General features: G+C 38.4%; 14 protein-coding genes across 16 annotated transcripts; 6 read left to right on the top strand and 8 right to left on the bottom strand.

Annotated features, from left to right (window-relative positions):
* The first annotated feature begins 24,228 nt into the window (after window positions 1-24,228).
* Window positions 24,229-28,065, top strand: LOC134302786 (uncharacterized). The gene is made up of 7 exons (XM_062987995.1): window positions 24,229-24,282; window positions 25,467-25,564; window positions 25,945-25,973; window positions 26,101-26,164; window positions 26,771-26,905; window positions 27,166-27,260; window positions 27,559-28,065. Exons 2-7 carry the CDS (start codon window positions 25,468-25,470, stop codon window positions 27,958-27,960), a joined length of 822 nt encoding a protein of 273 aa, XP_062844065.1. The 5' UTR covers window positions 24,229-24,282; window position 25,467; the 3' UTR covers window positions 27,961-28,065.
* Window positions 28,066-28,582: 517 nt separating this feature from the next.
* Window positions 28,583-32,436, bottom strand: sf3a2 (splicing factor 3a, subunit 2). Its single transcript, XM_062987683.1, has 8 exons — window positions 32,396-32,436; window positions 31,305-31,576; window positions 31,167-31,213; window positions 30,726-30,835; window positions 30,590-30,639; window positions 30,366-30,506; window positions 29,712-29,780; window positions 28,583-29,254 (listed from the first exon to the last, which is right to left on the bottom strand). Exons 2-8 carry the CDS (start codon window positions 31,500-31,502, stop codon window positions 28,997-28,999), a joined length of 873 nt encoding a protein of 290 aa, XP_062843753.1. The 5' UTR covers window positions 31,503-31,576; window positions 32,396-32,436; the 3' UTR covers window positions 28,583-28,996.
* Window positions 32,437-33,753: 1,317 nt separating this feature from the next.
* On the top strand, window positions 33,754-38,077 carry plekhj1 (pleckstrin homology domain containing, family J member 1). The gene is made up of 6 exons (XM_062987787.1): window positions 33,754-34,145; window positions 34,265-34,332; window positions 35,695-35,761; window positions 36,429-36,519; window positions 36,872-36,935; window positions 37,437-38,077. Exons 1-6 carry the CDS (start codon window positions 34,052-34,054, stop codon window positions 37,521-37,523), a joined length of 471 nt encoding a protein of 156 aa, XP_062843857.1. The 5' UTR covers window positions 33,754-34,051; the 3' UTR covers window positions 37,524-38,077.
* Window positions 38,078-39,814: 1,737 nt separating this feature from the next.
* tpgs1 (tubulin polyglutamylase complex subunit 1) lies at window positions 39,815-43,343 on the bottom strand. The gene is made up of 2 exons (XM_062987796.1): window positions 42,879-43,343; window positions 39,815-41,411 (listed from the first exon to the last, which is right to left on the bottom strand). Exons 1-2 carry the CDS (start codon window positions 43,220-43,222, stop codon window positions 40,865-40,867), a joined length of 891 nt encoding a protein of 296 aa, XP_062843866.1. The 5' UTR covers window positions 43,223-43,343; the 3' UTR covers window positions 39,815-40,864.
* Window positions 43,344-46,556: 3,213 nt separating this feature from the next.
* Window positions 46,557-48,114, bottom strand: LOC134302930 (ankyrin repeat domain-containing protein 34C). The gene has a single exon (XM_062988195.1). It carries the CDS (start codon window positions 48,112-48,114, stop codon window positions 46,687-46,689), a length of 1,428 nt encoding a protein of 475 aa, XP_062844265.1. The 3' UTR covers window positions 46,557-46,686.
* Window positions 48,115-51,206: 3,092 nt separating this feature from the next.
* On the top strand, window positions 51,207-56,988 carry LOC134302422 (inositol-3-phosphate synthase 1-A-like). The gene is made up of 11 exons (XM_062987519.1): window positions 51,207-51,328; window positions 51,551-51,674; window positions 52,308-52,469; window positions 52,834-52,963; window positions 53,507-53,700; window positions 53,785-53,934; window positions 54,441-54,656; window positions 54,771-54,935; window positions 55,090-55,203; window positions 55,387-55,604; window positions 55,931-56,988. Exons 2-11 carry the CDS (start codon window positions 51,561-51,563, stop codon window positions 56,115-56,117), a joined length of 1,650 nt encoding a protein of 549 aa, XP_062843589.1. The 5' UTR covers window positions 51,207-51,328; window positions 51,551-51,560; the 3' UTR covers window positions 56,118-56,988.
* Window positions 56,989-58,065: 1,077 nt separating this feature from the next.
* Window positions 58,066-62,232, top strand: LOC134302234 (uncharacterized). Its single transcript, XM_062987270.1, has 8 exons — window positions 58,066-58,140; window positions 58,931-59,020; window positions 59,145-59,898; window positions 60,002-60,115; window positions 60,287-60,390; window positions 60,501-61,227; window positions 61,453-61,521; window positions 61,684-62,232. Exons 1-8 carry the CDS (start codon window positions 58,084-58,086, stop codon window positions 61,785-61,787), a joined length of 2,019 nt encoding a protein of 672 aa, XP_062843340.1. The 5' UTR covers window positions 58,066-58,083; the 3' UTR covers window positions 61,788-62,232.
* An 889-nt stretch (window positions 62,233-63,121) lies between these two features.
* Window positions 63,122-66,645, bottom strand: si:dkeyp-68b7.7 (zinc finger protein with KRAB and SCAN domains 8). Its single transcript, XM_062987740.1, has 2 exons — window positions 66,253-66,645; window positions 63,122-65,063 (listed from the first exon to the last, which is right to left on the bottom strand). The coding sequence occupies exons 1-2, from the start codon at window positions 66,509-66,511 to the stop codon at window positions 64,159-64,161; spliced, it is 1,164 nt and encodes a 387-aa protein (XP_062843810.1). The 5' UTR covers window positions 66,512-66,645; the 3' UTR covers window positions 63,122-64,158.
* Window positions 66,646-67,600: 955 nt separating this feature from the next.
* si:dkeyp-68b7.5 (zinc finger protein 33B) lies at window positions 67,601-70,669 on the bottom strand. Its single transcript, XM_062987741.1, has 6 exons — window positions 70,612-70,669; window positions 70,116-70,414; window positions 69,509-69,570; window positions 69,355-69,424; window positions 68,794-68,850; window positions 67,601-68,525 (listed from the first exon to the last, which is right to left on the bottom strand). The coding sequence occupies exons 2-6, from the start codon at window positions 70,390-70,392 to the stop codon at window positions 67,966-67,968; spliced, it is 1,026 nt and encodes a 341-aa protein (XP_062843811.1). The 5' UTR covers window positions 70,393-70,414; window positions 70,612-70,669; the 3' UTR covers window positions 67,601-67,965.
* Window positions 70,670-72,037: 1,368 nt separating this feature from the next.
* Window positions 72,038-81,676, bottom strand: si:dkeyp-68b7.12 (rho GTPase-activating protein 31). The gene is made up of 13 exons (XM_062987271.1): window positions 81,589-81,676; window positions 81,051-81,153; window positions 80,527-80,671; window positions 80,097-80,179; window positions 79,905-80,012; window positions 79,686-79,816; window positions 78,896-79,064; window positions 78,117-78,214; window positions 77,858-77,929; window positions 76,719-77,411; window positions 76,055-76,218; window positions 75,234-75,949; window positions 72,038-74,388 (listed from the first exon to the last, which is right to left on the bottom strand). The coding sequence occupies exons 1-13, from the start codon at window positions 81,674-81,676 to the stop codon at window positions 72,948-72,950; spliced, it is 4,011 nt and encodes a 1,336-aa protein (XP_062843341.1). The 3' UTR covers window positions 72,038-72,947.
* A 3,013-nt stretch (window positions 81,677-84,689) lies between these two features.
* si:ch211-155e24.3 (uncharacterized protein LOC100150696 homolog) lies at window positions 84,690-89,884 on the top strand. Its single transcript, XM_062988173.1, has 4 exons — window positions 84,690-84,952; window positions 86,132-86,265; window positions 86,430-86,520; window positions 87,538-89,884. Exons 1-4 carry the CDS (start codon window positions 84,739-84,741, stop codon window positions 88,485-88,487), a joined length of 1,389 nt encoding a protein of 462 aa, XP_062844243.1. The 5' UTR covers window positions 84,690-84,738; the 3' UTR covers window positions 88,488-89,884.
* A 1,009-nt stretch (window positions 89,885-90,893) lies between these two features.
* LOC134302919 (uncharacterized) lies at window positions 90,894-94,474 on the top strand. The gene is made up of 2 exons (XM_062988174.1): window positions 90,894-91,226; window positions 92,457-94,474. The coding sequence occupies exons 1-2, from the start codon at window positions 90,929-90,931 to the stop codon at window positions 93,410-93,412; spliced, it is 1,254 nt and encodes a 417-aa protein (XP_062844244.1). The 5' UTR covers window positions 90,894-90,928; the 3' UTR covers window positions 93,413-94,474.
* Window positions 94,475-94,910: 436 nt separating this feature from the next.
* Window positions 94,911-110,281, bottom strand: nectin4b (nectin cell adhesion molecule 4b). Of its 2 annotated transcripts, none has more exons than XM_062988171.1 (11): window positions 110,142-110,281; window positions 107,763-107,948; window positions 107,479-107,646; window positions 104,847-105,125; window positions 104,282-104,399; window positions 102,361-102,512; window positions 100,867-101,032; window positions 100,714-100,765; window positions 99,199-99,261; window positions 98,839-99,021; window positions 94,911-98,043 (listed from the first exon to the last, which is right to left on the bottom strand). In XM_062988171.1, the coding sequence occupies exons 1-11, from the start codon at window positions 110,275-110,277 to the stop codon at window positions 97,792-97,794; spliced, it is 1,755 nt and encodes a 584-aa protein (XP_062844241.1). In that variant the 5' UTR covers window positions 110,278-110,281; the 3' UTR covers window positions 94,911-97,791. The 2 variants fall into 2 exon arrangements, with proteins under 2 accessions (XP_062844241.1, XP_062844240.1); XM_062988170.1 differs by having other exon boundaries at window positions 100,690-100,765.
* A 2,455-nt stretch (window positions 110,282-112,736) lies between these two features.
* Window positions 112,737-119,480, bottom strand: fcer1gl (Fc receptor, IgE, high affinity I, gamma polypeptide like). 2 transcript variants are annotated; one of them, XM_062987872.1, is made up of 5 exons: window positions 119,390-119,480; window positions 117,716-117,801; window positions 117,132-117,161; window positions 116,150-116,182; window positions 112,737-113,468 (listed from the first exon to the last, which is right to left on the bottom strand). In XM_062987872.1, the coding sequence occupies exons 1-5, from the start codon at window positions 119,439-119,441 to the stop codon at window positions 113,415-113,417; spliced, it is 255 nt and encodes an 84-aa protein (XP_062843942.1). In that variant the 5' UTR covers window positions 119,442-119,480; the 3' UTR covers window positions 112,737-113,414. The 2 variants fall into 2 exon arrangements, with proteins under 2 accessions (XP_062843942.1, XP_062843941.1); XM_062987871.1 differs by having other exon boundaries at window positions 117,716-117,804.
* Window positions 119,481-120,227: the final 747 nt, after the last annotated feature.

Consider the following 120,227-nt stretch of genomic DNA (forward strand, 5'->3'; position numbering starts at 1 on the left):
AAAATGCCATCTGCTCTCATTAATGAGCTTCCCTCTTCAATGGCAACGGGCAACTAATTAGTGCACTCAAATGTGAAGCTACGTGGTTGAAACAAATACTTTCAGATGCCCTCTGGGATTTAAATTTGCACCCCTGCTGGAGGACTCGGATGTGGAAATGGTTTATTGGTGTAGCATGGAGTGATCTAAACCTTCGACCTTCTGTTTATAGGAGCTTCAGGTTTTTTAATTATATGACTGCTTTCTGATTAAGTTAATGCTGGTATGTAAGTTTCTCATCTTTCTATGTCAACATCCTAAAACTTAAAAAACATTAAATATGGTTCACATGAAAGATGTTTATGATCCCACCCAGTTTTAACTGGACAAGAACCCACATACAAAGACAGATCTGTCTGGGATTATCTTTAAGGTATTAACCCACCTCATATTACAAGAATTACACCAATTAAACCACCACAGACTTACAGACAAATCAAATACCTAATTGCCATGAGATCTTGTGGAATCTTTAGTAAAGAAACATGACGTCAGATATAAATAAATAAATATGATGGCCACCAACCAGATAGCTGATCACGCTATAGATTGAATGGCAGCAAGACTGAAATACTTAGTGAAGTAAAAAGCCAGAATTATAAGTCTGTATGCTGTCTATATTAGGCTATATTGTGTTAAATAGTGATATCATTCACTGCTTTTGTGTTTTCAATGGTAAATAATGATGGGGAAATTGTAGTGAGGGTCCTACATCCTGCACTACATCCTGCACTATAGGAAATACTACAGGAAATACTTTTTAATCTATTTTAATTAAATAAAACACTTCATGGAATTGGAGAATTGAAATGGTGGTTTTTAACATTAGTCATGTAAAAATGATATTCAGAAACACCAGACGGTGTATAAATTCATCTTTAATGAGTGGTGTACAGATTTACAACCTATATACACACAACAGGATGAGGCAAGGCGGTTGCAATCCGGGTAAACAAAACAATGAGTGAAAGGTCTTGTCTCAAAAAAGCGAGTTCAAATAAGTGAATGTGTGGTAAAATCTCACCTTTCATCTATAACTAAGGAAAGTCTTTTACCTCCAAGAAAAATCCTTGGGGAATTTTTGCTGTTCACTTTGGCATGAGCTGCTATCATAAAAATCCATCAAAAAATCCCCACAAAATACCCAAAATTTAACACAACAGCTCTGACAAGGTGTGAATTTCATTTCAAACTTCAAACGATCACGTCCCCCAAGGACCTGCCTCAGGGATTTAGCCCTACTCTGAAAGCGTGCCAGAGCATCCTGCCCGACCATATGCAACAACAGCTGGAGTCTACAAACCTCTCGGAGGGAATCAAATCCTACAGGCTGCCTGGCAGAAAAATGTGATGCACATATTAGGATTCTCAGACAGGTGAAGTGAGACGGCTTCCGAAAATATCTAGGTTAGAGCCAAGCAGTGCCAGGAAGACACAGGGGGGCTGGAATGGTGCTAAGAATGAAGGATGGAAGATGAAATGTGAATGGGTAAGAAGAATCTTTCTTTATGATCCCTATTAGCGTAGAGATTTAACAGTGTGGGATTGCAGATGCTGCTGCCCCAAGGCTTCTTTATTTTCACTTAAAAAAAGGGGTTGTGGGTGAGCAGTTCCATTTAGTGAGTGAGGTAGACCAAACCATACAGTCTTGTTTACAAACCATTTACATGATCAGATTTTACCCTGAATACCAGGAATTACATTTTACATCAAATGTGACCTACAAAGCTAGATAAAAAAAAAATTTTAACTAAAAAGAGATGAAAATGTTCCTACACGTGCAGAATAAAATGCATTTGTGTAAACATTTGTGCTCAGTAGCCAGCATGCTAGTGCATTCTCACTTTTGATCTGAGAGTCTATTACTTATGCAAATCTAAGACAAGTGAAGGAGTGATTTCCTTAATCAATAATTCAACCAGAAACTTTTATGGAAATTAGGGACTCTATTAAGCACGACCTCTATAACAACCTTAAATAATTCTACAAACATAAATGCAATGTTAAAATACTGTATTAGGTCGTTTAAATTTTATAAACTAAAACACACAGTTCTAGTTGTATAGTCGCAGCTCTCAGCTTGTTGGGACTCATTAGGCAGGTCAGTTATTGTCATTATGAACTGTCGGCTGATTCTCATTTCCAGAATATAATAAATGATTATTGTGCAAACACTCAACACCACCATGGGCTCCTCTGAGCAGCTCACGAGTACCTAAACAAATCTAACTGATGCCTTTAAACAAGTTTAGACTATACAAAGAAAAGATATCTTATGCTTCCTTGCAAAAGCCCTTTAGTTCCCCAAGTTTTTTGTGCAATCTTACCCAAGCATGCTTGGGGAACACTTGGGGAACTAATGGGCTTTTGCAAGGAAGCATAAGATATCTTGTTGGCTGGTGTCTGCTTAGACAAAATACTGACTAGAGTGACGAGAAACATATAGAGTGCCTTTGCACATACCACGAAAATTAAGGTGAGATGATAAAAGAAAACAAAGATTATAGTTGACTTGAGTGGATTTGAAGAATTCATTGGCATGATTGTGGGTTTTTACAGCAGTGGAATAGCTGAAGAACAAGGAACAGAGCTGTGGCCTTTCCTTTATATTGCTCTAGTCACATCACATTGGGTGTTGGACTTGGAAACCTCCATTCTGTGCTAACTGTCTTATCTGCTTACAACAGCTTACTTCTGTACTTTAGACTCCTAGTCACATCTCAAACACAATATAAATAAGGATTTAATGCCAGGCAGCATAAAACTAATATTCAGGCGACATTAGTAAGCATAAAATCAAATCTTTCCATAATAATAATTGTTTTTATATTTTGTATTGGGCAAATAAAATACAGCTAATATTTTCACTTCCACTTGTCGCTTTATTCTGGTCAGGTTTGCAGCAAGTCAGGTTCCATTAGGAAACACTGGGCGGAAGGCAGGTATACCCTGGACATGAAATTAGCCACCCCCTCTCAGATATAACCAATCATATGTCTGTGTAAAACTTAGATTTTTCTTTCTGAATTCTTTCTGTACCCACTATTACTTAACCTGCCCCCAAGCAGGAGAGTCATACAGAGTGAATTCCTGTAGAGACGGTGAAATTTTGAGATGCCATTAAGTCTGATGAAATCTCAAACTTCGCTCATTAGCTCCCAAATCATGCTTTGTGTTTTTGCTCTCTGCAGTGGAAATGCATTTAGAGTGAAAACAGCTTTTGTGGATTCACGAAGTGGAAAAAGTGTGAGGTCAGTCATTAAAGTAGAAGTGTAGCGTTTCTCTGCATTCAACTCCAGGCTGAGTCTCATTATCACATCGAGAAGCGTTAATAATAAGACACGAGAACTTCCCTGCAACGTTCCTGATGCTTCTCTCACAGGTACATGCACAAACACCACATTATACTAATATCCTAATTCTGGTTATAAGGGCACATCAGCAGACCTCTTTTAATTCAGGATTATAAATGCTTATAAACTCATTTAATAGAGAAATGATCTGATTAATCATCAAAGCATAAAAGTCACATTTTTTGTTGAAAAGTTTTAAGTTCTTCAGGGGAAAATACACAAAGTGTAAGATCCCAATATTTAAATGGTGTTTATTTACAAATGGAATTAATTTTATGCATTCTGTTTAAAATTCTTCCTTTATCTTATGTAATATTATTCCTACAAAACTATTCCCAGATCTTCAGTCAAACTTTAAGGTGCTCAAACTTTAAAGCATCTATTTTGCACAGCAGCCTTTAAGTCCATGGCAATGTAAAGCTTGCTCAACTATGAACAGTCAAATCTGACCATATGCTTGATGGACATCCCATTCCAAAATTATGGGCATTAATATGGAGTTCACAACAAGCCTTATTCCCACTTGAGGCATGGAGATTTTGGGGTGTGTCTGTCAGAGTTTTAGTCCATTTCTTCAAAAGTGCATTTGTGAGCTCAGGGAATTATTAATAATTTCCCTTGAGATAAACAAAGCATCGATCTATTAATCTATTGATCTATTGATCTAATATTGGACAATAAGATTGAAGACAAGATTGGACAAGATTGAAGTCCAATTCATCCAAATGTGTTTAACTGGATTCAGGTCAAGGTTCTGTACAGGTCACTAAATTTCCTTTACACCAAACCTATCAAAATAAGTGTTTATAAAACTCACTTTGCACACAAAGAACTGATTTTATACGCCCACTGACGATGGATGGGGCTGAAACACCGGCATTTTAGATTCAGGTTGGATGCCCACATACTTTTATTCAACCTCTGCATATTATCGTGGATGTTGCAATCAAGAAAACTTTGCCTGAGCTGGAAAAAATAAAAGTCCAATCAAAGTTTTGCTACAAGTTGGAGTCCAGATACACAAAATCAGCTAATCTGATCAACTGATAACAAGCTCTACTATTTTAGTCCTGCATGGTGACACTCATGTAGACAGAAGATTTGTCTGAAGAAGAAGAGTTGCTTGTATAACCCGAGTTACAGCTTTTAATCACTTCACTTCAAAGCCAGAATCCAGTTCATCAAGTGCAGCAGAGCCTCGGTGGATATTTACAGACACAAACAGAACATGTAGTGTGTGGGAGTGATGGCAGACCAGAGAGCCAGACTGTCAGTCAAATTTAAAAGCACCATCCATGCATGATGCACATTCCCAACATTAAAATAAATAATAAATAACCTCGGGCTTATCTGAAGAAGGATTTTTTTCTTTGGCCCTTCTGACATTTAAGAAGCAATCTTCAAACACAGAGGAGAGGGAGAAAATTACTTCTCACTTTAAGTATGACTATATATATATACGCTAGCTCACTACCGCAGGGATCCAGGGGTTAAATCCCTTGCGGTGCTATCTACCAGTTGGGCGTGTACATGCAGACAGGATTGAATATGTCTGAGGGATGGGAGATGACCCTCAGTGACACTGATCAGGATAAAACTGTGGTACACCATTAAAAAGAATGCAAAAAAAACCTCATTGAATAGCGATTGAACAGCCCAGTTTAACAACATGTCAATGTTTATTTCAAGAAATCTTCCATCTACAGTGCATAATATTATAAAAAGACTACAAGAATCCAGAGACATTAGTCTGTGAAAAGCATAGCTGAAAAACAATATTACATGCCCATGACCTTATACTCTACAGATCACTGAGACGATCAGTGGGACCAGGTTCAAATGGGATCAAACACCATTAAGAAAAAGCACCTCATTCTTTCTGTGAAACGTGGTGGTGGATCTGATATTGTGGGCCAGTTTTTCTTCCAAAGGTCTCGGACAGTTTGTTCAGATGGATGGTATCATTAAGCAGATATCGAGCAGATATCCAAAGCACAACACAAATTGAGAGGAAAGCCCACAAACAAAATCTAAAGCGGAATGATCTCAGATTCCAGCAGTTTTTAATCAGTTCTTGTAATAAGGAGCTTTTTGTTAATATTTTGAATGAAGGATTAAACAAAAACAACATTTATTGCAGCTCATTTTGATCATGTTTTCCATGGATGCCATTATTTGTAAAGAGAACTTTAATCATATACTAGACTTATCTATTATTTACCAGCTATTGATTTTTGTTTGATGTTCGGTTCTGTGGCACATGGATGGATTGTGAGGGCAGCAGCAAAGGCTAGACGGTCAAAATTCAGAAATAACATTTACGGCAGGTCAGTGGAGGATAGAGAAAGGTTAGGGATCAGAGAGGTAACAGTGAGTAATGAAGCTTAAATCTGGGGAGAAAATAAAGCAAAATGAAGCTGAAATAACAAGTTCTGCATGTGTGTGATTATAATTACTGATCTGAAAAAAACAATGAACCTTTGCTTTACATGCATAGTTAAAAATATCCCAGTTTAAAGCAGATATAGTGAACTAATGAGCAGAAGCAGGAGAAGTAGAGATGTTACAGTAGTTCCTTCTAATAAAAAAGAGCACATGAATATTGGTTAAGCTAACAAATGTTTTGGGTAATACTCTTTTACTACTTTTATTAGAGGAGGGTTTTTCAAACCCTGGGTCACAACCCTTGGGTGGGTGCAAGCCAAAAAAAGGGTTGCACAGAATAATAATAATAAAATAAAAAAATTTTCACGGTGGCTTGGTGGGTAGCACTGTCACCTCACAGCAAGAAGGTCTTGGGTTCGATCCCCAGGCGGGGCGGTCCGGGTCCTTTCTGTGTGGAGTTTGCATGTTCTCCCCGCAGTCAGGTTAATTGGAGACACTGAATTGGGTGTTGAATTAGGTGAATGGGTTTGTGTGTGTGTGTGTGTGTGTGTGTGTCCAGGGTGTTACCGTCCACGGTGTTACTGTGTGCCTTGCACCCATTGAAAAGCTGGGATAGGCTCCAGCACTAAGCAAACCCTAACTGGAAAAGCGGTTAGAAAAGTGAGTGAGTGAGTAAGTACATTTTAACAGGCACATAAACATGACTTGTACACAAACGCCCCCTTGTGGAGGCTTTACGTTACATCCTGTAAACCACAGTGGGACGAGATTGGCACCTTGTTTTGTGTTTCATTTGGATGCATTGGAAATCATGGACAAATCGTGGGTCATTTAAAAAAAATTGGAAAAAACCCTGTATTATAGGGACAGTGCAGGATGAATGTTTCTGAGACAAAAGGAGGCAAGACTGAGATGGTTTGAGCATGTGCAGAGGAGAAATAATCAGGCCAACATGGGGGGTTTATGGATGTGGTGGTTGTGGTGACTGAGCTGGATGTTCAGGACTAAGCAAGATGGAGACGAATTATCCGCTGTGGCGACCCCCAGCCAAAAGAAGAGCCATGCACCACACTGACTCGTCCCTCAGCACAACCTTTACTTCCATAGGCATCGGTCAAACTGACCACATCTTTGTCTAATGCTTACAGAAATACAAGTGTAGAAGGACGGGTGTGTAGTTTCAGGAGTAAGCGGCTTTTTTAGCCTTTGTAACATGATGGTGGGGAAAGTGAACATGACCATGACCTACATTTCACTTTTGCTTTCCCTGCTACTGAGAGACAGGAGAGAAGAAACGGCACACTGACCACTGCCATCTGCTCAGCTACACACACCTACACACACACACACACACACCTCTACACACACCTACACACACACACACACACACACACACACACACATTTGTCGTTCTACAGTACTCTTAAAAGCCTGAAAAGGTTTTCCACAGTCTGTCTACCTCTGGTTTCACACATATACACTCACCGAGCATTTTATTAGGTACACCTATCTGGTACATAGATTTTCTTTATTTCATCAGCTGCTTTATTCTGGTCAGGGTTGCGGTGGTTCAGGTTCTACCAGGAAACACTGGGTACAAGGAATAGCAGGGCTTCACCATCCTCCATCCTTATCCTTCAATACATAGCTAATCATGCCTGTGTAGACACCCAGGCATACAGCAGCATAAAAGACCACCATTGATTATCTTATATGCAACACCTACAATGAGCTGGGGGATGTTTGCTTGGTTACACCTCGTATCTGGAACTATTCAGCTTAGTTTCAACTAACCAAAACAAATCTGGCACACATTCTCTGCCTAGCAGGCCAAGGAAATCTCCTAGTACTCACCATGCCCAAACTGCCCTCCCTGAATGTACAATTATCAGGCCTAGTTTCCATCTATCTCAGTTCACTCACAATATTTATTTAATGATGTGCTTTTTAAAGCATCACTGAGCTTTAACGAACAGGCTAGAAAAGATGAAAGAGCTTTTTGGTCTATTGTACCATGTAAGACAGATTCCCAAATGAGGAAGTGGATTAAAAGGCACAAACAGACACAGACAGAAACAAAGAGGATGTGATCTGTATCCCAGCTAGAGATTCAATGAAACACAGATATAAACACACACAGAGCAGCTGCGAACTGAACTGGAATCCAATTACAGCATTAATACAACGCTGAAGCCAAACTCCCACCATCACCCAGCTGCCCACTGCGCACTCTCCACCCACACGTACGCGCTCCGACTGCAGCGTCCTTTATCAAACACAGGGTTCTTTTTTTTTAAAACATATTCAGCCCCTAAACAAAAACACATTTTATAACCTGGTTGTGAAACCCAAAAAAAGGAAAAAGAAAGAAACGTGATGGGCTGGCGCAAATAATAGGCACAGGACAGAAATACATCCAGGACAAGGTGCCAGAGCCCGGTAATGGATTGGCACTCCGTATTGGGTATTCCTGCCCTGCACCCAGTGTTTTCCAGTGAAACCAGACCCATCACGACCCTGACCAGGATAAAGCAGTTGATGAAAATGAAAAAAGTCCTCTTACATACATCATTGAACCAACCTTGTGATGTAAACTATATACATACACCGATCAGCCATAACATTAAAACCACCTCCTGGTTTCTACACTCACTGTCCATTTTATCAGCTCCACTTACCATATAGAAGCACTTTGAGGTTGTACAATTACTGACTGTAGACCATCTGTTTCTCTACATACCTTTTTAGCCTTTTTAGTTCTTCAATGATCAGGACCCCCACAGGACCACCACAGAGCAGGTATTATTTAGGTGGTGGAACATTCTCAGCACTGCAGTGACAAGAGGCTGCTTAGTAGCACTTAATTCTTCAAGTTTGGCAGCTATTTTAGCTGGCAGTGATTTTAAATAAGTCTATTAATTTTGCATAATGTGATGAAGCTATTTTGACCTATTTCTGTTTACAGATGTCTTAGTTCTACCAGGTTAGATGGTGTAATTCTAGTCATTCTCTCATTAAAATGTTTCTTGGTGAACTTGGTGAACAATCTCACATTTAACAGTTAGCATGCTACCCAGAAGCAGGTATAGTTCATTCTTCTCAAACTTTGTGTTTCAAACTGTATATAACCCAGAATTACTCACATGGACGTCTTCTCACCTTCCTGTTTAGAAAAGTTCCAAACTGACATTTAGGTGTCCTTAAATAATGCCTGGGCAAGTTCAGACATGCTCAGTGGACCCCTGTTGGACTGATCTATTTTGAGAGGGGGGTTATATAATGTAAAAGTTCCTTTTATATAATTATATCATCGAATCATTGTCATGTGTTTTTAGTTAGTTATGCTTTAAGAAGCCATCTTGAACAAGTTGATTTGAAACGTGTATTGATTTAATTAGTTATCGTCTGTGGTTATAAAAGTCTCACCATGCACAGGAGAAGGACTGGTATGTTCTGGGTTGGGTAAACCAGTTGAAGTCTATTTAAGGGCTGATAGTTGGGCGGAATGTTGTTGTGTTTTGAGGTGTATCAGTGATAAAAGATAAAAATGAATGCATGAAGGATCTTCAGTTACTCATTATAGCACAACTTTTTGGCCGTGTAATCCAAAACATAACTCAGAGCTGCTACTGGGAATACACTTCTCATCCTTACTGGGAAAAAGCCAAAAGACAACATCTGCTCTGTGCATCCCAAATGGCGCCCTGTACCAGAGTTTGCTCCAGTGAACTAAACGTCTTATGACATGCCATAATTGTACCTTACAGACCACCCAGTTGTTTTAATAACTTAATTATTTACAGAGTTAGTTAGTATTCTGTACCACAGCGTTCTTCCAGTGAAGAAAATTAAACGAAGAGCCCTGTAATGTCTTACTGGACTACCAGTTTATATTACTGCTGAGGAAAATAGAACTGAATTCATCATTGCTGTTGCAACACCCATAAGGACGCTGTCTGGTCAAAGACACATGGACAGAGAAAGTAATAATGGAGAGTAGTACGTGACTTTGTGCATGTAATACTGCTCTCTGTGTGAAATAGAATTTAAAAAACATGATTAAAGGCTTATTCTTACTTCTGTGGTCTCATTTGCAAACTGCTTTGGATAAAAGCATCTTCTAAATGAATAGACATAATTGATTAGATAGATATCCTATGTTGAGGCATCATGCCCTGTGCCACTTTGCTCAGAAGGTTTTGCCAATCAATCTCTAACGGTGGCCCTTAATGGACTCATGATGCCATTTGTTTGCAATTAAGAGAGCAGGAGGAAAAGGTTTTGATAGCAATAGGCCTCCCTTCGACCATCATCTGCTCTGCCTTGAAGGGACAAAGAAATTATGGCAATCGTTCTCTTCAGGGACAGATGGTAACAAAGTTGTGCTAAGGACGAGCCTTAAAAACTCTCATGCAACCAGATTCATGTAAAATCAGGATAAATGAAGGGAGGAAAATATCATTTTTGGTATTTTCCTCCCAATCTAGTCGTATCCAACTACCTGACTGAATTATGCTTCCCCTCTACTGATGTTGACCTTTACTCTGACTGAAGAGAGCTGTGACTAACACACGCCCCTTCAGACACGTGTGTATATATTCACCTGCACAATGCAAGTTCAGAGGTGGATCAGCTTTGTGTACGGAGAGCCACATCCTGATCCCATAATCCCTCGACTCTGTACAGGCATCATCAATCAGTCAGCAGAGATCGTACTTGCATCAGTTATAAGGAATCCCCTTCAACAACCTCCATGCCGGTAGCAGAGCAGTGTTTTACCGCTGTGCCACCTAAACGAGAGATTATTTTTACTGTATTGAACACATTTTGATGCTGGATTAATTAAAAGCCAGACTCAATCAATGCCAACATCAATGCCAAATTTTACAAATGCTTTTGTGGCTTAATGGAAGACAGTCTTCACAATCATCCTTTATAATCTATTGGTAAGAGGCTGGCTGTTATATAAGCAAACAGTGGTCCAAAATATTACTTTCTATAGTTTTAAATTTTCCTTTCGCCCAAGCAGAGTATATAAAAATATCTAAAAGTATTGTGATACTTATGCAAGATCATGTAAGGCTATTTCCCTTTGACCCACAAGGTGCCCCTGTGTGCCAGTATATTGTAAGAACCAAACCATAAATTCCTTTCTCTCTCATTTTGCCGCTCCATTTTCTCTCTTTTTATTAATTTATATTCTAACAGAGGCAGAGGGGCTGAGAACGTCTCCTCAGAATACCTGTTAATAACACACTGTCTCCAAAGGAAATTAATTCATTTTTTGCTCTCTTCCTTTCATACAGTCTGCTCCGCAGGTGAAGGACCGGCCAAGGGAATAGTCCATTAGTGGGAGCTGAATGAGTGAAGGGACAGAATGGAAGCAGATAGTGATTCAGGATTATTTATCTGCTTAGTCCCATGACGGTGCTTCAGTCTCTGCACAAAGAAGCGGCAAATGTGTTCGATTTACATACACAGCTCATACACCCATTTAAACAGCACCGTGTCTGATCATTCAAGGTAATTTATAGTATTAAAAGTGATTTGTAAAATGGTAATAGATCTAAAAGCACTTACATTAATAAATTAAAACACTTTGGTTTTGCCATCGCTTGTAAATTGCTACCAATGTGTGGATGTGTGAGCTGTGGGTGAAGAATTTATTACATGATAGGCTAGGTCACATGCTAAACTAAGCTGTAAAGACACATTTTTTTTAAATAGGATGCCCTTGTTGGCCAACTTCAAAAACTTTCTGGATTAAGGACATCCTGAAGACTGAAGGACATCTAGGATAAGAACCATCAGGATCTAAGAATCAAGAGGGACAGTATATTTCTTTGGAACAAAGACCAAGACCATTTTTTCACTGGAACTGAAAAAATCGGACCCTCACAGCCTCAGACATGATTAAGCTTAGCGCCTCCAAACGACTCATCTATAATGACATTCATTCCAAATGAGATTCAAGCAAACACCGAGAGAGAGAAAAAAAAATCCAATATGGAGACTGTGTCTGTAGGGGTAAGGCCCCTCGCTGTGTCAGAATAGATTACTGCTCTTTTTCCATTTCACCATGACTGAGGTCCAGGGAGATTATTTCTGCAGTTAGCCTAGAGATGCAGACTTGGGCTGTGTGGCAATCTGGGAGAGAAATGGGTATGGATGATGATGGAGTGAACAGAGGTCACACACTGCAAGCGATGCCTTAAAATACAGGACACACCTACTGATAGATGGATAGATAGACAGACAGAGAGACAGACAGAGAGACATACAGATAGATATATAGACAGACAGACAGAGAGACATACAGACAGACATAAATACAGATAGATAGATAGATAGATAGATAGATAGATAGATAGATAGATAGATAGATAGATAGATAGATAGATAGATAGATAGATAGACAGACAGACAGACAGATAGATAGACATACAGATAGATAGACATACAGATAGATAGATAGATAGATAGATAGATAGATAGATAGATAGATAGATAGACAGACAGACAGACAGACAGACAGACAGACAGACAGATAGATCATTATATATGGAGAGAAAAAGCAATTGCACCACAGATACATTATTTTTTGGGTTTGTGTTGTAGCCAGTGGTGCAGGAACCCGTCACATGTGTGCATAATTTGCAAATTTGACAGTGTAAAATTTCACTAAGGCTAAAAACGAGGATGGCTTTGGCAGTAATCCAAAACAAATCTCAAAATCCTCCATGAACTACTACAAGACATGTGAACGTTTCTAACAGGTCCTTACAGTGCCCTGACTGAGACATCAGTAAAATCTGTGGGTAGATCTAAAACATGCTGTGAATGCAAGATGGCCTGAGTGTATTTTAGAAGTAGAAGCATTCTGCAAAGAAGAGTGAATAAAAACTCAGAAATGAAAACAGAAATAGCTGTGATATCGACTGGAGAGTGCTGCTTGTATATTGTATATTGTATATACATATATTAAACATTTATTAGTATTTCATTTACATTTGTGGCTGCTTTTATCCAAATTATTACTGAATGTAATTCAAGCAACAGAGGGTTAAAGGCCTTGCTCAGGGGCCCAATAGTGCCAACAATAGTGCCAACCGCTGAGCTACCACTGCCTCATTTTCATCTTATTTCATTTTCTATCACTGCTTTATACTTGTCAGGGTCATGATAAGTGCCGTTAAGTGATTCAGACTCTATATCATATGAAGTGTTTCTCCAGAACATCCTGTCTTCTGTTTGCGTCTTCAGGTTTTTTAAAAGTAGAAAGCAAACGACTATATAATCACGGCTATTTAACTCTCTCAATATCACAACCGGGTCATATTAAGCATTTAATAATAAATTTCTGGGTAAATCTGAAATTCACGAAAATGAAAATTATATAAAAAGCTAGTCTTCTACACACACACACACACACATCTGCAGGCCTGTAAGTGAGAGATAAAGATGTGGGTGACTGGCTATTTGTCAGACCGGGTGTGACTGCCAATTGGTGATTAACCACACGCTCCACACACTCCTGCTCCGAGATGAGTGATCTGACTCGGATTCAGTAATAAGAAAAAGAGATAAAAAGAGATAAGAAGCAAGAACGATAAGAGAAAAATATCAAAGGAATTCAGATACAAGTCCGAAAAATGATTACAGTAAATGAAAATCAGATTTTACACGCACTTTAATAATCTGATAATGTACAGGTACAGATGTGCATTAGCCGGCGAGTGAATGGATTTTTCCAGCATTACGGCTTTCAAATAGAAACAAATACTTTTAGTCTTGGAGGATTATGAAGTGTTACATGGCAACTCGTGCAAAACCTATCCTGGGATGTCAAATGCGATGCTTCTTTTTCCTGATATAACTAGAATCAGATAGTGTGAAGGCCTCAGAGAAGTGAAGGTGGGTTTACTAAGAATCTCTCCCGAGCACAGATGCATGGTGTTTATACATTTATCTTTCAGTGTGTGAGGAAGTCTGATTAAAGCAACCATATACTGTACAATGTAATTTCTCATTTCTAAGTAGTAATTGATTGTGTTAATACTTTAACATTTTTCTCTCACAGGAGTTTGTATGTTCTCCTTGTGTCTGCATGGGTTTCCTCCAGACTCTCCAGTTTCCTCCTACTTGCCCACAGACATGCAGTCAGGCCAACTGGTGCTATTAAAAATTAGTAATGGACTGGCATCACTAATCCTGCCTTCCTCTACCCATATTTGCCACAATTAAAATCCAGTTAGTCATAAAGCCAAGTGACCAGCAGTAAACCTGAAATCTGAAAGATCTAATAAATAAACAGCAGTAGGTGATATGAGATGCAAAATCGCCATGGTGATGTGAATGCAGGGTGATGCAAACAACCCAAACAACAAGCTGCAACATAAACGACAGATCTGAATGATTATTAAATATGTTTACTTTAAGCGGAATAAAGCACAACACAACTTAAAAATCACCCAGCGAATGATGTCAATCAGAGCTGCCACCCACTCGCTGTTTACTTTCACTTAGCACTCACCACCCACGTGCCAGCCCTGATGATGTGTGTATCTGTGTGTGTGTGTGTGTGTGGCGTGGTAGCAAAGCTGTTAATTCAATGTGTGGGTGCACCACACACACACACACACACACAAACACAGAGAGGACGTACTGACAGTTCATATGACGTGTAGAACAATCTCTCCCCGTGAGAATCAAATCCAGAGCAAAGGTCAGAACCGGGTCACTGCAGCACTTTCGGACAGTTTATTGCTTCCACAGTCGCAGTGTGAGAGGATGAAAGATTTGTCACTGTCACATCAGGCTGTAATTAACGTGTGTCAGACAGCAGATGATGAATGGAGCAGAATGATCTACAGTACGTTCACTTCAGTAATGCTTCTGTAATGGCATGAAAGTTTGACATGGAAAGTTAATAAGGTTAAAAACGTTAAACAGTTACAGCATTACAGTTGTTTCTAGTAATGGAGCCGTGCTATATCAACAACTAGCAAGCATAAAAGCACTGGACTAGTACACAGGACTCAAGACTGTAGACTCTCGTTTGGAGCTCTCTTATTTCAAACACATTATGGGTAACTAATTTAGTGGAAAAGATGATGATGCTTGGAAGAGTTTGAGGTAAAAGAGAAAGAGGATGGCCAGCAACAAGCAACCTAGGGCAGGATGTTCTGGAGAAACACCATCCATGTCGATGCCAGGAGTCAAAATCGACCTGACAGCACTTTATAATAATAATATTGTAATAATCATAATATAATATCTACAAATACACTTTATAATAATAAACTCATAGAAGTTTGAGTTTTGGATTTTACAAGCCTTTGGCCATATTATTATAAAAATTTTTTACATTTACATTTGAGCATTTAGCAGGCGCCCTTTTGCAAAATCAGGAATCTTCCATTTCATTTTCTGTATTTTATACACCAGTAAATTAGCAAGTCGTGTATTTTCGTGCTAAAAGAATATTAAGTGTGAGAGTCAGATAGTGCACCTGTCATCTGTTTGGATTATGAGGTACCAATTAAAGGCTGTAAAGCTGCAAGTATTTGCATTCGGTCTCTGTGTGACAGAGATGTGAAACAAATCAGATCTTCACAAGCAGGTTACTGACGCTGGTGAAAATATTCAGCTTATTAGCACATTTCATGGTAAACATGATAAACATTTTACTTCTACACAGATCTTGTCATCATGGTTACAGGAGTTTCGTTGTTGTTATTGGTGCTGGTTTGTTTTTATCGGTACCTTTTATTTTGTTCTTTTTCTTTTTTCCTGCGACGCCCCCCGAAAGCGCTCTGTCTGTAAGTGCTTTTTTTCAGCTCGATGGCGGCCGACTGTTGATTGAGGATAATTGCCTATTTGGTGGCAGCTTTTCAGAACCTGGCGCTGGCAGAGCGGTCAGCCCACATGTATGACGGAAAAAAAGCTTTAATAATGCTACCTTTTCTCCTGCATATTCTTATTCATTACCATTCTGATATCTCTATTTAAAAAGAAGGCTGCATGAATTGTTAATATTGCAACAGACGTATTTAAGATTCTGAAGATTGGACGTTAAATTGATGGCCAAATGATGCCAACCACAGTGACCTGCACAGAGCACTGACCTCAACCCTACTGAAAAGATTTGGGATCTATTAGAAGGTTCATGGCAAGACAGGCCTGCTTCAAGAATGGGCACAAATTTCCTTCACACACCTTCTAAAAAGCCTTCCAGGTGTGGAGTGGAGACTGTTATACCTGTGAAGAGGGGGTTTAACTCCATATTAAGGTTCATGGTTTGGGAATGGAATATTCCAGCAGCTGGAAACACAGTTGACAATAATCAGTAAACTGCACTGCAATTATTCTTCTACCTACATTTCATTTCAAAAGAATTCACAAGAAAATGGCAAAATAGTAAGGATTTACTATTAAAATATATGTTAATATTTAATTTAATATAAAAAGAAATAATAACAATCCAATTTTATTATGACGTTATTACATATATATTTTTATAAAGGACTCTGTGGCAATAGTTTAGTCATTTTTGAAGAAAGAAGGGTGGCTGCATCGGATTCCAAGAACATCATATCATATCCATGATCTCCACTCTGATTTATGGCAGTGGGATCATCTTGATATTGGGCTGCTTTTGTACAGGCTGTAGTCAGGCTTTATACATAATTGACAGAAACAGGACAGAGGAGAATTTAATCTCATCAACCAAGACCCTAAACCTAGACTTCACTTGTATTTATCTAAAATGCGTGTGTACATTTATTACAAGCAAAATAGTGTAACCTGGTTTCTTTTACATTTTAAATAGCTGTAAAAAGCAGCAGATTTCCAATAGTTTAGAATTTTGTGTCCCGGGACCCTGTCCTGATTTTTTATGAAACTTACAGGAGAAACTAAGTGTTACGTCAGTGCTTTTGGTGCTGATCCCACATGCAGATCCACTGGGTCGCAGCTCTGATTGACAGCTAGCAAATACATGTTAAACCGCCGAGTTGATCAATAACGTGGGGGGCAGTGATGGGGTGAAATGGGCTATCGATCAGCGAGAGTGGGAATATAAAAGAGCCCCCACAGGAATAAACACGATAGAGAGGGAGCAGATAGGAAAAAGAAATAAGACAGCGGATAGCAAACTGGCAGAGATTTAATGGGAGGTATGTTAAAAGCTAATGGAGTCTGCCCTTCGAAAAAAGGCTCAACACATAAACTCTAGCCAGAAGCAGAATCATTCATTATAAACCCAAAGGTCATTTAAGATTCAGCCTGAATCCCAAATAGCATCTCATAGTATTTAAACTTCTATGCTCCAGCACTGTTTTTAACAAGACCTTGATCACCTTGATCTTTACTACTGTTAAAGGCTTATAATAGCTTTATAGCATAATAACCACTACCAAAATTGATAGTAAGTACATTGTTGTTTGGTTTAAATGCCTTACCATACGTAAATTAAATGCCTTGACGTACTTCTGGTCATCTGACAACAAACTCTCCTCCAGTGGGCTTTTCTTCATGCTTGTGCTCAGCAACTTAAGCTTAACAGCAGATTTATTTATTACACAAGTTTTGGTTACATTCATGGCAGGACAGGTAGTTACTGCTTACACAAGATTCATCAGTTCAAGTCTTTTAATGTAAAACACAGTCATGGACTGGACATTTTGTATCTCCAGTTCACTGCACATGCCTTTGGACTGTGGGAGGAAACCAGAGCTCCCAGAGGAAACCCACACAGACACGAGGAAAACATGCAAACTCCGCACAGAAAGGGCCCAGACCGCTCCACTTGGGAATCGAACCCAGGTGTGAGGCAACAGTGCTACCCACTTAAAATAAAGCTCACTCAACTGTAGACAATTTCACCCACATTTTTTGCATCTTCTAAATCACAGCAGACCTTTTTGTGATTCTTGGATTACATTTGACAATCTGGAGATTTCTCCCAACCTTGATAGTAGTATGAAGTTCTCACTGTAAATATTTAATAACAATAAATAAGTAAGACCATGCCATCAAAATAATATCTCATACTTTCTACTACACCAAGTTGATGACCTGTTAAAGATAGTGAGAGAGACTACAGCAGTAAGGAATAAAAGTCAAAGCCAGGTTGTTGGCCGGTGACATTATTGAAAGCCGAGGAGCTAATCTGCAGTCTGCCGGCTTTTGCCCCAGCCAGAGTCCTGTTGGTTCAGAGGCAATTTTAGTCCTGTCTAAGAAAAAAAATGGACCACTGCGGGATACGCTGTGTTTGTAACACAAAGATCTCCACTGTGACTACAGAAACGTGATTATCAAATCGGGTCACGTTGTTTTCTAACACCCAGACGCACACACATTACCAAACCCTCAGAGACCTGGATGTGGATGTTCAGCGCTTTTAAACAACAGTTTCATCTCCGTCTGCCTGTCGTATTTCTCTCATCTGTGTGTGTGCTGTCAAATTTTTCAGGACCATCATCATTTTGTTCTGCAGAGGTTGTACTGAAACTCTTTACTGCTGAAAGTCAGATTGTTCAGAACAAGGTTAAACGTGCATAAACTTTGTACAGTCAGATGGATGGATGGATAAATGGACGGATGGATGGGCGGTTGGTTGGATGGATGGATGGATGGATGGCTGGATGGACGAATGGATTGATGGATGGATGGATGGTTGGATGAATGAATGGATGGACGGACGGACGGATGGATGGCCGGTTGGATGGATGGATGGATGGATGGACGGACAGTTGGATGGATGGATAGACGAATGGATGGATGGACAGTTGGATGGCTGGATAGACGGTTGGATGGATGGATGGACTGTTGGATGGACGGACGGCTGGATGGATGGATACACGGTTGGATGGATGGACGGATGGATGGACGGTTGGATGGATGGACGGTTGGATGGATGGACGGTTGGATGGATAGGGAGAAGAACTAGGTGGAAGGTTATAATCTATATTATTACTACATACAGTATATTACTATTATTATCTGTATATTACTACTATTGTACTATTGTACTCATTCATACCTATACCTATATTCATACCTTACTTACTTTATTTGTGTTTCTATCTATCTGTCTGTCTGTCTGTCTGTCTGTCTATCTATCTATTTATCTGAACCCACCCAACCAACCATCCACCCTGATGGTGGACTTAAAGAGGTGTCTGCATAGTCTTGGTAGTCTTTTACTATTAGATGTATTACAGGAACATTCCAGTTACATCCACACGTTTCTTCTCTGGTTTATTCCCACCTCCCGGGTTCTGTCAGACCCGCCATGACCCCGATTACAATGATTAATGTATGACCGAATAATGCACACATTTCCTGTTTGGCAGTGGTTTATGTTAATTTAACAAATGTAATCAAATCCCAAATCTGAAAAAAGTAAAACCAGACACACTCGAGCTCTTCTACAGGCGGAAGGTACCTGGCCCCTGCCCCAGCTCTCCAGTTTCAAAGCCATCCACGCTCTAGTCCTAATGTCAGTGATTACCGAGTGTCAGCCTGTTCCCAACAAGAGTGCTGTCCCACGCATGACCAATTTATTCTCACGCCGTCTGACACACACATTTATATATACACACACACAGGATCCTCTAGGCACCTGAATGACTCATAACAGCAGCTAAATCTCATAAAGTCATACTGAGTTTAATCCATATTTCAGTGTCCCTGTGTCTCTCCTCACCACAATCATTACACTTCATCAAAACCAAAACTCAAACGACTACAAATAAAAAGTATTAGAATCAATTCTTGTAGAGGTTACGTATTTCTAAGGGACGTGAATGCCTAGTCAGTCCCTCTGCAACTGTTCCTTTTCTGTGAGTAAAATATTTTTTTCTTTCTTTTAGCAGCTCCTGTAAATAGGGGTCACCACAGCAGATCTGATCTGTGTACAGTATTTCATACTTGGTGCAGTTTTTATGCCGAATGTCCGTCCTGACACAACCCTTCTATTTTTATCCAGGCCTGGGACCAGTGTTGAGAGTGCACTGACAGTTTTAGCCACCCCCCTTTCCTCAGACATTAACCAACCATGTCCATGCAGGTGCCCAACCAGTCGATAGCACCACTGAGATTTGAACCCTGGATCACCAGATCTCAGCAGCAATGGGCTAATGTACTTAAGTGACTTAATAATTAAATTGATTAAAGGATTGGCATCCTGTCCAGAGTGTGTTACTGCATTGTGGATAGAATGCCTGTTTTGTCATATATATACATATACAGATGTACAGTACAGCAAAATTCTTATTTGAAAGCTGGGGTCAGAGCGCAGGGTCAACCCTTTCACGGCATCTCTGAAGCAGACAGGGTTAAGAGCCTTGCTCAAGGGTCCAACAGTGGCTGCATGGTAGAGCTGGAATTTAAACTCTCAATCTTTCAATTGATAGCCCAAAGCTCTACCCACTGGGCTACCACTGTCCATAAAGTGCCCGGTCATTCCGGGAATATCGGACCTACCACAGCCCAGACCAGGATAAAGCTGTGGTGAACCATGAAAATAAAAAAAGTAGGTGTTTGTTTAGGTCTGAAATGAGGGATAAGTGGGATTAGTATATAAAAGTAGAAGTCAGAAAAAGGGCAAATTATTTTACAGCATTGAGCATATAAAAACAACCTTGAATAATTTTGCTTTAAACACGTCAGATTGCTTTCTAAACCTCTATACTCCAGTCCTCTGTTGGATTTCCAATTTAGACCCCAATTCTTCAGACGAAGCCCATGATGAAGCACATCCTGCTGCAGAAAGTAATTGGGGTTATTCAAGTTCTTTCTGATCCTTTGAGAATGGAGTGTGTCCCAGCCTTACCAGGCTAACAGATACTAATATAGATATTAAACTACAACCTAATGAAAAGCTGCTAGGAAAAGGAGGCACTTCAACATGGCGGTTCCCTCGGCACCTCATTAATTTCTTGTTCTACATGTCTGAAAATCAAACCTGTAATCATGAGTCACTGCATGAAGGATATCCTGGATAAGAGGTAGTGAACAATATTTTACCATGCGCTCTGTGTTAAATGAGGTCATTGATGAGGTGTTTCGCCTCTTTTTCTACCAGGGTTCTTCTGCACTTTTATAACTCTATTTATTAATAGAATTTCAAAAACAAATGATATCACTTTTCTACATGTTCATTGTCGCCGCACAGCAAGCAGGTCCTGGGTTCGATCCCCTGGTGAAGCGGTCCGGGTCCTTTCTGTGTGAAGTTTGCATGTTCTCCCCATGTCTGTGTGGGTTTCCTGCGGGAGCTCCGGTTTCCTCCCACAGTCCAAAGACATGCAAGTGAGGTGAATTGGAGACACAAAATTGTCCATGACTGTGTAACCAAAAGTGTAAAACATGACGTTAAAATCCTAACAAACAAACAACATCTACATGTTCACCTTCGTACCAACTTTTTAATTCTTCTTCGAGCGAAAAGCTTCGAGCGTCCAAATAGGTGGAAATCAGATGGCGCTAAATCCGGCTATAAGCGTCTCTCTCAGCGACTCTCTCAGTATATATATATATATATATATATATATATATATATATAAAACCACATTTAAAGGTTCAGAAATTCAATTCAATAAGCATGACGTTAATAATAATCAGCTGTTAATTAAATATGAAAGACTTCATTAGTTTTACATTCTCCTCTGTAATTTGATTATTTGATAATTTGATTAAAGTGACTAATTTATTTCAAACCCATTAAAGTTCTCAGTTCTCATTAAAGATGAAAGAAAAATACAGAAAGTTTCCACGTTATATGAATACGGTTCATCTTTTAGACAGCAGAAAGGAAGCGCTAGAGGCAGCCAGAACTGCATCATGCATGTATTTATAAAGAAATGCAATTATTTTTTGCATGTAAAAGTACTTACTGTGCTGTAATGTGCAGCCATAAAGTTTGTCTGGATGCCCTGACACTGAATGTACACAAATACCTAATGCTAATGCAGCGTGGGCGAAAGAAAGGTTTCTTTACAGTTACAGTTACAGTCATTCAGTTCCAGAAAAAGAACAGCTCCTTTTCATAGCGTTGAACTTCCAGAACATCATTACATATAATTCAAGAGGTTAAGTTCAAGAGAGGCTTTATTGTCATTTCAGCTATATGCAAGTAGATATTGAAACAAAACAACGTTCCTCCAGTTCAGATAAAAAACAGTACAATATACAGTGCAGATAAAAAAAAACAGTACAATAAATACAGAAGACATTTCTAATCTAAAGAAAATGAGGGGGGTGAGACTAGAGACGAGTGTAGTGTTGGCCAGTACATGGTACTGAGTACCAGTTTCTCTACAAGTGTATGGAAGTGTTTGACTTCTACTGTATGTGTGTGTGTGTCGAAATGTTTGCTGTGCAGAAGGTAGGTGGGTACAACAGACATCAATTCCAAGAAATGACAGTTTCTCTTTTTGTCGTCTTTTCCTGAAAGTATGAGCAAAGAACCCAATCAACACGCTCATTAACACACATTTCTAACCACATTCACACTGATCATTGCTACCTGCTGTGGACAATTTAGTCAGCAACTGTAAATGTCACAACAGTTTCTCCATTTGCCATCAAGCCAGATGTGATTAGTGCACTGACACAGCTCTAAAACCATCATTCATTTATTTAATCGACGCCATAAGTGATGAACCGAATCACTGCACATCTGCTTGACTGCTAAACAACTGCTGGTGGTACACACACCTATGATCACAGGCGTCAGATGTTTCTCAGAGAAAACCGCATGATAGTAATAAGTCAGAGTCACTCTAGTCCTCACAATCATTTAGCTCAAAACCGTAATATATTATTCAAATTAGAGAGGGCTTAGGTGAAGGTTGTAGTTGAGGGTTTATGACATTCAGTTTATCCTTGCACTCTATACTAAAAGTTGTTTAGCTTATCACAGTTTTTTGTCCTTTGCTGAGTTTCTTTTACAAGTCTTCTCTGTGTCCATACTAATGATGGTATATTCCTTGCCAAGGAGGGTGCAGAGATGGCACCCTTGTGTCCTTGGCACAGGGTTTGTAGAGCACACTGATGCTCCAGGCTATGTTAGCCTATTTTGTAAAATCCTTCAAAAAGTAGAAACAAGTTTAATGTAACAGAAGTGAAAAGGACAAACGACCGGCAAATGAGGTCTAACTGAGGCTAAACTGAATGTTATATATTCTTAATTCCCCCGTTGAGAACTGACTGAGCAAAGACTTGAAATGGACCAATAACTCTTACAGGTCAGTTATGATCATTGACCTGGTCCATTTATAATCAACATCTCATTGCTTAATATTAAGTTTAACATCTTGTATTCTTGTCCTAGGAGACACGGTTGCATCTGGTTATACTTGGTGTAGTCGGACCCACCACAATGCAGACCAGGATGTAGTGAAAAGAATAAATAACACAATGAATAAAGTTTGTAGTTGTTGCACTTACTTAAAAGATAAAAAAGCCAATCGCACTTCAGAGCCAAGCAAAGCACAGAAGCACTAAAAGTTGCATCCAACAAACCAAATAAATGTGTCCCAGGACTTGGTCTAGTAGAACAGACAGCCAGGAGTTCTTAAGCTGAACAAGACATAGACAAAATCGTATTATTCATTCAATGGGGTGTAAAAAAAAGCCTATCAGGTTTAGATGCATTGATATACAGTGAATTATTACTATAATTGTTATTATTATAAGCGGTCAGGTACTGCACATGTTTTAGAGGAGACGTGTTAGTTACGGCCCTCCTCAATTAGTAGTCGAGGTCTGCAGCAATAGAGGTGATTGGGTCATTGGACTAGATTGGCCTTGAGCCTAATATCGTCTGGATGGCCTTCTTATTCATCACAAACATATTCAGTGTGGTTGAGGTTTGGGTTCTGTGATGAGTTCATGTTCTGTTACAAAATGCAGACATGTATTATTGTGATGTAATAGCGCCTCCTAGTGCTGATAAATAACACTGCACGTTACACAACGAGGGACAAAATAACGGAAACTATATTTTCGTTAAGTAGTTGGTTAATCGAAGGAACACTGTAAGAGCTTTAAATAATCAAAACCATACATTTCTCCATAGTTACTGGTGGGATGTTGGACCATTATGTAAAAAGTGAGTCTTAAAGTTTATTTCTATCTGGTTGGCATCATCACTGGTACCAGTTCATTCCCTCTGAGCTGGTTATTACACAGGCATCATGAGCAGCTCTGAAGCGCATTAACAACTTCCCACTATAGCCTGGGTGGCAAGGATTTTGGCTGTTTCATCACACTGCACCTGTTCTCCGCCATCAGACAGCATACAGTGTGTGTGTTTGTGTGTGTGTGTGTGTGTGTAAGAGAGAGAGAGAGAGAGAGAGAGAGTGTGTGTGTGTGTGTGTGTGTGTGTGTGTGTGTGTGTGTGTGTGTGTGTGTGTGTGTGTGTGGCTCACAGTAGGACAATGACAGCAAAGTCAGTGGTGGATCTTCCTTCCTTGTGACCCTCCTCATGTCTAGACAGGTCAGTCTCTGTATGCAAAGGACAAAGGTCACCATGTGAGTAGAATAAGAGAAAATTCTCTTATTGTTGTGAATCAGCAGAAATAAATTTTATTGATGCTGGTTTATGCTGCTCTTTCATGCAGTGTGACACTGTGTGATGTTTTTATGAGTTGATCAGAGTCTAATGCCAACCTGAATAATATTTGAATGTAACTATAAATCTGAAGTAGGTCATTTTTTAATTCAAGTTTAATGTCTACCTGCTTTTGCTTTAACAGCTATTTTAATAATGTAGTCTGTTCATTGAGTTGATGATTTTGTCATTGTCTATACAGTATGTTAGATTTCTTTAACCTTCTACACCCTCCCTTTGTAGCAGTTTTTGTTATTTTGTGCATTTTTATTGATTATCTGAGGCGCATTATTAAAACAGTATACTTTGACTGAGACCAATTTCATGAATACAACAATTACATTTGCAGCATTTAGCAGACACTTTTATTTAATGTGACTTACACTTTAAAAAGACTAAATACAGTTTTGAATACAAATAAAAGGACAGATCAGACATTTAGAATCAGCCTGAAACCTGACCCAAACTCTGCAAATCACCTGGCAACCTTATCTGTATAAGAAAAGTGTATAAGTGGTGAAATACTACAAATGATTCCTCTAAAAATAACAATGTACCTTTATACTGAATTCCGCCTGTTCAAAATACATCCTAAACTAAAGCTAAATTCTGGGAAAATGCTTAGGGTGGCACATTGACACAGATGGTAAAGTATAGCAACATGGGTTCTGGGGACTTGGGTTAATCCTCACCATGCCGAGTGTCATTAATTATATTTTTCTACAATTAAAGTCTTCTGATCAAAGGTAGGCGAGTGTGTGCTGGTCAACCTTGGTCTCCAGTCACTGTCTATGGAAAGTGTTGCCTTTGAACATTCCACTTTTCCTCCCACCTCCAAAAAACGTGTAATGACATCGACCGTCTTTAAAGGACCTCGCCCTTTTGGTGCTCAATTGGTGCCCTGTCCAAGTGCATTGCTACCTACCTTGTGCCCATGTTTTCAGGTGGTGAACTACGATGAAGCATTTAATGGAAATGAATGAATGCATGAACAAATAAACAAAATACTTCTAACACAACCACCCTACAAATGTTTGTCTATTAAAATTTATCTGCTTTGTCATGTGTAGAATGGACGAGAGCACTTTTGAAACGTTTGATGAAGAACTTGGGACGCCGCTGAAGGATGTTTCACCACCAAAACCTCTCAGACAAACACGTCGGCCGGGTCGGTTTCTCATACCCCACTTTATGAGCATTTACACATTATAGATGGGAATTTATTGGCTAATCTAACCGAACATCTTCTGCACAATATTATAGCCATGAAAGTGAAGTGTTGGTCCTGATGGGGTTAAAGAAAACAAAGCTGCTTGTTTGCTGTGATATTTCAGGACCTAAAGCACCTATGTGTCTAATTTTATTCCAGAGCGGCCGTGACTCACATTGCCTACATACTGAAGCATAGTCACAGAGCAATAGTAACATGACACCAGCTAGCATGACAAACACTTCATCTCAACCCCGTCCTTTACTTCAACTTATTTACATTCAATCTTTCTAGATGGTTGATAAAATAAGTTCTAACTGCAAGTCCTTTCATTTCAGAAATGTATTCACAAAGAAGGGTGAGAGAGGTGAGTTGGAAAGTTAAATGTTAATGCACAATGATTAATGATTCAATGCTAATGTTAGCACGGTTGCATCTGAACAACTGGAAAGACTGCAATCACTCCAATTTATCAGCATTAACTTTACTTACAGGAACCTCCAGTCGTTCAGCAGGTCCCAAAGTCAGTACCGATAGAGACTCCAATCTCAAGAGGAAGTAGGTCTTTAAATTCAATATGGTACAACATTGTGTTATTAATAATGCATGACGTTGAAGCTAAAAGTACCAAGAATTGCTAACATATAGATCATGAACCCTGTTTTAAAGGTATATCATCCTATAGAATTAAATTAAAGTCATAGTAATTACAGCTTATTTGGCAAACTGATGATACAGGTCAGGTGTGTCAGATTTAGGTAGAACTGGTGCTTCTCTGATGGTTCCTTTTAACTTGAGTTGTTGTAGATATAAAGTCTTGTTTACCATGTTAATTATGGATGTAAATGATTAATTGCTGGCAGTTAAAAATGTTAAAATGTTATAAAGAGAAGTGCTTGTGTGATGGATATTTTCCTTTTTTACAAAAATGTGGAAAGAGTTCAGGTTTAGTCTCATTAGACCAGAGAATTTTAACCACCTGAATGAAATGTCATGCCACTTAAATCAGATCTTACCAGAGTTACTCAGTAAAACTCAGTACTGAATTTAATAAACCCTTAATTCCAGATCATATTTTTATTATAATTTCAGCAAAGCCACTTTATCATGATTGAGTATTGAGTGAATGACCCAGTTTTTATTGGAGCTTTAATGTATTCACAGTGTCACTGCGCAAGGCCTTGTCGATGCAGAACGTGACTCAGATCGAGCCGCCGTGGGAGGGCGTGACGCTGAACCGCTGCCTCTTCATAGCCATCACTATTCTGGTCCTCGCCTCTGGATGCCAAAGGCTACATGGTCAGTACAACGTGCCTACAGTGTACAACAGGCTAAATTCCCCTACTGTCTTTCTATCAGTAATTCAATTCATTTAAATATCATATGCTGTGGCTGAAAGTATGTGAACAGCTTTGGTGAGTTTGGTGTTTCAGACCTACCACATGGGTTTTAAAAGGGGTGTCCACATACCTTTGGCCATGTATTGTTTATGCACTGATCTAGGTATTGTAAGCCACAAAACAGCTGGAAATCAGCTGATGTGCTGGTCTTTTTTCCAGAGTTTCTACGAGGACGTAAGGTTGGGACGGATGTAGATGCTGCACTGAACATGAAGCACAGCGCTTTAAAAAAAAGTCACTTACTAGCACCTGAGGTAAGAATAAACACCATGAAGTTTATATGTTTACAGGACACAACCACATGATCGTACAGGACGGGTTTTGAATGTTTTTGAGCAGTGACATTTTAAGGGCTTTGTATTTTCACAACCTGACCACAACCTCATCCCTCAATTTACCATGTTTTCACCGGGTATTGTGGATTATTTTATTTTTTATAGTTGGCAGAATTTTAGCTTATTTGTTTAGTTTTTTACACAGAATACAAAGCCCATACATATAGACTGAAAGAACCAATTGTTTTGCATTTATCTGTTCATTCTTAACCTAAAGATGGAGACGTCTCTGTGGGACACGTTCTTCAGTTGGCTGAGCGACGACTACGATGACGACGAAGACGATGAGGACGACGAGGAAGAAGGAAGCAGAAGAGACATATCGAGGAAGGCAACACGAGGAAGAGCGACTCGAGGTCTAAGACACAAAACCATACCTGACAGAAAGCTGCTAAAGAACAGAGAGGGTCGACAAAAAGGACGTAGAGGAAAGACGAGACCGGATAAAGACGAGACTAAGACGAAAGTGAAGGCACAGAGAGAGACGGTGAAGAAACCAAAAGAGAAGAAGATGGAAAGAGAGAGAGAGCAGGAGACAGAAAGGAAGAAAATAAAGGAGAGCGTGAAAAAAGCTGGTCTGAAAATAGGGAAAAAAGACATAAAGCAAAAATCAACTTAAAGAGGTGCGAGAATAATTTAATTTGAAAGTGAACGAGTTGTGATGATTGTGCACTAAGCAGTTATGAATGTTGATCAAGAGGTCAACAAGACTTTAATTGTTAAATCTCTAATGACATTGTAATAAATCTATTTGCCATATGAGTAGCCTTGTTCACATCAAACATATCAAACTTAATTTCCTAAATTTACAGTTATTGTATGACATTAAAAAGGTACATTTAACAATTAAACCCCTAAAGAAAACTCAACAGATTCTAAAAGCATTACGGGTGAGGCAGTGGTCATGCTAGCACACTACTGCGGTGTACGAGCTTGTGAGTTCGAATCTCAGCAGAGCCAAGACCTGGCTGGGCGTCCACACAAACACAATTGGCCATGTCTGAGGGAGGGCAGGTCAAACTGCTGCTGAGAGTGAGTGGGGGTGGGAGTCACATTAGCTTAATGTGGTTTTCTGTAGAAACCAAACATTGGCAGGTGATAAGAAGCGGCTGTGTCAGAGGGGGCATGTGGTGCTCAGGCCAAACTTGATCAGATGGAATCAAAATCGGGAACTGGAAATTACCAAACTTTTAACCTACATGGTTTATAGACCAGAAATAAACACAACATGAAAGCATGAATGTGAAAACATTGTCAGATTTTATTTATACAAAAAAAAATTCATGTTAAGGTGGCTGTGGGGGTCTTATAAAAGACTGTATATTATTCCTAATGACCCGCATTTGTCACCAAGCTTGCTTACACAAACTGAAATAAGCTCTTGGTCAGATATAATAAGGTCACTGCAGCAGATGCTTGAATTTGCTTGAAATTTGGAACATTTTTAGAGACAGATTGATCATACTAAGCACATCTAAATTCAAATAAAAATACCATAATTACCACCAAAGCCTGCCAAAGATGGACCTCGTGTTATTTACAGAACCAAGCTGGTATAGAAAGTTCACAGACCACCTGCTGAACAACCTCTCACATCCAACATAAAAACAATCTCCAAAGCTTCACACTCAGCTGCTTAGTGGAGGAAGCATTCCTCATGGTCCATCAGAGGGTAACGGTGGGCGTAAGTGGGGTGGCAAAGGAGCATTAGGAAGCATGCCAGGAACATGGGCACTGGGTGGAGGTGGAGGCATGCCTGGGATCCCTCCGGGTGGAGGAGGGGGCATTGCGTCAGGATGTGGTTGACCCCCGAGGCCAGTCATCAGAGGTGGAGGGCGCTTCACGGTGGCAGGAGGTGCCTGGCCGGGTGGGATTAGAGCCTTCTCAATTTTAAAGTGGAACTGAAGGAAAAACTGGAGGAGAAGGAGGAGAACTGTATTATAGTAAAAACACTCAACACAGTCGATGATTTTCATAAAAATGCTTAGTAAAGAGTGATTGTTATTAGTAACATATAATGGCATAATTATGCAAATATAAAATAGGTAAATGAATTGACGGACATTCTCACTGTGCCTACTGGTACAAAAATTATGAACAACCAAACAGCCAGTAAAAGTGGCACTAAGAAAACCTACAAAACGAACCACAGAGAACCACAAGTTCACCTTTATGGTAGGCAAAGCTTAATCCACAAATGTAGGTGACAGGTATACCTAATAAAGTGCTCAGTGTGGGCACATGTGCGAGCTGGAGTGCATAAAGGTTAAATAAAATAAATCAAGTTCAACTATTAATAGTGCAAAGGCTTTAGTGGGGGTCGTTTTCCCCCTCACTTTCTGTCTGTAATACATTTACACAGGTACTTACTTGTTTTGTTTCCCTGTTCCAGTGAGTCCAGAAGCGACTTTCTGATTTGTCTATCTCTCTGCTTGGTACCTGAAGCATAAGAAGTGTGATCATTTCACACATTATAAAAACAGTTTTGTTTTTTACATTTACAGCCTTGAAAAATAAGGTAACAAATATAAAATGCAGCAGGTAGATAGAAATATACTTTTCTTCTTCGTAATGTATGCATAAACACCGATTGTCAATAGGTCACAATTAAACACAAACCCTGCTCTAAATGGCCACAAATTCCCACACAAATACATTCCAAAAAAATATTTAGGAGATCCTTAACATGAGTGGAAGCTGTTACAGCAGTTTGGGGGCTTTGTCCAACATCTCATAGTCACATGGTGTCCACATACTTTGGGCCAAATAGTGCATTTCCACTTCCAACTGTAGATTATATGCCCACTCTTCAATTACATCCACTAATAGAAACTAATATATAGCTAATTTATGTATATTAGCTTTTTTTGTTTCTATCTCATTCTAGTTTAAGATACTTTTAGTGCCTCTCCATATGGAGGAAATGTAAAGTATCTCTGCATGTAATAACAAATTCTAGAATAGCTCACATTTCAGCATGTAAAAAAAGCATCATCAATATGAATTTCTGAGTGAAAAAAACACCTTAAACGAGATGGTTTCGTACGGTTCTGCTGCAAAGAGGAGGTACTGCCAGCGACGGTCAGGAGGCTCAATGCGCTGCTCATATGCAGACATGAAGCGATGTCGAGGTCCGATACCCTCAGCGATCTCAGGGTAGTCGATCTGAAAAACAAACCCCACACTCTGACTACACAGTTACTCCAATATGCATTTAAATGTTTGTATAACATTATGAATTGCCCTACCTGGAAAAGCAGACTCTGCTGCCCAATCTCGGGATCCCTCTGTTTCGTTACTGAGGATGAACACAGAAACATAAGTATGGGAAAAAGCAAAGGACATATCTGAATCAGTTGCAGTTTATTATAGCTTTTTTTGTACCTTTGTAGCCTGGTCGACCGATCTTTACAAATTTCCTCACTTCTACCTTTACTTTCTCCGGGGCAGGCTGGGCGGGGGCCTCTTTGGCCTCTTTAGCTGCTCTCCGTGCTCTGAAAGGGGAAGAAATTAAGAAGTGAAGTCAAATGTATGCATATTTTAGGAAAATGCATAAAGCAACAACAGACTTTTTCCCCATTAATAACACTTTTAAAAGCTAGAAATCCCCCAAATAACTGAGTTTTGCAGGTTCTCTTTGTTCTTCAAAAGAACATGAAAATACAACAATAAAATCAACTGTATGAAACTGGATGGTATACAGAATATAACATGTTTTTTGTTTAGTATTACATATGTTTAATCAAATGACTCGTTCGGGAAATCTGTTGTATAAGGTAATGCAACAAACCAACCAAATTCATGCATTCAATGTATAATACTTACAAATTAGTCTGATGCTTCTTTCCTTGTGTGTGAGCGAGATAACTTCCCTAAACAATAACATAAATATGGATTAGATTAGGATTCCAAACATTAATCAGACAGATTAACAAAATCAGCAGGGTTTGCTTGGTAATTTACCTCATTGTTATGAAGCGTAAGACACAGTTTGCACTCATAAGAACCCAAATGGTTTTTCATAAAGTAGGGATCTTTGTTGATGTCGATGGTTTCTAAAGCGAGCTGGCGTAGGCGTTCTCGTCGATCTCTGTTACTTTCAGAGGACGACGCCACCCCACCACTGCCGGTCTTTCCACCGGCTCTGTGCTGAAAATCCATCTTCACAAGTGGGTGGATTCACCACCTGGGATTGGTGTTACTCTTACAATCCAAATGTCCTGTACACAGCTATACTGCAAGAGGAAAAAGATTAATTCATCTTTAGACGCTGTTTAAAGGTAAACACTGATATGTACAATGTTTCTGTTGTTAATTGACTCTAGCAACTTGGCTGATATGGTGGTATAAATGAAGACAATTTACCACAAGGTTGTAAACACAAAATCAAGACTGCTCATTAATATAAATACATTAAATCCGCCAAATAATGATCATGTTTGAGGAAACGAAATGTTGATTATGCCTATAAACAAGTGGATATTAAAATTGTTTACTGTTTATTACATTTTTTCCTATTTTCTCATTTTCCACATTAAATATTAACAAACTGCTTTTAAAGTTTTAAAAGGCAAATTTAATTGTTTAGAATGTTTGAATTATAGCAAAATAAAAACAAACCAAAACTCGTGATACTTGTCGTGTAAAGTCCAAATATCTACAAGTATCGCGATAATGTTTTCGATTATTGCAACTCTTTCTCCTATGAGGACTGTGCTAACAAAGCAGTTAGGCTTATTTATCGCAATTTAAATGTGTCCTTGGGCGCAGTTCTATACTGACACAGTACAACAAATGTTTATAAGAAATATTATAAAATAAATACTATTTCAGCGCCAACATTTATCCACAAGCCTTTAGAATTTATAATTCCGGCTAATATTGCTAGCCAGCAGGCTAATCCCCAATCAAACTGAGCAACCAAGTTTACGTTACATACTTATACCCATACAAAAATCACATTTGTTTTAATGGATACATTAACACATTTTTAAAAGCACACATTAACACTAAACATGTTATAAACCTTTATTTAAATTTGATTTGTTATCTACCTCGATGTTGAGTTCACGCTTGCCGCTGTACCATCCCCAACTGCGCATGCGCTAACTGCTACCTCTCGTTTTCCTGCCTGTTTGACAAATAAAAGTCTGCGTACAAACTAAACATTGCTCGAGGTAATAAAAGTAATAGAAATAAAATATAACTGAACATAAAACTAGCTAAGGCAGGAATTTATAAATAATACAATTTAATTATTTTTATAAACATTAAGGGAGAGAGAAGTTTTTAAGCAGTGTTAAGGTGCTTTTTGCCATCACATTTTCACAGTTTTAATGTATTAATGTAAGATATAAAGGAGGCCTTAAAAGTGTTGAAATTTATTCATGTAAATTATTCATAAATTTACAACAATGAATGTGATATTTGGATAATATTATTATTAGGATAAGTTTGACAACATAAATCCTGTCTGAATTCAATATATCACTTTCAATGATCCCAAATAGAACAAATGCAATGGTTAATTTTCCTATTAATAAAATTATTTAAGTCAATCCAAAAGACTGAACAAAATGTGCAGTCCCAAAAAAGTGAATAAGAAATATCCCGTTACAATAATCTATTCATGTTTTCTACTTTGACTATCTACTATAATGTCCCAGAACTATTAGCAAAGAAGTAGACAAAGATAATGATGCTTCTGTCTTAATACTTTATTACCTTGTTGCCAAAGAATACTAATTATATGCAATATGACAATTGTTCTGATTTGTCTAAATTTGGAACGTTTTTGTCATTCTGCAACTCCTTTTAGTCACTGAACTGTTGGCTTTTATTTGCCTTTCTTATTGCCCCTGCTTGTGTTTAAGGTGCTATCCTTAATTTTCTTCGGGATCCTTAATTTCCTTTGGGATTAATAAAGTATCTGTATATTTATAAAGTATCTATCTGTCTATCTATCTATGGTTCTGTAGATTTTTCCACTTAGGTGTTGTTTGATAATTATTATAACTCAGTAAGCTCTTTAACCCTCATCATAGTACTATCTTTGAAAAGACCTGCTTAAAATACATACTTTTGGTAATATTTGTAGGTGAAATATTAACAGACAGTGTATGTACATTTGTGGGTATGTGTATTGTAAGTACATTAAATAAAAACAAAAGTAGCTGAATACTTGTATCCCTTTACAATATTATTTTTAGTCACTTAGTTAGAAAGGTAGTGTATTGCTTTCCCTCCTATTTGAAAGAACACTAGATAGGGTAGAAATCAAGACTTCTACTTCCAATTGGCATCGAGCCTTGAAAGGCAGTTCGCTACCTGGTACGCATGCGCAGTGCCGACGACCATAAGACGTAAATATTGTGCGTGTAAATACTGCGCATGTGCGTTAGGGATCGGGCATGGATCCAAAGTGATCGGGGCGGTGAGCTCGGAGGATTCAAGTTTTGCATGAGCCGGTTATGCAGTGCCAACCAGCGTGGGAAACCAACACAGAAAACAGAGAATATTTTTAAAAAGCATCAGGATCAAACATGATTCAGTCGTTTGTATAAAACATCATGTGTAGCTGTTAAAATGATCCGGACTGAAGTGAATCGACTCTGTGATCGAGGATCTCCGGTACAGTCAGCATGACACGGTTATTAATCATCTAGCAAATCAGTGTTAATGAGATTGATTTAAGTGTGTAAGAGGAAATCATGCGGTTTAATGAGAAAGAGCTGGTGTTCCTGAGCCGCCAGCCGTCAGACAGAGCAGCTGAGCTGGGAATGAGAGGACCAAAGAAGGGAGATGGTAAGAGCTCATCATCACAAACAAAATCAGTATCAGTATTCATTCCTATTATTTCATTTATTATATGGGCTTTCAGTGCGACATGTAAGTCTACATACTGGTGTCTTTCTTCCTCATAGTTATAAAGAAGAGACTGGTGAAGCTGATAGTGAATTTCCTGTTTTATTTTCGCACCTACGAAGAGGAGGTGAGAATTTAAACTTCCTTATGATCTGGTATAGTGGTTCCCAAACTGTGGCATAAGCACCACTGGTGCTACTTACATCTCCATATGACCTTAGATGAAAAGCTCTGTGCACCTTTCAAAATGCAGGTCTTAGAACGCCACTTGAAGCCATCTGAGGACAAGTCATTGCCTAGTGGTTAAGGTACTGGACTAGTAATCAGAAGGTCACTGGTTCAAGTACCACCACTGCCAGGTTGCTGCTGTTGTGCCCTTGAGAAAGTCCCTTAACTCTCATTTGTTCAGACTGTATACTGTAATGTAGGTAGAGGTGGAAAGAGTACTAAAATATTGCATTTAAGTAAAAGTACTATTACTTTGATGAATTTTTACTTAAGTACGAGTAAAATTACTAGTCTATAAATCTAGTAAATCAAGTAAAAAGTAACTTATTTAAAATTTACTTAAATTAAACATTAATTAGTTACTTTTTTAACAGAAGGGGGGTTGTCTCTCCTGTGTAATGCACACAAGACAAGTGGATATATCTCACTATAATAGTTGTTTTTAATTAAAATAGAATAGAAAAAAACAAACATGTTGATACAACATTTAAAACATTTAGGGATGTGTAATGTGTCAATCTAGTACAGACCATCTCATAAAACATTTTCAAACTGTATAACCACTGAAGGGGGCATAAATTGTGGATTCTATAAACCAGCCTTCTTTTTTATCACCAACAAATACCAAACAACAGTCATACTGCAAATCTATAACTCAAAACAAGTCAAGGTTACAAGTGTTGTGGCTTTCACTAAATGTGACTTTTCACTAGACGCAATTATTTAGCGTTTTTATTTTACTCAGTAACGGATGTGATTTAAAATGTAGCAAATTATAATTCTTAATACAAAACATACTTAAGTAAAAGTAAAATTACAGGTTGTAAAAAAGTACACAAAAAAACTACTCAATTACAGTAACGCAAGTAAATGTTATTTGTTACTTTCCACCTCTGAATGTAGGTCACTTTGGAGAAAAGTGTCTGCTTACATTTGTTTTTAAGCCTTACGTTGAGAGAAAAAATGTGAAATATGTTAATTTTGACTTTGACAGCACTGCTAGACTGAGGAAGAGGCTACAAGATGGGGCAGCAACACAATTCATATAAGTTTGGGATTGACTTAATACTAACACAAAGGAGAAGTAAATAACATAACTGCACCTACAGAACTACTGTACTGTGATCCTGTAAGATCATTCTAGTTGGTACTTAAAGGGCTTGCATCATTGGGGGGAGCTTTATTTTAAAAGTTTAAAAACAACTGGTCTAGTGCAAAAACATCCAACTAAATAATTAAAACTGATATTTTTCATTTATAGCCGATGGGAGCTTTGCTGTTGGAGCAGTGTCGGATTGAAAAAGAAGGTGATACGGCCTTCTCGATCAGTAAGTTACCACCAGCATTATCTAACACAAGAGCAATGGGTTAAAGAAATACTCCAGTTTTCACCCCTTTCACAGTCCACCTTGTCTGAAGCATATAGTGAATGAACTAAATAATTAAAATCCATAATAATGTGATCATGTGAAGAGCCTGATAAAGATTGGGGGCTACACTTTTTGTTAAAAACATACTTTTTGAAAAGTCATACAAGTCATAAATGGTTTGTCATGAGATATTGACACATTCTTCAAAGAAATAACATAAATTTTAATTACATTTGGATGTTTTAAGAACTTCCCATAAATGTACACAATGTTTACTCTGGTGATTGGGAAGGTAATGATGGTTTTTAAACATATTTGATTATTTTCTGGTGTAAGATATGCATCCGATTTTGTCAAATTGACATGGCAAACACAGCAGTTGACAGCAAACTTGCTTGAACCCTTTTTTCAGTTCTGTTTTATGTTCTTTCACTTTACATTTAATAGTACTTGTATTGGCCTGTGAACATATCCTCTGTGAGTGTTCATTTCTGGTGTTCATTTAGGCATTTTCCAACTTCCAATTTCTAACTTGTATTGCAATACAAAACTCTGTGAGTAAATACTGACTGCACATTGTCATGTGATTTCATTTTCTTTTCCTTCACATTCTTTTCCTTATCAGCATTTCTAGATGAGGCTGAAAAAAAGTACCTGTTTGAATGTGACTCATGTGAACAGTGCCTTGAGTGGATGGACGCCATTAAAAAAGCCAGGTTAGAAGCATATTGCTATACACACCATACACTGTCCAAAAGTATGTTGACGCCTGTCCAGTAAATAAATGGACGTTCCAAAACCATAGACATTATGACATAAAAAATATAGTCTTTAAAAAAGCTTGTAGTGTATTGGTTTCAATTCTGTCAAACGTTCATTTGGAATGTTGATTTCATGCCACTGGAGCTCCTCCGCCACACTTTATTAATAACAATAATGTGGCTAATACACTTAAACTCAATAATCAGAAGGGTTATCCATATACTTTTGGCCATGTAGTGTATTTGATGATATGATTTCATATTTGTAACATACTGTTTTAGCTTGAGCTTCTCTTTCTGCTCGTAGTTACGAGTTCATGCGCAAGAACCTCATATTCTACCGATCTGAGATCCATCGACTGACCGGCAAGGTAAGAGTCTGCTGCTCTCCTCGGTTAGAGTGGGCGTCTGCAGCAGCAGAGGAAGCCACAAATGGGGAATTGGATACAACTAGATTGAAAGCAGGGGGGAACATCCAAAGATTATTAGTGTGTGTGTGTTTATTATTAGTTTATTAGGTTGTGGGGTAACACAAATTTAGTTTTGTCTTAAAACTGGGTCCTTACTGTGTAAAGTTTGCATGTTCTCCCTGTGTCTGTGTGGGTTTCCTCTGGGAGCCTTGGTTTCCACCCACAGTCCAAAGACATGCAAGTGAGGTAAATTGGAGATACAAGATTCCCCATTACGGTGTTTGACATTAAACTGATGAATCATGTGTATGTAACCAGTAACTACCTGTCTTGTCATGAATGTAACCAAAGTGTAAAACATAACATTAAAATCATTCACATATATTAATAAATAAATAAATCTCTTTTTCAATCACTAAACTAGTTTTGCTTTTTCTGTTCTTGCTGCTATGTTCATCTCAGGACCCGTTGGAGCAGTATGGCATTTCAGATGAGACGCGCTTCCAAGTGAGCAGTGGGCTTCCTCCTCTGCCTCCTCCACCTCCTTAAAAGCGAAACCATCTACTCTGTGTGGAGCATTTTTAAACACATTGATACACTGCTGTCAGCTGTCTCTTGTAATCAGGATGTCATGTCACTTTTTATTACCTGGTTCACAGGGTAGTATGGTGATTTTTTATTGATGTATAGTTGTCACATTTGTTGCTTTAATTGTGCACATTTTCATTGGAATGAGTGTGAGCTGAGTGAGCCAGTAGTAAATGTCTTGAGTGTTTGAGAATTTTTATATCCATATGTATTTTTGAGTTTTCTTTTATGTGTTTGTGTGATCATTTTCAGTCATAATGTCTGTCAGTGAAGTATGACCGGTCAGTGCTTTATGTAGACTCAGTAATCTGTCATATGAATAGTGAAGAGTGCTTGTGGTTTCATTATTTGAAAGTGTGTGTGTGTGTGTGTGGTGGTTTGCATGCTACATCAAAAGAAAATTCCAGTGAAAACACTCCAGTGACTCACAGCTGACTGTATAGTAGCACAATCACTGAATTATGATTTTATGTAAATTGTATGTTTGATTAAATAAACCATTTTGGCTGAGCGAATACTTAGACGTGATGTCTTTGTACTGTAGAATGTAACGCAGTCGGTTGTTAGCCTAAACCACACTGTCTTAATTAAAGGGGAACTCATGTTTTGCTGTATTTTAATAACAATAAACAGTATGAACATCCAGGTCTTTAATAAAGTTACTGTGCTTTTCTCTAAACCACTTAGAGAATATAAAGTTTGAGAAGATTGTACGAATAATATTACTCAGCTACTCAAACACACCACTGGTTCTAGTCTTCATTTCATTTGTTATTTTTATGTGAATGTCGTCTGAAAGGAAATGTTGATTTTTAAGCTTGGTGTGGTTTTGGATGAGAGCTGATAGCTGTGATTTATTTCTTCATTAATGACATAAATGATCCACAAGCTATTCCTATTCTTATTTACACATATTTATATGCATATAGACCGAATACTACATATGTATACAATTATAATTATTATATTAATCATATATACATAAGTTGACTGATTTTCCCACAATGCTACTATTTGCACTTCTGGTAGATATTAACTGCATTTTGTTGCCTTGTACTGAGCGATAACAACAAAGTTTATATATCTATAATTGATAACAGATATATAAGATAATAGATCTGGATGTGCTTCAGGTTCCAGAGGACTCTGGAGAATACAGCCAGGGCTCTGACTGCTCTGCAGCAGTGAAGATGATCTTGTAATGAAAATCCTGCTGAATTATTTACACATGCATTCTATCATTAGGGTTGATAATGAGATGACTAGTGTGGTAAAAGATCCACTATGTTTATGCATATTTAAAAGCTCACAACAGAAACTGGTTCTTCTCTTTCTCACTTCCTTTCCACTCCTGGCTGCACTGACCAATGACTGATGGAGCACAACAGCTCTGAGACAAAAGCTTTTTGTTTGATCAAACTACCCGTTTGTACCTTGATATAGAAATATGGACGTCAAACACTTATTTTACACCATCTGTATAAATAAAATGTGGGTGCTGTGTGCTCTGGATAATTTGATCCTAAGCACCTAATTCAGCTCAAGGTCGCTCTATTAAAAGAGAAGAACTGATAATCTTAGTAACATATAAACCAGTAGCTAACGGCATAGCCAAAAATAGCCATGCAACAGCAGAGCTGTGTGGCAAAACTACTGTCGTATTCTCTGTATAGCAACTTTATATCTGGATCAGATATATCCAAAAGAATTTAAAGTAAATTTGCATTTTTTTTCCTGTGCAGTTTTACTTTAATTTTACATTCAGCAACTCAGGAATGTTGATTTGGTGGTGTAGAAAATTATGCCAATTATGCAATTTTTGGCATGACCTTATTAGTGATTATGATTTACAATAGCTGGCCCATATAAACAGGAGTAGTTTGACTACACCCATCAAAAGTATAAGGTGTTCTCCTGCTACTGTTACCTTATGTCAGTCCTCAGACCACAGTCTTATCACATCACAAGACCTTTTGCCGTGGGTCTTTCCCACCATATTTATGTAACAGGTAATAATTGTAGTATTATCTGCCATCATGTGGATTTAGAAGTTATAAGAAATTGACCGCGGTGTTTGACACCCTCTGCTGGGCGGATTAGAATTATACAATTAAACTATTACAATTATATTACAACTGAAGAAAAGTTTACATAATTAAGACACAGCCTTTACTGATTATTATTGCACATTTTGCATAATTTGAAAGTGCCTTATTGACTGAAAAAAACAAAACAAGTTAAATGTGGTAAAGCTTTATTTGGTTAAAGATGTTTGTGTTCCAATAATTTAGTCACAAACAAACAACAGCTGCATAAATCACTAAAATCCCAGAACTGCCATGAAATATACTGATGAGCCAAAATACTAAATCCACCCCCCCACCCTCACCCCCATAATATGCATGGCAATTTGTTGCACAGTTGTGCATGTGATGGTCAGAGAAATATTAAATGTTTGGCTGATGGTAGTTAGAGTTGAATTTACATGTTGAATGCAGCAGATCTGATCAGGCATAAAGACCTGAGTGACTTTAATAAAGGCAACAAAAAGCTTCTGTGGCACAACTTGTATATACATTTATTACTGGTAATGAGATAAATGTGTTACCACCCATGGACAAGATGGCACCAGGACACACCGTACTTTGATCCACCCCTCAGTGTACAGAAGTTGAAAGGACCTGCTGGTAATGTCCTGTACCAGATACCACAGAACTCCTTCAGATGTCTTGTTCACTACATTTACGTTTGATTCAAGTAAATAAATTTGTTTTCTGGGTGATTATAACTGTTCTTGCTTGGTTGTTTTATCACGTACAGTCCCACACTGATGTTGGTACTTCAGATTGAATTATACCCACTAAGAATAAATGTGTAAATAGTATCAACGCAACTACATGTGCACTAGTTAGTATATACTGTTTAGTAGGTCAGTGTGCAGTTTGGGATGCAGCATCTTCAAGAGTAACGAGTGTGGGTGGGAAAAGGTTCAAGCTGCAGGTGCTCAGGTGGTGCACCAGTCTGAGTGAAGGAAGTCTGGATGGAGAATCGCCTCTTTGCCGCTGTAACAGCGACTCCTACTGTCTTTTTGTACATGATTAGCCTCCCTTTAGAACCCACAAGGGTGTCATTCAACAAGCAACAATTACTTGAGTATATCAGTAGAGGACAGTGTAAAAAGGTAAAAAGAAAAGAAAAACAGAAAAGAAAAAGTACATCTTGCCAAAGGTTTCAGATAAATACACATAGATGTACTTAAATGCAGTTATTTCACCTTATTGCTATGTGTCTTTGGCTCTGATTCAGCTTACCACTCGCAGCCTGGCTATAAACAGTGCTGCAGCAGCAGCTTCAAACTCACACATGTCCATTCTTGGCCCTTCCTGCTCCCTGTTACCAATGCGTGCCTCAGCCATAGCCTGTGCCAGCTTGGCAGGTGAGATCTTGGCACTAGCCTGCAGGAAGCGTGTAGCATCAGGCCCATGAGAAGTATCCAGTGCCTCCCCTAAGGCGTCAAGTACAGCGCTGCACAATGCCCGGTCCGCAGGCTCCTCAGGGCAGCGTGCTACATTTGTATACAGGCGCCGAGCTCTCTGAACGTATTCGGAAAACGCTGCACATGACAGGACAGACTGCCGGAAGAGCTCAAAGGGGACAGACTCATAGTCATGGCAGTGTAGGCGATGCAGAAGAGAGGCAGACGTCGTGCTTGATAGGCCAGCATCGCTGCACACACATCTCAGCGTCTCGTTATAGAGGCGTCCTCGGATGCCACCAGGGGCTCGTCGCCCAGGGCCGCACTGGCACAGCAGGTCGTACGCCGAGCGGATGTTAATGTTGAAGGCAGATCTGAAAGGAAGGGCAAAGATGAATGGAGAAGAGTGTGAAATTCAGGTAGAAACAAAAATGGAGCAGGCAATGCTAACAGGCAATAATGGACAATATAGTGTCTAAGAAATGTGTTGAGCCAGCAAGAGCTGCCAGAAACAGCTACATTGATATTGATTCTTTTGGAACTGCTATTGAAGTGAGATGGGATGCCAACACACACACACACACACACACACACACAAGGTTGATGCCGAGGTTGTGAGTTTGGGACAGTGGTAGCCTAGTGAGTAGAGCTTTGGGCTATCTAACAAAAGGTTAAGAGTTCGTATCCCGGCTCTGCAACTGTTGGGCCCTTAACCCTCTCTGTTCCAGTGGCGCCGTACAATGGCTTCTAACCAAGCTGGGATATGTGAAGAAATAATTTCTTTGTATGCTGTGTGATACCGTCTGGCCCATAGTACTAGAAAAGGTGACAATGTGTGTTCCACCTGACCCGTAGTTTAAGGATTAACAGTAACGACGTCTGGGACGCCTGTCTATGTAAGACAGAGATATCACCACAGACGAAATCGCTAAATGAGCGTCATTGTGTGGCAGTAGAACTTACTTTGTCTGCTGTCAGTCTGTGGGATGGTCTTAGTATTTAGTATTGTAATTTCCCCGTTAATATTTATAATGAATCCCTTATAATAACGTGTATCTCTTTTGTTTTAATTTCATATTCCCTAAATTGTATATTTTACTATATTTTCTTTAGTTTTATATGTTCTTAATTTTTTATCTCTCTTGTTCTCTTAATTGTAACTAAATGTTTGCAAGAAGTCTTTCTGAGGATTGTGGTGGAAAAAACCCTTTTAATAAATACCTTGAAGACTGGATTATAAGTAGAAAAAGAGGTTTATTCTTATCTGCAGATAAAGATCACACTGGCAAGCCTTCATGTAGAAACCTCAGCAGTGCGATCCCAGACAAAGGAACAGTCTTTCTTATATACATGGTCACAAAAGTTGTGGGACAGTGGGAAAGTACACACATTGACAGGTGTTTTCTTAGGTGGGAAGTAGGACCTGTTTGAAGTCTGGCAACTGTTGAAGGACAGGATCTGGTCATCACAAGTCACCACAGGATCTGGGAGTTGAAGCAAACCATGCACCTTTTGTTATGTGTATTAATTAACATTTTCCTTCACAAGATCTAGATCTCAGGAATGTTTTAATGCTTTTAATTTTTTTTTTTTTCCTTACTTTTTTCCTTACTTACTTGGCACTTTGAATTGCCAATGTGTATGAAAGGTGCTATACAAATAAACTTGCCTTGCCTTGTACTGTACACATGTACATGTATATATGACAAATAAAGGCTTTCTATTCTACACAAACCACTCAAACATAGCAAAATGTAGTGTCAATGTTGGGTTCAAGCCTTGCCTTCACAAGTGCAATACAGAACACACACACACACACACACACACACTAGTGCTGGTACCTGTGAGAATGGTGTGCCAGGCTCAGATGCCACAGCGCCCTGCCCAGCTGCTGCTGCTCATCCAGCACCTCCTGAATCTTTCCATCTCCTCCACCTTCTCCATCACCTCCACCATCACATCCTGCTTCTCCATCTCCTCCTGCATCAGCCTCAGACTCCACAGCTTCATTACTGAAGTGTTCAGAGAGGAAGGTGATCGGATCCTCGGGTCTCAGCTCCAGCAGTTTGAGCAGCGCTCCCTGCAGCAGCGCTCCCACTCCGGCCTGACCCAGGAACTCCTCATCGCTCTCCGCTTTAACACATTTACTGTCCGCTGCCACCCCGGAGCGCCTCTTCTCCGCCATTATTACAATCCTAATATCCTTTCATTTAAGCTGCACTGAACTTTATATTGGTCACGTTTTTATTTCTAATAAAAATTAAATGATGGAAGATTATCTTGTAGCATGCTAGCTAAGCACTTAATCATACTGTGGTAAAAACAGTGTTGCTATGGAGGCAGCACGCAGCTGCTGACATGCGCAGTTATGTACTGTAAACGCTTCATCTAAAACAATGATTGAATGAACTGCGGTAAAGTTAGTTTAATATTCAACCTAAGACCTACTTATTTTAGGAAATCTTACACAGATAACAATAAGCAACACACTACAAAAACAATTTCATATTAATTTCAAAATTACGTCTATTTGTTTAAAGAACAGTTATAATGAAACGACTGAGCAAGCTCCCACTGCAGCTAACGAGCCAGGGACCGTCATAAAACTAACGCAAAAACACTGCGCTAAAGTTGGTCTCATATTCGCATGTTCGTGCTATAGGCTTAATAATAGCAAATTATCGTTTTTGACATCCAAGACAAGCAGCTACAAATAGTTCAGAAATGTTTGTCTTCTGAAAACCACGGAGCACGTTATATTCTACGGGCAGCCATGAGCACAGCCAGTGCTAAGGGACCGTCTACAAATTACAATACACAGTAAAAACACAAGTGAAGATCAGCGAGGAAAAAAGCACTTCACGCGTTATTTTATTAATATATGACTTACTAAACCTCTTATACTGGTGATTTTAACATGTGCAGGCTTGTAGTGAAAGGTTCCTGTGAAAATTCCAATCTTGTTGGAAATATATTGCTTCAAAACAAGATGTAGTCCAAACCATATGCTACACTACACCACATATATTGGTTAATTTATCTTTTATTTAATCTTTTGATCAAATGACAGTGTTGTTCCTTAACGAGCAGTAAATAAACATATGCCTTCTACACAACTGGTAGCTTTAACATTTGCTAAATTCTGGTGGTAGAGTATTTTTCTGTGAATTTATTTACATAGCTTTTGAACAACTGGTCATATTGCTCCAAAACAAACTGTGTTTTATAAAAATACTCATTTTACATACTACAACTCTTACATTGACTGTCCAAAACCATACACACGTGCTCCTAAACAAGTTGTATTTTATCAGGTGTAACCCACATTGCATACTACAACTCTTATACTGACACTGTCACCATTTAGCATTGCACACCATGCACACATGCCTGTTTATATGTAAAATGTAGTACTGCACACCTTACACACATGCCTACATTATACATATAAACAGGCATGTGTGCATGGTGTGCAATGCTAAAGGGTCACAGTGTCAGTATAAGAGTTGTAGTATGTAATGTGGGTTACACCTGATAAAATACAACTTGTTCTGGAGCAATATGACGAATACTTTAAAAGCTATTAAAATTACTTAGAAAAATCAGTTTTTTTATGTAATAAAGGGTCACAGTGTCAGTATAAGAGTTGTAGTATGTAATGTGGGTTACACCTGATAAAATACAACTTGTTCTGGAGCAATATGACGAATACTTTAAAAGCTATTAAAATTACTTATAAAAATCTGTTTTTATTATGTAATAAAGAGTAACAGTGTCAGTATAAGAGTTGTAGTATATAATGTGAGTTACACTTAATAAAATACAACTTGTTCTGGTCTTGTATAATTTAATGTATTAAAGTAAAACTATTTTTTATACACATCAATGTCTCTCACCTACTACAAACCTTTTTTTTTGTGCGGATATATAAATCGATTAAAGTCTTAAGATAAATTAATGTCAAACCATTTTCATGAATGACTACGCAAAATTTAACTTCAGTTATCTGAAAGTCATCACTGTCTAACACGAATGTGTTTTTAGTTCGTTTTTAGAATATTTGTGCAGTTCATGTGGGAAAATATCTGTTTATTCTTTTATCAATTATTAATTCTTATACACATCTGAAAATCTCTCCTAATTCTCTGGTTTGTGTTTTCGTGCACGTCCTGATATTGCAGAGTAAGATGTGGCCCTGGGTCAACAAGGGAGGTGCTTAAATTGAAATTGTTCAACCAATCACAAACTAGCTGCTATGACATCACCACATTTGCCGGGGCGGGCCTTTCAAACTAGCTGCTATGACATCACCACATTTGCCGGGGCGGGCCTTTCAAACTAGCTGCTATGACATCACCACATTTGCCGGGGCGGGCCTTTCAAACTAGCTGCTATGACATCACCACATTTACCGGGGCGGGCCTTTCAAACTAGCTGCTATGACATCACCACATTTACCGGGGCGGGCCTTTCAAACTAGCTGCTATGACATCACCACATTTGCCGGGGCGGGCCTTTCAAACTAGCTGCTATGACATCACCACATTTGCCGGGGCGGGCCTTTCAAACTAGCTGCTATGACATCACCACATTTACCGGGGCGGGCCTTTCAAACTAGCTGCTATGACATCACCACATTTACCGGGGCGGGCCTTTCAAACTAGCTGCTATGACATCACCACATTTGCCGGGGCGGGCCTTTCAAACTAGCTGCTATGACATCACCACATTTGCCGGGTCTTTCTATTTTTTTAACCTCAACCAGAGAAGCTCCGTGCACTGAATCCCCTGCAAAAGGGAAGATATTTCTTTTAGAAGTTCCTTGTTATACATGCTTTTAACATGTAGTAGTCCCAGGAACATCATCTATGTGGTCCCAGGAACATCATCTATGTAGTCCCAGGAACATCAACTATGTGGTCCCAGGAACATCATCTATGTGGTCCCAGGAACATCATTTATGTGGTCCCAGGAACATCAACTATGTGGTCCCAGGAACATTATCTATGTAGTCCCAGGGACATCATCTATGTGGTCCCAGGAACATCATCTATGTGGTCCCAGGAACATCATCTATGTGGTCCCAGGAACATCATCTATGTGGTCCCAGGAACATCATCTATGTGATCCCAGGAACATCATCTACATACCACATATTTTTAATAAAACCAGGAGTATGTTGTACAAAAAACATTTCTTATTTGTATCAGTAATAACTACAACTTCATTTGACATCACCAACTATGCTATGCTTACAAATATACAAATATTTCTTTTTGTTAACATTGATAACATGCTAATAACAACACACCTTGTGATAACATTAGTGTTGTTATCATTATATGAGAATTTGAACCTTCCCCCACCCCAAAACTGTTCATATGACAAACTATGCTTGAATCTTTGCATTTTATAGCGAATAATGCTGGTAAATAGCTGTTTATTTTATCACATGTATCTTTTTATTTAATAATGTAACAGACCGGAACAATGCCTACTGCACTGAATGGATTGGCTATTATTTACAGTATCTGTATCCCATAATGGCCAACAAACCAAAATGTCTACTGTCTGTTTGCCTTTTCCATAGAACAAATGTTCTTTCCCCAGAATTATTCTTTAAGTCTCATGTGACCAGATCCCTGCATTTCATGAGATAAAAAGGATCTCATCAGTACTGCCCTCCTGTCTCATCTGCTCTAGCTGAATTGAGTGGCGACGTTGAGGTCTACGACACCTTGCACCTTCCTGTCTGTGGGTCTGAGTCTCATTAGCTCCTAGCCCAGGGCTTTCTTCTCCACGGCAAGGCTTTGAGGTTACATTACCAGTAGAGTAGCCTGGTAAGGGAGGTAAAAAGCCAGTGCTATGTGTTTGGTGCTTTAAACTCAACTGCTCTTGAGGCTTCCACTTCCTCATTGTGTTACACCCAGCATGGGCAGCAGGAGGCGCCAGAGAAAGAGAGCTTGTGCTGCTAGATAAATGGACGAGGTTTCTGCTCATAGGGACTGGAGGTAATGCTATAGTCCTGGCCTGATCTTCTAGGTGAGTGTCTGAGATAGAAAGGTTGAATGAGATAGCTGGTAGCTGAAGTAAATTTTGCTCAGTGAGAGAAGGTAGAGTGTTTCGCCGATTGTGAAGACGCTCCGATTGTGAAGAAGCAGAAGGTTTTTCCACATGGTTTCTGTACATTGTCTGGCAACAGTGTGGTTTTAAGCTTGCTTTTTTGAAGAAGCTACAATGACCTGCCTGCTGAGCAAGGTCACGGCCCCAGTGGTCAACCTGTCCATCCTCTTCTTTTTGCACAGCTCCCTGGTTTTCCTTTTCCTTACAGGTGCGGCTGAGTTGTGCCGGGTTGTGAATGGCTAGCCAGGGTTCAGAATTTAGTCGCTGCTGTTCTGATGCCTCCAGCTCCTGAGGCAGAGGTGAGGATGCCCTGCTACTCCTCTTTACTGAACCTCTGAAATTAAAGATGCCCTCTGTATCAGACTCAGAGTTTGGGGAGTTTGTTTTGAGCTCGATGTCAGAAGGCGACATACACATAACTGGTGAGGTGTCAGGTGATGGTGAGACATTTAAATAGCGGCGGCTTACTGTGGCACCACCCGTGCTCAGGTCTGTAGCAATGATGATGATATCGCGCCCTCTGGCTTTGCAAGCATCCAGCAACACCTGGATAGTATCCTGATCACGAGCGTTGATGGCATAGACCAGAGCTGAAGCTCCAGTGTAGTCCTCAATGGTGGGGTCAGCACCAGCGGAAATTAGTGCTGCAGCAACCTCAGCTCCAGCACGCTCCATGCAGACGTACATAAGTGGAGTGTGCCCGGCCTTGTCCTGGGCATTGGGATCAGCATGATGCTGCAGAAGAAAGCGTATCAGTCTTAGAGAGTTGGTGTTTCCGGATTGGTCAGCCCTCAGTGCTCTGCATGCAGCCAGCAGTGGGGTCTCTCCTCGCTGGTTGCGCTCATTGATCTGGGCACCCCCTTCCACCAGTAACCGTACCAGACGCAGCTTGCCAAGCTCCGCTGCTGTGATAAGAGGGCTTCCTTCAGGCATGAAGTCCTGTCGCTTAGCCATAGCTACAGTTGGGATGTGAGTTACCTACATGCACCTCATGTGTGTTCTGTGATTAGGTCTGGTCAAGATTCCATTATTGAGACTATTATGAGACTGGCTGGGACATGTCCACTTCTTTTCTGTTCCAAACAAGATGGTAGACAAAAGAAAAAAAGAAATATCCACCAGCCAAGATTACATTTTTAATAAAAACACAGACACAACATTTCATTCCAGCTAGTAGCCCTGCAATCCAGTAAACATGGAAAATAACTGGACTGATTACCCCCCTGCTATGAACTAAAGGTACAAAGAAGCACCTACAACACCAACTTCTGCATGTGCTTTCTCGTGGCATTGTTGGGATTCTAATGCTCATTTTGTTTGTACACGACTTACAATTTGTTTCATTTTATTAGTTATTAGATTTGTATAGTTTTTCTTAATTACTGTATTAATACACTGGTAGTCAATAATGGAAAATCTAAGTACATTTGCTTTAAGATGCTTTTTTAATCTTAAATTACTTAAATAGTTGTATACCAGCTAAGTCAGACAATCAGTTGTTCAGTTCTAAAAGTGGTTGGAAATGATTTCCAAATAGCTTGAAATGGCAGCACTACAAAAGACTCGGTCCTGTTTGGATGTGGACTGCTTTGAAACGCCTTTTTATCAGTAGGACGCCCGCCGGAGTTGAAAGGGAAAAAGAGGTCAGCTGTGCCTTGCCTTCAGAACCATTGTGTATGCAACCTTTCATTTCACAGCCAAACAAGATACAACACCTTTTACTCTCTGACCTCATATTTATAAGGAAATAATTCTATTATCTATCAAACAATAAACAGAATTTAATTTTGGAGTGGCCTAGTCAATGTCCTAACATAAACCCAATAAAGATGCTGCAGGATCTGATCAAATCACACATGTGCACAATTAGTGTGTCTTTTAAAAACTGTTCTGGAAGAAAATCTGAATCTACAAACTTGATTTTTAAAAACTTGAGACAGTAGAAAAAATTTACTAACTAATGAACTCTTTCCCAGTTTTTTTAATATACGTGTGTATTGTACATTTGCTGTTGACCACTGTTTTAAGTCACTCTTTCTTTACATATAGAGAACTTTCTGAATTTTCTGAATGTTTTAAATATTGTTGAATCTTCTTGCAATCATTCATTGAGACATTTGATTATTTGCTCCTGCAGTTAGTGGTGAGCCTCAGCCCATCCTTTCTAATAAACAGTTGAGCCTTGTGCTAGCATATCTTTCATACAAATACTGATAGAAGAACCTGTAAAAGATTATAAATATATTGCTAAGCACCAAAGCAGTATCTTTTAACCAGATACTCTTGAACAAGAACATTTTCCTTAACCTTTGCATATGAACATCAATAGCAATCTGCTCTTCTCTTCTGTAACTGCAAGAGAATTAGAACTGACCTGATGTTTGCTTTCAGATGCTGAAATATCTGCTGCAGGTCGTCTCCTGGCTTTGTGTTTTGTGAACTGATGTGCTACTGGCTCGAGGTTGAGAGAGGAGAGTGGCGATGTTTCTTCGAGATAGACCAAGGGGGTTTGTTTTACTGAGGGGAAAGAGGAAGGGAGGGCATTCTGCCATGTGTGCACTGGGTGAACTGCGGGGCCATGTTTCTTCAGCCCGTTCAAATACAATCTGGTCAATTTCATTTTTATAATAACAAATGAAAATTTATTAATAACTGATTAAAAATGTATTAATAAATATAATCAGTTGTTAGTTATTTGCACATTTATATTAGACAATTGATTAGTTCAAATGCTGACTGTGAACCTCAGAGCCTGAACTCAAAACTTTTTTGTTAAATGTATTTTTTTTATCTAAATGAATCTTGAATCTGAATTTTAAAATGGCATCTTATGTAGACATTTTTCTTTAATATAAGTAGGCATTATAATATTAAAATATATTTAAACATCTGCAAATACTGCAGAAATCAACTAAGAATTAACAATTTTCAACAGCTGATTATCTTAAACCTGCCAAATCCAAAGCTGACACCACAAATCAAGTTAGACCAGTTTAGCTCATAACTTGAAGCTAGATTTGTCAGCCTTGGGTTTGGATAAACAGAGTCAATAATTATGCTTAGGATCAGAGCTAGTTAATAGTTTGCCTGCAGGCTTAGAGCCTTCTGTAGGAATTTGGCTTCCTCTGGAATGGAAAATTACAGCTGATCATCTGTGTAATACCCAGTCAAAACCTGTAACACAAATCAAATTTCTGATCCATTTAATTAAAATTCACCACAGGATTTTCTACTTAGTACAGTAGTGGGTATCTTATACATATAACCAAGTTTTCAAATGCCAGATATGTGTTATAAATTTGGATGGCTTCTTATTAAACAGGATGAATAGTCAGTGCACAGGTACTGTTAGAGCTGGTTAATCAATCAGTCCTGACTGGTTTAATAGACAGTTTTATACCTCAGAAAAGATATAGTTTAGAAATATGTTTATAAATACACCTTCATAATACATTACTACACATTACTAGTGAGTTAGGCTCTGTATAGGTGGGTGGACATAGATCTGAGGTGAGGAAAAGTGGAATAATGATGCAAGCTTTAGATAAAATTTTAATATATAGTACATTATATTAATTATATAGAAAAACAATAGTCTATTATTGTTTTGTCTAGTAATATATGAACCATAAATAAAAATGTATAAGCAGGTTAGAGCCTACAGCTAAGGTTAGTACTTACCTTGAATGGAAATTTCCAACATAATCCACTGTTGTGGTTCTTAATTACTAATTATTTACTAATTAAGTTGATCAAACATTTATTGACATAAATATATTTTATTTTTGCTTTGTTTTGTGGGTATAGCATCGTAAAGAACATGAGGATGCCTTCAGTTGATCTTTATGGCGCACTTACAAGATTAGTAATCTATAAACATTCACAAATCTAAGATAAATGGTAACGAAACATGAACTGTGCGTTGTTTTTATATATTTATTGTTTACTGTTTATTCACGATTGTTAAATAAACATCTTCTTTACCAGCTGAATTTTATCTCTACTAGTGACAATTCCAGAAAATTCACGAGCGTGGAAGTGATTGGTCAGTGGGACGGGCTCGCGGAAGGTATAAATACAGGATCAACGCCAGTAACGGTCACTTCATAGCTCTGCTTCTGTTGTTGCATGTGGTGCTATCGGTGCAAGCTTCTGTATTTCCAGAAAAGTAGGTATTTATTGCACATAATCCAGTAATACCTTATGAAAACGCTTTCAATATTTAGACACCGTGTATTGTTTACAATCTAAGCCAGTCAATTTAGGTTCTATAGTTAACGTAATATAACGGCAGTTGCTACCAGTGTACTTAGCTACCGGCTGTATAATTAGCATGCTGTATTAGCCAGTTGTGTTTAATGGTTATTCGTGTTTCTTGGATGTTTTGCAGCTCCTCAATAATGTCCGAGAAGATTCGAATCAACAGCCCGAATGTGCGCTACACGGAGCAGTATATAGAGTCCCAGTACACGTACCAAACCTCCTCCGTGTCCCATGATGGAGAGACATACACGGTGGGTCTGTTTTCTCACACTTAATGCTGCCTGTTGTTAAATGAACATGACCAAGTGAGCCTAAAATGATTTAGAATATATAACTGTAGAGTGGAATGTTATATATAAGAGCACACGTTGGTACAGTGGTAAATACATGTTCAGTAAAGGAACATTAAAGGATAAATATCAGGCTGTTTATACTTGTATTCCTGTTTTCTTGGTCCTGACCAACCCAGAAAATATAGGTAATATTAAACAATTTAAGGTGCCCTGGTGTATACTTGTATATTACACATTAGGCCAAAACATATAAAGAACATAAACAGAAATGCTGGCTGCAGGTAGGTGTGTTTTCTTAGACTAAGAAAAGTCTTTAATCAATTTGGCTTTTATTTTATATACTTTAATGCAAATATTCACACAATGTTTTATTCATACATAATATGAAAAATATGAAAAAGATCATCATTCAGACATCATGGTAATAAATGTAAATATAGAAAATACAATATGGAAAACTGGGATACAATATGGAAAGCTTACAAAAACATTAAAACGATCCAAACAATACATTTAAATTGAAACAATAATGTAAGTATAGCATTTGGTGGTAAGCTGATTGGTAATCATATTTCTGCTCTATCCCCCTAGGTAACACCACACAGTACTATGTTCACTTTCCGTACAGAGCGACATGTGCCCAAACTGGGTGTGATGCTGGTGGGCTGGGGAGGAAACAACGGCTCCACAGTCACTGCCGCTGTGCTGGCCAATAAGCTCGGTCTCACCTGGGCAACCAAGAATGGCATCAAGGTAAATACCCTTTATAACAAATGGGACATTCATTATTATTTCACTATGCTTTATAAAATGAAACATAATAAAAATATTTTTTATAAATAAGCCCCCCTGCCTAGTAAATTGGAGAAAGAACCAAATAATGTGGACCACCAACATTTAGCCATCCAGGAAACAGAGCTTAAAAAAAACACATGTCGTACTATTCGGATGTTCAGGAATAGGCAATATTTGTGCATGTGTATAAGGGCTGTGTCTTAGTAGGAATGTAAGGGCCCAGTTTTTGTTAACTTTTCAGTTTTACAACTATGTATTTTACTAAAATTAACAAATTGCTTCTGATTCTCACTTAATGTTTTTGTTTTTTATCTTCTCCTAGAGAGCTAATTACTTTGGCTCATTTCTTGAGGCTTCTACGGTGTCTCTGGGCTCAGGACCAAAAGGAGAGATCTTTGTGCCTTTCAGAGACCTGTTGCCCATGGTGCATCCAAATGATATTGTATTTGATGGTAAAAACTGCACTAGGCATGCATGATCATGCAGATATGTTGACTGTTAGTTAAGTGTCTATTTTTTAGTAGGCTTTTGTGGTTTTTTTGTATTGTTTGTATTTTTTGAAGCCATATTGCTGTTGTAAACTTCCATTTTCCCCAGGGAGGCTAGGTCTTGGAAATTTCGCTGTAATCTTACAGTCCTGATCCTGTTAATCAGGATCATCTAGGCCACCATACTTGATAGATGAGTCTTGGATCTAAGCCATGCAGTATTGTTAATCCCCAGGAATTGGGCTGGGTCTCTGTCTTTTTTGAGTGAGACAATGAGAATGATGGTTATGAGTTAAGACTGTGCAATTAACATAATTTAAGCTGCATTTAATACATTTAAAGTTCAATTTTTGTTTGGTGGTTGACTGTTAACCGTCAAGCTTATAGCAGCCCATCACGAAGTGTCATGTACATTGTAACATAAATTGTGAAACTATTATTAAAAGTGTATCAGTGGACATTTCATTGCAATGTTGAGCACTACTGAGGTAGACTTCTGTTTCCTAGGCTGGGACATTTCCTCAATGGACCTCGGCCGTGCCATGGAGCGTGCTCAGGTTTTGGACTGGAACCTTCAGGAGAAACTGCGGCCCCACATGAGCCAGCTCCAACCCAGGCCATCAATTTACCTTCCAGACTTTATTGCTGCAAACCAGGAGCACAGAGCTGACAACATCCTCACTGGCACCAAGGCTGAGCAGGTAAGAGCTCATTTCTACAAGCGTGTATATACATTTACAACTGTAGGATTAGTGCAGCATAACTTGGTGTGAGTGTTTTTTCAGATGGAACAGGTTCGGAAAGATATCCAGGACTTTAAGAAGAAGAGTGGTGTACATAAAGTCATTGTGCTGTGGACGGCAAACACCGAAAGATTATGTGATGTTTTGCCTGGTGTCAATGACACTGCCAAAAACCTTCTTGCTACCATCCAGGTTAGTGATAATTATCACTGCTACTGCTTTGGTTTTACTTTTTATAAGAGCATCTTTATAACTGTGCTTATTGTTACATAATATAGTCTGTTAACGTCAGCTGCTTGTTAAAACACTTTAAAAAGAATTGTAAATACATGTATTGTTCTAATAGCTGGCACGTGTGAATTAGAATGCTGTGATTAAATACGTCAACAGTATTGCCCAGAGCGAGGGCGTTCTTGCATTACTCACTTCCTTTTTTAAGTGATGCTTCTTTCCAGTAGTTTTCCATTTTCTGTAGATATGTCAGAGCTGTTCAGGGGAAAAGCCAAACACATGTTGCATTTAAACAATGTTACATCAGTGTTATATTAGATCAGTAATATCACATCATGTCTTACTTTGTTTCTTAAATGACAGTATGCAATGTTTTGCTTCATATATATAAGAGGAATTCAGTAAGGGTTTGTAGTTTCCTAGAAATCATCTTTGTACATTATTCTGTTTGCATTATTTCCATACAGAATGAAGGAGAGGTTTCACCATCCACTCTGTTTGCAGTGGCTAGTATTCTAGAGGGCTGTGCCTACATAAACGGCTCCCCTCAGAACACCTTCGTACCTGGAGTTGTAGAACTGGCAGTTCAGCAAGGGGTCTTCATTGGAGGAGATGACTTTAAATCAGGCCAGACCAAACTGAAATCTGTTCTTGTGGATTTCCTAGTCAGTGCAGGCATTAAGGTAGCAGACGTACACCAGATTGTAATTTAATAATGACCTAGTAAATAAATTATCTTGTGTTAGGAAATTGAACAGACAGGGGTATTTGATAACCGAGTCTCTTTTACATTGCAGCCGACCTCCATTGTGAGCTACAATCATTTAGGCAACAACGACGGCATGAACCTGTCTGCCCCACAGCAGTTCCGCTCGAAGGAGATCTCAAAAAGCAATGTAGTAGATGACATGGTGGAGTCCAATCCAGTTCTCTACCAGCCTGGAGAGAAACCTGACCACTGTGTGAGTGTGTAGCACATGGCTTTGTATTAGGATATCCAACACGGTCATAGTCAGCCATCCATATAGCGGCTCAAAGTTAATGTTGTTAATTTAGTTGAGTGAATTCTTGTTAGAAATGCTTTTTGAGTTGTAATCCCAATTGTCTGTAATTTAGGTGGTTATTAAGTACGTTCCTTATGTGGGAGACAGCAAGCGAGCCATGGATGAGTACACGTCAGAGATAATGATGGGAGGCACCAACACCATTGCTCTGCACAACACATGTGAGGTATGGTTCAGCTAAACCTATCCAGCTGCAGTATGTATGTATTACATTATATACATTTTATTATACTTGCATTGTCCTTAATTGCAAGTATAACATATATTAATACTTACACAGCTTTGGACTGTACTGGAACATCAGTAGTAAGCCTACATATAAAAGTTCTGTCTTTATAACTTAATTTAGGACTCCTTGCTGGCTAGCCCCATCATCCTGGACCTGGTCATCCTGACTGAGCTGTGTCAGAGAATTACATTTTGCACACAGCAGGATTTGTCCTTCCAGTCCTTCCACAGTGTCCTGTCCCTGCTCAGCTTTCTCTGCAAGGCCCCTTTGGTACCACCTGGTGCACCGGTGGTCAACTCCTTCTTCAGACAGCGGTCCTGCATCGAAAACGTTATGAGGTGAAGGAGAATGCGTTCATGGTTCATTCAATATTTAGCAATAAATGTCAGATGTGCACTATTTTGTTTGAACTTTATAATTATAAACAATTTAAAAAAAATAAATTAGAAAAACTCATTCAACAAATGAATAAATCAATGATAGAACAAATATAGAATCAAAATAATTCTGCTATTATGTCATACAAAAAGTTTGTTGGCACTGTAGAAAAGTTTGTCATTAACTGCACATCTGCCACTTTTTAAAAAAATAAGTGTAGGTCTATATTTTATTTTCTTTCTGTGAAATATAACTGTAACTTTTGTCTTTCTTGCTTTTGTTAAAGGGCCTGTCTCGGTCTCCCACCTCAGAACCACATGCAGCTGGAACACAAGATGCAGAGACAGTTTGTGCCGTGCTATGAGAAGAAGCTCAGTAACACTGCAGCTGCAAAGGAAAGTGAGACTAATACCAATAGTTACAACAGCATTAAGTGTAACCAAATAAGTAACCAGAAACATGTGGAACGATAAAAAAAAAAATCTTTCAGTGACTAAATGGGCCTTTAATGAGGTTCCTCTCAAGGTTTCTTCCTCATAGGGAGTTTGCCACGGTCACCCTGGACTTGCTCATTGTATGTGATGTAGTACACAAAATAATTTTAATGTAATGTTCTTAATCAAAATACCAAGTATCAAAGAATGACCCTACACATAAACCTCTGAAAGCCTTACAAATATCCACTCCATTTTATATAAAATTTAAAGAAAACAAAGTCTTTTGTTTTGTTTTGTTTGTATTTTGACGTTAGAACAAAATTATGTATTTGTGAGCATACAACAGATTTAGACTTTAGCACTGATGTTTAAATAACATTCATCATTTAACTAATTTAAATTACCATTTGTAGTTTGTTGCAAAGCTGACATTAACATCAATTAATTTAATTTCTTTTCATCAGATCAGATTTAATTTCACATTATTACAAGAGTCCCTCTGGTAAACAACATTAGGGAATTATCCTGGTCATGCAATAAGTGTTGTTTAAGAACCCACTTCTATGCTGGCTTCATGTTTAGGCTGCTTTTGTTGTTGATAAAAAAATTTTCACCTTTAATTTAAAGGTCAAGTTCTCAATACAGCACACAAACTGTTAAGAGAAGCAGCCCCATATTATGTTGCTCCTATTTTGTGCTATGAGTATGGTGTACTTGGAATCATGAGGGCAATCGTTTTTTTAACGTTAAAACATTCTCAGATGGTACAAATTGCTACTAAATGTAGAAATGGATCACCCAAGTAGTGTACATCGTCTCTCCAGCTGTCAGTAACTTGCCCTTACAACGTTAAAGGTGTAGCTTGACACATTATTAAGCAATAAAAAAAACTTTCATTAAGGAAAAATGTGTGAGTTGTTTCTTATCATTGACTTTTTGTATTATAAATGTTTTATGTACGGCTGAAGTCGAAAGTGTACAAACACTGGGTGAACAATATTCATACTGCATACAACTTAGTTTCTTTCACCTTGATAACATTTAACTCTCTTGATAAGCTTTGTAAACTATTTTACTGACTGCTATAATTTCTTAATTCTCAATTGCTTTATAAGGAATAAAATGTAAAAAAAAAAAAAAAAAAGGTTAAGGTCTGTTTTGATTTGATTTGCATGTGACCGTATTTTTATTGAAGTTGTATTTGCTAGCCAGCAGTATGTCCTTCGATCGTTTATTAAATAATCCTCGATTGTAAGATTTTATTGTATTTTATAACAATATTAAAATCCATTTGTATGCCGTATCTCCTCTATAATGTCTCTAATTGTATTTCTAAATTCCACTAGAAGGGCAGTGGTGGCAGAGCTTTGGGTTAATGAGGGCTCAAAACAATTCAGTAAATACATATGAAAAGGTGAACCCCTCTCAGCTCCAGGAGCACCACACGATGCCCCTGCACCTTGATCCCAGGTTCCAAACAAGCTGAAATATGCTGTAAAAGTTATTTATTGTACTGTACACGTGTGTATATGGCAAATAAAAGCGTCCTATCTGTCCTAGATTGTTTCTGCTGCAATGTGCAGATGATAGGGTCTGAATTTAGCATGAACAGGAGGGATCAATCGACCCAACATGTCTTGTGCCAGCAGGTTAGATCGATGGTGTTGTGTGTGCGAGTTTTTCTTGGCTGCATTCTTTTACAGAAAACACTATTTATTAATTAATGTGATTCAGGCGTGTTTCAGGCACATTTCCGATATTATCACGTCCACATGTGGATATAAAATGTAATTTTATTGTCAGCATCCGCTCTGTCCTGGTCAGGGTCGCGGGGCATCCTGACCACCAGGAATCACGTGGCGCAGGGCAGTGATACCCTGGACGGGGCGCCAGTGCATCGCAGGACTGAACCACCGCGGTACTGAACCGCTGCCAGCGCGGAGCTTCAGCGTGGAACTTTGTGACGTCACAGTAGGACCTCAGGAAGATAAAAGCTCAGTTGATGCGTTTCTGCTTCATTTCATTGTTCAGCACGTCAAGGAACGGACACGAGAGAGCTGTAAGTCAAATTAAATGTAGTTTATACTGAATTTTATATATATATATTTTAAGTACAGTGTCTTGCAAAACATCTGTAAAAAGAATATTAAATAATGTTAAAGACATAAGAGCTGGAGCTACATAAACTGAAAATAAATAAGAAAACGTGATGGATGAATAGATGGACTTTGAGATGGAGACCTTCTGACAGACAAAAATACAATATAATATAATATAAATAAAAGTAGTTATATTGTAATAGTGGCCATAATGTAGAGACAGATGCGTTAAATGTGCCAGGTAAATAAGTGGGTTATTATTATTATTATTATTATTATTGGTGGCACGTTGGCTCTGTGGGTAGCACTGTCGCCTCACAGCAAGAAGGTCCTGGGTTCGATTTCTGGGTAGAACAGTCCAGGTCCTTTCTGTGTGGAGTTTGCATGTTCTCCCTGTGTCTGTGTGGGTTTCCTCCGGGAGCTCCGTTTTCCTCCCACAGTCCAAAGACGTGCAAGTGAGGTGAATTGGAGATACGAAATTGTCCATGACTGTGTTTGAAATCAAACCTGTGAACTGATGAAATCTTGTGTAAAGAGTAACTACCGTTTCTGTCATTAATGTAACCAAGAGCGCGTAAAACATGACGTTAAAATCCTAATCAATAATAATAATAATTATCATAATTAATCGTAATCACTAATTATTATCTTTTATTCATTAAATCATAAACTGGTTAGGAAGTTTTGTCAGGTTGTATGAATTATGCATGTCTGTAAATTAACACCATGATGTTTTTCTGTCATTAATAGAAGTCTTTCTTTATCAGCACCATGAACAAACTAAAATGCTTCAAAAGCTTTTTTTCCCGCTCTGACAGACGGGGCGAACAGGAAGAGAGTGTAAGTGTCCATTACGATCATCTTATAACAGATTAACAACCACCTTTTGCCATCATCCTAGCAACTTGCCATCTTGTATGGATCTTGTAATCTTTTACAAACATAAATCTTCCATCTTTTACAGGGGCCTGTGGACAATCTGCAGGATTTAATTGCAGGGATCCAAACAATATTAGTGGACGAACTTATAGACAACCTGCTTCCTCCACTAAAGGAGTTTGTATACAATCGATGTCCAGCAAAATCCGTCCATTTAAACCAGACCAGGAACCAAAATGACCCTGGACCCTCTGGACACAGTCACATGTTAGAACAGCAGCTTGAAACAGAGCCAGAAGAATGCACTGAGGGGAACATTGAAACCCTCAGAAAGGCCCATGAAAGGGAACCAGGAGCAGAAGAAGACAGTATGGACCTGAGGAATTCTGTGAGGCAGGTCCTGTTCAGTAGTGCCAGCAGCACACAGCAAGATAAAGTCATTCAGCCATCGATAGAAACTATGACTGAATCTCTTGCTAGAGTGCTCTGCCAGCACCTGCAGGACAAAATCACTCTTCTGCTCCAGAATGTTAAACAGCTAGTGGAGCACAGAAGCTCTCCGTACGACTGTCTTCCTACACCATGTGGCTGCAACTATTCATTATTAGATTTTTTTCTGAATCTGCTTAAGGCCAAAAGTTCCCCAAATCCAAAAGAGCTATCACTCTACTACAAGATTCTTCTACACACTGTTGTGGACAAAACAGTGACGCAATTGTTGACGAAAGGATGTGAGGTAGAGGAATCACCGATGGGCTCCCCTCAGTGTGAGCTCGTTTCATTGCTTCATCCCGTCCTTCTAACGACGATCATGGAAAATCTCATCCCTTCAAACCAAGGTAAATTATTGTCTTTCTCACTATGCGTTCACTATGGTGATGGTATATTTTTGCATCATTGTTTTGAAAACACATTTTAAAACATGTACTTATATTATTTCAGTAGAGGACGCTTCTTGCAACACAATACCGTCCTCTGAACAAAACGAAGACACCACAGAGGTCCTGGGTTCAGGACAGTGTGAAGACTCTGTCAATGGACAGACAACCACAGTTGGTAAGAAACAGAAAATCCCTTTTGAACACCTTTCAGAACAGAACCATTTACTACAATTATTGGATTAAAAATAAACGTTTGTGTGAGGTTTTGCTTATTCACCACATCGGTTTTTTATGAGCTTTTAACCATCACAACTCTCTTTGTGTTTCTTCTTTCTATGATACAAAGACACAAATCCAAGAAGAACATGGATGAAAAAAGTCTGGGACTTCTTCAGAGGAGTGTGGCAGAGGGTCAGACGACCTTTCAGCAGACGATCCAGTTCCAGCAATGTACTTACATAATAATAAGAGCTGATTTTATGTGAAACTGGGTGTTTAATGAGAAAATCTTGTATGAAAATTGTAATCTTTTTTAAACATAAATCTTCCATCTTTTACAGGCTTTGAATGTGGACAATCTGCTGGATTTAGTTGAAAGGGTCCAAAGTATATTAGTGGAGGACCTTAAGGACAACCTGTTTCCTCTACTGGTGGAGTTTGTAAAGATTCAATTTCCTTGTACATCCACTAGTTCAAACCAGACCAGGGACCATAATGGACCCTCTGGAACCAGTGCCACTAAAGATCAGCAGCTTGAAACAAAGCTACGAGGGGAAAACTTGACACCTAGTAACACAGACACTGTTGTGGACAGTATGGCCCTGAGAATTCGTGTGAGGCAGGTCCTGTTCAGTAGTGCCAGCAGCACACAGCAAGATAAAGTCAGTCAGGAACCATCAGTTAAAACAATGACTGAATCTCTTGCTGGAGTGCTCTGCCAGCACCTGCAGGATAAAATCACACCACTGCTCCAGAATGTAAAACAACTACTGGAATGCAGAATTTCTCAAGACGACTGTCTTCCTACACCATGTGGCTGCAAAGATTTTGCATTAGATTTATTTCTAAATTTGCTTAAGGCCACAAATTCTTCAAGTCCAGAGGAGCCATCGCTCTTCTACAATATCCTTCTGCACACTGTATTGGACAAAACAGTGACGCAACTGCTGGCTAAAGGATTTGAGGTAAAAGGGTCACCCATAGGCTCCCCTCAGAGTGAGCTTGTTTCACTGCTGCATCCTATAATTTTAATTACAATCATGGACAATCTTGTCCCATCAAAACAAGGTAAAGTTTTTCTTTCTCACTATGTGTTCACCATGGTGACGGTATATTTTGTATCATTGTTTTAAAAAAGCATTTATAATCACGTGTATATATTATTTCAGTAGAGGATGCTTCTTGCAACACCATCCAGTCCTCTCAAAAGAATGAAGTGTTCTCTATGGTGACAGTATATTATTGTATCATTGTTTAAACAGCATTTTAAAATGTGTTTCTATGTGATTTCAGTAGAGGATGCTTCTTTAAACACCACCACAGAAATATCTGCAGATCCTGTTGATGAATTCCCAATTCAATGTAAATAACAGAAAAATCTATTTCAACACCATTCAGAACAAAAAAAAATACATTTGGTTTAGTTATATGTTGGGTTAAATGTTTGCTAATTAACCACAAAAACCTTTTATGAGTTTTAACCATAATGACTGACTTTGTGTTTCTCCTTTCTATGATACAAAGGCACAAAACCAAGAAGGAAAAGAACCAAACAGGTTCAGGACGACTTCAGAGGAGTGAGCCAGGCAATCAGACGACCTCTCAGCAGAAGATTCCATTCTAGCTGATGCTGATTTATTTTTATTTTTAGTTTCATTTTAGCAATTAAACATTGTAAGAGATGTTCTAGATAATACTAAAGCGAGTGTAGCTGCACACTTTCCAATTGGTATACTAAATTTACAAGGTATTTTATAAGTAAACAGACAGGGATGAGATTGTTTAAATATCTCTCTGGCTATAGTTCATTACTTACAGATTGCTAATATTCATCTCATCGATCTGATTTGTTTTGAAGTGATTTGGGTGAAAGTTTTCCTTTTGTGTGACTTGAGCTCTATCTGTACTGAGGTTGAGCTCCTTTAATGATTGGATTGTTTGTGGGCTAAGTTATTTTAATGGGTTTAGTTACAGTAGACCAAAACTGATCAGTTTAAAACTGATCATGTTCACTTTTGCCACTTTACTTCAGTATTATTCAGAACCTTTTCTTGTAATATTTACTTTTTTCTCTGTATGTTTCTAAATAAAAATAAATAAATGATGCAGATAAAAAAAACAGCCTCAATTTTACTTATTACATCTAAACACTGTTGTTACTAAAGCTAGTGTTGTAGAACTACTAACCCTATTTGCCAGAAGAGTTGGAACATTTTTGTTTTGTACCCAAAGGGGTCATTGGCACTTCTTTGTAAAGTGCAAAATATAGAATAGGTCAATTCTTGAGGTTTGTATTTTTGGATAAATTGTTTTAAACCATTAGTCTTTCTAAAACTAAATATTGTATTATGTAAGTACTTTAAGGGTCATCATTTTAACACTTTTATAGAACTTACTGAAAATTTGATACATTTTTCAGTCATTTAATAAACTGGCTACTGACTGACCATAACAAATATAAACATGTTTGTTGCAAGATTTATATAACTAGTGGAAATGCATTTTTTCTGGATCTACTCTGCTTTTCATTATAAATCAGTAAAAGCTGAATCATTAAAAAAGGAAAGGAGATTACATTTTTACAAATGTGCTCACTTGATTTTAATTTACACCAAATACTAAGGAATTCTGTATATTTGTTGAAAATTCTACCTTTTTTTACTAGAAGCATTTTCACTAGTCATATGAAACTTTTGGCCTTTACAAAAACAATTTCACTAAAATAATTATTTTTTTCTAAAGCATTGTTACAACTATAAGCATCTGAAATAGGTTTTTACACAAGGGTAGACAATTCATACATGTACCAGCCAGCCCACCATAAATCATGGTCTTAGACTCATTTTGTGGTTGGCCAGAAATATCATTATCCCTTAAAAACGAATGATGATAAATAAATTAATAGATAAAATATAGCATCTGTTTATATTCATTTATCAATTTATTTCATAATGAATGGTTGAGCTTGTGGTGAACATTCAAGAGCAGAGATTCTACAATAAACTACAGCACAGTATAGGCTTACAAACGTCCCTACTTTATTTCATTATATAAAATATAACATTTACAAATTTACACTAATTTCATGAATTCAACTATGTAATATGACATGAAAATTCATACTCTTTTAAACATCCATCTGGAGCATGTCAAATATTCTAACCTACTGAATAAAACAGGAAAGTAACCACGATACATTGTTTTTAAAATAAAACCAGAAAAGCAAGTTCATTGTGAAACCGTCCACCAACTTTTAAATACAGGAGGTTTTAATGTGCAAGTGGTGCCATGGTTACAAGAGACAAAAAATGTGTTATACAAAAACCCTATATACACAGTTAGGACCAAATATCTGAATACATTAATAAAAATGCTTCTATTTCTAACTTTTTTTTTTACAAACCTGAAAAGATTTGCAAAAACTACATGAAAAGCAAATAATATTAATGAGAGCTGTCGTAGACTTTCATCCAGTCACCTGACCTAAACCCCAGTGAGCAGTTATGGGGGTTATGCATGCTCAGTAACATTACAAGATGCTCTTTGGAAAATTGTGAGATCATTCTGGGATGACATGGATCATCACAGTTCGCAAACTTGTGGTGTCCATGCCAGTGTACGGGCCTATATCAAACACTTTGCTTTTGTTAATGTTATGCTGATTATATGATTTGTGATGAAAACATTGCATTACAATGTAATGTAAACCAGAATCAATTTCACTAGCAGTTATCAGAAGTTCAGTCCTCGCTGAATGATGTGGGATCTGTTATGTTTTGGGTCTGTTTTAACTCCAAAAACCCTGGAAGGCTCCTTGGCATCACCGACTCTTCAAAGTACCATGAGATTTACATTTCTTTTTCATTCTCAGCATGATTTTACAATAAATTGTCACAAAGACATTTTAATGACATTAATTACCAAGAGTACCAATCAAAGGCTTACATGTAACTGTAAGATACATAGTTCATAGCAACACTGTCAGCAATAAACACCTCTTTACCACCTCTGTCCACTGTGTAGGCGGACATGTCTGAGACAATTATCCTGCCTGGAAAACATCTTTCCACAGAGCTGGCAGTGGTACGGTTTCTCTCCTGTATGTGTTCTTTTATGTGTTATCAGTCTCGTCCTCTGGGTAAAGCCTTTACCACATTCCTCACAACGAAAAGGCTTCGATATGGCATGGCAAACTGGTGCCTTTCCCTGCACAGGAAGCGGGTTCGTCAATGAGAAACTGTTGGTAGATAATTGTGTGTGGGGCCGAGATGCCATACCAAACGTGTTTCTGTGCTTTCCAGTGGTGTTTGGAGTTCTTTGTGTGGTTAAGTGACCCACAGGGTCCCTCAGTTGTCCATAGTCAGAATCTTTGTCTGTCCTGCCTTGTGCAGGACCAAAAGAGTCCACGTGTTTATTAGGAAAGCAATCGGTTTGCAGGTTCAAATTAGAGGCCATACACTGGTTCAGGTGAATCTGTTCATACTGCTCTAACCCCACACAGCCATCAGACACGTCAAACTCATTTGTCATGTCGTCTTCGACAGATGACCACAAGTGAGCGTCTCTCTGATCTGTCTTGGAGCTGGTGTTTGAATCCACCATGCTGTAATCTGCTCGTTGCAGGCTCAGTTCCTGATCAACAAGCTCCTCCACTTGCTCAATCTTCATTTCAAACTCCAAGCTGCTGAATTCATCTTCATCACAAGCATGCTGTGCAGGTTTCTGTCTGCCTGGCACTGATGCATGTGTCTGGCTAACTTTGAGTACTTCAGTTACATGATGTGAAGGTGGTAGTGCTCTTTCAGGTAATGGTGGTTTCTCTTCTTTGAGTTCTGGCATTACATTTGTATTTAACATCTGGACATGGCTTGCAGTTATTGGTTCCTTCCTGTGTGCCATCATCTCTGTTTGATAGAGAAAACTGTTAGTCAAAGCATTGAAAGACTTAAAAACAGTTTAAAATGGTATTATTATGGCTGTTGTGTAACAGTAAAACACCAAAGCACCAATATTAAGGCATCAGGTATTTCTCATTAGCACAGAGTTAAATCAGTACTGCAATTTCATTTACTTCTCTTTACGTCTAAGTGCATTGTACCATTCTGCAGTGCAAGTGTTCACATAGTTAACAGAACTACACTGAAAATACCTTTGTTAATTAATTAAATCATACCTTATTGCCCTGGTCTTGATATTTTCATAGCAATAGCTGCCAATTTCTGTGTCATCTATTTACTACAACTGCATGATTTTTATTTTGTTTAGCAGGAACACACAGTACCCTAATTCCATTATGCACATAGAGTTATTCTAATGCTAAACAAATAACACTTGCCAAATAACTTTCCATTGTTGTTCTAGACCTGTGACATATATTCAACTTTACACTTACCTGGCATCTAGTTAGGTATGATGATTTTTAAGCCATGATTGCTCACCTACACAATTATGATGATGAGATAACACGGCTCACTCTATAAAAGCACAATTCATGTTTTAGTTTTTATTATTTTTATAATTGTAGGGCTTTGTATAACATTAGGCTAAACGATTGCTTCTATTTATTTTCCTGTCATTTTTGTATTTGGTGTTTTCGTTGTGGTTCATTAGACATATGAGATAAAACTTTACACTCATCTGGTATCTAGTTAGGTAGGGTGATTTTTAAGCCATGATAGCTTACACGTGATTATTACAGGGAGAAAACACGGCTTACTCAAGTGATTCAAGAGTCCTAAACTGCATGTTGTGTGCTGCATTGTGTGTAACTAAACCATTGGCTGTGCACTAATTAAACATAACATTAAGTTTAGTAGCACATGCAACCTGTTTGCTGTTGCTTTGTAATTAAAGCACAATTAATGTTTTAATTTCATTAATTAAGACTTGTGGGCCTTCTATAATATTAGGTTACACTGTTGATTCTATTTATGTTTCTGTCAGATCTGTGTTTGGTTTGGGTATTTCAGATGAACTGTTTAAATCACGCGAGATTTTGAAGCTGTTAATTGTAACAATGTCAACAAATATCGCGATATTTCGCCCAGACTAGTACCTTTATAAAAATACACACATACACACACACACACTGACCTGTATCAATCATTTGGACCTGGACACCGACCGAGCACCGGTCTGAGGAGGCTAGCAGCAGAGTTTGTACTTTTTTCAGCTCTTTCTCGGTGAGTTGGAGACGTTTTTTCAGTGTTTCTATCTGCTCGTCTCTGCGCTGGATCTCTCGGTTAAACGCAGCGTTGTCCTCCTCTATCAGCTGGTTAATGTCCGTCCCTGCTGCCTTACTCAACCCATCTAATATCGCCATTATCCGCGTCTGTAACACCACTGCACCCATGTCTACCTGCGGAAACACAAGTTCACTACACAACACTGAGCTACGGATGAATTATCACTATCGACTGTGTCTCTGCACTTCATGTATAACCAGAATGTGACAGTAACTGTTAGCTGCTGGGAAGAAAATGTTGCTACTAGTCACAACAGCTGAGCTCATGTCCGGTCCCGAATCAGAGGAAAACACCCGTCAAAATACAAGCACGTCAGAACCAAGATCAGAGCACATTAATTAATTCATCATTAATCACTTATTTCATTGTTCTTCTCTTAATTCTAATAACTCTGTTTAACTGTAGCAGGGTGAACCTCGGTCCTGGACGCATACTGCCCTGTAGAACTTCAAACTACCAACACATCTGATTTAACGATCCAATGATGCTCAGTGATCTATTTGCAACGTCCTGGGTTCGATCTGTGTGGAGTTTTTGAAGAATTGCCACAAACAGAAAGGACCCAAACCGCTCCACCTGGGGATTGAACCCAGGACCTTCTTCCAATCTGCGTGGGTTTCCTCTGGGAGCTCCAGTTTCCTCCCACAGTCCAAAGACATGCAAGTGAGGTGTATTGGAGATACTAAATTGTCCATGACTGTGTTTAACATTACAACTTGTGAACTGATTAATCTTGTGTAATGAGTAGCTACCTTTTCTGCCATAAATGTAACCAGTGTACAACATGATGTTAAAATCCTAATAAAATAAATGTATCAATTAACTCTACAGGGCAGAAAATTTCGTTTAAAGTTAAACAACAATTTCACTATATTCAATCTTTATCTCATATGTGAATCATACTGGAGATGGCACAGTTAGTTAAGTAGTTTGGATGAGAATCTAAAACAATTTATTGTGGTAAAACAAAATGAAAGGAATGAAAGTGGGACAAATACCTTTTCACTATGGATTTGTTTATCTAAAACTATTTCACTTAGGCATTAGATTTAGCATCAGATCAAAACTGAAACAAATTCTTTTAATGATAGTCATAGTGTGTGTGTGTGTGTGTGTGTAAAATATCGTGCCATTTTAAAAGCCAGCTACTGGCACATGCCTGTCTGTGTCAAAGTACAAAAATATTCACAAGGAGATTCTTGGCAAACAATTTTTATTAAAAAAAATAATAAAATACCTTGCTTGCTTGTTTGTTCTAGTTGTATTATTATGCAGAGAAAAATATATAAATAGAAACCTTAAAACATGTATCAAATAGCGTATTATACTTGTTTTTAATTTTTGGAGAGTAACTACACCGGTCGTTTTTCCCTGCCAGAGTCGCCCTATTCGTACTCGTTAGTGGTTTTATACTTGGATTCCTGTAAAGCTGCTTTAAGACGATGTTTTTGTAAAAAGAACTATACAAATACAGTTGAGCTGAATCAGCCTAACTAAATTAAAGTAGCCGGTCCAGCAATCGTCAGAGAAGACGAAATGTTCATCTCCTCACACACTGCAGTCACCAGTAGTTGTAGGCCACCTCCTCCTCAGTGTGGCTGCGCTGATGCAGTTTTAGCGAGTTCAGATGGGAGTACGACTTGCCGCACTCCTCACAGCTGTATGGTTTTTCTCCAGTGTGGCAGCGCTGGTGTGAGATCAGGTGCGAGTTACAGTAGAAGCGTTTGCCACACTGGAGGCACGTGTAGGGTCTCTCGCCTGTGTGAATGCGCTGATGGATCTTCAGGTAGAAGCGGGTGGTGAAGGTTTTACCACACTGGATGCAACGTGAACTCTTATCCCCCGTTCCTGCCCCGTCGACTCTTTGCTCACTCACTGGAAGAGGCGCTGCAGGGTTAGTTAACCGACTCCGTCTGTGCTGAGCGGGGCCGTTACAGTCTGTGGGTTGCTGATACTGGATGGTAAGATCCTCTCGTAGATTTGGGGAAACGTTGGTGTTGGGACGGCCAGGATTTGTATTGATAGGTTCTTCTGATGTTTCCGGTGTTTGTGTCGAGTTCATGGTAATGTCCTCAAGATCAGGTGAGTCCCAAATGATATCAGGTTTTGCTTCATCACAACCTGGAATCAAAAACATTAGGATTTTTTTTTAAAGAAAGTAACAGCAAGTTTGTCCTTTTATATAATAGTCTATATGGTTTCCCATGATCTTAGCTGTGAGTCCTTAATCTGTTTAAAAGGTATAAATATTTTCTTTACTAGGTAATGGACAGATGATGACTTCAAAATCACTTTTTGTCCTTGCTCCAGGAGCAATTGTTTCTCCTTTTATTAAATAGCCTGCATCCTACCTCTCTATTTCTTCACATCGGAAGTGTCAGTAACTCACCTGACGTATCAAGTGAATGTTGCTCCCTCTCCCAGCAATCCTGAGTCTCCTCCACGTCTGTATAGACAGAACAGTGTATTACTAGGAATGTTAAGGAATGTTAATTATTAACCGATAAGCTACAACTAAGTTACGGTTCAATCAAAGCTGTTGGTTAAAAAGCTACAATAATTTTCAGTAGCTTATTGTTGATAGTTAGATTTAGTAGAGCTGCTGATGATATACCTCAGTAGCATGTAAAGAAAATCAGTTAAAGCAGTCTCATGCCCAAAAGTATTTGGACACCATACCATATGCTTGTTGGACATCCCATTTCACCACCTTAACCATTTTACCACCTTAAAAATAGATACCTGATCCTCAAGTATCCTTTAATATAAACTCTATCTGATAGAATGTCTTCATATTTACAAATAACTTTGTGCTAAACTGAGACTCATACTTCAGTATAGTGAGGTTGTTTCGTATGAGATCGTTACAAAAGAGGAAAAATAAGAATTTCCTCATGAGGGAAATGAACAGATGTGTTGTAAATATTCTCCAGATGGGTTGACAGTTTACCACCCTCATTATCCCATGATGTAAGCTCAGTCTGCTCCTCTTTGACGTGATACAGTTCAGCTCCATTTTCCTGCGTGATGAAATACAAAACATTAAAAAGAGCAGCACTAACCATCAAAATTTTAAAAAATAAACTAATAAAGAGAGACTATACCATCACACTGGTAGACTGAATTGGCAAATGATGGTGTGTGTCTGAATGTTCTTTTTTATCCTCTGTAGTTGGGAGAGAACAAAGTTGAGGATGTTATTGTCTAGCTTACACTGTGTCAGATCCATAACTGTATATGGTTCCACTTTACCATTACCTTATCCTGGTCAGGGCCACAGTGGTTTCAGTTTCCCCATAATCACTTAGCACAATGCAGTAACAGGACGCAAATTCATCATGGGACTTGGCCACCCCTGCCTCAGAGAGACCCATTCATGTCTGTATGAGATGCCTGACTGGCCGATAGCACTGCTGGGGATTTGAATCCCGATTCCCAGCACTGGTGGTCTGGTGTTAATTAATGCTACACCACCTGAGTGCTATTAATGTATTACCACCTATTGTATGTAGATGTGTGTATGAATGCCCTTCTGTATTCTCTGTATTTTACACTGTCACATCCATAACAATATATATATATAGTTAGGTTCCACTTTATAGTTAGGTGAGCTGATCTTGGTCACACGTGAATACAAAATAATACATCACTGTGTATAATGACTTAGTGTATTCTCACAATGATTATTTAATCATATATAGTAGACGGTACCTTGTAGTGTGTCAGTGTTGTGAACCTGTACAGCGACGGATCTGCAGTGGGGAGCAGGCGGCCGGGTCGCTGCTGCATGTCGGGCTGATCTGAGCTCACTCTCGGCGAACTGTAGTTTACACAGCAGCGCTTCCACTTCCATCTGTCTGCGGGAAATCTCTGCTCTCAACAGCGCCGAATCTTTATCGATGATTTTAGTCATTTCTACTAATGCACACTTAGCAAAGCGGTCTAATATTGACGCTAACTGAGAATGAACATCCACTGATCCAGACATCCTGCTGCTGCTGCTGCTGCTGCTATAGGAAACGGTCACACACACCAAGATCTCTGTTTAGTATTAAAAGAACACGATAAAAACCTCGTATTACTGCCTAATTAAAATCGGATTATATCTAGTGACAAGGACAGTTATAAACTGCACTAAAACCAAGTTAAAATAACTGAATATACTGAATATATTTCTTTCATTATTTAACAATCACTGAATGTTTACATTAGTTTCCACAAAGCGCTCAGTTCCTGGTTCACTGGCGTCACATGACTTGCATCCAATAGATTACCGAGGACTTTTATTCCACTAAACTCGTTTAAAACGGTTCTAGACTTCAGACTTTTAAATTCAGATTAAAACTTATTTGTTTAACATTACCGACTGAACTTTATTTGTCTGCTTATGCAACAGTAAACCCTTGATATTCTAGATCATTCTGTACTGCACACACCCGTGTTTCAGCACACACAGTTTCGTAACCCACTTGTTGACAGCAGATATGAAGATGTTTTTTCTGCCATGTTTTATCTGCTGAAACCGCAGTTTTGTTTGACTTGTCTGCACCTGTTGCAGAATGATTTTAACGTCATGTTTTACACCCTTCGGTTACATCCAGGACAGGAACGGTAGTTTCTTGTTACATTAGATTCATCAGTTCACAAGGTTATATCAAACACAGTCATGGACAATTTTGTATCTCCAGTTCACTTTACTTGCATGTCTTTGGACTGTAAACCCACACACAGGGAGAACATGCAAACTCCACACAGAAAGGACCCGGACCGTCCCACCTGGGGATCGAACCCCGGACCTTCTTGCTGTGAGGCGACAGTGCTACCCACCGTGCTGCCCCTTTGTGCTTGTAATAAAAGTTTGATTTGCTTAGAACAACGTGTGTGTGTGTGTGTCCATTCTTTTTGATCTCCTGGTACCAGAAAAGAGGAATCACAACGAATCAAAATACTCATATCTGAAGTGATCAGTTTTGGACCTAACACAGACTTTTATAAATAAATATAAATTTTATAAATTTCATATATTATGATTATTATTATTATTATATATTTATATTTATGCACTGCTTGGGAGTCGAATCCTGTTTCCCAGCAGTAGTGGACTAGTGTTAATTAATGCTACACCACCAGAGTGCCCTATTGTTATTAATATTATTATTTGTATTTATTAATTCATTCATTTTTATTGTTTAATAATTTTTGTTGTCTATCAATTTTGTAATCTAAAGTAATTCGACTTATTTTCCTTAATAATAGTATTTGTTATTAATAATTGTTGTATTATTGTTTTATTCGTATTAACTCCTATATTGTTTCTATATATGTTTTGTTTTAATTATTGTATTATCAGATTCTGTATTATGATAAGAAAAAAACCCATAAATAAAAACAATTATAATTGTGTATTTATTTTTTTGCTTTCATTTTTTATATCAATTGCTAATTTTCATAAATTTATGGTCATTTCATCACCTGTTGTGGATAGCTGAATCAAACTGCTTACTGTCATTAACATTTTACATTTCATCAACCTTATTGTAAGCATTGTTTATATTGTATTATGTTTGTATAAAAGGACACATTCACTCATCGTTTACAAGATAACTTTATTAAAATCCAGAGTGATATACACAGAGTAATATCTCATAAACAGAATATGGATTTCAAAACACATAAATGAATGGCTAGGATTCCTTACAAATTTACACATTCATTTTAAGGCAGTCATGTTTTTATACAATATAAGTGTAGACTACATAAGATTAAAGGTTTGTTCCCCATAAGTCCCAAAAAGCTACATCTGAAATTTTATCCCATCTCCTAATTTAGTCACTGCCTGTTACCAGCTTAGGCATGTCTCCCCTATCATGGAACACCCATCATTCTGTGAGGGTGAGGACTAACATGCTTTCTCTGAGACACATGCAATACCCATAGCACATCATATTTGTAGGCTCACTAATGAGGCTTTGATCAAAGAAAGCAGTAACTACCACCCAGAGAGTAAGGTCGGTCATGTTCTTGGACATGGTCTTGTGATGAGTAGTTTAGCATTTTTGAGACTTAAAAAATCAACCTTTCGATGACAGAGGGAACACTTTATTGTTGCTTTATTTAGTAGGCAATGTTACTGTGTTTAGTTTGTTTTTCTTGTTTGTTTTTTTGTCACTGAAAACATGCATATAGTAGAGTCTAATATACAGTTATCAAAAAGTTAAATTCTGTCTGAGGCAATGGAAAAAGAAAATAACTAATCTCAGTAGCAAAATTTCTAATAGTAAATCAGTAATAAATGTTCTTGTCTATAAACATATTTTACACCTTCGTAGTTTGCACTAATGACCAGAGACATCCATGGACCTTCATCATTGGAACTGCCGCCCTGATGTCCATGCACTTTGATTCGATCCTGACGCCTAAATATGTAATTTTTAAAATATATTTTGCTTGGATTTTTACTATGTAACCACAGTCGTGATTTTTACATCCTTAAAATATAGATATTTTTAGACTTTTTAGACCTTTTTCCTACAGTTCTTAATGTCAGTTAATTTTTTCATCCTCATCTCTCTGTCTCTGTTTCAGTCCTTCTTTCTGCTCAAACTTTTCTACCTGCAAATCCAGGAGTCTGTCTTTTTCTAACAATTCCTTTTCTCTGCAGAGTTTCCCTGTTGCTCTCGCAACAGCCTCATCAAAACAGATACTAATCGAGCTGACTTTTTTTGTTTCCCTGTCTACATCCCTCGGAATGTCTTTTCTCAGACTCCCACCATCCCAGGTGTCTCGTCTTTGTTTATGATCTTCTGTGTCATTTCTCAGCTCTCCTCCAAAACTATGGAACGCCTGTGTGTCCCTCAGCTGCTTTTTAACTTGATCTGCCTTGTGTTCCTGCAGCTGCTCTTTATCTGTCTTTTTTTCTGTCTCTGCATCATGATTCTGCCTTGTATTGTCATTTATAGAGTCACTGTTTTGTTGATGTGACATCTTTGGGTTGTTAATTCTAACCTTCTCAGCATTACCTTTCTTTATTTGTTGTTTTGATTTCTGTTGTTGTTTTGTATCGTTTTGCTGAAACTGTTGTTTAAAAGCGGTGATTTTTGAATGCTGGGGTTTGGGAGGTACTACAGGAACCGCTTTTACCTGATAGATTTTAGGTGAAGTGTGTTTGGATGCAATCACCATCCTTCTGACACCTGGCCCGAGGTTAACTCCACTGTCTTTTTCTATTTCTTCAAGTCTGGGATACTTCACTGGCTCTTCGCTATCTGTTTTTACTGGATCAGCAGGTTTGTCTTCGATTACTTTTTCTTCTAAAAGAACATCTGAGCTGCACTGTGGATCATCCTCAGACGTCGTGTGTTCTTCTTCATAAACTATTTTATCTTTTATTTCTGTAACACCTACATCCTTTACATCCTCTGTTTTCTCTCCTACATCATCTATCACCATGCCGTGGTCACTATTTTCCCCTCCATCTGTCTTCTGGTTCTGGGTTTCAAAGTTGATTTCATCCTCATCTTTCTTATTTTTATCTAAATTTGTGACCTCTTCTGGTGCAACAGCATTTGTCTCTACATTCATTTGTTCATCACTGATCTCTCTTTTCATCTTCTCTACCACTGCCTCCCTTTCGTCTTCCTTTTCTTTTTCTCCTAAATCACCCCTATCCTCCACTTCCTCCACAATACATTCCACCAAAATTTTTGTTTCCTCTGACAAAACTGTTGACTGTGCATTATCACAAGCAGCCACTAATACAGAATCTGTGCTGTTTGTAATTGTAACCTCACTCTCAGCCATATCAGTGTCACCTTCAGGACTCTCCTGTTGATAATCTGAGATGATTTCTTCCTCTTTAATAAAAGGTTGATCACTGTGGCAGGAAATATCAATGTTGCAAAGTTCCAGGAAAGCAAAAGTAGCATCTGGACAAAAACACGTGTTCGTTTGGGGTTCACTGTTTATGGAATGGCTCTCTTCTTGGCTGTAAACACAAAGCAGATTGAACACAATAAGTATTTGTCTAAGACAATCAGGGATACTAAGAAATTATTCAAATGAACCTTACTGAATTTCTAATGAATTCTGTTTTGGGAAATTTTGTGAAATCCAATAAAAACTAGAATTTATGATTTGTTAAATTACTTGAAGAAAGAAAAGTTCAGTCAAGTTTTTACTGATCAACTTATTTGGCAACTGAGTATATTTATGATACTAATGGTTGCATTTTTGCAAGTGGAATTTTTGCCCATTCTTGGACGCCGTTGTCTGTTTCTCATCTTCATGATGCACCGTACATTTAATTTTCAATAGGAAACACATTTGGACTACAAGCAAGCCAATTAAGCACACGCACTCTGTGTCCATGAAGCCATGCTGTTGTAATGCGTGCAGAATGAGACCTGTCATCGTTTAGCTGAAATAACCAAGAACTTTCGAGAAAAAAAAGATTTTGTACTTCTCTAAAATTCCAGTATACATCTGTCCATCAATGGTACCTACACACATATACAGGTAACCCATGCTGTGGGCACTGATACACCCCCCTCCATCCCATTCCAAGACAGATGTGGGCTTTTACATCTTTCACTAATAACAGTCTGGATTTTAATTCTGTACAAACACGTGACGTCTATTTTTCCCCAAAACAAGCTGAAACATAGCCTCGTCTGATCCCAGTGCACATTTCCAGTCTTTGAGTCAATCTAAGATGAGACTGAGCCCAGTTAAATCTTTTAATTTGAATTATATCTGATTAGTTAACATCCAATACCATTTTGGTATTTTTGGTAACAAGTCAACTTTTTACTTTACTCTGAAGCTACTTACCTACAGGAGAGTGTGTCTTCTTTGCTGTCAGTAATTTCCAATCCTTTACTTTCCTCTTGCATTATTTCATCTACATCACAAGCCTCATCTGGTTCACTTTCTTCTCCATTCCTGCCATCACAATTCTTCTCATCCATAGTTAAACACTCTGCCTCTAAAGGAAGTGGACTGAAATCTGCTTCATCCAGACATTGGTCACTGGAATCTATCTCATTATTTGCCATGATTTCAGTTTCCGATTGATTTTCTAAGATCCCAGGTTTGTCCACCGGGGCGAGATCTTGAACGTTCTCTGGCAGCTCTGAGGTGGGAGTCTGATTTAAGGCATCTGACTGATCTGTGGTTGTTATTGTGAAGGTTGGGGGGCATGTCCATTTTAAACCCTGGAAGTGACTTGATGATGGGAGACTTTTATAAAACATGTCCTCATACTCACTTTTATCAGATTCAATGTCATCATCATCATCATCATCAGGTCCTGAGTAATCATCTTCATCAGAGGAGAAGCATGCGATTGGCAGGAAAGGCCTTGATTTATAAGGGAGGCTGTGTGATTTGCCTGCCTGGAGTCGGTGTGAGTGTGTGGACAAATCCAATCTGGGTTTTTCTTTATCCAGATAACTCAGTGATGCTGGATAATGCTGAGATGGACTCTGCTTATCTTCTTCCTCCTCTTCATCTTCAAAAGCAGGTGGCTCCACTGAGAATTCATTTACCTGAAATAACCACAAAGCATAACAAAACAAAAATTTACTTGGATGTGGTTTTTGGCCACTTTACACACCTCTGAATAATGGGAAGATTAGAGTGGTTATTCCTACCTGATTTGAGGCAGAAGTGTCCATCAGATCCAGGAATCCAAAAGTGTCCTGAAAATCCAGAGGAAGGTCGTGTTCTGGATACGATATGTCTAGTGGCTGTGGGCTGAGGTCCTCACTGTGTTCCACGGCTTCTGTGGGACATGGCGGTAATACCGGTCTCATGACTGAGAAAACATGAGGGGATTTTTAAAAAATACACCAACATTTGGGTTTTTTAGGGGGTTTTGTGTAAAGCAGTGAACTCCACAATAATGGCAATGATATTTCCAGGAAATACTTAATTAATATTAACTAGAGTGGTTAATATTTCTAAGTAAGTCTGCTAACTCAAATGACCTATGTGCACATTCACTGTTAGCCTAGATAACATTAACCACGAGTTGTCCTGGTTTTCAGTATTAAATGTATAGCTTTGGACAACCACTTACAACCACTATTAGTTGCTCTTTCTTTTCACACAGTACAGTTTAAAGTCTAAGTCTTTGTAGGGCCTTGAATGCATGCCAATACTTGCACATTCAAAAGGCTTCAATTTAGGCTTTTATTGTTGCAGGTTGTACTTTATACATACAGGGAAACACTGAAACTCGTATTATTTACCCAGACACTATGGATATGAAAGAACCCTTTAATAGTCTTTTAATAGCATCAGGCCCAGTCTTACCCATGTAGTCTCCATCGCTGAGTGAAGGTCTGTTTGAAAGATCTTGTCTCTCATCTTTACACTCTTCCTCACTTACAAACTCTTCCTCTCTGTCTTCTTCTTTGGATTCATTTCTCTCTTCTGGCAAGTCCTTCTTCTCTTCTTCTTTTTCATCCTCTTTCTTTGCATCTCCCTCATGTCCATTGTCTATATTATCATTTTTTATTTCTTCTAGGTCTTCTGTTTTTTTCTCAGTTGTCTCCTTTACTTCTAACTCTTCCAGCTCCCTGTCTTCATCCTTCTCCTGCTTCACTGTCTTTGGCTGAACCTCCTCAGCCAGTGTCTGCGTAAGCTGTTCCTCCTCAACTCTACCCCCCTGGAGGACCCCTAGTGCCAGTCCCGATGTTATATGGAGAGGAACAGTTACTGAAAAAGGTCCAGAAATGTGCATTCCTGCTCGACGCTCCGCCTTGATGGTGGCAGCATGTGATACAGCCGGTGATTTGTCTCCGCTGGTAACGGCCCCCGTATCCAGGCTTTTGTATGTGCCCTGGGCCCCGGCCCCTCCGCTAACCACGCTCACACTAGCCCCGCCTGTGCGCCTGTAAGTAACTGCATAGCCACTGGACAAACCCCCTTTTCCAGGAGCCTGTATTTCTGTATTTCCAGGCGGCACTGCGACAGGAGACAGGTGTGTGCCAGCATGTCGTGAATCTGAGAGAGTTAAGAAATGATTTGTTGATGTTAGACTGAGTTGTGGTTATAATATACGAACTGTTCTAAAAATTTCATTTCTTATGAGATCAGATTTATATACAATTTACACTGTGCGGACAACTTTATGTTTAATCCAAGTTTATTGGTGGGGTTTGAGGTCAGGTCTTTGTGCTGGCCATTTTAGTTTTAGTAAACCTGGTGCTCAACCAATATAAGGATTGTCCCTGACTGCCAGATGATGAAATGTGATTGAAATTTATGTGGCTCCAGATGAACAGTATTGTAAAATAAAATTGTAGAACTAAATACAACTGAATTGTTTGATAAATGTTTAAATTAATATAAAATACAAAATATCAGTTTTTTTGTAGTGGACTCTATTTATAATTCTCAGTTAGCTCTATTATCCTTTTATGTAAATAGTCATTGGATGTTTTAAATACCTTCTTGTGTGTAAGGTCCTGAGCTCAAAGAGTCCATACTCTTAGCAGGTCTTAAAGAGTTCTGATCTTTTTCTGTAAAAGGTTGAGGGTTGGATGAGAACAGAGAAAGAAAATATACAGGGGGTACACTTTAACACTTTATCAAACAGTGCTCTATAGGAACACTAATGGTCAGTACATAGGCAAAACAATGTAATGATTGTGTACAAAAAAGTATTAAATCATTTATTTAATAGTTTTTAGATGATAAAGATTTTACCCTTAGGTGCATATTTGTTCTTCTTGCGGGGATCATGGAGTCTCCCACCCAAATTAAAGATGGATTTCCATTTTCTTCCTTTTAATGATCCCTTTCTCCTGTGTTCAGTACAAAAATATATACAATATTTAAATCTTTACACATAACATCCTACAACTCTAAATAGAACAACCAGCCTAATTTCACTCAAGTAAAACACTAGTGGTACATAAAAATACCTCAGGAAAGCATATTAACGGAAAAGCTCAGACCAAAACAAATATACTTAATTTCCAAAAGCTGATCATTTCTAGTTAGCCAATATAACTATATATACTTTAATATATACATATATACTGTACATAATTAATTTGTTATAATAAAGACATCTCTCTTGCCATGTGACAAACAGAGACCACTATTCCACATTCTTTGCACTTACATACAACAGTATGAACAGATAATTTTGGAACCTGATCCTAATGGTTCCAAGTGTCTGACTTGTAAAAATAAGTGGTCTGCTTTCTAAGATCTGTGCAGACCTTCCTAGACTCACATATAGTAATACTTATAGCTCAGTCTAATGTCACCCATAGTCGATTATATTCTTTAACAAGTTTTAAAAAATAGTAAAACTGTGGCTAAAACTTCTTCTATTTAAAAACAAGTTCAAAACCAATAAAGCAAGTAAGTTTCACACACACCAAACATCTCTTTGTCATTTGAATACATTTGGGAAAAGGAGAAAGTGTGTAAAATTGACTATCACTTGAAATATGGGGGTCCGGTTTCATTCTTACTTGTCTGTGCCATCAATGATAGCGTGGTACGGTCTCATTGGTGGAGGCCCGTCACCAGGACTCATGTTGCCTGGACATTGAAAGGGGATGGCTTTAAAAATGAACTCATCTTGCTGACCAGGCTGAAGGGAAGGTGACGGGAGAGACTTCCTGCGTTCTCTTCCCCATCCTGCAATAGCAATGTAAAGATAAAATACAATAAATGTTTAAATATTGACCGAATACATTTAAACACAGTAGAATGCAAATAAAAATTATGCACATGTTGCTACATCTTTCTAGTGTTGCCTGGCAGTCTTTTCTTCATGTATGTCAGCTGCAACCTAAAGATGATTCCCAACTAAACTAAGCTGGAGATATATCCATCGTCTATTAGAATTCCCTGATCACTCCCTCGGAAAATGCATTAGAACTGAACGAACGAACGAACGAACGAACGATCGATCGATCGATCGATAAGATAGATAAGATAGATAGATAAGATAGATAAGATAGATAAGATAGATAAGATAGATTAGATAGATAGATAGATAGATAGATAGATAGATAGATAGATAGATAGATAGATAGATAGATAGATAGATAGATAGATAGATAGATAGATAGATAGATAGATAGATAGATAGATAGATAGATAGATAGATAGATAGATAGATAATAATTAACATGGTCTAGACTGTAAGGGTACTTGCTCCAAGTAGATAATTAAGTACTTTTGGAACTGACATATGCAGATATGCTGTAAGCATCAATGTAAAGGTAAAGAATATGAGGTGAATTTGGTCAGGACCTAGTTCAGAGTCCGATTCAGGAAACAGCTGAGGCACGTGCGTCAGAACAAACTCCACCACAATGGACTGGACTCGCACCTCCATGAAGGCTGCAGTGCCATTAAAACCAGATACCTCAATGTCCTTTGATCTGCAGTAAATGAGATCAGATATTTACCACAGAATAGTGAAACATCTTTTAGCTGACCAGGCATTTATGTAAATCTGCATGTACACACCTGAGGAGATTGGGAGCCCAAACAATGGCAAGGTTTCTGGAATGCATGTTAGTCTCAGAAGAGTGCGTGCTCATCCGGACTAAATGTCTCATTAAATATTCCAGAGTCCTGCAGCAGAAACAAGGTTAATGGTACACATTTTCAAATTCGATTATTGCTTAGTTGTTTCCCCAGACAGGGTTGTGTGTTTACCGGTAGTGGGGCACTGGCAGCTCTTTGAGCACCTCCTTAATCTTCACCAGTCTCTCATGTTCTAACTGAACAGCTACTGCTTCCTAATAATAAGGAAACAAATGAACACAACTTTATACAGTACTACAAAAATGATAATAATAAAAAAAAGGTTTATTATGCTTTTCCATAAAACTGAGCAGAGCAAGTTTGTTCGCATACATTATGTGCAGATTTATAGGATTACATTTGTTTTCTGGTTGGTTATCCTCGCACTGCTGTCAGTCAAAGCAGCTCTACCAATCATTGGCATCTTTCTTATTACATATGCAAAATACACCAGTCAGTACTGTCCTCCAAACACGTTTTGGCTTTAGTTTACAAAGTGTGTTATACATCTTATGCACCATAGAAATCATCAAGTAAGTTTATTAATTCGATTGATACCCACAGCAAAGTGGTCATACAGCTGGTAGGTGAGCAGAGGGTTGGGCAGCTCTCTGAAGTAAGCCTTACAGAGCGAGCTGACGCAGTGAATGTCCTGCAGATACACATCCTTATACAGATCTGGAGTCCCCTCAGTGTCAAACTCTGACCTGCACAAGAGACATTAACACAGATAAAGCAGCACTCTTAAACAGGTGTGTGAGGTCCCACTAATCCCGTCTTCATTCATTCATACTGCGGTGGATTTGCGTGTGAGGTCGGCTTTGCTCACGGTGAGCCACGCCCCGATCTCTGCACTCCTCCACTTTCTGTACAAACACCCTGGGCAACCAGGGTCCTTATACAGCGTTTATAACCCCACCCCTTAGTCCAGTCTTTCCCACCCAGCAGACTGGAGGTAAATTTTTGTCTGCTGCAGGTGTTAGCCAACTGTGCCTGATAGAGGGCGCCCAGCCGACCAGTAGCAGAGCCGAGATTTGAACCCAAATTAAACAGGGATTTAAAATAAAGTTTGAATATTTTACACACCTTAGTTTCTGTGTGTTGGATGACACCCCGGACAGCCGGTAGATCCCATCTACTACTCCATGCTCTTCAATGAATTCACTGCAGCTACGCAGTACCTGTGGAACTGTGAAGGACAGACAGATGAACACGTAGTCATACAGAGCTACAGAGGTGGTCATAAATATCAAATCCAACAGAGATAATTATCAAACCGGTTCAAGGACTTTTTAATTATGCTGTATGTAATATGAAAAAATGCTTTGTAGCGCAGTCGACTTCCTAGCCATGGGAGGGGACATATCAGTGCACTGTAAGTGCTGGTTACAAGCCCAGATAACTAGGAAGGTTGCTTTAGAAAGGATATCCGATGTAAAAAAAAAACAAAAAAAACACAAAGACAGACAGATACTTTTTGATCCCGAAGAAAATTAAAGAAATATGCAGACAAATGATCCGCTGTGGCAAACCCAAATGGGAGCAGCCGAAGTAAATCAAGATCTATAAGATTGTTATTACTGTATTTATTATACAATCAACAATATGAGAATTGTGTACTTACTTTCTTGATTGGTCGTGGCTAAATGCTCTGCTAGGTCACAGCCGAACACTTTATCCTTGTTGCCACCTTTTCTTCGTCCTCTTTTCATCTTGTAACCACTTTTTCACCCCTCACATCCAGACGTGTGTGTGTGTGTCTGAAATTAGTTTTTTAAAGTGCTCCAGTGCTCTGCTACATTCTGAGTCAGTGTATTGTTGTTATATTTTATCTGATTTCACTAAAAGACTGGACGTTGTGATGGAGCTGGATGCCTGGGGTCTGTGCAAAAGAAAGGAAACAGTAGTAAGAGTCAGAGTCATGAATTACCATGAAATGATGATACTAAAATCATGGCACACGTGTAAAATTATATTGACTCCAGTCACCTAAAAATGACATCCAATCAAATAGCCATTGATATGGAATTGGTCTCTATTTGCTGCTATCACAGCCTCCTTTCTTCTGTAAGGACTTTCCACTACATATAGGAATATGACTACAGGGATTTGCTTCCTTTCAGCTACGAGAGCCTTTTTACCCTGATATTCACCAGGCCTAATTTATGATGTTGTTGGTGCGGTTCCTACATCTTTATTCTGTGGAAATGATCTAATGAATCCAAATCTGAATCACCAATCTGAAATTATACCCTAATCACACTTTTGAGTTCCATCCATCTCTGCTTCCTACTCTCGCTTTGTGCTATCAAGGCCACACCCTCACTATCTGTGTCACTTTTACTATATATCAATTTTTGACATATGAACAAAAACATATTTTCTGGGATCAGTTATATTCTTGAAGCACTTTATTAAAAGGTTAGTAGATGTGACATTTTGTTAGCAGATGCGGCAACGTTCTTAATTTTTTGCTTTCTATTACTTTCTGTTGCGCTCTGCACGGAAATGAACAACCTCAGCATTAGGCCTGCCTCTCCCTATGCATCAGGCATATGGTGTTAAAAAATACTCATTTTTCGCCGTACTAACCTACACTGGATGTAGAAGAAGCTGTTAACTGATGGCTATCGCTGTCTGCTACCAAACGTGGCCTAAAGTGTTTAACAAAGCAGAAAGTAAAAAAGAAAAATACTGAAATCGAATGCTCTTACCTTTTCTGCTCCACCGGCACAAGAAACAGCCTTAGTAGCATCTGTGACGCAAGAAACCACCAAACTTCCCTTAGTGACTTCCTGACTCGTTTAGTCTCTCTTTGTCTTAATTCTCCATTTTTAATCATCGGTACGTCTTACTAAATGGTTGAGTTTGCAAACATGCATGTATTTGTACATATATATCTAAATGGTGTCTTTAAATATATATACATTCTTATCATGCACATTTATGTGCACTCTGTGATTTCAGATGAACAAAGTACTCTTACTTTCTAATCTGTTTTGGTTGGTTGCTTCTGTAGATCATATTTTACTATGACAACTTTAATAACCTCCTCTGGACCCTCACCAACCAGAGTGTACTGGTGGTGGATCATTCTGAGCAAAGCAGTAACACATGCATAGACTGTTATAACAGCAAATTCCCTTATTATTACCATAAACCTGTAAAAATCACATACACTTGGAAAGTACACGCCATGATTGTTTATGGATGTCATAAACATATTGAAATGTATGTTTTTATGTGTAAGCTCTGTAACATGAATCATAGGAATCACAAGTCATGAATGTTAAAATTTTTTAAAACCATTTCTAAACAACTTCGGGCCTGAAAGTCATCTGCACTGGCAATTGTCCATTAGTAAAAAGTACATGAAACAGTGGTCTTTTTGCTAAGGCTGGGAAGAACTCCAGATGGTGCAATCCAAGAACCACAGAAAAAAACAGGCCTGTCATTAATCAGACATGGCTTGACCTTAGATGTCACAAAGAAGTATGAATTAATGTGTTAGTCATTCAAATACTCAAAATGAAATAGTGGCAATATATTTGAAATCTTAACACCACCATGACATTTACATTTTTGGCATTTAGCAGACGCTTTTATCCAAAGCGGGTTACAGTATACAGTTCAAGCAATTGAGAGGTAAGGGCCTTGCTCAAGGGTCCAACAGTGGCAACCTGGCAGTGGTGGGGTTTGAACCAGTGACCTTCTGCTTACAAATCCAGTACCTTAACTGCTAAGGGGCGGCACGGTGGCTTTATGGGTAGCACTGTCGCCTCACAGCAAGAAGATCCTGGGTTCGATCCCCAGGTGGGGCGGTCCGGGTCCTCTCTGTGTGGAGTTTGCATGTTCTCCCCGTGTCTGCGTGGGTTTCCTCCAGGTGCTCGGGTTTCCTCCCACAGTCCAAAGACGTGCAAGTGAGGTGAATTGGAGACACTAAATTGTCCATGAGTGTGTTCGATATAACCCTGTGAACTGATGAATCTTGTGTAATGAGTAACTACCGTTCCTGTCATGAATGTAACCAAAGTGTAAAACATGACGTTAAAATCCTAATAAACAAACAAACAACCAAACAACTGCCCTACTGCCCATGACATACAGTATATGTAAATGTATGTTGACTTCAGTTGTAGTTCTCTGTCTGTTCGCTGTGTCCACCTGTTGTCCAGACTGCAGCCTCATGTAAGCGGCAAGTTGGCTGAGCGGGTAGCGCTGTCGCCTCACAGCAAGAAGGTCCTGGGTCCGGGTCCTCTCTGTGTGGAGTTTGCATGTTCTCCCCGTGTCTGCGTGGGTTTCCTCCGGGTGCTCGGGTTTCCTCCCACAGTACAAAGACGTGCCGGTGAGGTGAACTGGAGACACAAAATTGTCCATGACTGTGTTTGACATTAAAACTTGTGAACTGATGAATCTTGTGTAAGGAGTAACTAACGTTCCTGTCATGAATGTAACCAAAGTGTGTAAAACATGACGTTAAAATCCTAATAAATAAATAAAATAAAATAGCTGAATGCAGGTAATAATTGACTCTCTGTCTGTTTGCTGTGTCCACCTGTGGTCCAGACTGCAGCCTCAGGTACCTGATGAAAACGTGCGGGTGTATTACAATGTTTACGGTAGTGATGCTACAGCGTTAGCGGAAGTGCTGTGTTTAGGTTTAGGTTTGTGCTAACAGCTGTGTTTAGTGAAGCGCTTTTCTGTACATTAGACCAAATAAAATAATTCCTGTTTGTATATTTTACTGAGGTGATAAAGTTTTTAACATTATAAAATGTCTCAGTGCGGTTTCCAGGAGCAGCTGTTATCAGTGGTGGAGGTTTTAGCTAAAGCGGCTACAGAGGAGATTAACCGCAGAGTGGAGGAGAACTGTGCGGTGATCCGGATTGAGTTATCCCGCAGTCAGAGAGACATCGATCATCTCAAAAAGAAATGCTTACTGATGGAGAACGAACTGAGAAAAGTACGTGGAAGAGCCAGGAGGAAAGGTACTTCAACGTTTTAAATCTACTGAATACAACCTTTTAAATATTGTGCACATACACTTACTGACCACTTTATTAGGAACACCTATAATCCTGACTGTCATGTAATTATTCATTCCCCCTCAGCATACAGACACAGGCCAAACACTTCAGTTATCGTTTACATCAATCATTCAAATGTGATCTGAGTGACCTGGCGTGTCAGAAACAGCTTTACAGGGTGCGACAAAACGAAAGACGTCCAGTGAGCGGCAATTCAGTGAGCCGAAATGCCCTGTTTATAAGTTTTTTGACCCTACCAATAACTTGTCTTACATTAAAATGTGATCTGACTAACCTGGCGTGTCAGAAACAGCTTTACATGGTGCAAAAAAAAAAAAAGGACGTCCAGTGAGCAGCAATTCAGTGGGCTGCAATGCCCGGTTATTAAGTTATTTGACCCTACCATCAGCTTGTCTTACATTAAAATGTGATCTGAGTGACCTGACATGGCTGTTTGTGTCAGAAACAGCTCTACACAGTGCAAAAATAAACAAAAGACGTCCAGTGAGTGGCAGTTTAATGGGCAGAAATGCCCGGTTATTAAGTTATTTGACCCTACCATCAGCTTGTCTTACGTTAAAATGTGATCTGAGTGACCTGACATGGCTGTTTGTGTCAGAAACAGCTCTACACAGTGCAAAAATAAACAAAAGACGTCCAGTGAGTGGCAGTTTAATGGGCAGAAATGCCCGGTTATGAAGTTATTTGACCCTACCATCAGCTTGTCTTACGTTAAAATGTGATCTGAGTAACCTGGCGTGTCAGAAACAGCTCTACATAGTGCGAAAAAACAAAAGATGTCCAGTGAGCAGCAATTCAGTCGGCCAAAATGCCCTGTTTGTAAGTTATTTGACCCTACCAATAACTTGTCTTACGTTAAAATGTGATCTGAATGACCTGGCATGGTTGCTGGTGGCAGAAACAGCTCTACATGCAAAAGGTGGATTGGCTACACTAAATGGCCATAGGCATTCAGTGATCGAATGGCTAAGCAGATGTTGCCTGTGTTGGAATGATGCCCTGTTGAAGGTCTACTTGCCTCACGGCCAGTGTTTTCAGATGGTCTCGATGACACAAGTTATTAAAGAGGAATGAAGAAATTGCAAGCATGTAGAAAACCATGTATTCACTTTTCTTTAGTGTTCATCTGTGGTTCTTCTGAGAAGATGCCGTTTCAGAGTGTTTGCGCCAGAGAAACTAATGTTTGCAGAGCTGAAGCCACTGTTACACCAACACAGCAGGATCTGGAACCATCTACACAGCACATCCATCAGGTATCAACAGCACACTAAGCTCACCTTGTTATATATTATTATAGGTATAGAAGTACAGACAATCCCCTTTGGATCAGAGCTATTTTGTGCACATATAGCATAATTGTATACTGTAATTATTTATTTTTGTGGTCCACCCGATCAGTAAACAGTTTGTGTTACAGACCATTCCAAATCTGGAAGAGCATTCAAAGGCGATTCATTCAGTCATTAAAGTGGAGGGAACTTCAAATGAGCTGTGGAGCAGTGAAGAAGGTAGGAGGACAACAAAATAACACCTACGTACTTCAGTAATTGTACTGACTAATATACACTCACTTGGCACTTTATTAGGCACACTTATGTGGTCATTACAACAGTGCTGCACCTGGTACACGTATACAATACACTACCATGTTATTACCATGTTATTGCAGTGCTGAGAATGGTCCACCATCTAATAATATATTTAACTGACAAAAGTACAAATACAAATTATGAGAAATCTATAAGAGTGTTAGTAAGTTAGCACATGTTAGCTTAAGTGCTTAGTAAAGAGGTGATGAGACTCAGATGTTCGGACAGACAAGGGAAGCTCGTTCCACCACTGGGTGCAGGTACAGAGAAGAGCCGCTCGTCTTCCTCGAGTTCTGAGTGGAGGATCAAGTCGAGCGAGACTACAGAGCATGGTTTTATTAGACCTCGAAGGTAGTTTTGGGCTGGTTCGTTTTTGGCTTTCTAGGCGAGCATCAGTGTTTTAAACTGAATGCATGCAGCTACAGGAAGCCAGTGAAGAGAACACAGCAGTGGGGTGATGTGGCAGTGTTTAGGTTGGTTGGTTAAACACCTCTGGCATCCAGCAGAGTTTACGGTGACATAATTCTGCTGTGACACAACATATCACTGTGCAAATACGTACTGATGTACATTGTGGAAATTCATAATCATCAGCTGAACATCGTCACTTATTTTGTGTTGCAGTTGCGCCTTTTAAACAGCAGAGGTCGCGCTTACTGTGGTCTGTAATTTCGTGTGTCGCTAATGTAATGTAATTATAGATCTTATTATAGATAAAATGTTCACACTGTTTTGTTTATGCATCAGAAACCAAAAGGAATCTTTTTTATTTACATTTGGTTTAATAGAACTGAGAGAGTTAAGTCAAGAACTTTGTATCATGAATTCAAATTGTGAGCTGAGTGAATCATTCATCATCATTCAACCAACAGTCCCCTCTGGACCTGTGCGCCCCAACAGTATCTGTTGAATAAATAATGTTTCTTTATGCTGCAGGACAATTTGCTTTTGAGCATCATGGCAATGAACCACGTGACCAGGTTCAGGAGACCCCTGTAGAACAGAACAGATTTACAGAAGCCACGGACAGACTGAGGACAAACTTCACATCTGCCAGTTCACCTGTGAAGAGCCACGAGGAGAATCTTAATCATCTAAGGCTTCACTTAAAAACTGAAAAAGAAGAAGAGGAGCAAACGGAAGTAAGAGAGGCAGCACTGGTGGAGGAAACTGAACCAAGGCCAGAGGACACAGATCATCCCAATCAGTTCTCATGTAACCTTTCAGGCTTTTCCCAGCCTGCAGAAACCATGGAACTATCTAAAAATGATGCCACCTGTGCTGAGAAAAACCAGATTGGGCTGTACATGGCTGAACAGACCCAGCCAGCCTGGTGCAGAGTGGTAACACATGAGTCAGATCACATGGTTCAGAGGCACGATGTGCCAGTCGCACACCAGCAGCAGCACAGGACTTTACCTCCACCCAGAGAAAGCGGAGTTAGACCCGGAATTTCCTACCAGACGGGTGCATTTTTAGGCAGAGGGCGCGGTGGGCTCAGACGGTTCCGATCACAGTGGATAACAAACGTCAATGGAGAGCGGCGATTCAGCTGCTCGTACTGCGAGCGGACGTTCGTGCGTTTCGGCCAGCTGAAGGAGCACCTGCGCAGCCACACGGGAGAAAGGCCGTATACGTGTACCCAGTGTGGACGCAGCTTCACCAAACAGGGCAATCTTATCCGGCACGCCGTGGTGCACAGTGGGGAGAAACCATACCAGTGCAACCTGTGTGGCAAATGCTTCACCCAGCGTTCCAGCATGAAGTCCCATCAAAAAACTCACATGTCCAACAGAGACAGTGTGATGGCAGGATTAGCTGCACGTCAGACGGTCAGAGAGCAACAAGATAGCCTGGTCAGAACTCACACGGGACATTTTGTATAGCAGCGATGCAGTATTAAAAATAGCCTGTTGTATGGTACGGGTCGTAAATCAGTTACACTGATGTACAGTGCCAGTGGGTTATCAGAAGAGCGAAAGATTCCCTTCGACTGCTCTGTGAACGCAGTATATTCGTGGGCAGGTTCTGCAGCATTCTGGTTCAGCTTTAAGTTCCTCCCACAATCACAGTTACAACCTAAAGGTGTGTGTCTGGGACATCATACAGCAGCCGAAAAAAATGGGTTGCAGAGAAAAATACTAATAATTCAATACATTTTAACAGGTTTTGTGGAGGCTTTGTTTTACATTGTGTAAACCACAGTGGAACCAGATTGTACAGAGATGCATTTTTGTGCTGCCTGGGTCGCTTAAAAAAAATCCGGTCATACATCGTGTCTGGGGTCTAGTGCAGTGGATCTCAGATCTTTGGGGCCAGACATAAATGTTGTCTGTGGGACCCTTTTTCTTCATAAGGATGGAAGTATCAGTGGTGATAAGAAATTAATAATAGCTGATATTATTGCCTTGTAATACTTTGCAATTCCTCCATTTTTTCTTTTAAAATAAAGTCTTGCATCCAAACGATTGGCTGTACCCATATGGGAGAGAAAACTCTGGAAATATGATGTTGTAGTACAGTTGCAGCCTCTGCTGTCTGGTTCAAGAGCCTGCACCAGCAGTGGATGGTCTAGGGCAGAGGTCCCCAACCACCGGGCCGGTCATTTATTACCGGGCCGCACAGAAAGAATAAATAATTAGAGATCGCTGCATCAGCCATGAAAACACTGCTTTTATTTCCAACACGCTGGTGTTTATCGTCTCATATCACCCCCAGGTGGAAGCAGCATCTCGTTGCAGCGAAAAAAGCTCATGTGTGAGCAGTGTAGTAATTGTATTTTAAGTCCCTCCACCCCCGCTGGTCCGTGAAATTATATTTTATATGAAACCGTATAAACCGTATCTAGAGAGCTTAGCGTGTCTCTTTGCAGGTGGGTAAAATGATGCCGTTTGGTAGTATTGGGGCATGATGCCAGTGGGAGGCTATTAGATTGGGTGTACAAGGGAGAAAGAAAAATCTATATAATGAATTCTGTGCATCAGGTCTTGGATAGTGTACATTTGATGTACAGCATATCTAGACAGTGTATCTAGAGATGAGTAGATCACATATGGACACAGATACTGCTTTACTCTCTTACTCTCTTAATTCTCTTTTCTATGAACCATATGATCATCAGTATTGTTTATTGTAGCATATTTTTGTCAATGTGGACTTAAATCAACCAAAACTGCTCACACATTCAGATTGTGCTCTTGAAAACCAACCACATGTACATATTTAGGTGTATATTTATTTTTATTAAATACATGTCATTTAAAGATCAAAATGTAAAACAACAAAGAATAAAAAATGAAATGATTCAAACATCTGATGTCAGCGGTAAATTATTAATTGTGCCACACAGACACAAAGTTATCACACATCCAGAGAGGAGAGAATGTAAACAAATAAGTTGCTCCGGCAGTTAAAGCGGCAAGCAAAAGAAGGATGTGTTACACAAACATGCTGTAAAGCTTTCAGGTAAGGTGAGGAAATCTGGTGAGGAAATCTATTTTACAATATTGATCATATACATCAGGTTTGGAATGTTATTTATATTTTAAGCTGATAGCTGATCAGAATGAATTGAAGGTACACTCACTTAATATTTTACTTAACAAAAATATTGTAATATAATAATAACCTGGCGAGTGCAGCCAATAGGGGGGGGGGGGGGCAGTGCGGTGGGGGGTTTAGTTCATGTCATGGAGGGCGTCTGCTAAATGCAGAAAATGTAAATGCACTATGATCCATGTGATGACACTGAGGTTATTAAAAATAAATAAATTAATAAAAGTTTACATAAGTACCACAGGTATTAAGCGACACTGTGGCTAAGTGGGTAGCACTGTCGCCTCACAGCAAGAAGGCCCTGGGTTCGATCCCCAGGTGGGGTGGTTCGGGTCCTTTCCGTGTGGAGTTTGCATGGGTTTCCTCCAGGTGCTCCGGTTTCCTCCCACAGTCCAAAGACACGCAAGTGAGGTGAATTGTAGATACTAAATTGTCCATGAGTGTGTTGATATAACCTTGTGAACTGATGAATCTTGTGTAATGAGTGACTACCGTTCCTGTCCTGTCACCAAAATGTAAAACATGACGTTAAAATCCTAATAAACAAACATACGAACCACAGGTATCAGGTGTGAACTGCACTACGCTCACATTTCCATTTCAAACGGTTGTGTCGCTTCTTTTCTAATGTTTACGGTAGCGCACAGGCAACTCGGAAGTGGACGTGACTGTTGTGGGGGCAGCTGTTTTATTTTCAATTATCATTAACTGTCTCTCTGTACTCAAGCTGCTGTGGATCTGTGAGTGTTAATCAGAAGCTGAATGATAGAAGATGGTTCTGGAGGAGGGCAGCATTAACACCATCAGCAGCACCAGCAGTAGCAGCAGTAGCGGTGTTAGTTTCCACAGCAGGCTGCTCTCAGTCATGTCGCTGCTGGCTCAGTCTGCTGTCACCGAGATCGGGAAACTGTACGACGATGCTTTCATTGTTCTGCGCTTAGAAATCTGCAGAAAAGACTCAGAGATGGAGGATCTGAGGAGAAAACTGGAAGCTGTAAAAAACGAACTGAGGAGAGTAAAAGAGAGTCAAAGAGCAGAGAGTCTGAAATCCAGTATTACAGAAAGAGCAGGTAAACAAAGCATAACAAAGCAAAGTCTTTCTATATATCTGTCTGTCTGTCTATCTCTCTGTCTACCTACCTACCTACCTACCTGTCTATCTATCTGTCTGTCTGCCTGCCTGTCTGTCTGTCTATCTATCTTCCTACCTACATTACCTACCTTTCAACTATCTATCTATCTATCTATCTATCTATCTATCTATCTATCTATCTATCTATCTATCTATCTATCTATCTGTATGTCTGTCTATCTATATGTGTGTGTAGATAGATAGATAGATAGATAGATAGATAGATAGATAGATAGATAGATAGATAGATAGATAGATAGATAGATAGTTTTTAGATTATTAGATACAGGTAGATAAGATAAGACTTTATTGACCCCCTTGGGGAAATTAACTTGTTACCGCAGTATGAAAGAAAGCTGGTAAAAATAGTAAAGACAACTTAGTAAACAACTTATTTACACTAAAAGGATTCCCTATGAAAAACAAGTGATGTACCTATATTATCGTGAATATAATATATACATTTAAATATAAGTAATATATTACATATTGCACTTCTTGTAAAGGTACACTTACAGTATACACTGTATACAACCACAACAATACAATAAAACCACTGACTAGTGAAGTAAATTACGTTCATTATCTCATTACATTGGAACCTGTCAGTTCTTTAAGTTAAAGTTGGCGTGTTGGAAGCAGGGAAAATGCACATATCTAAGCGACTTTGACAAGGGCTGAGTTGTAATAGTGAGATGGCTGGGTCAGAGCATCTCAGATTTTATGCAACAAGTGGAAATCTGGATTAAGGATGAAGGTAAAATGGCTTCAAAATGATCAAACAAGCAAAAAAGCTTGAGACACAAACACCTTGAACACTCCTGTCAGTGCAAATGGAAAGTTTATTAAACCACAAACGGCATTAACTCCCATTTAGAGTGTAAGGTAAAAAAAAGGTCACACTGTGTTAAGGGTAAAAAGGTCATGAAAAATGTTTTTTGGTTGACATCAGATAAAAGTCAAAATCTGATGGTTTAGGGACAACACCTAGGATGTTCTGCATTGGACTGCCAACCTGTAGGGTATTCCAGTCATGCTGCCAGTATTTATGAGTGGTTTTGGACCCACTGTTACCCTGATAAGTGAAAATTAACGAATGACTGAATGAATGAATGAAAAATCACTAGAATCACTAATTAATCCTGATGTCTCTTCCTTTCACACTTAGCCGAACAAGACGAGTCTACAGAGAAACATCAGCAGCTAGTTTCGAGATCTCAGCCTGACGCCGACGTGAATGATGGAATGCAGAAGGATTCAGCAGTAAATGTTCATTGTGCATCTCCAGAAGAAATGAACTCGCCGGACATTGACACTGATTCAGCGCTTGTTCCTGCAGGGACACAGTCCAAATCTCAACCTTCTACAGATGATGATAAGAATCCAGTTTCCCAGTTTAAGTCGGACCAGGAGATAAATACGGTTACTGTAAATGAAAGTATTGTGGAGTGTGTCGTGATTGAGGACAGAGAGACACAGCTGTCTTCATCTGCATCTGTCAAAAACAGCGTGGACCATCCAGAAGATCCCGACTGCTCTATCGTATCTGAGCAAACAGGTCAGAGAGCGAAGGTAGCCCAGCATCCTCTCATCTCTTCTGTGTGGAGTGTTGGCTCCAGCCCTTCCACTCCAGTCAATCACAAGCCAAACAGACTCAACATGGAACAAATAGGACAGCAAAGGAGTATGCAAAACCACCCCTGGAACCAAGGAACTCCGACAGCTGGCGACCCCTCACGACATGTCCTGCCTAGAGTAAACATTATGACCCAGCAGAGGTTCCCTGTGCCACGTCAAAATCCAAGAACTCAAGACCACGCCACTCAGTCAGGCAATCTTACCAACCAAAACCCCTACAGAGAAGCACCCAGACTACCTGAGAGCAGTTTAGGCGGTGTCAGACCTTCACAGAGGACAAAGCCGATGAGAGAGAAATGGTTCATCTGTTCGTTCTGCGGGAAAAGTTTTGACCGCATCAGCCACCTTCGGATCCATCAAAGGATTCACACCGGAGAGAAGCCGTTCTGCTGCAGCATGTGCGGGAAGAGATTCTCCCAGCAGAGTAACCTCCGCACCCACCTCAAAACCCACAGCAGCTTCGGGACTCAGACTGTATCAACGTGAAAAAAAAGAAGGAAAACATGCAGGACAATCATCATTTCATATTCAACAATCTGCTTCATTCTGGTCACAGTTGCAGAAGGTTCAGGGTCATTTGGAAACACTGGGCGCAAGAATTAATATACTGGACTGGTCACCAGTTAAATAATGCCAGCAGCTTCTGTGGCATTGTTTAACTGAATCTGTTATACAAGAACCACAAAAAAGCTCCTGAAACATACTGTGCACAGACAAGCAAGCTTAACAATTAAGAGGTTTGGAGGCTGCTATGAAAGAAAAAAGCACCTGTGTCAAAACTGGCACCTTAAAGCTAAAAGGTTTGTCACTTGGCATGTAACATGGAACATGGCAGCTTCTAAACCCATATGTTACATATTTTCGCTCATTGTGGCTCATCATCTCAATCTTTGTTTTATCTGCCGATGACACTCTTTCACAGAAACCCTGATGCTGATGTAAAGCTTGCTTGAATGTGGACAGTTACACCTGTCATCCAGCAACTGTTAATTGATGGCAGATCTGGGTTTTTTTTGGTTTCCTGGATTACTTTTAAAAATCTGGACAAATGTCCTCTTAGCTTAAGGTGACGGTTTGGGGTTTTGTTTAAAATATTGGTAAAGAAACAACTGTTCCATGTATTTTGTACTTACAGGCAATTTTTGTTGACAATATTATGGAAAACGAATCAATGATCTGCTTTCTGAGATTTGTACGAAGCTTTTTGGACTTTCACATTAAATTTATGGTGGATGGTGGGTCAATCTAATGGTTACAGTCAGGCTAGCCCAATTTATACGGACACAGAGAAGTCACCTGCTGTAGTTAATTGTAATCACTAGAAAGAAATTTGGAGGTCATGCCACAAAATGACATTATTTACATTTCTTCACCACTACATGATGTTTTTATACTTTTAATCCAGAAGTTTGTCTCATACTGTCAAAAAATCCACATTTTCATGTTGCAGAAAGTAAGAGTATGTAACCTTTTATCCTCAAGTGTAATTATTTTGGTTTTATTAATTTTCACCATTTATTTTTACAATAAACAAAACTTTGCAATAAAGGTTGTCTCAAAATGCACAACAAATTACAAGAATCGATCTCCTGCTGCCATATGATACAACTACAAACATTTCAAAGTTTTTATACACCTTTCTGCTACTTCTGTACTGTAGAAATAATCCCTGGTACAGTTTTTCATTCGTTAATATTTAGTGAATAATTACTCCTTGTCAGGGCCACAGTGGGTCTTGAACCAAACATACACAAGGTTGAAACATTGGCTTTGTGAGGGCCTGACAACCCTACTCCCTAACAGGGCACCTCTACTTCAAAGAGTATCACACACTCATGTATCTCCTTAAAGGAATTTAGAGTTGTCAATCCACCTAGTGGCATGTTTTTGAGGTGGACGGTTAACTATAGTACCCAGATCAAACCAACATGGATGAGAGAACAGCACCCCAAACTCCACACAGTAACAAGAGATGAGAATTGAAGCGGATTCATTAAACTGATTTATTTTAGAAAGTGATTATCCAGAGTCTGTACTCGAAATATAGTGTGGAAAAGGCAGAAATGGATCCCTGACAGGGTGCTAGTGCATAGAATAGAAATACATTTACTTATATATGGTAACCGGTGGCAAATATTACTTCACAGTTATTCGACATGAAAGTGTTCTGGACAAAGTCAGATCTTAATAAGATGCTTTATCCCAGATTGTAAAACCTCCCAACACTAACACTGATGTTAACATCACAAATCAGCTCAAATGTACGTAGCTCAAAATAAATGTTTATTTTCTAAACACATATGGTAGCAAATATGAGCCACAACAATTAACAGTTCATTAGGAGACATAAAAATTATTCATTTATTCAAATATTCATTCAAAATTATTCATTATCCTTATTCATCACAGGAACCATCTACATATGTGAACAAAAGCAAACAAATAGCAGCTGGTTGCTAAACTAAGCTGAGGTGCATTTCCCAAAAGCAAAGTTGCTAACATAGTTGGAACAGCCTTTGTTCAGTTGCGATGCAAGTGTCTCCCAAAACAATTTCGAACTATTGTGGGAACATCGTTAAGAGACACAGGTGTTTCTTAAAACCATAGATCCATCAACGGTTGGCAACCACTGTGGTTAAGTTGTGTAGTTCTGACTACACCTGTAGACCTGTGGTTATAAATATATACAGTATTTCTAGGTGTATGAAAAAGAAGTGTTATTGACTTCGTCTTTAGTACAGACAAATCAGAAGAGACAACATAGAAATCTTTATAATTGTTTAATGAATCAACTGTTCATCAATGAGAGATTTCATTTCCGATATGAAAAAGATATAAATATAAAAGCGCAGCTATTTGGGATTTGAACCCCCCACTTATGTAGCATTCGCACCCCTGTAGAGGTAAAACAAAAACCACAGTGTGTTCACATTTTATAAAAAGCCTAAAATAACCAGAATAATTTAGGCAGTGTGGAACATTACGTGTAAGCAGAATACACTCAGGACGTCTGTTTACAGAGTTTATTGCAACAGATTTTTTCTGTTTGCAAAACACTGACTACGGAGTCGGTCAGTTCTTGTGTGACCCCTATATTACTCCACCCAGTAAGTTTGGCTACAAGGCTTCACACTTCTGTAGTTGGAGTTATGCAGTGACCGGATCATTAAGTCCACAGTAACAGTAGTTAAATGAATATTTGTAAAGGTTGTGTGAGAAACGATTAAAGCCCTAAAAATAATTGGTTTAATAGGAAAGCATAAATAAGTGGCATCAGCACCAACACTTTATTGCTGATTCTGGTTCATTCATGGATAATCATTTAAACACTCATCCTGACCAGGGTTATAGTGATTCTAAAGGCTTCGAAAAACACCAGGTGTAAGGAAGGAACACACCCATGGAAGGGTGCCAATCCTAAATCCAAAATGGGCAAATCTGAGTGGCCAATCAATGTAACGGTATGTTTTGAGAGGTGTAGAGAGAGTACAGAACATGGCACACAGTAACCTGAACCAAGGATCAACATTTACATTTATGGCATTTAGCAGACATTTTTATCCAATGTTACTTACATTTGTGATTGACAGTTCAGTACTTTAACCACCAAGCAACACTAGCTATATGCCACCACGCTGCCGAAATGAAGAATATGTAGACCAAAAATCAGTTCATCATGGTGATTCATAGCTGTACTTTTAAAGGTACAACAAATATTACTTAACATGCAGACTTATGTTAACACTGGTCTTCTTTATTTTACAATTATAGCGATATAATTATATCGATATTGTAATAAATTGTCACAGTTTGTTTGATATACAAATTATAACAAACACTGACTGATGCCACCATTACTTAACAGTATAAAATAGCTCCAGTTATTCAGTTCTGTGTTAAATATACTTTATGACCCTTTGTGGCAGTGTAATGCAACAAGTAACAAAACAGATGTGTTTTATATAAGACCGTGGCCATAAAGCTTCTGTAAAAACACAGTGTTTTCTGGGTGGCATGTGAACGTAAACAAAACTACACTGCTTCCTTTTAAAATACAACATCGGTGTTTTGCTGGCAGTATACTGGTAAACAAAGGCCTTGTCAACACTACCACATTTTAAATGGAGATTTAGAATGCATCTTTTAATCCAGTTGCCTTTTCAGCCACACTAAGTGACTTTTTTGACCATTAAAAACACAAAGAATCTTTTCTAATCAGTTCTCAAATGCACCATAACCCCCTGCCCTAATATTAAAAATTCTAACATATTTTAAACATCAGTTGGAAGACAGGATAAAGACCTGCTTTCCAAATTTATAAAATCTGGTGTCTGGTGTGATGAGATGTTTTACAGTAAAATAATAAACAACCCACTGCGACCCTGAATAGGACACATCAGTGGTAAAACAGAGAATAAACGAATGAATGAATAATAAAAATAACCATTAATAAGATGCTATTAAAGATATCGAGAAGCTGTCCTAGTTAATACAACTCAGTCGTATTTCTGCTCCAATCTTACTTCCAAGTGCTCAGTTTGGTCCACTTTAATCCTGCGCCTTGCCCACACGTAGGTTGTGATCCGCTGGTTGAGAGATGTGTGGCTGCTGTGTAATAAGTAATACAGACAGTCATTAAGGGTTCAGTGGTGCTGATGTCTTTAATCCAGGGAGTGTAGATGGATTTTGGTGAAGCAGCAAACATGTTCAATACAAAATTCTATAACACAAAGTCTGCCGGGCCACACAGTTCATCCTGGTTGAGCCTGGCATGAAACCGTGCATCATAAAAACAGAGCTCACATGTTGGATGTCCTGTGGAAAACCAGTCGCATCCTCGTTGGCTCCTGAACTCGTAGTGATCGTTAGATGATCTGAGAATGTGACTGCAGTATAATAGCATTCGGGTGAGGTTTCGGTCTGAGGAAGCCGTTGCTGTAATGGAAGTGATGTGAGAGTGCCTCTGAGATCTGACATGAGTTTAAGGTGCCATCTCCCTCCTCTCCCTCTGGCATGCCTTCTCTTTGCCCCCAATCCTCTTTATCCGACCCACTATCTCTAGGAGGCCCCGAGCTAACAGACAAGGGTGGTGGGCTCATTTCCCTTTTAGGACAGCCCTACGGGAGAGAAAGAAAGAGATAAATTACTTAAGGAACATTATGAACACACAATAAAATTACATTTATTTATTTTAGGAGGCTGAGCCTTGGGGATTGTGTTACATGGAATGGCTCTGAGAAAAAAGTGAATATGGTTGTTTAAGATGGCTATACCATGGCGTTATAGTGTTCAGCTTTGTTCATGCTCATTAGTTACGTCTCTGTCATACAATGATAATACACAGATCTGCCATATTCTACCCAAAAATGCCAACTGCTTAAGTATCAAAAGTAGCCAACTTTAAATATGACCCAATGTGTTCTATTTATTCAAAATGAAGTGGTCTGAGGCATGGGTTGGTCATTTTTAGTGCTAAGTTGACTAATTAGCCTTTAAATTTCAGTGCAAAACCAAAGAAACACATCAGATTGCAAGCCACATTACATTAGACCGTTAGACCCTTTATCTAGCAAACATCCACTAATGGCAAAACATACAAACAGGGAGTGGACAAAATAACAGAAATGCATTACACTCTATTAATATCAACAAGCTAGGGCTACCATTTGCTCCTGGAACATCATCAATCAATCAGAACATTTTTGCAGATGCTGTTTGTTCATGTTTGCTATTTGCGGCCACAAGTTTTTTTTTAAACGTTACCTTACAAAATTAAACAGATTCACAATTATTTCAGACTGTTGCCTCTGCAATATTACACATCTAATCATCAGAGCTCCTTCTGTTAAATGTGCTGTTCCTGTTATTTTATACACCCACTGTACATCACACATATGTACACAAAGTCTCACCAAATCCACAGTGCTGCTGTTTACATAGGATTCCACTCTACGTATTCGCTCCTGTCTCTCTAACTCCGTCTCTCTCCTCCTCCCACTCCCTCGCTCTGAGCGAACCGGCGGGTAGATGGCGGGGCGCCCGAGGCTGTCGTAATCACTGAACCCCTCTCTCTGGTCACATATTGTGGAGTTCTCCTGATGAAGGAGTGCTTGCAGTCAGCATCACATCATCACTGTTTATTTCTTTTGCATCATCAAATGACTACATGTTACCTGCTGTGTTATTACACCACCCTAAAATGATGTGCGACTACGTGCCACTCTGTGATTTTATTAAAACTTTTTAAACAAGGCAGTTACATGACAGAGTACCTCTAGTGAATGAAAACTGCGTTTAACAGGAGTGCCCATCCTGAGGAGTGCATAATCTTCATTCTAGAAAAAAAGAAGAAAACGAAACAGTGAATCAGGTCACATATCTTTATAACCAGCTTAAAAAAGCAATGTTGGAAGGGTAGACCTGGTATTAAAGGCCTACAGCGTAACAGAAATGTACACTACACAGCAAAAAGTAGAGGAACACAACCATAAACTTGTTGAACACGCATTAATATTGAACTGCCTCAGTTTAAACTCGACTCAGGTTGAATCACAGACTGTAGTTAAAGTCAAAATTAAAGAAGTACATACTTAAAACAACCTGTTTAACCCATTTAAACCACTTGTAGCTTTGGTCGTGTGCTTTGGTAACTGCCTTGCTGAATTTTTAACCTCCTTTACAGAATAATCATCCCTAAAATTTAGTTGCCTTGTACTTGTACATCTAGTCTAATCTAATCTAATCTAAAATAAGATGCTACCGCCACCATATTTTAAAGTAGGGATAACTAGCTAATGCATGTTGTTAAATTTACAAAATACATACCATTTGAATTCAGGCCTAATCAGTCTAATCAGACAATACTAACACTTTGAATGAATATCATTAAATCATTAATAATTTAACAAGAGATTTGCAGTTTGGTTTGTGTCTCAGTGTTTGGTGCTGAAATTACATAACCATGAACTGAACATTACATTTAATGATTTCCTTCATCAAAATGATAAATACAAAATACAATCCAGACTAATTCATACACATACACACCCACAATACATACTGTTTTGGGCTAAAGACTGGTCTGCATTTTTTAAAATGCTTGTCTGTAACCCTGCTTTACTGCATTTTTGTACTGTTGTAGTGTTCATGAGGGCAGTTTTGTATTTCAGTGTTTGATGACAAGTCCATCCACATTCTTGTTCTTCAGCCCATGACTACTCTGAGTAAGCATTCATCTGTACTTAACCTGATCATACACATCAATAGATGGAATTCAACAAAGTGCTAATCACTTCCTGACTGACCGAATTTTAAAAATAAGGATTAAATGTTAAACTCTTTTGTCTCAAAGGAATGAAGTTTGGCCAAGTTTCTGAGGTTTCTACATACAGACTAAACAAACTTTCAGTTTGTAAATTATTTCACACTGTTTTGTCTGTATCTCTGATGTTGACAAGATACATAATCACGTTTATCTTTTATCAGCTTGTGACTAAAGAATACTTTTTACACCTTTACACATAAAAACAGTGCAGGTTAAAATCTCTTTTAGATCTCTTTTTAAGACTTCACATCTGCAACTGCACAACAACATAAAAATAACCAGGTAAAATATGTTCTAAATATGATTCAGCCAAATGCTGTTGGGGCATTGCCATGTCACCTAGTTTCTGCCATTGTTAATAGGTGTAACAGTGTAGTGACGTCCCAAGCTACACTGTAATATAATTATATTATAGTATAATTGGCAAAAATAGTGGTACCTGTATTCTGGGGTCAGTACTCACAGAGTTGAGTCTCCTCATAGAGTTCTGTCTCGAGAGATTATTTATCTCCTCTCTAAAATTAAAGGATCAAATAAAACAACATGATGTGAATACAAAAGAAAAAAGATTGTTATTATGAAGACAGTAGTGGTATTTAAGGAATGCCAAACTCACTTCTTTTCATCCAGCTCCCTCTTTAACTTCCGGGTTCTGCGTCTGTGATGACAGCTCACCAGAAGTATGATAATTGTCATGATTACCACCAAAGCTCCAGCAACAACACCTACTGTCATGACCGGGGCTTCTTTGAATATGCTCTCAAATCGGAACGCTTCAGCCTCTTAAAATGTAAAAGGGAGATAAAACAATTAAATACATTTTTACAGTGTGTAAACAGTGTGTACCTGCATTTCAGGTTGTACATATGTAAGTAAGTAAGTAAGTAAGTAAGTAAGTAAATTTTATTTATAAAGCACTCTTAAAACAACTTACGTTGACCAAAGTGCTGTTTATTTTTTCATTTATTAATTAGTTCTCATATTATTCAGTCTGTTTGTAAACATAAAAAAAATCTATTTTCCATTTTGATCAGCTTCTTTATCCAGGGTTGAAGTGGGAAACACTGAGCATAAGACAGGAATACCCTGGACAAAAAGCAATCTATTGCAAGGCTTCATCCATCCAAACACACACACACGCACATGCACACGCACACACACACACATAGGATATCATGTTTGTGTAAACACCAGGCCTGCAGATAGCAAGTTCAAACCGATCTGGGTTTGAATCTCAGCAGTGGTGGGCCAGCGTAATACACTGTTGCACCACCTGAGCACCCTAGAACACTGTTAGTGAAACATAATAATGCATTACCTCTTTAATAATATATTTTACATAAGTAGTTTTGTTTTTGTTTATGCAAGTTACATTACAGCTTTTCTCCAAAGAAACATACAGGGGTCAAAAACACAGAGGTCAAAATAGTGCTTTACAGAGAATGTATGTAATAATATGCATGCATTATTATTATTATTATTGCTCCTTTTATTCTTGTGATCTCATAAAGATGAATATAGAATAAAATATCATTACAATATAATATCAGAAATAATATAAAATTGCAGTGATCATAGTATCATTTTAAGAATTAACAATGCTAAAACCTACTGAAATTTTGCTTTTATTAAAACAAAAACTGAATAACAAAACTGAAATTTCTCACATTGGATACAAATCAAGAAAAATATTTACAGCCACCCTGCAAATTAGTTACTGATGGAAAACAGAAACCCCTACATTAAGGTTGTTCATAAAAGAATGTAGGCCAAAGCAACATGACAATGTAAACATAACATTTGGGAAACATTTTTGTAAGAGGCTTAGAACTCCAGCATGCTGTTGTTTAAAAATTCCCTAAACGTCTCTTTAGATGGTGCAGCATGTGCTCTCTTACAGTGGAAAAGGGAAGACAGAACTTAAGGAGGAAGTTTAGATAAAGAAAATGCTGTTTTCGTAACATCTCCTGACAGACTGTTTCATAATAAAGTCAAAGTTTATTAAAGGTCACCGTCTCATCATTTTGTTATATGCTGTCCAATCCAGTAAATACATGCAAAAAACCTGCGTGATTTTTGTGATAGACAACGTGTTCACATGGATCTTTACCTGGGATCTCGACATTAACTTCTGCCTTCACCGATCCAACTGAGTTCCTGGCCTCACATTCGTACACTCCTTCATCTGTCTTATTCAGGGGACGAGTGAAAATGAGCCTGTTCTCCTCCATGATTACACCTTTGGGCAAACCCATGCCCTTCCTACATAAAAAATGTTCCGTCAATATTACATTATTAAACACATTTATACACCTTTATACACCAAATCATCCATGAGAGCATTATTAAATAAGTATATATGATATGATATACATAAATTATGACTTCCTTCTTCACATTTTATGTATTATGCCACCTCTTTTAGTAGTGTTCTATATGTAGTCATTGTGTTGATTAATAAAGAGTGAGTGAGAGGAACCCAACATGTTTGTCAGGCATATGTGTGGTTTAATATTTACATAAGACTGAACCCATGGGCAAAATAAAACAAACACATGTGGCAGCAGTTCAGAAAACTGTATACCAGAAAGTGTGAATGTGCATTATTAAAGATCAGTAATATTTAAAATATATATTTATCATAAATTCAAAAAGTATTCCCTTGAAAAGAATATACTTGTATTATGTTGCTGCCAAACCCTGATGATAAATGATCTTACCTCAAAAATCTCTCCTAGTTGTCCTAGGCATGTAATAACAAATTTTAATAAACACAGTGTGGGAAGAGAGAGATCATCCAAACCCTAAAATGTATCACACGACCCACTTAGCAGTGCAAAACGAACACAAAGCAGCAGCAAGACCACACCTAAGGCCTCCATTTATCTAAAGGTTCTCATGTTTAACCACACTTATTTTTCAGTCTTGCAGGTACAGGGCTACATTTGGCGCCTCAGATATTAATGAGTTTGGATACAAAAAGTAAATGTTGCTTTCTGATGTCATTGGTGTCAGATGTGATCAAACAAACATGTGGTAATTAAAAATTGGTTTCATATAATGATAATATACGTACAAGCTGAAGAATTCTGTGAAAAATCAAAATGATCTACACTAACTATGAGTGTAAATAGGTGCAGAAGGTCAGCAGCATGTTAGAACAGAATAAAATAACGTCCCAACTTTGTCTGTGCCACAGGAGCCTGCTGAAATGATGTCTAATTACGTATGCAGGCGTCGCTCTTAATGTAAGCTCAGCATGGTGTCTCTAATCAAGCTAAAACCCTGTCGTTTTGGTGCACATTAAAACGATATTTAAAGTGCAGCATGGTTATTTAAGGCTTAGGACTCGTCTCCTCGTTCTCATCCCTCTATCACTTGCCCTCCCTGTTCTCATTCTGGCTTGCCGTGTTTTCTGCCCTCCCCCACCTCATGAGAAATGAGCTCCCCACCGTCTCCTCAGTAAGGAGTTGTAACTCTACACTACTGCTTTTATTTTACCCTCAAAAGAGCATTTGTGTAAGCAATGCTTAGGGAGTTAAATTCCTTTTGTGTGCATGTGTATGATTACAAGTGTGAGACAAAATGAGAGAGGGCGGCCCGGGCAGACAGGTTGCCCATTTGCTCCCAGTGGTGCAGAGATTCAAACAGATCATACCAGGCTGAATTTTTTTTGTCTGGTAGACAGAAAAAAAGGAAGGTGAGAGAGGCAGCCTGTACAAGCCTGCAAGTTGATACTGTAAAGTTTAAGTTCATTTTAGTGTGGCTTTGTTTTGTTTTTTAAATAAAACTAAAACTCTTTTACTTTTAAATGTAGTAATTTTAGTTCTGGGTATAAACCAAGGCCCTGATTCAATAAGATCACAAATACAACATATTAGACTGTGCATCTACTTACAGAAGTGCTGGAGTGAACTATCTAACCGTACTTGTGGTTTTTGTGGTGTTTTGTTTAGCTTTGGATTATGATTTAATTAAATATTTTGAATATAAGAAAACCTAAATCAACACAGACAGGCAGGCAAGGGTACCTGGTCCAGGTGAAGTTTTGTGGTTTGGGATTTCCCCCTCCCTCACACCTGAGCTCAGCTCCATTCCGGTTTACTGACCAGGTCTTATCATACCCAGCAACCACAGCATCAGGAGGAACTATACACACAAACACACACACATGATCAACAGATTAGCCCAACTATCAATCAATCTCTGTCACATCTGTAGCATATTAGAGATAAGGGACGGTTTCAGCATTTTTGTGCATTGGTAAATCATAAAAACTCCCGTTTACTTGAAAATATTCTACACTGTATTGCTGTAATGATGTAGACACCCCTTTTAATCGTAGTCACACCTATTTCCATTTATAATATAAAATGAATGATATGCTTACAATATTGAAGAAGGTCTTTTCCCGTTCCAGCAAGACAGTGCAAAAAGGCTGAATTATATGGAGGCAACTACTTTTTTTAAATGGGTGATGTAGGTTTTGAATAAATTTTTATTTTCAATAAATGTTACGGTAATTTAAAAAGCAATTGGGAGAGAGGCAAAATACTTTTTCACGGCCCTGTGTTTAAGTATAAAATACCGGATTACATGTAATAATCAGCGTGTTGCTGATCCTGTGAGGTTGCTTCAGAGCAGGGTGCCACACCAAGCAGTCCAGCTTGCGACCGTTCATGCTCCGCAGAGGGTGCAGGTAGTAGTAAGAGGTGATGACTCCACCCTCTGAGGTCTTGTTTTGTGTTGGACCGGGAAGGTCAGTGTCCCAAGACAGGCTGGGTGGAGGCAGACCGACTGCACGGCAGGTGGCGGCTATACGTAATGACTGACCCTCTATCAGGACGACTGGGTCCAGCGTAGAGATGGGTAATCCTAAACAACAATACAAACAAAAATACATTAGAAATAATGCTTTTCATGAAGGAATTTTAGAACTATAAGCTATATTGGGTTGATGGGGTCCCACCTCCTTCACCTATAAAAGTAAAGCAATGATACATCTCGAATGTCATCTATCTCACCATATTAAACACATTAACTGGCTAATGCACCATGTGACAAAAAATCTAAAATATGATTTTTATATGATGTTTTATGTGGAACTTTAGGTTCCCCTGCAATCTGTTAAATTACAACAACAAGTTTAATAATGCTTACATTCTTGCACTGTGCATGATTTTCATTTTGTGATTATCAATTTACCAGTAAATACATTGCAGCAAATATAAAGATTGTAACCAGTAATCAGTAAACAGGAACTGATCAAGACTTAAATGAATCCAAGTGATTCTTCCATGTTAAGCTGTACATTTTACTTAGCTTATGTGCATTGAAACATTGGTTAAAATATCAATGCTTCAAAACAATTGCATTTTGTTATAACAGTAAACTCACTTTCTTTGTGTTATTACTGTAATTGTTCCAGTTATGGGTAAAAGACACATAAAAAAGCCAACATTCCCACATATGGGTAGGCTGTGATTGACTGCGGTAAAACAATTTGCCCTCATCTATGGTAAATGATTGACTGCATCTGATTGTAATCAATGTTTTAATATTTTTAACAATTGTGTGTAGTCTTCTAGGTGAAATGCAGAGCTACACAATGGACGTTTGGAAACTTACAGGTGCATTCTGTACATTTTCTAAATGTCTCAGCAGTGTGAGAAGGTAAAGGTACTGCAACACGCTAAAGATGTTCCAGGAACATAAAAAAAATTGAATGTACTGTTCGGTTATATGGTCAAACACTTGAGCAGAGCTGTTTGACTTGATATTGTAGCAGCCCCGGTTCTGGACTGCTTTGCTTGGGGGGGCAGTAAAACCTAATGAGGGGGCATGTTGATAGTCATGTTTTTGAAGCCAGAAATATATTCAAGGCTTGATTTGTGCATGAATGATGACAGCCAAGCTATTGATACTGGCTTAAAGTGATGTATGAGGTAAAGAAATAAAAATGCATGTTTTCGAACTTAAACTTAAAACCCAATGATTAAAAAATACATGTTGATTATGTAAATGGAGAAAAAAGATGATCTAATTGTATTTCATTTTAATACGCCCCCTTAATTAAATTGCCATTAGTTCATTAGCCTAACCGCTAACGGCTAATAAAATAATTTAAGCAACACCTATGTAAGAGGTAAGTAACATTAAAGCAACGAAAAACCACAGTTAAGCAAATATTACCATGTGGAAGTCAGTTTAAACTTAGAAGAGTGTTTACCAGTATACCTGCCTCTCGCTCACACTAACAGAACATATACTGCCGAACTGAACTGTTTGGGGCAGTCTGCCGATTTTTATATGACTCAAAGAGCCAATCAGGAATAAGCAAGGAAATATCTTCACACTGTAAAACAAAATGCATTTTTGTGATTGGTTCAGAGATAATTTTAAAAATAGCCGTTGCTTGCATTGTGCTTGGGGGGGCAAAGACACAATTTGGGGGGGGCAATGCCCCCCTCAGCCCCCCCCTAGCGCCGGCCCTGTATTGTAGCATTATGATGGACAACTCTCTCATAAAGCCAGTAAAACCCCAAAACAATTGTACAACTAAACACTAAACAGTCATAAGTATTTGTCACTAATGACTAAGGCTCTGTTCATTTTCCAAAGACATCAGTGGTTTGTCATGCTGTGTGGGTGGAGAACATTTTCCCATGGTTTTAGGAAACTTGAGATAAATGACTTAATAGAATACTTACTTACAAATTGTATGTGCTCATTTGTTATATTTCTAGTATAATTGTGTGCAGGGACACCTGACTTTCCTTAAAAATTGATATTGGTTGTTTGAACAAGGAATTATTTTAACAAAAATGTGCACATGTTCTGACAAGCATAATTCTTATTAGAAATAAATTTTGACAAGTGATTATAAATGATTACATTAACTTTAGCAGTGTTTTTCTGTTTTTTAGATGGCTGGATTAGATGGTTAGATTGTGCAAATATCCTTCCCGCGTGTGGGTTTCTTTGTGCAAACATTTGACTTGGACAGGATCGCAGAAGTGTGGCCGACTGCCACGAAATCTCTAGTGAAGTTTGCTGGCATGTAGAATTTGATTTGAATGTAAAAATTTTGGAAAGATGAATTCACAAAGCTGCCAAGTGAAAGTTGGGCCACAAGCTGGGTTTAAAGTCACAGATTCAGTACGTATTTTGTTTGTTTGAAACTGTACATGAGGTTGTAAAGGCAGAACAGGAGGATAAAAGTTCTTACTCCAGACAGTGAGATGGACTTGTCTCTCAAAGTTTCCTGAAGGAAAAGTACTGATGTGGCAGATGTACGTGGCCTGGTCCGACTCTTTTGTTGTCTCGATCAATAATGTTGAATCTTTAATTGGGTTAGAACTTGCAAAACGTACCCGGTCGGTAAAGCCTGAAAACCCTGAACACACACACACACACAGAGAAAAAAGGAATTCATGAATGGTTAATAACATTCACCCAATGTAAAAAGTACAAATACTTTATATAAGCTTGATTGTGTGTATATGAAAGCACCTTGAACGCCTTCAGTCCAGTGCCAGGTGATCATTTGCTCCTCAGTGCCATCGCTCTTTTTTTTGGACCAGGTCACCTGAATCACACGTTCTTGGTCCTGCAGACTAAACTCACAGGGCAGCCGAGTCTCTTCTTCAGTACGGGTGATCAGGTCCAGGGACGAACAAGGATGAATGAACACACAGGCTTTGGGTTTAAGAAGGAAAACCACACACACACACAGAGAGAGACACACACACACACAGGGGGAAAAATGTGTGAAAATGATTCAGCTTGTGTTGGCATGAGAACAGGTGTGTGTGTGTGTGTGTTTGTGTTTGTCTTTAGTCTGTGGGTGTCCTAAATCAAGTGTGTGTGTGTGTGTGTGTGTGTGTGCGTGCGTGCGTGTGTGTGTGTGTGTGTGTGTGTGTGATGATTAAAGGTGACTGACCCAAGTTTTCAGTTAATGTTCAACTTTTTCTATCAGGTTCACACACAAAGTTTTACACAATAACACAAGGACATTACCCACTCACACACTCGCACAAGGACTTTCTCTACAAACACTAAACTAAACCAAACAGAATAAACATAATTCATTTATTTGACATTTACACTTTCTTCGGTGTTCTTATTTGTGAGTTGTGAGTTGGAAAGATGAGTTTGTCCCACTTTATGTGTTGGCTGTTCTACTGGCATTTCCTGTTCATATTGATATTTACCTAATGAAGGCACCTCCGTTACATATCCACACAAAACACAGAGGGTGGACCGACTTGTCACGCAACTCCTCAAGTGTCACAAGCACAAATGCTAACAAAAAGGTTCTCCACAGTTAGGGCTTAGCAAACCAAATACAAACGTTATAGTCAACTTAAAGGGAGTCCAAAACTACCACAAAATAGAAATAAGGCAATATTCAAAAAAAATAAATCTACTAAATTCAAACTAAAATCACACAAAACATCATTCCACAACATCTGTCTTCTTATAATTCGGAGTAGTCTATCCACCAGCTACCATGTTCTTAAATGTTGGGAGAAAACTGGAGTACCCAGAAGAAACAAACACAGACAACGAGAGAACTTGCTATACTTCACACAGCTGGTAAACTTGGCTGGGGTCATACCCAGGTCCCAGGAGATGTTCAGCACCAACTCCACCATGCTGCATTAGTAGACTCCTCAAAATACAGGATCCACAAAACACAGATCCAACAAAACAATATCTGGTTCCCAAAATAACTTTGTAAAACATGGCGTTAACAGATTTTATTCAATTAATTTCCAACTGGATGTTTGTGACAGAAATAAGCATTAATTTGCACCTTATTAAGCATTAATTTACTTAAGCTGGAGGAGTCCCTTTCAATCTTGGCCTCTAATTTAGCTCTTGACTGACTTCTCCATCATACCTGCACTGTCTTCTCTTTCTGAGGCTGTAATGCCAGGCTCTGCCCTGCCCGGCTTTACCGTCAACACGTATGTCGCAATTCGTTTTCTTCTTTCCAGCGAACCCAGCCGGCCATGTAGTGCTTTTCAGGTGGTGAGACTGCCCTAGACACAAGCTGCCTTCCAGTGCATTCCTTCACTCAAACCTTACACAGTAATCCACACTGGACACAAACGGCATCAGTAATCTCTTATAGCCGCTACCGGTTTGAGTTCCCTTTCTTTATCTTGTCTTTTTCAGAAAAATGGATTGTAACACAATGGTGGATTGAGAAGCTGGCACAGTAATGGCGAAGGAAAAGTACTTATTCATTTTTCTGAAGCACGCTGTAACCTCTGATTCGTATCTAATTGACATTAAATTACCCCAAGCACGAAGATACTCAGGGAGTGCCGACTGACACGGACTTTCCTTTATTGTCAAATGACCTTAAACATATCAAGTATTTAAGGGGTACTTAAAGACCGAGACAACCAGGCATTTAATAACTTTACATAATGGTCTTTGGAACACTGGGAAATTATGCTAGATAACATGGATAATCAGATTTTCCATTTCCGAATGTTTGCTGTCATTACAGCAAAGTGGGTCATAGTAGTTATGAAGAACTTTTAAAATTCACGTAAATATAAAAAAAATAAAAATAAAAATAAAAATAAGAACACCTAACTGCATAAAGATGCACTCTTTACAAAACCTGTCCCACTTCCTTTGAGTGGGTTTATAATGGGTGAGTAAGAATTAATCACTGTTCATTCTGTCTTCACAATCGTCTGCTCGACTCTACAGGAATGTCACTCAACTACTTTAAGTTTCCTGTCCACACACACTCTCTCACTCACACACACACACACACACACACACACACACACACACACACACACACCTGTATAACTTAATGAACACAATTACCTTACTGTTATTTATAGTCGAAATGCCATAACTCACCCATTATTGTTATTAGAAACAATCCAGTCCGGGATCGGTGCCTCGTTGTTGTCATTTTCCCCGGTAATATGCAACTGTGTCCAACTAAGTAAGAAGTAATACGTTCCAGTCCAGACTGCTGAATAAATTTACACATAAATGCACCGGTGCTTGTTTTCTTCAGCTAAAGTAAAGACTTCATAGAATCAGGTGTAAATCCCATATTGTTCAGCTTTCACTTTTATCATTAAAAGGTCCAATATGTTCACAGAACCGGATCCTAAACAAAGATTACGTCCGTCCAGCTCGGTTCACAGAAGAAACCCAACATTTCTGAGTTTATTAACTTATTTCTGTATTTTTTTGTAGTGAAACCGAACTAAAGTCGTTTAGAAATCCTCCTCGCGCTCTACCTGCGCTGTAGTCGCGAGCCCCGCAGGTGAAACGGTAAGCGCGCACCTGTTCGCTCGCGTGCGTCGCAGACTCCGCCCCTTCTGTCCCACCTTTCTTTTCTTTATAAAATCTATTTTCTACTTCAGTTCCGCTGGAAACATAAACAGCGACCTTTCAACAACAGATGCAACACAAAACCAAGAACAAAACCGAACCTTCAAAAAGCTGACACGCTGGAGAGGCTTTTAATACAAGTGCATGAACCTGGGCTGTTTGTAAACAAGTCAGGTTAAAAGACATGAAGGTTTCTTGTTAAACAATGATTCAAACACATATTGTTTGTCAAATAAATGTTGTATTTATTTAAGTTTGTGCTTTTATGACTTGTACATGCTGCAAAGTTTTGATGATTAATTTATTGGTGAACAAACTTTATTATTTATTTATTTATTTGGACTTTGGGAGGAGACCGGAGCTCCCGGAGGAAACCCACACAGACACGGGGAGAACATGCAAACTCCACACAGAAAGGACCCAGACCGCCCCACCTGGGAATCGAACCCAGGATGTTCTTGCTGTGAGGTGACAGTGCAACCCACTGAGCCACCGTGCCGCCCAAGAAAGTTTATTAGTGATTATGAATGACTACAGCTAGTAACTTTTCTGTGTCCATATAAATAGAGCTAATTTGCACCCATTAGACTGAGCCACAAGCATTACAATGGGACAATCATAGCTCTGTTCAGATCTCAGAAAGTGAAATACGAATTTTCACGTCATTAATGCCAATTGGAGCTATTTCTAAATCTCACAACCTGAGATAATTTGTACAAAAATAAAAACAGATACAAAGCACGCTGAACCGGGGTCTCTTAACCAAAAGCAAACGTCTTGAAGGAAATTTCAGTGCTAGGCCTGCTCGTAGCTTTTGTTTTAAAAAAAGAAAACCAAGACCAGCCAAACCAGTTTTAAGTTCTGAGCTGTTTTTGATAATCACCGGCAGCACTGAACACACACACACACACACACACACACACACACACAGAGAGACTCAAGAGCAAAACATGCAAACCAGACGGGAATTTAACACACAGTACTGTGTCTTCTTCAGATTCATACTCAGATACGAGGGGTGTGTGTGTGTGTGTGTGTGTGTGTGTGTGTGTGTGTGTGTGTGTGTGTGTGTGTGTGTGTGTGTGTGTGTGTGTGTGTGTGTGTAGCAGGAGGTGTCAGACAGACGCTTGTTTTTATCATGCTTTGTAGAATATAAAATTCTCATTCATGCTAAACCTTACCATCAAAGTCAAGCAAAGCAGTCACTTTAAAATTTGTACAGAAACACTGTGCAACAGTCTATGACAATTACAGATATGCTGGAAATGATGTCAGTCTGGATAGTGTTGCAAAATAATTTTAAGCACTCTCTCCAAATGTAAAAAAAACTTGGCACAAAAGTACATTTACTCAGCGGTGTCCAGCCTGCAAACATTTCTCTAGGCGTTAAATAACACAAATACAGTAACCCACAAAAAACAAAGTAATAAAGCCACAGCTTAACTTTAACTGTAGCTAATGGCAGTGTTAATAACTCCTCAACACAAAGCAGACAGGGTAGAATAAAGGGGAAGTTGGGACTGATGGGAATGATGGAAATGAGAAAACAACTTCTTATTCATCAGAATTCATTTCACATTTGTTCAAAAAAGAAACCCTGCATAATCCCTAAACCTTTTGGAATGCATTTATATGGACAGATCAATCCATTATAACGTGGCTAATTGCATTTATTACAAGGGTTATATGGGTGTATGATACGTTTGTGCCTTACATAAAAAAAAAGGTGTAGGATAAATTTGTTCCTTAAATAAATAAAATGTACAGATCATTCTATATGTGTGGGGCATGGCATAATTCTGTATATTGCCCTAGGCTGGAGACTGTAGAGTTTTGCTTACTTACCGGCTGAGTATCAATGACTTCTTAGGGAAATGTTAGCAGGTAAGCTACTCTGAGGTATTTTTATACAATATAATTTTCTACATATGGTTTATAATGTTGAATGTGTGGTTTGGTAGAGTTGTAAGGCTTATGAAGGCATTTAACTCCTATTTGCTCCTGAAAACAGTTGTTTCAACAAAGTAAAGATAATTTCACCTCCTACTTTATTGAAATCTATTGGTGTGGAACTGTTCTACTGATATGACAAATACACTTTTGGGATTTTTTATAACGAGTTTATTTTACTTCAGTGGTATACAAAGACTTATTTACATTCATTACATTCATTTTAAATGTTATCATTATTACTGGCCCTGATAAAGGACTTACAGAGACAAAAAAAAACTATTTAAGGTGATGAATGTTTATATTTACCCAAAATTAACTTCCCAATTTGGATGCTCTTAATTTCTTTGTGCAGACTGGTGACCTCCACCGGTTGCACCACACCCACTCGAGGAGAGTAGGGCTGCAGACTAACACTTGTCTTCTTCAGCTCATTTAAAATCCTCAGCCGCATCTTTTTACTGGTCAGCAGCGGACTATTACAGAGAGCCTTAACAAGTATGTAGGACCACGCTCCTGTTCCTGTATTCTTGTGCCTGAACAGACAGTAGGAGTCACTGTTGCAGCAGTGATACTCCATAAGGCCTCCCCTCCCTCAGACACAGCCAACTGTGTCTGTTGACACAAGTCAAGACCCAAAAAAATATTACACTGAGCCACCCCAAAAACCTTTTGGAACACGTAATTGTCACTGACCCATAAAGTAGTAAAAAGGAAGTGTTAAAATGAGTTAGTATATTAAACTTAAAACATAAATTATTAACTGCAGAGAAAGACCTGCCAGGATGTTTAGAAAATAATAAATGGCAGGATGGCTGGTTACAGATGAAGGTTGTATTACTTCTTCATAGGGAGCTTCTCATAGGTGTCCTGAGTGGGAACCCTCAGGTCCTGAAAGGGGAAAATGCAAACACATATTACAACATGCCAATACATGTAATAAGGGTAAATAAAATTGCGCAAAAGTCAAATTTTTTCAAATCGCTAATTGAACAACAGTGGTGGACCATTCCTACTAATGTCTCAGTTTATTTGTTTGCAGTTTGTAGTCTCAGTTTGACCACGTCCAGTTTCTGGTGTGACCAGGCTCTTCTATTCTTGTAACTAAAGTAAAAATAGTTTTAACATCTTACAATAGCTATATCTTATTTAGGAACAGTAAATGAGTTTCACATGCAGATCTTTCTGAATTTGATTTTGTAGTGTGTCTGTGAGAATTTGTACTTTTTCAATCAAAAGAGCATTAGTAAGGTCCTGTTTACCCCAAACTTGTCACATAATGTATAGACATTGCTTTACATTCTTTAATATTGTTATTGTGTGTTTTTTTAAAGGGCTTCCTCATTACATGGCAGACACCAAGCCTCTGCGGATGCTAAGTTTGCTTGTCTGTGGACAGGGAGGGACAGCTGTGTTCCAGCAGCTTTTTTGCACTGTCCCAATTTGGATAAATGTTTTTACAGTTTTAAGTTTCTTTTATTCATGGCAGATTTCTTTTGATAAATTTAAGGAAAGATTTATGCTTGGCATAACACATTAGTTTGTTTTTTCATCCTTGGCAGAAGAACACTGCTCAATATATATTTTGAATTGGTGCCAGTGTTGAACCCATATTGCTGTGCGGTACCCTTTTATCCAGCTGTATCACTGTCATTAAAATGTAGCACTAGACCTTATAACAAGCCTAAAATACAGATGTGACAGCAACAATTCCATGTGAAATGAGCCACAAATAGCCCATGCACAGCAAGTTGCAACAAGACCTTTAATAATTCAAGAGGTAAATTTTATTTGAATTGTGTAACACTGCCTTAGGTAAACACAAACAGTGACAGAATTATTTGCAATTGGCAAAATTAATTACACACTATTGAGCTCTGTTTTATTAAACACGCAAAATAACCTTTAATTCTCTAAAAGATTTGTTAGACTTAGTTCTTGATTAACATTAAACTAGAGTAACTTTTTTTATTTAACTACTGTTCCTTGTAGTATAGTGTCTTTATCAGAATCTGGTTCCTGGTACCTAGAAATACCAGTTTTGTACCAATAAAAATTGCATGTATATACAAATATGGCTTCTATAAAATATCTGTGTATCTGAAACTTTTTAAATCTTTATTTACTTCTTTAAGTTCACCCGGGTGTATATAAACTCCTCAGCCATTTGTGCCTGTAGGTTTACTAGGGTATAATGATTGGGGGGGACAAAGGGCGATTCTTTATTTATTAATTCATCAACATTGTACAGCTAATAATTCATTAAATGCTGATATAATAAGAATAGATTATAATCATTATATGCTGATTTTATTATTATTATTGATTTTATTACTGTTGTATTATAACCACATATAGGTCATATGGTGGTGCAATTGATATAGTGGACGCCACACAGTTATTGTCTTTGAGGATTTAAATGTTGTTTAAACCTTTTATTAGTAAAAGTACAATGAAAAGCATTTCCCAATTTCCAATTTGCCACCACTTTACCTTTTAATGGAGAAAACAACTACGTTTAATGACAAACATGTAATTTAAATGCTTATTCAGCACATTTGACAGACATTTTCTAGTGCCCTCTGATGTTAAGCAGTACTGCAGGTTCTAACAGAAATAATGAAACTATTCAGCCAAAAAGTGTTTTTCCTGATTGTCAGTTATGTTAGTTGAAATGTAATTGTGACTTTTAGGGAAGAAAACAGTCCATTAAAGTGGTGACTGGCTTAAAAGATCAGTAAAAAAAAGGCATACTACAGACAAAACAAGTTTGAGTACCACTCACACTGTTTTAATGCAGTTATTGGGACGCAACCTAACTTGTAATTATATGTGATTGGTCACATGTAGACAGGTGTGGAATTTTAGTATCAGATACTTGATTTACAGTTGAGGTTAAAAGTTTATGTAGCTACACTCTCACCCGAATCCAAGTAAATAGAGTCAAAGAAGTCAAAGATCCAAACAAAGTTGTACCAGAAACTTGTTGATGGCTTTCAAAAGTGGCTGATTCATGTATAAAGAGCAAATGAAAATCTAACCAAATATTTGCTGTGCTATATTTATTTTTAAAGTAGCAGATTTGTCATTTTCAGAAAACTCACAATAAGGTTAATTACCTCAAATTAAAAAAGAAGTTTTTTATTTTTATTTTTTACCAAACGTGTAAACATTAAAATATTAACACCAAAATAACAAGTGTGTACCTTACAGGTGTATTTAAACTATTGACCTTGATTAAAGATGATCATAATCTCAGTGATTTACAACAGTAGCAAAAAGTGTAAATACATTCTAATAATTATTTTTACCTAACTAATGTCAGCAAGTAGCTAACTCGCTGACAGGTTACATGATGGCTAATTAGCAGCTTTTTTAAACTTAAAGGGTCCGGAGGCATAACTAATCATTTAGTGATCAGCTATAACTAGCTTAGTCTCTCTTTTTTATTTATTTATTTATTTATTAGATTTTTTATCTATTTAGCCTACAAATACTGGGTAAGTCTTTGTTTTAAGTAGAAAATGTGACCAGTCATGAGACTTATATGAGAAATGTGAAAAGTACAGTACCTGGTAAAGGCTCTCTTCTTTCCCTTTTGAAGGCTTTAAAAGAAAAAGAGATGATTATTAGAAGTTAGAAGAGTGCATTGCAAGAGTGCATGCTCATTTTTACATGGTGTGATTCGCACTGTGACTTCCTCTTTCTATTACTTGCTTCAGATGTGTGGATGAAACAACAAAACCAGAACATGAAAACTCACAGACAGAAACAAAGCTGCACTGATGAGTTCCATTACATTCATTACATTCATTTGTATACATTTATAGGAGGCATGTACACTACATGGCTAAAAGTATATGGACACCCTCCGAATGATTTACTTCGTCTAGAGAATGTCCACCCGCCAGCTTATGACCTGAAGCTCAAGTGCACTTGGGTTATGCAGCAGCACAACGATCCAAAGCACACAAGCAAGTCCAGCTCTGAATGGCTCAAATGATGCAAAATTAAGCTATTGAAGTGGCCAAGTCCTGACCTGAATCCTATTAAGATGCTGTGGCAGGGCATTAAATCGCCAGTTGATGCTCACAAATCCTCCAAAGTAGCTAAATTAAAACAATTCTGCTAAGGAGAATGGCCCCAGTCACCCCCAGTGCCCCCAGTCACCAGATTTGAGCATAAACAAACATTATAAAATTATAAAATTGCCAGTATCCTACAAACCATTCAGAACTTGTATGACAGCATTTCATAAAAGATTAGGGCCAAGCACATCCTGATGCCTTATTATCATATTATTATTAATCTGTATTAATACTGCATTTAGATTTCAGTGTATTGCTACTTTCTTCAAATTTAGACACTGACATGTGAAACAACATTGCGCTTAGGAAAGTATGAACAAATATGTATAAATAACTGTTAGTGGTCAGTAGGCACAGAGGAAATAAACCTAAGCTGACAGAGGAAGTGAGGACGTGAACAAGACCACATAGACCAACCCGAATAGACACCAGTTGCACTCATTAAATGAGACAAAAAAAACCCTACCATTTTATTCTCAAACTCTCCAATCTTCATCTGCAAAAAATATCAGAAATTAATATTATCAGTCAATCTCATACATTATTACTTTATTTAAATTGAGCTATTGTTCCAAAAATATAATGTATATACGTGTATGTTCCCCCAACCTATAAAATATATTCATGGCCAAACGTATGATGATATATACGATGTCCACACTAACGGGTGGATTTAATTACAGTTGTATGTAAAAGGTTGAGCAGCTTTCATCAAATTAAATTTTTTTGCATTATGTAATTTAATTTTTCATGTTTTAGCATCGCTTCATCCTGGTCAGGGTTCGTTTTCCCCAGAATCATTGAGAACAAATGCAGTAACACAGCTTGGACAGGACGCCACTTCGACCATCCCCCCAGACATAGCCAATCAAGTGTATATGAAGATGCTCAACTGGCTGATAACACTGCTGGGGATTTAAACCCTGGATCCCAGTAGTAGTGGGCAAGCGTAATTTACCATTGCAATAATAAATCTCTTAAAAACTTTGCATATTTTTTGTGATTGTAAGAAGGTACACTTGATGCAGAATAAAAGCTAAATTAACCCACCCTCAGCCTGCAGTAGAGGACAGTCAGCACAATGCCGTAGAGCACCAGAATCCCATCAAGAACATAACAGATATTAGCATCAGCAGCTTCTGAAACATACACATATCACTGGCTTTGAGAGGAATGATTAATCATTTGCTGAATAATCTAATTACATTTTCTAAGGAACTCCTGCATGCAAAGTAAATGGACAACTGTTTGAAAGAGAACAGTCACTTTCAGCTGTTATGAAAATATCTATATTATGCCAAACCTTGAAGACGTATCTGTATCCAACAGGAAAATACCTTAGCTTTATTACCAAGGCTTTCTTTTTATCCTTGCTAGTTCTATTCCTGCAGTATACAAGTAAACCAATGCATTTCATCTTCGTCTGACTTTAAGAAATAAAGGAAATAAAGCCTTTGCATTACACAGCCCTTTCCGTCGATAAAAAGAGCCAAATGTGACTGTTCCACTTTTTTTTTTGAAACACATTTTTCATACATACATACATACATAAAGCAAAGAGATACATATTTGAGGTATGTATTCCGTAACAGAGAAAATTAGAACATATGTGGCAAACAGAAATCGAAAAACAAAAACATAACAGTCATAGTTACAGGTATCCCTTATCAAAATACAAATACATAGAGGTAAATCAGTCAATCCTTAGGCATTATTCGTTCCACTTTAATTTTGACAAATAACACCTATCTGACCACAGGACGTTTACAATGTCTTTTAGTCCAATCTTTCACTGCAAGATTTAGAAGACTTAGCATGACCAGAATCTTTTACAGTGTTATGTACAGCAGATGGTGAAAGACCTAAATTATTTGCAATCTAGCATTAAGAAATTTTATTTGATGGATCATGATATATGATAATATTCTATTATTAAATATTCTATTTACTATTAGCTCTTATTTCCCCACCCGTACCTTTTCAAGGGTTTGTTACAAGCATTCAGTTCAAAGTTTGTTGTTCTTTACAAAATACATACTGGTCAGCCAAAACATTAAAAGTAATTTTGTAAACGGTTCAAGAGAATTATCAAATCAAATGTTTATACAAACGGCATTTCCAGTTTTTTTAAAGTATCAGTGTCCAGTTGATTCAGTTTATTCCTTTACATTTTATACATTTTTAAATACAGTCTAAAAAAGTTCCTGTTTCATTTGTTTACACGTTTCTCAATCTCTCTAAATCAAATTTATTCAAATTTCTAAGTAACAAGATATTGTGTGTAAACACTATATATATAAATTATATATATATATATACATACATACATATAAAATGTATATTAAATAACAAAAACAAGTGTTTTATACCTTTTTTTTAATTCTATTTGATTCTATTAATATACTATTCTATAAAAATATATGAACGACTGAGGCAATACTGTGTCTATATAAACCGGATGTTACTTTTAGTTTGCTATAAGACCAAACCATAACCACTCCATACATATTCTGTATGTATAGTTAGCGTTATACATTAATAATTAGTATGATTATACAAGTATAATTATACATTATAAATACACTTTAAATACTAATTATATGTCATGTAAAGACAAACAAGCTGACTTGATTATCAGGTACCAGGATTGCCCTTATTTTTAAATGAATATCTAATCAGCAGTAATCTAGCAGTAAAGTAATTAATGACATCAGTGCTTCTCACCAACACTTCCAACACTCAGGAGCAGGAGGATCCAGATCCCTGATCTATTCATTGTGGCAGGTAAACAGAGCTGGAGCTGGAGTTGAAGCTAAGAGATAGTAAAATAATTGTATAGTGTGCGTGTGGGTTTGTCAAACAGTCCTTTAACAGGAAACTGTGGGTTGAGACCGAGTAGCCTTTCTAAAGCAGACAGCTGAAACGCTGGCCACAGCATTGCACCACCACCTCACTTTCAAACACTACTCACATGCACACTACTACATGCACTACATACATATTTTACTTTAATGTATTTACTTTATATTTAACCTGAATGCACATCTGATTTCTATTACTTTGTATACATTAATAAACCACAAATTCCTCAACCTGATCACTGTCTGCTAATGGCTGCTGCTTACAGCTATTAGCATGTCAACATTTTCATTCCCAGACTCAGAAAATCCCAGAAAATGCAATATAAGTAATTTTCAATAGTATATATGATTAAATCCATAGATTATTGTGTAAAACTACACAAATAAAAATAAAAATATACAAGGCCTGTCTATGAACACACATATGACAGAGGAAGTAGCTCTAGTGTGTGTGGTGTGGGGGGAAGGGTGGTAAACGATGCACAGTAATACAGTGGGATGTGCACATCAGTGCTCTCTCTTTACTGGTCCCAAGCCTGGATAAAAAAATAGGAGGAATGTGTCAGGAAGGACATAAACAAGTCTGGTTTGAGTCCCAGATCCACTGTGGCAAACTCTAATTTATATATTTAATAATAATAGCTACGTACGTAAGCGAAGCTGAATGCTAAAGTTATGGTAATGCACTTTTTAAATATTCA

The sequence above is a fragment of the Trichomycterus rosablanca genome, chromosome 25 (assembly GCF_030014385.1).
Source record: "Trichomycterus rosablanca isolate fTriRos1 chromosome 25, fTriRos1.hap1, whole genome shotgun sequence".
Classification (NCBI taxonomy): Eukaryota; Metazoa; Chordata; class Actinopteri; order Siluriformes; family Trichomycteridae; genus Trichomycterus; species Trichomycterus rosablanca.

Bases quoted from the DNA above. Each gene is read 5' to 3' on its own strand.
- sf3a2 (XM_062987683.1), bottom strand. From the start codon at position 31,502: ATGGATTTTCAGCACAGAGCCGGTGGAAAGACCGGCAGTGGTGGGGTG. The intron at 30,836-31,166 runs GTAAGTATTATA...TTCCCCTTTCAG, and splicing joins AAGAAGCATCAGACTAATTT to AGCACGGAGAGCAGCTAAAG. The intron at 29,255-29,711 runs GTAAGTACCTGT...CTTCTCCTCCAG, and splicing joins GGAACAGGGAAACAAAACAA to TTTTTCCTTCAGTTCCACTT.
- fcer1gl (XM_062987871.1), bottom strand. From the start codon at position 119,441: ATGAATAGATCAGGGATCTGGATCCTCCTGCTCCTGAGTGTTGGAAGT. The intron at 117,162-117,715 runs GTGGGTTAATTT...TATTTTTTGCAG, and splicing joins TCCTCTACTGCAGGCTGAGG to ATGAAGATTGGAGAGTTTGA. The intron at 113,469-116,149 runs GTACTGTACTTT...TTCCCCTTTCAG, and splicing joins AAGAAGAGAGCCTTTACCAG to GACCTGAGGGTTCCCACTCA.
- LOC134302786 (XM_062987995.1), top strand. From the start codon at position 25,468: ATGGACGAGAGCACTTTTGAAACGTTTGATGAAGAACTTGGGACGCCG. The intron at 25,565-25,944 runs GTCGGTTTCTCA...CTTTCATTTCAG, and splicing joins CAGACAAACACGTCGGCCGG to AAATGTATTCACAAAGAAGG. The intron at 26,906-27,165 runs GTCAGTACAACG...TCTTTTTTCCAG, and splicing joins TGGATGCCAAAGGCTACATG to AGTTTCTACGAGGACGTAAG.
- tpgs1 (XM_062987796.1), bottom strand. From the start codon at position 43,222: ATGGCGGAGAAGAGGCGCTCCGGGGTGGCAGCGGACAGTAAATGTGTT. The intron at 41,412-42,878 runs GTACCAGCACTA...CCTTCCTTTCAG, and splicing joins CTGGCACACCATTCTCACAG to ATCTGCCTTCAACATTAACA.
- LOC134302919 (XM_062988174.1), top strand. From the start codon at position 90,929: ATGGTTCTGGAGGAGGGCAGCATTAACACCATCAGCAGCACCAGCAGT. The intron at 91,227-92,456 runs GTAAACAAAGCA...TTTCACACTTAG, and splicing joins CAGTATTACAGAAAGAGCAG to CCGAACAAGACGAGTCTACA.
- nectin4b (XM_062988170.1), bottom strand. From the start codon at position 110,277: ATGTGTAAATTTATTCAGCAGTCTGGACTGGAACGTATTACTTCTTAC. The intron at 101,033-102,360 runs GTAAAGATCCAT...TTACATTTTAAG, and splicing joins AGTTAATGTCGAGATCCCAG to AGGCTGAAGCGTTCCGATTT. The intron at 100,766-100,866 runs GTGAGTTTGGCA...CTTTAATTTTAG, and splicing joins AGGGAGCTGGATGAAAAGAA to AGAGGAGATAAATAATCTCT.
- si:ch211-155e24.3 (XM_062988173.1), top strand. From the start codon at position 84,739: ATGTCTCAGTGCGGTTTCCAGGAGCAGCTGTTATCAGTGGTGGAGGTT. The intron at 86,266-86,429 runs GTATCAACAGCA...TTTGTGTTACAG, and splicing joins CTACACAGCACATCCATCAG to ACCATTCCAAATCTGGAAGA. The intron at 86,521-87,537 runs GTAGGAGGACAA...TTTATGCTGCAG, and splicing joins GCTGTGGAGCAGTGAAGAAG to GACAATTTGCTTTTGAGCAT.
- si:dkeyp-68b7.12 (XM_062987271.1), bottom strand. From the start codon at position 81,676: ATGAAAAGAGGACGAAGAAAAGGTGGCAACAAGGATAAAGTGTTCGGC. The intron at 80,672-81,050 runs GTGTGTAAAATA...TCTCTTGTGCAG, and splicing joins TCCAACACACAGAAACTAAG to GTCAGAGTTTGACACTGAGG. The intron at 78,215-78,895 runs GTAAGAATGAAA...TACTGAACACAG, and splicing joins ATCATTGATGGCACAGACAA to GAGAAAGGGATCATTAAAAG.
- si:dkeyp-68b7.5 (XM_062987741.1), bottom strand. From the start codon at position 70,392: ATGTCTGGATCAGTGGATGTTCATTCTCAGTTAGCGTCAATATTAGAC. The intron at 69,425-69,508 runs GTATAGTCTCTC...TTCATCACGCAG, and splicing joins TTCAGTCTACCAGTGTGATG to GAAAATGGAGCTGAACTGTA. The intron at 68,526-68,793 runs GTGAGTTACTGA...TTTTGATTCCAG, and splicing joins ACATTCACTTGATACGTCAG to GTTGTGATGAAGCAAAACCT.
- LOC134302422 (XM_062987519.1), top strand. From the start codon at position 51,561: ATGTCCGAGAAGATTCGAATCAACAGCCCGAATGTGCGCTACACGGAG. The intron at 53,935-54,440 runs GTTAGTGATAAT...ATTTCCATACAG, and splicing joins ACCTTCTTGCTACCATCCAG to AATGAAGGAGAGGTTTCACC. The intron at 54,936-55,089 runs GTGAGTGTGTAG...TCTGTAATTTAG, and splicing joins GAGAGAAACCTGACCACTGT to GTGGTTATTAAGTACGTTCC.
- si:dkeyp-68b7.7 (XM_062987740.1), bottom strand. From the start codon at position 66,511: ATGGGTGCAGTGGTGTTACAGACGCGGATAATGGCGATATTAGATGGG. The intron at 65,064-66,252 runs GTCAGTGTGTGT...TCTATCAAACAG, and splicing joins GGTCCAAATGATTGATACAG to AGATGATGGCACACAGGAAG.
- LOC134302930 (XM_062988195.1), bottom strand. From the start codon at position 48,114: ATGGCTAAGCGACAGGACTTCATGCCTGAAGGAAGCCCTCTTATCACA.
- plekhj1 (XM_062987787.1), top strand. From the start codon at position 34,052: ATGCGGTTTAATGAGAAAGAGCTGGTGTTCCTGAGCCGCCAGCCGTCA. The intron at 34,333-35,694 runs GTGAGAATTTAA...TTTCATTTATAG, and splicing joins TTCGCACCTACGAAGAGGAG to CCGATGGGAGCTTTGCTGTT. The intron at 36,520-36,871 runs GTTAGAAGCATA...TTCTGCTCGTAG, and splicing joins GACGCCATTAAAAAAGCCAG to TTACGAGTTCATGCGCAAGA.
- LOC134302234 (XM_062987270.1), top strand. From the start codon at position 58,084: ATGCGTTTCTGCTTCATTTCATTGTTCAGCACGTCAAGGAACGGACAC. The intron at 58,141-58,930 runs GTAAGTCAAATT...TGTCATTAATAG, and splicing joins GGAACGGACACGAGAGAGCT to AAGTCTTTCTTTATCAGCAC. The intron at 60,116-60,286 runs GTAAGAAACAGA...TATGATACAAAG, and splicing joins TGGACAGACAACCACAGTTG to ACACAAATCCAAGAAGAACA.